Raw genomic sequence first — 121896 nt, 5'->3', positions numbered from 1 at the left:
CAATGATGTGATGTATTGAAAGGAATTAAAAATTTCAATGTTGGTAATATCTTTTCTCATGAAACTTTTATCATATATACTATTTAAAAATTAATCATTTTCTAAAACAAATATTATCTAGGACACTATTCTAGTACATCATCAGTATGGGTATTACTCTTAGGTGTCATCTAAGAGAAGAGAGGAAAGGAGGGTGTCATGAAAAAAAAAAAAAAAAATATTCATTGCAATTAAAAGAGACATCATTTTATACTTATTTAAATTTTTGACTCAAAAACTGAAACAGCAAAAATAATGTAATGTATCATTTATAAAGAGTCCCTGATCTATCATAATATATTTCATAGTAATATGTACAGGAAATATGATACAATTTTTACTTGCATGACGGTTGATGCAATAAAGCTCAAACTGTTTCAATTTTTCATGAAATTTACTTTTAGAAAAACAGTAGCTTTAGTAATATGACAAAGCCATTAGTAGTGGCAAATAAGCTAGTTGCTAAAAGTGGCTAATTTTAAATAAAACAAAATCGCTTTGTAAATAGTAATTTATTAGAGAGTTAAAAACTAAATATTGTTAGAAAATTTATAAAATATGTAATAAACAACAATATACATTGAACAAAGACAGTGCTTTATGAAGATAAAAAAAACAATCAACAGTGAAGGGATGGTTTTGTTATTTTGAAAAGTCGTGAAACCTAACATGGCAGAGACACACTACTGATTTCCTAACTTTCGCATTTAAAATAAAGAAATAATACAATTTTATGAATGATTTATTACAGAGATATTGTTTTAAATTCTCACATTTTGGATTCAGAAACATGTAAAACAGTTTTACAAAGTAAGTTGTATAGAGATCTGCAATTAATTAAGTTCTTGAGTTTCAAAGAATCTAATCTCAAGCACCTACAGTAATATAAAAGTTTTAGAGAATCAATCTTGTTCACACAGTCTTCTTAATCAAATTTTGATCTTGCTGGGTTAGGAAATGTCCAAGTAAAATTTTATGAAATACATTACAAAACGTTTAGAAAATTTTAGCATTCAACACATTCGAACAATATCATTTCCATAATCTAACATGATTTTACAACTGGAAGAAATATCGTTGTATGTCGAGAGTAAAAATGATTAATATTTAACATACACATAAAATACTAAAAATGATTCATACATTTACTTCTTTGGAGACATCGACAAGATCGAGATTACACAAACTTATAAAGAAAAAACAAAAATACCAAACAAGATAGGGCAGTTTTAAATTGCATTCTGATATACAAGTGGAAACATTACATATAATATAAAAGACTTTTGGCACTTGGATAAAAGAGCAAATATCCATACCATGTCTAGCAACAACTAAACATAGTAATAGGAAGACTGGATTTATGTGCCAAAATAGACACAGAAAAAATATTTGTTTACTTAAAAAAATCATGTTTATTTTTACGGCCCTGGGTTTATTTACCGACAGATTATGCAACAATACGAGGTTTGCTTGGCGATTTTCAGAGTATTCCAGGATCGCCAGTGCCCAGACGCCAAACAGGCGACGATTTGCAGTTTTTGCTATTTATTGCGAACGTCGTAAAAATAAACAAGTACCAGAATCTATTTCAGAAATACTTATTTACGTTTTTTTTTTCAACAAAGAAAATTTATTTCACAACAGAAAAATTACGTGAAATGTTTAAGGTGCCTTTAAAAAAAATCACTTGGTTAAAAAGTGAGTTATAATCCATTAATAAATGTAAAATTCAGGAATAAAATATAGAAAAATTTAACTTTTAGATTATGGGTGGAAATGACGGCTAAGATATCTCTTATTAATCCTCAATGGAAGAACTAGAAACTGTTTTACTCCTGTTCAAGTCATTAATAAATAAGATCCATAGTCCCTATTGACCATCTGTGGGAAGCATCATACAATTCAATGCAATGGGATCAGTAGTAAAACAGTATATAGGTCACTTAGGGTATCTTACAGATTAAAATCTCAAGGAAGGAAGGACAAAATAAATATACATTACTGATACGAGAGTTATACCACCTCATTTACAAACAGAGAAAAAAATCTGCATTTCCCCTAGTAAAAGGGTTGAAACATTAAATTTTATAATAAAAAATTATACTTAAACAATCATAAAAAGATAAATGTGTGAGGTATAGAAATGCATTAAAAAAGAATGGAAGACTTAATTGTTAATAATTTTTAAAATGTATTGCTCCAAGAGGTAGATAAAATATATTCTAGAGGGAAGAATCATAAAACAAGTGAAAAGATACATTAATTAAAAAATGTACATCAAACTAAGTTTAAATAGTTGATTCATTTCATTTTTTAAATATTATAATATTAAAATTAAATGGAGAAAAATAAATTTAAATAATATCGGGGGCAAAAAATTTGTTTAGTCTTACAAGAATCACTCAAATATTCATTTCTTGATATGAAATGCCATGCTTATGTTTTTTTTAAGAACACTTATTCATATATATTTTGATAATTTCAATTTCAAATGCAAGAGAAGGATTGAAGAAATTCTTAATAAAAACTCTGTAATCTCAAAAACAAACAATAATTTACTAAACAAAAATCTTCTTTAGTTCTTTACATAATAAAATTTCTGATTTAAAAAAATTAAAACCTTATTAAAATAAATAAATAATTTTTAAAATCTAACTAAAAATAATGAAAACATATAACTATAGCTCTGAAAAAATTCCAACTTGCCACCATTTCAAATGGAGAACACACACCATATGAAAAATTATATTAATATTTTTTCTAATGGAAACATGCAGTTAACTAAGAGAATAAAACATTTGAAGTTCATTAATTAAATAAATTGATTTTGAAATAAAAATTCAAATAGATATTCAAATTTCTAGAGATCACCTTTACTTCATTCACAATTAATCAAAAATAATTTTCAACAATGACAATACAAGCATATAAAAAAAATTGAATAACTTGCCGTTTTACATTATAAAAGATTTAAATATTTCTGTATATCACTGGGAGTACACTATCTTTAAATAATGAAAGACATTTAATTCAAATACAAATTGAAAAAATTGTAAACTTTCATAAACAAGAATTAAAAAATAATTCAGAAATTTGATTATGGTCATTAATTCTAGAAATGTGCAGTAGAAGTTGTTTCATTCAAATACCTAATTCACATAATTTCACAATTCGATTATATATGAAAAATATTTTTTCTTTGAATATTCATTATACATAAACATTTCGTTTACAGAAACTTCGATGACTTATTGGACCCAAAATTTTTAACATGTTTAAGGTTGTAATCAAAAGTAGAAGAAAATATATTTTCATAAATCCTTCAACCATAAATATCTTTAATCTCAACGCAAAAAATAAAAATTGAAACTTAAACTTTTTTTTAAAAATGTAACAAGCAATAAAGAAATTCAAATAATTTCTTAAATTCTTGGTTGCTTGAAAAAAATATAAAAATTCTAGCATCACCTGATAAACATATATATGCTTTAATTACAAAACAAACAAAAATACAAAGATGAGATAAAAATGCAGACGCATTATTTATATTAAATGCACCACAGAAGACATTCATCAAAATAACAGAAAAAAAAAACTAAATTTTTTTAAATATCGTTTTTCTGAAAGTGAATAACAGTGCATTTATATAAGCAATGTATAACATGCACTTTGCAAAAAGATATAAAATGGGATATTTTGACTAGCTAAGGTATTTTATACAAAACTATCAAAGATAAGAAAAAAAAATTGCAACATTAAAGTCAATTTTAAAATTAATCAAATATAAGCTAAAGACTGTTAATATCTATAATTTCTCAAGTTTGGTCTGCCGGCAGACTAATATATCATGGTCTTTTTTCCTTTTTATGGAACATACTATGTAAAAATCTTAAAATATTTTTGGATACAAATGTACAATATTTAAAATTCAATAAGTTTTAGTCTTCCTCATCAAAAATGGTAACAGTAAGTCCTTATTAGATGAGAATGTCCCAATGCATGTTATGACAGTTCACCAACACGAAATTTGAGCACATTCTAGAAAGAGGAATTATGATTAAAACATGGTTTTTAATATAATGCAGAAAAATAGAAAAAAGTACTATGAAGTGATTAAATGGTGTAAATTTTTAAAACTAGAATTTTTGGAATAAAAATGAAAAATAGTAACTTTTTTTTATTTAAATTATTTTATATATCCAGAATTTAACTCATGCAATTACTAAAAAAAAAAAGTACTAAACTCACTAAAATTCCCATGCTCAAATATTTGAAAGAAAAAATTTGGGGAATTTATAATAGAACAAAAGCTACAACAGTCACAAACAGAATTGCTGCTGATAACTATATGATTAGGAACATCTTATGCACAAAATTAAAAGTAATTATCTTAGCACTGAATGAAATGTTAATACATGTATAAATAATTCATTTTAAAAAATTTAAATATTATAGTTTTAATGTGAAAAGTATGTTTGTAGAAAATATTTTAATACATAAAATCCTGTAATGATCTATATTTTTGCTTAAGTATAACTTACTACTAAGTTTGTTATCTCTTAGAAGACATGGGTAGTAGCATTATCTGGTGGAATGTTTAATAAATACATCCACCATAGTCTTTAATTAATAAAAATAAAACTATTTACTTAATTTTCATAAAATCTGCATTATAATTTTTAATGCTTCATTATATTTGTAAGCAAAATTAGAAAAAAAATATATTTACTTTGGATTTTTACAGTATAAAGCCACATATATGTTTCACTTTTATTTATGTATATAAAAATATGAAACAATTAGGTAAAAAACAATGATAGTATAAGTTTAAAGTTATGATATTAAAAGAAATGAAAATAAGCTGGAATCATCCTTAATAAGCGTCCCATACAGAATATTATATAGATAAATGAATAGTCTAAAAACTATTGAATTTTGCAACAAATTATGTAGCAAAGTGTCAAAAATGAACAATGAAGATAAACAGGCAAATGCTATTTACTTTAAACATAGTTTAATCAAAGTCGTATAATAATTCAATCACAGCAATGACTGCATATTATTTGTGCATAGCAAGGAACAGAAAAAGATACTAAAGGTCATTAAAATTCTCTTTTTTTATCACATTACCAATCATTTCACATTTTGAAAAGCATGTTACAAAGATTAGCTTTTCTTACATATAATGTTTGCTCATATTCCTCTATTTAATTTTTTTTTGAATGGAGATATTTTAATAACATCTAATCTTGCTGCATATATCTAATGGTTTTAGAAAATAAATAAAATTTTAATTCCTTTTATTTAAAGACAAACTTACACTATGTATTTAAAGAAAAAAGGTAATTAAATCCAATACAAAAATAAAAACAAGGTTTAAGTGATAAAGGACAGTGATTGAGAAACATAAAATGCAATTAAACTATAGTATATACACATGTAATTGAAATTGCATCAGTAACATAATTAAAAATATACTTCATGATGTTAAAAAAATTTAAATGCAAAATTAAAAGAAGAATATATAAGCATGGAGACTTACTTCAACTTTTTTTAAACAGCAACAGAACTAGATGTTGATGTTTGATGATAACTTCCAGGAACTGGAGGCGTTCCAAGAAGCCCCAATCTTTGTTTCTGTTTGCGTTGCTCAGTCATCTGTAAAAAATATATTGTTATGGGAAGAAATTATTCCCAGAGAGTAGTGTAAAAGCAGATATTACAATTGAACTACTACTATTCTTTCTGCAGATAGTATAAAGTGTTTTAAATAATTGTTTTATTCATAAAGTATTTAAATTACTATTACTAAAAGAAAAGCATTTTTTAATAAACTAAAAGAAGTATGTTAAGCTGATATTTGGGGAATAATGAAACATCAAAAATTTCATTCAACTCATAGTAAGAAGCTTTAAAAACTTTCTGTACAAATAGCAAATAAGAAGCATTTTACTTATAACAACAATAATAAAAATAAATAAAATAAAATAAATAAATAATGTTTTCCTACTTTTATTTGAAGACATAATAATAAAACATATTTAAATATTCAAAATAAAAGTTCTATTTTAAGTATTTCTCAAATTTTCAGAAAATAAGAAAGTTTACATTAATTTTTTAAAAATATATAGAACCTTTCTTGGAAGAGATTTCAATTACAGAAAAAGAATGAAATTTTTGAAAATAGTACTTACCACACACATTTATTCACCCAGCATATAATTTCCAGTAAAAACATTAAATTATCATTTTTAAAAATACCATCTATAACATTCAGTGATAAAGCTTAGAGAATATATTTATAATTAATTTTTCTCTTGTTATGGCATTAGGCCTTCAAAATGGCATTAGAATAATTAGAATGAGATGTATCATTCATTTAATTGCATGACAATTTTTCATCCAAAATCATGACAAAAAATTTAACGTATTTCACAAAGATTTAATTGTCTTATCATAAAAATAATTATAATGTCAATGGTGGTAGACAATGAATTCTTAGAAGGAGGAAGACAAAAACCATAAAAAATTAAATCTCAAATAATAATAAAAGGGAATGGATGTATGTTTGCTGGCACTCTACAGGGTAAGATTTACTGTACAGGCTTAAGAGTTATCAAATTTGGTACAGATATACTTTGAATGGCAAAAATATGCAAATCAGTGCAATTTTGTTTTTTGAAATTTCAATTAATTAAAAATATATAGAATTTTGGTGTCTTTCATTAATAAGTCCCAGATATATTATCACACAAAGAAAATCATTTTTATATCTTCTTATTAGAAAAGAAAATCATTTTTATATCCTCTTATAATTCAGAAAAAAGTTCTTTAATGATACGTTTCAGTTTTTTTCAAGCAATTTTTACCGAATATTAGTAATTTTTAAAAAATATATTTTTAAGCAATATTTACAATAATATTCTTCATTGCGGTAATGAAATTCAAACCATTCTCATTGCTTCTATAAATACTTTGACACACTTTGGTAATACTACAATAAATCTTTACTTTCTTATTTCTTCAACAAATTTTTTGAGGAATCCATCAACAAAATCCTTTAAGATATTAAGATACATTCAACATCCTGACAAATAATATTAGACATTCTTTACTTTATTACCCATTTCCTACTTTAACAATTTTGTACTCTTTTTATTAGTTATACTATTCTCTATACAGCTATTTTTTTCTTTTGGAGCCTGCTTCAATCCCCCTAAGCAGTTTCTACAGTGTCTACACATTTTACAAGTAAAATATAAAACCCACTTTTAATATTGAAATTATTTTACATGAGAAATTAGACAAGTGCATTAGACAAATGCAGTAGGATTGGCACAGTGCTTTGTCTAATCGATAATGTATAATCAGATGCTATCAGTTATGTTAGCAAATATAACTTGATTACATGATGGAGATTCACGTACATAATAAACTTAAATAAGCAACTTAAAAGCCTATAACAATTTGCTATTTAAAAATGCTTTGCTAAGGAAATCATGATATACATAAAATATTCAATTGAAATTTAACATATATTATTCCAAGCAAACCAGCCAGTCAATAAAGGGAGTTTTTTGTTAAAGTGAAAAGCTATTTATGTGCATAAACAATCTTAGAAAACATATTGCATAAAGGAAAAAAATGAACTGTAAATTCCTATTTAGTTTGGTGAGAAAGTTCACCGAACAACTCACCAATACAACTACACAATTTATTTATAGTTAATATTTCTATTTATATTTAAGAAATAAAATGAAACTGTTACAATACCTGATAACACTGAAAGAAAACAACACAAATTCTTTTGTAGAGAACAAATATCAAAATGTAAAGCAAAAAGCACAGTATTCTATATGGAACTTACCTGATCTCGTAATTCAGCTAATTGATGAGATAATGTTGAAACTAATTTTTGAGTATTTTCTAGTTGAACCTGTAAAGTACGAATTTCATTTTGTTCCCCTTCTGCTTCATCAGCAGCAAGTGACATGGCTCGCATGCGAGGGAACCAATCAAGATTATGATCCTTCAAAACAGAGAAATTAAATTTTAGTAATATAAAAAATTGCATAAACAGTATATAGTAAAAATATTAAATAAAAAAAAATAGTAAGTTATACAAGTACATATGACAACCATCATAACACACTCACGCATACACATATACTATTAAGGTCGAAATAAAAAACAATTACATATTTCAACAAAAAGTCAAAATTTTCTAATAATAATTATAATGCAGAAAAAAATAATAATTGTTCACAAATATAAAGAAAACTTTTTACCTTCAGATAAGTTAAGAAAAAACAAAAATACAGAACATTTATAATTATGTTTTTCATATCAAGACATTAGACAATAATAAAAACAGTTAATCTTTATAAATGACACACTGAAATATATAATACAAATAAATGAATGGCATTAAAAATGGAACCTCTATATTATGTTAACAAACAAATAAACAAGTTAAATGGTTAATTGAAATAAGAAGGAAACTTTTTAAATGTTACATTTAAATATACATTTCCATTACATTCAAAAGTTACACCATATACAGATTATAAAGGTAAGTATTTGAAAACATACATCTAAAGAATGCAAATAATTCTGAGGAAAAATTATTCTGATCAGAATTAAACACTTATTCTAATGCATGCAAATATTATTTAAAAAAGGTAATTCAAGAAAGACAGATCACTAAAAAAAGTATGCAATCTACTGAAAAATAGAGCCTGTAGTATCATTGTATTTGTGTCAGCTATGGAACTCTAAGGTCAAGAGATTAAGATACAAATTCATCAAAAACATACTATATATGTGAACGTGGTCTACATTAATCTATTAAAATGAAATATTCTTTCTGTCATACAATGAGGAAGTCCCCCCCCCCCAGGGTGGTGGTGAGTATTGCTTTCATAATTTGTCCATGGTTCAAAATTACAATGCAATCTAATTCTAGTAGAGCTTCAAAACAAGAAATTCAAAGCAAACAGAATTAGAAACCAAAAATAAACCAAATTAAAAAGAAATTTTTTTTTTCTGTTCATAAATGATAAAACAGAAACTCAGTCCATAACAAGATGAAAACTACAGAAATTTTAAGAAAACTTGAAAAAAAAACATACCTTGATCATGGAAGCAACATAACTTTCAGGTCCCGTGAATTCGGTTGGGTCTTTTACTATAACCAAAACAATAAAATACAAATAATGCCACATATTATGTTCACATCGTATGTGTTCTTCAAATGATACAGTTTTGTTATCAAATGATGCTCTATCAAGACCTGGATTAGAAGAAAAGAATACATAATATTAAATAATGCATTTAAAGAAATATTCTATGAAAAACTCTTCCATTCCATTTTAAATATACTAAACAATAGCTAATATGTTAAAAACTTGCTTTTCAATATAAAACTTTGAACAAATTAATTTTTTGTAAGATCTAAATATGTCAAAATGTGTTGTGGAAATGCATTTTTATTTCATTTAACTTTTAACATTTGAGATGAAAATCTTCAACGGAATATTTCAGATATTTATTGATTACATGTAAATTTGTGTTTTAAATCATAATTTCTCTTACTTCATAAATTTTAATTCATCAGTTTAAATATGTAATAATTTAATTTAATAATGTTTAAACCAATTAAGTAATTTACTTCTACCAAAACAATCCATTAACCAAAATATATACAGTAAAAATTTGTACACAATCCACATATTTCATTAGAAAGAAAAATTTACATCAATGCATAATCTTCCATTTTTATTTGGGGGAAATATTAAAAAAAAAGGGGGGGGGTATTTTTGTTTTACTATTTGTGATTTTTTATCCAAACAAATAAAATTGAATTAATAATTAAAACTTTCATAACATTTAAGACATCAATAAAAACATTGATTCAATTTTTAAAGTCATTTAAGAAAAGAAAATAATCAGAAAAAATCTTATGTGCATCTGCAAGGGTTTTAAAATTGCAAGCCTATAATCTTTGTTTTTCAACTTCAATGTAGAACAAAACTGAGAATTGCTATAAAATATTTGGATTAAAAATAAACTAAATGTCTTTTTATAATTATTACAAAAATGATATATCAATTTAAAACAACAATACTTATTCATAAGTTAATGCTAAACATACCACAAATGAAACATGTATTTTTCAGTATTTCTTCTTTTTGCTGTTTTTCACTTCTCAGGTCAGCAAAGGTATCAATGATGACACCAAAAATCAGATTCAGGACAATAATAATGACAACAAAAAAGAACAGTAGATCATATATAACTCTAGCAACAAACAACGGTTCCTAGAAAAAAAAATAACATATTACAATGAATTTTAGATAATTTTAATTACTTTTGTACAAAATCATACATCCACCAAAAAGAATAAAACAAAAAGATATAAATATTAAATTAAAAACCAACCTTTGCACTTGGAGGCCTAAGAACATCTCCAATCCCACCACCATTTCTTAGACCTTGATTTAAAGTAGTAACAATGCACATCAACAATGAATCACAAGCTCTTTCTGTAGTAGTATCATCTTCATCGTCATCATCATCATTCTGGGAAGGAGTCACTTTTTGCACTTCAAATGCTAAAAAACAGGGAAATATTTGTTTGAGTGTATAATAAAATACTACTATATATCATATTCACTATAGATATTAAAATCTATAGTGAATATGACAATAATATTAAAATAAAAGCACATACATTTAAAGACAAGGTAGCTACAAAAAGGTTCATGTTGATTTGATCTAATGCAGAATATTTAAAAAAGGATATAGAAAATCTTATTAACTTCTTCAAGAGGACAATTTACATTTTATTTATACAGATGAAAATCATAAGTTAATCTGAATTCAATTTAAAACTTAAAATATTTTATGAACAATTAAAATCTGAATGAATATTTTATGAATAATGAAAATCTGAATGAATATTTTATGAATAATGAAAATCTGAAGTGTATAGCAATAAGCATATCTTTTTTTGTGAAATTCTCATTAATGATAACTTTAAATTTAGGATGTTCATCAATTTCAGTTTCAAATAAGTCCTCCTTTTCGAAGTATAAATTAAATAAAAAATTAGCATTTATCCTTTTAGTTGGCTAAGTGCTAATTTTTTTAATGCTAGCTCTGGGCTTAACACTGCAGTCCAGAATATCTTATCTACCATGATCTACTTGTGGTTCAATCTATTCATTTCTGATTCATTCTAGGCCATCTTGGAAGTAAATGATGATCCAGAAAGTGTTTATAAGCTTTCAGAAAATAAGTCAAGATAAATCAGTGTTATAATTATTAGGGATAAATTAATTCACTACTGCAAGGGTTAAAAAGAAGAGGTGACTAATGATTTATGATTAACATGTTTAAAATAGTAATATAAAAGCTTATTTGATTTGAATTCTTGGCATCTTAAGGGATTTTTTGGGGGAGGGGGGTGAAAATTGTTAACTTTGTACTTGACAAAATAAAATACTTATCATTCCCGATCAGAATCATGTTAATAGTTTCTTTAAATTTCAAAATATTAATAATGTTCATCTAAATATTAAAATGAAAAGAACTTATAACTCTTTTAACACAAATAAAATTTTTAAAAGAGATATCTTTATAATTCTTATTCAGCTTTGCTAATAATCACAGAATAATAATAAGATGAAGCACATTTTAAATGCAGTATCAGCCTTCTTAAATATCCATGGAAATTATTATTATAAAAGCATACATTAAGTAATATATGGATCCTCACCAATAAAATTTTCATTTTATTTTAATTCTGCTATGTACCTGTTTCATTCTCATCATGAGATTTATATATATTTTCTATTCCTTTCAGACAAGTGGTATCATTAACAGGACAATATCCATCAGCTGAGAGAAATGGTTCTGAAGACACATTATTTGCATTTTCTTCAACTCCTATAGCACCTAAAAAGTGTAAAAGCAAGGCATTACTTGAAAGAATAAATATAATACAAGGTACTGTTATGTAAAATAGATTTTTGCTACGATTTAATTTTAATTTTTTATTTGTTTCCCAACTAAAAAATTACAATAAATAATGTTAAAATGATTAGAAATCCCAGTCTCTAACTTATCAGTATCTGTCATCAAATTTCAAGCTTAATAAACTAACAAAAGTATTTCTATTTGTTTGTATAAGTATTTAATAGAAATACTAATACAAAAAAAAATAATCATGCCTTCATAGCAGATAAAAATTAACCAATAAAAACATGTACACACAATAATACTAGCCCAATTCAAAGCATTCATTTCTTGTTTGAATAATTTATTTAAAAAGCATGACTATCATAAGAAGTTATTCTTATTAATACCATTAAATTTATGTTTTTTTTATTGAGATTAACTTATTAAAACCATAGTATGATAATCAACAACATAGAATATCTGTTAAGTTTGTAATAAATATCAACATAATTAAATATAAAAGAAAAACTTTTTAATAATTTTGAAAAACTAAAAAAATTTCATCTTGCCAATGTTTAAAACTAAATTAGTTCCTACAGTAATTTCTATTAATAATGAAGGAGAATGTATGTGTGTGTCTATTGGTGCTCTACAGATCAAATTATTTAACACAAGTTACCAATGTTTGCACATATATATTTTGGAGGGTAATAATGTGCACCTCAGATAACTTTTTAAAAATTTAGAATTTTAAATAATGAAAATTAAGTTAATTTGTATTGTTTTCATACAAATTTCAAAAATAATACAGCATAAAAATGATTTTTATATATTAAAATTTGAAAATAAAGCTAACTTTCAAATAATATTAATTTTCTTCCTGTGTAATTTTTTCTATATTTAATGAATTAAAAAAATTAAGAACATTTTTCACTAATACATTTTATTGTTAATGAGAAACTGAAATAATTTTTATTGTGGCTACTAATATTTCATTCTGAATTTTATTCCTGTTACTGATGATCCAAATAAAATAAAAATTTAGCTTATTTTATTACATTTCGTAGATTTCGGTATATGGATATGCATTTTAATAAATTTTAAGAAATTTTGCTGTATTTAAAGTTTTAACATACTACAATACTACAGTATACTACAATACTTTCAGAATACTACAATAATATTCAAATACAGTTGCTTTTTCTTATGATATAACTGGAAGCATAAAGATATAGTCAGAAAATTAAGGAAATCAGATTTTGATTTGTTTGGGGTTTTTTGGCACAAGAGCCATGATGTTGACCATGCTGTGCCAAACAATGGGTAAAATTATATCATTTAAAAAAAGTCACCGAAGGGAAATGAGGAGAGGCTAAAATGTAATCAAGATTCAAATAAATGGATAAAACTTTATGGGATTTAAAATGCAAGGAGTTGGACATGAAGTATCTTATCAAGCAGGAAAGATAATGGAGTGCAAGACTTTTGAAAAAATTATAAACACTGGGAGTTGAAATGTGGGCATTCTGACAATATATGTTGTACAGACATTTGACAATGAAATCGTGAACACAGTGGTGGTTGTTCACCTAGCAACAAACGAATACGGGTGAATCTAGTGTGTCCAATGCGTAAACGAGTTAAAACCATATCTGCTTTGCTGTTCGTTAATGAGGGCCAAAGTTGCATATGGGATTTGATTATATGAAGTTTGTTGTTTGTCTCCAGGTCCCACTGTCACAACCATTTTAGAATAAGGAAGCATTTTAACATGTTTCTGTATGTAGTTCAGAGGAATATTAGTAGCGAATGAAGTAGTCACCAATTTGGCAGCCTTGTCTGTCTCTTTGTTGCCTAAAATTCTAATAAGGGATGGTACTCAACAGAATAAAATAGTATAACTATGAGAAGTTGATTTATTAAAAGTATCTAAGCCTTTTAAAATCAAAGGATGAGGATTAAATGATTTTAGAGAATGTAAAATGCTCAGAGTCCGTATAAATGATAAAATTTTTATACAGGCTATTAGGAATTTCTTCTAAAACATATAAAAGATCACTTATTTCTGCAGTAAAAACTGAACAGGAAGGGTGAAGTTTAAAAGAAGAAACTGTATGAGGGAAAACAACAGCAGAAGAGACATGAGTAAATGATTTTGATCTGTCTGTAAAAACTGGAATAAAATTTTGATATTAATGTCTGTGTAAGAAAATTTCTTGAAAAATGAGATCTGCTGTTTCAGACTTGATAAAAGTATCAAAAGGATTTAAATATTGCATTTCAGGCATTTTCGAAGGTGGAAAAGTATTTTCCGGATTAAAAGCTGCATAAGGAATGTTATTAATTCTTGTTAAAAAAGACAGGGATGAATGATTTCCTGGCATCTTGAGAGCAAACTAAAAAGGGATGAAGTTTAAAATCATACAATGGATGATTAATGTTCGATTGGATTCAAAAATAATAATTAAGAGACAAAAATTGTCTTCTTAATTCAAGGGCTGGTTCACAGGTTTCAACACACAAAGCTTTTAACAGGGGATGTCCTGAAAGCTCCTGAACAATGACGGAGAGTTACGTGGTGAATAGGGTCCAATTTTTGTAAAATGCATTTTCTAGCAGAACTGTATATTGAGGAAACATAGTAAAGCTTAAAGAAATCAGACATAACAAAGGCTCAGAAAAAAAAGTTGGACTTCATACCCTTAGAAAAAAATAAGTGTAATTAAATAAACAATAAAATGAACAAATTTATATAGAAAATGCTTGAAATATTAAAAATATTGTAGAATTATTGCATAATAGAAAATTATTTGATCTCAAAAATAATACAATTTTATTCTAAAAACAATGAAATTCTCATTTTTATGAAAATATGTCATGTCTGAAGGAATGCAGAGCACAATGAACAGAATGGTGTAGGGTTTCTAAAATTATACTAATTATGTGCATAAAAGTAGAATTTTGAAGATATTTTGCTAAAGAAGCTATTAAAACTAAATTGCACAAAATATCTATATATATAAAACGATTATGTGGTCGCAAAATGAGGCTGAATTTGTTAATTGCCATTTGACAACATTTGACACCGCCAAATGAGTAAGGCTTCAGTTTTTTCCACGCTAACGAGATTAGGCTTAACATGTTTTCAACCGATTATTTCAAATGATTCTGTTAATTTTTTTAGTGTTTGATGTATTTAAAATTAAACACTGTTAATTAATTGGTCTTTCAGATTCGTTCTGAAGTACTTTTAAATTAAAATAAAATAGAATACAGGAAATTAAAAACTTCCAATCTGCATTGCACTATCCCAACTGGTGTAGAAAATTTGAACGTTTGTGTTATCTCAACTGGTCTAGAAAATTCATGCACGCCCAGTGAGTTCTGATTGTATACAACTGTATTTTCATAAAACGCTCACCTAGCCGAAATTTGTTAATTGCCGTTTGGCAACACTTCAACCTTTCCCGGGAACAATCAACACGCAGTTTCATAAGATTTCAAGCAAATCCTATAGCTGATAGCTGCAAAGATGTTTCTCATTTAAATCAATGTCGTGATTCTATGTTGCTGTTCCCAAGAAGAGAATTAGGTTCAATTTTCGAGTACATTTTTGCCTTATATTTTTCATTTCTTATATTGTTTAATCTTATTTTGGGATGGACTGAATTTGAATATAATTGCTTTCAGGCATTTCTTTTTTTTTTTTAAATATCAAACTCTTATTTTGTCTCTGTAGCGTAGCTTCCAAATTTAAACAATTGTGAGAAATAGTACATTTTTTTTTGTAAATATTAATTCTTTATTCTGTTTCTATGGTATAGTTCCCAAATTTGGAAAACTGTCAGAAAAGTGCAATTTTTAAAAAATTTAGTTCATTGGTAGATGTGCATAGTTATTTTAATGACAGGATATTTGTGTTTACAAAGAACTTTGATGCAGGTGATTTTTGCGAGTGTACTTTTTGCTTTACATTCTTAATTTCTTTTATTGTTTTATCATGTTTTGGAATAAATTGAATCTGAATATATCTGTTGCTACACTAAAGTGGTTTAGTATATGGCAAGCAAGCGAAGCGATCCGAGAGGAACTGCATCAGCAGTTCCTGGGAGTTGGCGAGCAGGAGGCAGAGCCCCCTAGTTTAATTGAAATTTTTAGTAAATACTATTGCTGACAAACCATCTGGTAGCCAAAGGCGGCTGGTCCCGAACATGATAGGCAAATGAATTTTATGATATTTTCTATTTATTTATAATTACAAACATTTTATAAATGCTCACTATCTTGTTTTTTAAACAAATAATATAATTACAAAATTAGCATAGACCACAAATCGATACATATTTATCCTGAAATTAAGAGTAATATTTTTAGCTGTGCACAGCAGATAAATCAATGAAAATTAAAAATTGTCTCAAGTTAGTATGCAATTTTTAAATGTCTCATGTTACATTTTAAAAAATATTCCACTATATTTTCAACCCTGTTGTATTATTTTAATAACATTCAATAATTTAAAAAATGCATAATGTAAAACATTAGTTTATACATAAAATGTTAAACTGAACTTACCAGCAAGATCACGATGATGTTTAACATCGACTTCCATAAGAAAGTCATCTCGAAAGAACAAATATCCAATAATAGAAAAGAGATAGACTAAAATTAATGCTAACACTGCTGTTAAAATAATAGATCGGCCATTTCTTGTAACTGATTTGATGACATTTTTCAATGTTTCTTCTTGGTAAACAACATCTAAAAGCTAAAAAAAAAAAAAAAAAAAAAAAATTCAACAGTTTATTAGAACAAGAAAAAAAATCATTAAAATATTAAATGCTACCAATATCAATAATAATCATAAAAATATATTAAATTAAAAACATGTTCATGCAATAGATAAAAATAATCTATTATCTATACTTATAATAATAAAGCTCAATGTGTGTGTGTTGGCAGTCTACAGGATAGACCGTTTGACCTACAGCTACCAAATTTGGCACGTGTATACCTTGGAGGTCGAGAATGTGCACCTAGGGTCCCTTGCTTTAATTTTTAATTAGAATTTTACTTATTAAATAAAACTAACTTTCCCTCCAAAAAAATCTTTATTTCTTCACCGCCGAATGAGTAAGGCTTCAGTTTTTTTCCCACGCTAATGAGAGCTTAGACTTAATATTTTTCGACCGATTATTTCAAACGATTCTATTTATCTTCATAATGTTTGATGCATTTAAAATTAAACATTGTTAATTAATCGATCTTTCAGATTCATTCTGAAGTACTTTTGAATTAAAATAAAACAGAATAAAGGAAATTAAAAATTTCTAATCTGCATAGCGTTACCATAACTGGTGTTGAAAATTCAAGCATGCGCATTGTGTTCTGATTGTTGACAACTATTTTCAATGGATGCGGACTTGATTAAAATTATTTTTAGGTTAGTTGTGTGCTTTTGTAATTAAATTGTATTCATGTTAGTTATATATGTTTTGCATATGCTTATAAAGTACATCATTTTTTAAGTAGTTTTTTTAACCTGTTTTTGACCGATTATTTTAAACGATTCTGTTTATTTTCTTAGTGTTCAAACACTAAGTGCATTTAAAATTAAACATTGTTAATTAATCAATCTGCTCATGATGAATTTGAGAAAATTTTGTTGACAAATTCTTGAGATATTACATAAATTAAGACGGACGATACCACATTTACGTCGCTTACATTATTAGGAGCCGAGAAACGGAAACAGGTTCGGAAAAAGAACATGATGTTGTTTTGGTTAGGGGTTTTGAAGCACGAAATCATGTAGGCAATGAATAAATCATAAATGGGGCGTCTTAAGCTTTATCCCGATGAAGCCCGGCAAAGAAAAAGAAGCGTAAACGTATGCATTGCGTTGCAGATTCTTAATCGCAACACTCAACTTCAAATACAGAACATGTCCATTTGGATTCTGAATCCCAACCATCAACGTTCAACGCAGAACGTCTCCGTTTCAATTCTGCGTTTCAAATATCGCTTTCTAGCTCTAAGCAATTCATCAAAAAAAATGTTCTCACATAATAACTTAAAATTTGCAATAGCAGATTTTTTTTTTTTTAAATTTTAAAAACACTTATTATTATTATTTTTTCTTTTTTGTTAATTCTTTTAGACACAGTATGTGGCAACACTAATGAATAGCTTTTCTGGTTTGCTTATTTTTCTTGAGTAACAGAAATTTTTCATCCCTCAGCTAGCAATTATCTGAATACCTAAGCAACACACATGCAAAATCTGCATTTTTTTTTTTTTAAATAGTAATGAGGTGTCCAACTATATCAGATGACGAAAAGATATTAAGAAAGACCAAGTGACAATTTAATAATTTGAAAGGAAAAGTTGATCATGAAATTGCTAAATTGGTAGTAAAGAGTGAAAAATTTAATCAATATTTAAATATGAGCAAAGAATGTTCTCATTCTTGGACTTAAAAGAGTTCTGAATTGGAAGTAGGCCGATTGGTAAATTTATGTTGTTATCATAGAAAGATTAGCTTCCAATATTGGACAAATGGCCAGTAGAGTTTAAAAACTTGTTAAGTGGAACTGACATACAATTTGTACAATATTAGGTTTGATGAGAGAAAGTGAGCAGTGGGCAAAGCTCCCCTCCCCAGTACTTTAAAATAAATGTTAATAGTAAGAAAACTGAAAATATCTTCAAGCCAACCAACTAATGAAATGTGAATTGAAAAAATTCATATATAGAATATGTGAGCTTAAAATAGCAAATTCTTCTTTTGAAAATTGCTATTCATATAATAAGCTTATATTTCCATGGTGACCTTCCTATTTTTACCTTTCCTACTGTGAACTCTGAAATTTTTGTATGCTAGCTTTCATTTACATAGTAATGAGAATCTCTAATAATGTAGTGCCTTTTAGTGTTAAGATGCAACACCTCACATTCCACTGATTAACCAGATTTTTATTAATTTGTATTATCATCCATTTATATATTTGAATCTGATGTACAATATTAACCGTTAAAAACATTTAGATGGTGATCTCTGTTAATATATAAATACCAAAACTAATTAGTTCCTACAAGAAATGCTTTTTAATGTAATTTAAGCTTGAATACTATAGAATATTGAAACAAAAATTAAAACAACTGTAAATCTATTAAATTTAATTTGATAATTGGTTTACTAATTCATTAAAAATCAATTTTAAATATTTTTAGATATATATAAAAAGACAAATAAATAAGTATAGAGAGAGAGATGATGACTTACCAAAACACTATAAAAAAAGGGATGAGCACAAAGCCCTAAAATGCAAAATAACAGATACACCATATGGTATAACAGCTCAAAATCTGTAAGTATTTGGCGAAAGCTTTTTGTAAATGTCCCATGATTACCCATAATACTGACTAAATGAACAGCTGTTACAACCACCTACAAAAAGTATAAAAATAATGATATCAGAAATAAATATACTCTGTAATTATATAATGCCAAGAATCTAAATAAGCCATGATTTTATTTCTGATAATCACCAAGCTTTTCATTTTAATAAAACATAGTTTAGCATTTAATTCTGATGATAATAACAAAAAATCAGTTAAAAATAAATTATTTAAAATTTTTATTATTATCATCAGAATTGAATATTTTTCTTTAATTTTTATATTTTATTTCTTTATTCATATATTTTTCTTTAAATACAATACTTACATTAACAGTTCCTAGTATCCATAGAGTTGGTTGAAGGCCAACCGAATATATCATTCTTAATATTGACGAAAATACATAAATACGAATAACTGTTGTTCCAGGTACAGTTATTACAGCAGCTAATGATGCAAACATAACAGTCCACATTAAACCTGATATGCGTGGATCGATTTTACCTGAAAAAATTATGAAATAAAGAAATATAGATGACAAACATTATAATTAGAAAGAAGTATTAATTAGTTTATATATCTTAAATTAAAATAACAGTACACAAAACCTAACAAAAAATAGATTTTTTTAAATTCATTCATTTTTAAAACAAAAGGAAACAATTTTAAAATATATACAAATGGTTAATTTACTGCCAATTTAGCAAAAACGATTAGAAATAAATGGAAAGTTGAATATAAGTTGATAATAAGTTGAATATAAATCTCTAAAATTGCCGATATCATAGCTCTTAAGAATATTCTTTTAAATTACAACACAAATTATTTTTAATAAGCAAATATCAATGGGAAAGTTAAAATAAGTCATTAAAACTCAGTTAAATTTTAATTCTATCTTTCTTGAAATTATGAAATAGAGTAAATATGTTTTAATAATAGCAGACTGAAGATTTCACTATTTTTAGATATCACTTTAAACATTTCATGTAAGAAGATCAAGTTATATTTTTAATCTTAAATATCAAACAAAATAAAAGAATAAATATTCTAAATATAGGGCATAGAAAACAAATAATGCAGATCAAAGCTAAATAATGATTTAAAAAAAATGACAAAGACTCCCTTACCAGAAAAGTCAGGAAATGGATAAAAAATTGCAACAATGATATTGACTAGCACAGCTAAATTAAAGGCAATAGTACTCCACATAGACATGTGTCGACTAACCCAGTACAGCAAGGGTTGACCTAAAAGAAATTTAAAAAATTAAAAAAAATAGTTTGGAAATTGATTTTTTTTGTCAATAAAAAAAATATAATTGTAATATAAATTAGTTTATTACCCTGAAAAAAAAAATGCAAATCAAGAATTCACAAATCTTTGAAGGTTTCATAATTTAGAAATGTTATATTCTAAAATATTTATAAATATATTCATGACAACATTTATTTTAATAGCAAAATAACATATCAATATCTTGTTTCGGCAAATTTTGCAATTATATAAAAACAATACTTACAACACAAATTATATTAAGAGAAAAATGATACAAATGTCAATCACTCAGTAATACAATAGAGTACGCTGCAGCAACTAATATAAATGATCATATATAAAGTTTGTTATATATGTTTATTTATATATAACATATATATATAAAATATGTTATATATATTTACTTATATATAACATATATAGTTAGCATAGAAATATAAAGCAATTTATTTACACCCATATTTTGAAAAGGATTAATTTCAGCAAATTCTTATTCAGAAGTGAAAATTTTTGGCTAGAAAAAAAACCCTATCTGCTATTAAAAAAAAAACTTTAATATTTTAAAATTTAAAACATATAAAAAATTTTATCCCAAATGTCATAAGCTATTGTTTAAAAACTATAACAAACAGACTTTTGAAAATTTTTTAAAACAAGCCTTATTTTATATATAGAGAAAATTTTAAAAACCAGTAATATAAATGAGCCTATGGGTTTAAAAGTTATATTAACTGTATTTTTTACCAATCTTATTAAAACTGAGAATAATATAAAAAATTGATAATATTTAAAAGAAAAGCTTAATTGATTGTATCAGAATATTACAGAATAATAAATACATAATGCACAGTTTTCATAATACCTCGCAACTTCTTTTGCCACTTCATTTCATTAAATAGATCATCTGTTCTTTCAAAGAAATCGGACACCTAAATAAATGGATAATATAAATATTAAATTTATTTTGCTAGTTAGCATTTATGAAAAAAGTATTATCTCTCTCTTTTTCCCAAGAAGAACCATTGCGACAGAAGTAAAAGATTTAAAATTTCACATTTAATTCTAATATATGGAGAGTAAAACAAACATTATAGTAACTTTTATTTTAGAATCACAGAATGCAAAGAAAAATCAACCTGCTCCTTCAAATTAGAATTATCATAAAATGACATAAAGTATATTACTTTGTACAATACTATGATTTTTTTTCTCTGAAAATTATTATTTTACTAGATTATTCTAAGTAAATTAAATCTTTGGATCTTTTATTTTAAAGCGATATTAATTCAATTTGAAGTCACAATATGAAAATTTTAATACAAGTAATTCAAGAAATAAAATCATCTGTTTCTAAGGTCAAAGAAAGAAAATTAAACAATCAGAAATACAACTTTAAGTAAAATCTCAGAAATATCTTCAATTGAGAATCTAAATTAAGTTTGATCAGATAATACTGGATAAACATACTGACATGTAAGATGAACTGATAAAATGAATGATGATAGGAAACAAGAATGAAATAAGACATTTAAAAATATTAAACAAATGAGGTATGTATAAACGAGCATCCCGGTCTTAATGCAAATAACCAAGTAAAAGAAATAAATTATAAAAAAATAGAAAAAAAGATAAATGAAGAAAAAGTCATATTATGTTTCCTATATATGAGCTATAAAGTATCATTTGATCCTTTTCCCAAAAAGAAAAGGGGGGAAACACACACACAGGAACAAGTTAATATACTAGAGAAAGACAGAGCAGAAAAGTTTTAAGCTTTATATATTAGGAAGTAAAAGAATTACAATATTGATTATTCATGAACTAAATATAATAGTTCTTTATAGTAAACAGATGTTTACAATTTTAGAGGGGAAAATACATGCTTATGTTTTAATAAGCAATTAAAATTTACAGCTAAATAGGAAATTAATCAAATTTCTATACCTTGCTTCCTTGCTCATCACGCTCTGCTTTCAAATAAACTTGCATTTTTGATTCTCTGGTTAAAAATTCACAAATTTGAGGTACAGGAAAAACAATCTGTTCCATCGTACGATCATTCCGTACAATCTACAAAAACAGAAATATTGTAATAAAAATAATGCCATGAAATGGCACTCTAGTAGTAATGGCAATTAGTAATAAATAACAACACAAAATGTAAACTATGGAATTAAAGAATATTAATAATGGTAATAAATTGCATGAATTACTTTGATCAGATAGATAACTACTTTTAAATTAAATTTCATTAAACAAATAAACCGAATAGCATTATAATTAATTAAAAATTTACTTTTTGTTTTAGAAAAGAAATGAGAAACTATTTACTTCAATTTGAGCAGTGTGACTTGCATAATACTGTAAGGCTTGATTCATTTTTGAATCAGGATCTGCTAAATTAGGTTTCAACATTGAAGCTAATTCTTTGTTATGCTGGGCAAGTTGATGACACAATATATAAATATTATGCCCAACTTCCTTTGGTGAAACACCATCATCTATTTCAGCAACTTCCTCACTATCTTCATCCTCCTCATCTTCACCTTCCTGGTGATATGCATTACAGGCTACATCCACCTATAATCCATAATGAGACCAGTGATTTAAAAAGAACATTCTACACAAATACTACAAATTTCAATCTAATCATGTTATATACTTGAAATATTACATAATTACCTAAAGAACAGCTATTCAAAACACACATTTCATTTGAAATGGTACATTCTCATATAATATTAAACATTCTTTACAGATAGAGAAAGTGCAAAAAATAAATTAATAAAACTTTCCCCCCCATATTAGCAGTGTCAATTAGTATTAAATTTTTAAGTAAACTTTTTAGTATTAAATTTTTAAAGTTTTAGAAGAAATTTCATATGTCCATAAACTGTTCTAATATATGTCATACAATGAGGAATTCTAGTACAATTAAATAACAAAATATATACTGAAATATTTTTCTTTTTAGGTAAATTTCTAACATAGAATTTCTGTATGATAAAAATTTTCACAATAAGCACCAGTTAATTTTATAAACGGTTTTTGCAATTCCTTCTGGTGAAAGATTTGCATCTGAAAAATTGATTAATTAGAACTAAATATTAATTTCCTTTTGCAGCAAGTTTTAAAGCACAGAAATAAAATTTAATGAGCAAATTTCAATAAAATGGCCTTAACATCCATTTCATTTTCTTAATTTGCTTATTTTAATTTCTTTTAGAATGGCTCATTTCTATTACAAACTAGCAACCTATGGTGAGCAACTGGCTTGTAGGGATTAATATTCGCTAAAATTTCTAATTAAATACTTTATGCAACTTAGTCTCTTAATAGCATCTTCAGCACAATACTTTTTAAGTTCCAAGTTTTTATAATCATATAATTCATACTATTATAGAAGCCTTACTTCGTTCTTTTCATAGTACCATAATATATCTCTAATTTTCTGACACTGTAAAATTTGAATCCATGAATTATAATAAAGTGGAAATGATAAAATTTCAATTAATAAAAAGCTATTTGCTGAAATCAAATATAATTTTAAAAAATATGAGTACAGAAAACAGAATCATCCAGGACTGCAATCTTATGTGCATACAGAATATTTTTTACAGTTTATATACAAGCTCTTTTAAAGCATTGTTTAATAAAAGTTTCTGATTCATCATAAAATTCAATTTTAATTTCATGAGAATTTATATCAAGCAAATAATAATATCTTATTTTGTTTCAGATAATAAATGTACATTTGAAAAAATATGAAGTTTAAATTTTAGTTCAATCCTATGAATGATATTTGTAAAATATTCTTGGTACTCCGATTTTTAAATAAAAACATTTTTTTCAAACTTCTGGAGACAAATCTGATAGTGTCATGAAGTTTATTGCAATGAAATGTACATTACTTCTTTTAATTAAAAACTGTATGTTTAAGATTTTTCTTTAAACATGCATATCATTCTGATCAAGAATAAAATTTTAATGATGATGTCAAGATTAGAATAATTTAAATGAAGGTGCAAGGCCTTTTCTTGTAGACCTTTTTCATTCACAAGCTTGCATACAATACTAAATCATACTTAAAATTATTTCTCTTTCAGAATATGGAAGAATAAAAGAATTTATCTGGGCATCTATATTTTTCTGAGCTAAGATAAACATGCCCATCAACTAATATTACACTTTTTTTTTTAAATTTTAAGAACTTTTACCAGTTGTTTCGGACTCATGTTGTATAAAATTCTTTCTGCATTTTCACTATCTCCTCGGCTTTCCATAATAGCAAGAAGAAGTTTGGATGCATTGTTCTGCAAGAAAACAGCAATTAAAAATTTAAATAATGCCAAAATTAATCTATTATATTTATTGTGGCTGAATATGATAAATATATACCTTCAATTCTAATACAAGATCCATTCTCTTTTTTCCAAGAGGATTAATATCGTTCAGTATAAGAGCAATAATGATATCGATTCCATTACTTTCATGGACAGCGATACAGTTCTGGAAAAATAATAAAAGCATAAGTAATTTTTCCTCTTCAAAAATGATAAATAGAAATTTTTTTATTAAAATAAAGAATACCATAGTATAGCAAACATCTGCAATATATTATTAGCAAACTAATCATATACACACACAAAAAAAAAATACTTAACCATATCAAATTTTTATTTAAATTAATTTTATTTAAGTTCTTTCTTGTATTAGATTTTATTTGAATTAACTCATTTTTTCTAGCAAATGATATAAAAATTGATATAACTGTTTTCCTCCCTTGTAACTATTGATTGCAATATCGGACAAAAAGTTCAATACCGGTATTCGGTATTTTTTAAATCTTAATACCGGGATACCAGTTTTAATACCGGTATTAGAAATTTTAGAAAAAGAAAGAAAGCACAGGCGTTTCTTTTATTTGCCAGTTTTGTTAGAGAGTGTAAATATCACAAAAAATAATTTGTAACTTATAAATTATAACAGTATATAATCACAAAAAAGTAAAGAAACATCTTATTTATTTAAATCACAAAAAAGTGTAAATATCACTATTCAGTCTGGGGTACTATTACAACTTTTTGAAATGTGATCTTAAAAAACATAATGCAACAATTGTACTGTCATTAAGCCTGAAAAGTAATTTTGTGTAAAAATTACCAGCTGTCGAAAACACTCTTTTGGCATCTACGCTAGCTGGTGGTACTGTTAGCAATGCGCGATATACTTTTTCCAAGTATTTACCTCTAAATCCTTCATCTTCAAATAAATCAATTTCTTGTCGGATGGTTTTGGATACAGCTGATTTCTGTATTATTTTATTTTGGTTCATTGAAATTTTTTATTTATCGCTAATTCTAATTTTTGTTCAAGAGACAATTCCTTTTCACTATCAACAGTAGTGACATCATAATCTTCGATAATTGAACCAAATTCTTCTGAATGTGGATAGGGTTGTCGGTAAAAAATTTTAAGAAAATTTACTCTAAACATAATCAGATTTGAATTGGTTCTTTTCTTTTCTTCTTTTTCATTTTTAAAATCATTATAATTATATAAATACCGTAAGACATTTTCTATTTCAGTATGCCTTTCTTCTGTGCGATTTTTCAATGTAATATATAATTCTTCAGATAGTGATGTGTGCTGTTCTTTCAGTGACTGCAACATGAAATTTATTGTTGCATTAGCTGTTAATAAATTAGAATCTCTCCGACACAATGCCTCAATAGTCAGTTTTATTGGAAGTAGAGCTGATATAGTTCTGGATATTAAATCGAATTCACTATCTGAAAAAATAATTTACAGGTTTAAGTCAGATTGGATTTCTCAGTTTCAAAAATCGTTCCATCATTAGGAGTAAACTGTTCCAACGTGTTTTAGAATATAATCTTAACATATATTCTGTTTTATTTTCAGTTAGTATATATTTTAGTAATATATCCTTTTTTATAAGGGAACGTTTAAATATCTTAACAATTTTTCGGACTTTATAAATTATAGAAGCAATTCTTGATAGATTAATATTTCATCGTCATTAGCAATATCTTCTTCAACAATTACATTGTCATTATCTTCATTGTCAATATCACTCACACTCTTACTCTCTTCAAAGTTGGAATCCGAAGTTTCTATATCTACAGTATTTGGATTCTTCTGTTCTTTATTTTTTTGGTATAATACATCTATTACTCCTAATTGAATTCCATGTGCATAGCACAACTACTGATTTGCACCAATCAACTTTCCAACTTTTTTCACAATTGTTGCTCCATCAATCGTTATGGATACAATATTTTCTTTCAGGGACAATCCATGTTTCGCTAATTTATATTTAAGCAATTAATTAAGCCATTAATTAGCTAATTAATTTTGCCCGTTATGGAGACATAAAAACAAAAACGCATACTATTTTGCTATGTTCGTGATACCTGAACGTATAGTGGAGAAATTTTAAAAATTTCTAGTAAATACTGAAAAACCGGTATTTAAACTTGTGAATACCGGTATTACAAAATTGTACAAATGGCTCAAAATACTGGTAGTCAGTATCCCAGTATACCGGTATTGCAATCCCTACTCGTAACTGAAGAAAAAAAAAAAAAAAAACTGGGTCAATTTATTACAAATTTGACATTATTAGGTTGAGCTGCATAGAACACCAATAAAATTTCATAATTTTTGGCAAAATTTAATCAAAATTTCGGATGTTTGACTTAATCAATCATATTTAAAAATTAGTCAATTTTTTAGTTGGGAAAGGTGGGTGGGGGGGGGTACAAAATACAGAAGCTGAAGAAAAATCCATTAAATTTCAGTTTAATTGCAAACAAATATATTCCTTTTATTTGTTTGATAACAAGATAAAACAATGTAAAATAACTAAAATCCATTTTCTTTCCATGCTTTGCATTTTTGTAAAACATTTCTTTATAGATACAATATTTTAATGGGGGGGATTTATGTTATTATCAAAACTATGTGCGAATAAAAAGTAAAAAGTGCATAAGTAATTTAGCACTACTAAATTAAAAAATAAATGTCCCCCCATAATAATTAAATAAATATTAGCTTTCTACTGACATTATCTATTTACTTCTACCACCAATTTATTTTAATTATTGTATTTTATCATGAACCTATAATGAATAGACCAAAATCTTCGGTTATTTCAGCAACCTCCGATTCATAAAATATGGTTATATCAAGTAAATATACCAAGCTGACTAGAAAACACACATATACACTACTTTCATCAGTACCTTTTCCCTTTTTGTCAGCCTTTATTACTATCAAGATTTTTTTTTAAAAAAAAAATGTCTATTACAAAAGTTTTACGTTAAAATGATGAAAAAAATTCATTAATTATGGACAGAAAAAAATAAATTTAAAAAAATAAATATAAGAATACTATACTCTTATTATAATAAATATTTTAATTAAAAAATCTAGAATTCATTTTTAATTTTAATGTCACAGAAATTTTTATCATCCCTAAAATAATATTTTTAAATTTATGGCATGCTACATCTATCTGTTCCAATTGTAACAAAATATACTCAACCTGATTTTCATGGCATGGACCTTGACAATATTCTGTAAGAGTTTCCAAAGTTTGATCAACAAGAGAGACATTATGCTCATTAATATAAAGACCTAATAGACCTAGTCCTCCAGTAGTACTGCCACAAATACAATCCAAAAACATCAGAGTTTCTGAAACTAGATTATAATTTGTTTTGTTGTTTTGGTTCCTTAAGAAATTCTGAAAAAAAAAAAATGCATCAAATCAAATTCTAGAAATTAAACAAAATATGAATCTTTAGAAATATTAAAAATTCATGTCACAGAGTTTTTTGGTGAGATTATTTAGAATATGATAATGGGCAGATGTAATTATGAAATATTATTAATATAATAAAGAAAAATTGTGTACATTTTTAGATAATTCCTAAAATGTAATTCATATTAAGTAAATATACAAACCTGCAAATCATAATTATGATTTTCACAAAGAAGTTGCAAAAATCGAAGAATAGGTTGCATTACAACAACTTCTTGAGGTAATTTATTTTCTTCAGCATCTTTTGCTTTTTCAGCCTTTTCAGCTAAGATCTCTTCTAAAGCAACATGAGTATGAGTACCTAGAAAAAAAGTCAACAACAAATAAATAAAAATAAAATTGATTGATTGATAGAGTAGATTAGTTATTCTTTACTTTAAAACCAAGTATCGATTATTTTACCCCTGAACATAATTTTGCCAATTTTCTAAATTTCATCTACACAATCAAGACATTGACTAATTTTTATGAACATAAATAATGTACATCATGCACAGCAACTATTACAAGATTTGAAGTTACAATCTTCCATCCTCAAACCTGATATTCTCCTATCACAGCCTTTAGCTTGTATCAGTAAGTGAGGGGTGAAATTCTGCAGTTGAGGAATATGGCCATATGATACATGCTAAAATAATATAATTTAACCTTAAGAGAACAAAAGTAAAGAATTCCCTACACAATTTTTATCAAATATTCATGAAAATGAATTAATTAATAGGGTTCAAAATAAAACTTAACATAATCAAAAAAATTTAGATGAACAACTAAGAAATTAGGATATGCAAAAGAGTGAACAATTGTTCAGATGTAAGAATTGAAATTAAAATAATATGTCATTTACAAGAGAAGTAATCTCATTTTAATCACATATCTATGTACAATACAGTAATTACTTATTCCCAGAGCATCATTGTATAGTGTATGCTTTAAAAAACACTATTGTAAAATGATACTGTCTTAAAAAAAATCTGTAATCAGCAAAACTAAATTCAATGACTTTTAAAAGTGATATTTTACATAAATAGAGTTTCAATAGAGTGCAATTTGTTATTAAAATTAAAATACTGAATATACAGGATCAACCATATTAAAATCTCTTTCATCTAATAAAATAATATAAAGATTGTCATCAAAAACTTTAAAAAATTTAATTTTTTTAATGAATGCAAATATATAAGTCAATGTTACTTAATTTAAATTTTAATCTTTACAAAAGAAATTCATTTTTTCAATTACAATAGCTATATCTGAAAAAAAAAGAAAAAAAGATAAATGCAAATTAAACAGAATTTAGTGGTTTTTTTTTTTTTTTTTTTTTTTTTTTTTGCAAAAAAAGCGACTAATTAAAATAATTTTTTTTAAATTTTCTTTATTATAAATATTACTATTCTATTTACCTTGACCAAGATTCAGAAGATCAGATTCCGTTGCAGCTGCTGCAGCTCCAGTAGTGCCAAGATTTCGCACATGAGCATATGCTTTACTTGTAGCAGCAGCTGCATCTTCTAATTGCTCTTTCAATTCATCAGTCATAACAAGCCCATTTTGTTTTAGACCTGCTAAATTATTTTGTAAAAATCATCATTAAGTTAGTATAATAAAAGACAGTAAATGAAAAAAAGTATGTTAGAAATTAATAAAAGTAAATGGCTTTTAGGGAATCAAATCCATTAAAAAATTATTATTAGTCTTTACATTAAAAGTCTTATAGTTACAGAAATTTTATCCTTAAGAATATACATAAAATTAATCCACATCAAACAAGCTTCGTTATTTAAAAATTAAGCTAATCCTTCTATTAACACCTATTGTAAAGGGAAACAACAGAGTGATCTTCTCAAAGTTTTCTTGCAAGCTCTCTAATAAAAATGAATTTGTATTTTAGATGCAATATTTCCAACCAACTGAAACCAAAATTTGACACAGAACTACAATTGCAGTCACGAAATCACACATCAAATTTGATATATTTAAATCACTGTATTTTTGAGTTAGTGTATTTACCTGTAACTGAAAATACAAATATAAATATGTTTAATGATCTTGTTGGACTTGGCTCAAAATTGATGATTGTTTGAATTGAATTTCATCCATATAGCTTTTAACATTCTGTAAATATCAAGTTAACTTATATTTGAAAAGCTGGACAGACTTCTATCAAAAAAATTTTGCTCAAATTTGATAACCTACAAACTTGGTGTAAAGACCATATACTAAATTTCACCCATCTAATCACTGAAGCAGAGTTAAAGCGTTTTTGAGTTATCTTTGTCACAGATAAACATATATTTTCCAAAAATGATTTTTCAAACCTAAAGAGGTCCAAAATGTGGAGATTCATCAAAATTTAAAGTTCCAATTTTTCTGATGATCACAATACTTTCTCTATACTTCATATATACATAGTGACTGTATTAATTTAAATTAAATATGCAATGTAAATATATGAATACTAAATTATTTTATTTTTATTAACTGCTTTCAGCAAAAGCTATCTATTATAAAACGAGAGAAATATTTAATTAAGAAATGAAAGAATTACTTATTCATAAATTTAAAAAAAAAAAAAATGAGCATTACACATGTCATTAATTAAAGCATATTATTGAAATGCCATTTATGTTTTCAAATGTCTTTTAACTATAAAATTAAAAATTTTGTGCATAAAATAATACAGAAGTAATCAAACTTCAAAAGTTCAGCCACTTTCAAAAAAATCAGAGTTAAATTATTTATTAATATTAGCAATAATATCAAAATAAATAGATAATAACTAAGTACTTTTAATACGACGTCCATCTTTTCCTAGGTCTTTTCCAATAGTATCTTTTTCATCACCAGTTCTATTAGTAAGCTCTGCAGTATTGACAGTTACAGAAGATTTTATTTCTTGTTGAGCATCTTTCATTTTGTCATAAAAAACTTTGAAAAACTTTTCAGAAATGTTTCCAGATGTCAATTTCAGAAGCATAGATTTCTAGGATGGAAGAATAATTGAAAAATAAAATATTATTATTTTGTATTTAAAAAGTGTGACAAAAATATACAATACTGAATATGAAATATACAATGTAATATTAAGGAACTTAAAATGAAAATATATTGATCTGATTGATCATTCAGAAGAACATGTCAACTACATAATTTTTATTAAATTGATAACATTAAATAATTAATTTGATAAAAAAGGTCATTAAATGCATTCAATTTAGATTATAAATATCAAGTAGATTAGCAAATCTGAACCAGGCAAAAAATAAAAAGTTTTAAAAATTCTAAATTTATAATAAAATTATGAATTTTCTGTCTAAAGTATTAATTTTTGTTCAAGAATGCACATAATCTGTGCTTAAAATAATAATATAACAATAAAAATCTTAAAAATTACAAATAAAACAAATTTATTACATTTTGAAAAATCAATTTAGATACAGAAAAATGTATTGATCCAAAAGTATTATTTTCTTCAATAACTCGGAAATAAAGTGTGAAATGAATACAATAGCATTAAAAAATCACGAAAAAACACATTGAAAATTTGTATGTGCTCTATTCAAATAAAATGTTAATTTAAAAAAAAGCATTTTTTTTAAACTTTTAAACTTTATAAGCCTATGTCTTCTTTAGCTTTTACCTGTAAGCTTTATTTCCTTAAAATATATTTATTTGTACATATATAAAGATCTCTTTTCTTTTCTGAATGGTATTATAATGCTTTCAGAATCTAATGATATTTGGTACTTTCTATTATTTTAAATATTACCTAAAAACAATTACAATTCAATTTATTTCATAAAATAGAGAATAATTACAGCAAAATTATGCATTTAAGAAAAACTAAGGAAAAAATAAAAATAAATTACTATTCATTAAGAAGTTGTTGATATGAAGATTCTGAATATTTATTACTTAAATATAGTTAAAAATAATAATCTAAAATATATTTATAAGCATATAATAATTTAAAACAGACTATAATAATAATTACTAATTGATAATACTAATTTACTGACTAGTTTAGGATACAAATTGATTAAAAAAGCAAATGATTTTTAGATTTCCACAGTTCATGAATTACATTTCATCATTACATGAATTTCCATCATTACATGAATTGTATTCAAAAGAAACATGAAGTATTGTAGGTTACTTGATGGTGATTTCGAAACAAACTAGAATTGTTTTTTAACCCTTTATATTTTGAATTAATTTAACAGATCTGTCAAACTATAATTTTACACTGCTAGATAAGTTTTGAACTAGAATAATCAAATGAAATAGGAAAATACTTTTTAATTATTTAATTGAATTCATAATTTGAATAATTTAATTTTTGCCTAAAGTTGTTTCTGTTGCCAGCTGCTGAAACTACACTCTATGTTTCACAGTATTAGGGAAAGTGATTATATTAATGAATTATAAGCATTTGATTAAAGCTGTAATTTCAAATACTGTTACGATATAAAGAGTAAGCTTTCAACAAATATTGAATCATAATACAACAGATAAATATTGATTTTATTATTAATACTATTTTAAATTACCTGTATAACAGGATTTCCTCCTTCTAATAATGCTATTCCTAGTTCTACACTTTCTAAAAATATGGCATTACTAGGATTTTTCATGATGAGTTCAACAACTAAATTTGAAGCCCCTTCTTCATCCAAATGACATTGTACTTCAGCTAATGTCATTTCTGCACGAGTTAGAATAACACCTCCTGGTCCATGGGTAATGGGAGTAGCAGCTTTAGGTGGATGCAATGCCTGCTTGCCATTCACTATGCTGTCTCTTTTACAATGAACCTTTCCAAAATACCGTTGCAGTAATGTTTGACGCAATGCCTCACCCTACAGAAACAAATTATATCAATATTTTGCTTTAAAAAATTTACCAATATTTTGATAACAAATAAAAAGTATTGACGATAAAACTGAATGAATAAAAAATTCTGTCAACAAAATTCTAGATATTTTAGAAAACTGAAATTATGCATCCAGTAGCTATAGGAACTTATGTTCCAGTAATTTCAGAAATAAAATGAGAATTGACTATTTTGTAAGTATGGTGAATGAATAAAATATAACAAAGTATATGAATAACAAGAAATCAAATGAAAAATTTACAGTTTATTTATTGTTTTTTTATGCTTTTAAAATGCAGAATACTTATAAAATAAGCATGATATATAATTTACTTGTATTGATTTTTTAAGCAAAATTTCTCATTTTTTTATATTATGGTTATTTTTTAAAAAAAATTTATCATCAATGCATTTTAAAATAATTTGAATAACATTGATATAGAAAGCACACATATATTTTGGAAAAAATATTTGTCACATTTATATATAATACTTCAATGGATCAGAAAACTAAAATGATTTTACATAACATTTACATGAATATGCACAACTTGTAAATGAAGAAAATGGAACAGAACATAAAGAATTACTTCAACTACATACTGACCAAATTAGCGTAGAGTTTAAGGAAAATAAAATCCAAAGTAAGCAAAGTGAAATACAATTTATTACTATAATTCAGAAAAATTCTAGACTCAGTGACAATAGTAAGAGGATTATAAATGGTCATATCACAACATCATAAATGAATGAATGGTGATATGTCTTAGAGCATCCTTACAGAATTGTATGAAATTAAACATATTTCTTTTCAAATACTAAGCTCTACTTTGTAAAATATGTTATAGAGGTGGTTAAAATTAATTTTTGTTTGAACATACAATTTATGGTGAATAATATTAAGATTATAGAGAGAATATTTAAGTGGATCTAATAATAAAAATTACAGCTTTATCTACACCATTATATTAGATTGCTACTTACAGCAAAGATTAATTAAAATAATTTTATCTTTGTTTATAGTGCAAAGATAAAAATAAGAGTCAAAAGAAACTTTCCTTACCCTCATCTGATCTTCTACCTCTTTTTTTGTAAGAGTCTTTACCTCAGGCTAATGAATGAAGCATGAAGATAAAGGAAAAAAAAGAGCTCAAAATTCTGAGGAACAGATACATTTAGAGAAAGTTACAGCACAGGAACAAGATTGCATGATTTAATAGCAAGAATGCAATGATAGCAGATTCAGATACACATAAATAGAAGAGTTAAAGCATACAGATAAAATTGGGTAAGAATTCAGAATCAGAATGTACGAGACTTCTTAAATTTAATTCACATTTCTGTGACATTTTCATTCTTATGATGTAGATGTTGAAGCATTTTACTAAGCAGATTTTAAATACATATTATTTCAAGTGATACTAATATAGATTTTTTTTTTGTAGCCAGCTAAATAAAACATTAATAAGCACATGTTTATGTGCATATTAATGAATACATAGAAGCATGTTTCATATAACTATTTTTTTATGAAAAATAAAACACAAAGGAAAGCGGATATCGTAAATTTTATTTAAAATGTTCAGAGAGAAAGCAAGAGAATTTTAAGAAAAGTAGATGGATTTAAGCATAAGCAATCGTCTTCTAAATATTTGATTCTTTTTAAATATTTTTTTTTTCTTTTTTCATTTTCATTTAAATTTATGTGATTTGGAGATAAATTTATAATATTAATATATGATTTGTTTGCCAACAAAAGAAAGTAAATGATTGATATAAAATTTTTCTTGGAATTAATACAAGAAAGGCAAGGTCACAATTATAATTTTTAATACTGAAAAAATTTACTTTTTCTCCATAATCTGGATCTAATGACATCATTTCCTTCAATGTTTGCAAAACTTTAATACAGAGCTTTTCTTCTTTTTCTTCCAATAACCTTTCAGTGTGACTGATCAGTCTGAAAAATAAATAAATAAAATAAGAAAAGAGAGTGGAGATTTGTAATTCTAAAACAGTTTAAATTATCCAGATACTTGTAAATTAATTCCGAAAAAAATTATATTCTAATAACAAAAGTTTTCTTAAACATTCAAAATTTTATACAATTATTAAAAAAAAGATTAAATCAAAGAATTTTTTTATTTGATTGAAAATTTATTTAGTATAAATAGATATATCAGGTAATCAAGTATGACAACACAAAATAAATCAAAACTGCACTTAGAAAACTAACTTTGAAATGAAACCTCCATTTTCACATTTTTTACGAGCTTCGGTTCCAGGAGGAAATAATAATTCTGGCCGATGCAATACATCCACTAAAACAGACAATTCTGACTGAACTAATGGATGTAGTTGATCTTCCAGTAGAGACACAATATCCTAAAATTAAATTTAAAACTTATAAGTAATTAAGCAACATTCTATATTAGATTATTACAAAAATTAGAAAAGAATTAACACAAAAATAATAAATGCAAATTTACAGAATATTAATAAAGACTGAATTTTAAATTGGTTTTATATTTTATTACAGTTCTTGCATATCTAATTTTCACACGAGTTCACGCGAATGAAGCGATGGAATGGCCTACTTCATATTCTCTTCCCCCCCCTTTCATTATCATACGCACTTTATTCCTTATTAGATACTATTTTAATTCTATTACATTTGAAAAAATTTGTACCTTAATTGATAGGTATTATGAACAAGGATATACTGCATTTGCCATTGCCTTTTTTGGCAAGATAAATGTTTGATATAACAGTTTATCACATATTTCCAAATATATTTCAAAAGTTTTTGAAACTTCTTCTAATGTTTAACTATGGGTTTTGGCCTATTTACAAATCCACTAATCTCGAAAAAAAATGTATTCATATTTTTATTACCTGGATGGAAATCATATAATGCTAAATATTGTAAATCACAGAACTTTTATTTCTGTAATCGGTATTTCAAAAATTTAAAAGGGAGAAAAAACTTTTATAAGGAAATGAATTTTTTTCCCTACTGAAATAAATTGTTTTATTTCTGAAACTTTTTAATTGCTACAGCTAATTTGTTGCAGAGAAAGAAAGATTAAAAAAGAAATTTAGAGCAGCCATGCTATTAGAATTTCCCACAAATATGCTCATTTGTAACTTGGAATTTGCAGCAAAAATTTGTTTCTAATTATTTATTTTTTATACAAAACATAAAATAGTACAGAAAATACGACTAACACAGATTAATAGATTGTACATAGAAAACAAATGAATGGAAAAGAATTTGCTAGTTTCATGTAGAGATAACAGAGTTAAAACTATCATCATTGACATTTGGTGTTTTACTTATAATACCTTGAATGAAAAATATGAATGGCAAATTTTCACCCACCTAGCAACATGTTTGAAAATCACAAGATTTTTTAAAAAATGTTTATTATAACTTATATGGGTTTTGAATTTTTGGAAAATTTCTGAAGAAAAATGCTTTCTTGCATTATGTATGGAATGGCTTATGCTCTGCATTATCCAGAAAAAAAATTCAAAAAGCAAATATTCAGTTTTTTTTCTTTATTTATATTTTAATATAAAATTTTTATATGCGAAAATTCAGTCTGAGCATATTATTGTTACGGTGATCATGCAAAAAGCTAAAACCTTTTTATTCATTTAAGATGAGATAAAAATTATAAACAGCCAATACAGCTAACAATATTCACAATATTGGCAAATAGACATTTACTTAACAATCACAATATTGGCAAACGGACATTTATTTAACAGACATCTGAAACAAATACCATGGAAATGCAGCTTTTGTTTCACAAAATACATTATTCATAAATCATTACATGGTTTCATTATTTTAATAAAATTTCTTCTCAGGGCATGGTGCTCCTTACATTTTCAACAAAATATACTTAGCTTCCATGCTACATTCAACGGGGCATTTGCAATCAATTCAGATGGTGATTTATGAACAAATATAATATGAATGGCATAAATAATAATGTTGTACTTGTAATTGTTTCTTAAACACTACAATTTTAGAGAAAATTTCATATTCACATTTTCTTTGTCATTTTTTTTTCTCTCAATAATCTGATAGTAATAATTCTTTTATTCAATAATTCAAATTAAAGTAATATGTATAAACTTTTTAAACATAATACAAGATAAAAAAAATCCCCTATTATCAAAAAAAAGTTAAAAATTGCCATATAATTAAAAGATTTTTATTACCTGCAAACCTTCAATTATGCTACGGTCATTTTTGAAAACATTCGTAGAAGACGGAACTCTTCGAGGGGTACGAGCAGCTGAAAGCCATGCTCTCGTATGCTTACTGATCATAGCATTTTTATTAAACATTGCTGCAACTTGAGTATCTAAGTCTACAGGAATAGCAATCCCTCTATTTTTCCCTGAAATGAAAGATTCATGTATTATACTAAAAATATTAAGTAATATGTATTTTTAATCTATATAAAAATAGAAAGTATTTTTATTGATAATTAAAATGATTTAATAAAATAATGTATATAATGTAGATTAACAAGACAGATATAGACAGATCACAGTTACGATCATTCATGACCTTTATTATTACTAGAGTTCACAATTATGACCATTCATTTTCATGTTCTAAGGGGGGTTTAGAAAGTGCATGAGCACCGAGAACAGGTTTACAACAGGTTCTTCTGAGGCACAATAATTCATTTTAAATATTGGTAGGAACTTTAGATATTAAGTCTTGTCACAGCATGTCCAAATGAAGAAAAGTCTCATTATAACCAACAAATGCTTTATTTAAAACATTTTTTAAAATGTATATTCAAACCATCATAGTATAACAATTTTAAATTATTTGAATTTTTAATAAAAAGATAAAGCTAAATTACCAATATCAGATAATGTCTTGATGCAACTTTCAACATTCATTCTTTGGTGAACATTAAGCCATGGGCAGTTTGATAATCTGAAAGCTCCTTGAAGAAGACGCACAAATACAGGCTGATGGGTCTTGAAAACATAAGAAATTGCTTAAACAAAACTTTAATGATACATTTTGAGAATAAAACTCAAAGAAAACTGCAACCATGTTTTTTTTAAATCCTTAACATGCATAAAATTAAATATAACAAATATTAAATTGCTGATGTAACTAAAAATGATCCCTACAATTACATTAAATATTATGCATTTTAATCATGGAAAGAAAAACAAAAACTTATTAAAAAGGATTATGACAATTAGTGGTTATGAAATTATGATTATTAGAAGGTTTTTGAATGTTAAATTAAAACTATAAAATTCAACAGATTCTAAATATGAATTTTCCAAAATCATTTATATAACAGCAAAACTCAATTTACAAGGGGAAGAAATGCAGCTTTTTCATTGTTGGAATTTTTTCAATGTTTTTATTTTATTAAAGGACTTTAATATTTAAATCTTATTAGATAAATTAAAATACACTTAATCGAATAAATTATATTTTTTTAACATAATGGAATTATTCTACTACCTAATTTTGGGAAGTTTCTAAAGTCTAATAATTTATGAAAGTTACAGTAGCTTTCCTTAAAAGAAAATGACAGCATTAAATAATGAATTATTTTTAAAGGCTGCTACTTTTTAAAATGATTTCTATATAAAAATTTTAAAAAATTAAAAATTTTTGAAAACTTACAAAATATAACGATATGAAAAGCAATTGCCATATGGAAGTAATTTTAATATTTTATAAAAAATAAAGATACATCCAAACACAATCATACTCACATCACTAAGATCGATTGCAGTTAATTGCCCTTGAGCCCAGAACACCCTAGCATGCAAAAGTTGCTTCTGATAAACAAGCAGAAAGTAAAAGAAAAGCAGCACAGGCAAAACATGCAAAAAAGGGAAGACTATGGAGGTAAAAACCAACTCCATATCATAAAATAAATGGACCATTGAAAAAAAAAATATAAAAAAAGACCAATCTGACATGTATGAGAAAAACAAATTAATTGAATTAGTAACATTTGATATTGTTTTTTAAAAAGTTGATTATCATTAGTATCGTTATGTTAAAACAGAAATAAATTTTTAAAAAGTTTAAATTACAAATATATAAGACAATAGCAAACAGATCATAAAAGCATCAGTTATGAATTACTTATACATACAGTTATCAGTACATAATGAAAATTAATAAATAAATCTCAATTTATCATTCTGAAAGTTATAACTGAAAAGAAAATCATCCATTGTCAAATTGATCCTCCTTATTAAATATGATATAAAAATAATATGTAGTTGCATGCATGATATGTAAAATAAAAAATATAATTTTTCACTAAGCATTTTTTTTGAAGATATAAGCTATTTTTTAAAGAGATCCAGCCAAAAAATATAAATTACAAATGCAAACAATTTAAACATACATTTAAAAAAAAAAAGAAAAGAAACCTTTTCACATCACCAAATTTTTCAATTCTTTCAAAAGGGAAAAAAAATTCAGTATATTTGTTTTGAAAAGAAATTTAAATATCACAAATAACTCTCAAATCCCTTCAAAACTGTTCTATCCGTATCGAGTTTTTAATATAACAAAGTATTAATATGTTTTCAAATAAATTTGCAGGCTTTAAACAATGTGCTATAAGAATATTACATAAAAATAATACAATTATGTATATTTCTCCTCTTAGAGCTCCAGAAAATTTGCCAATTTATTAATAGTAAAAGAAAATAATAGTAAAAAAAGAAAAAAAAGAAATGGAGATTTGGGAAATTTATTGTAAGATCCTATAATAATAAAATACAGAAAAGTTATGTGAAACAGTTTCCAACCGTTATTTTAAGATTTAATTTAATTTAATTTTTAAAAAATTATTAGCAGTTCCTGCAAATGAGACAAAGAAACATTTATAGTTTTTTCCCAAATATTAAGATGCAAACGTGGTTACCTTAGATATTCTACACAGAATCCTACGATTCTTGCAAAACTTGATTTGAATAACTAAATCAACAATTCATAAGTGCAATTACAGCAATAAATACATCCTCACAAGAAAGGCAACCAAAAATCACTGTTCCAAAATTTGGAACAGTCCAAGCAAGTGAATGCATGCAAAGAAAAATTGTGCTTCAGGCTAAAGCAGTGTCCAACACCATTGTGCATAGAAAACTTATTATTTATTTAAATAACTCACCCAATTTGTTTTTGAAGTTTTAGCAGGTCAGAAAAAGTTAAAAAGGAAAATTAATGTTATTAAAATTGAAAAACAAAATCCAATATACATGTTAAATTCAAACAAACACCAGAAACAAAGAAATGTTAGTATAACATTACATTAAAATATCAAAAATTCTCCAATAAAGTTATTAAAATCACAAGTAATTATTAAATCTAAAACTTCAAAACTGAACATTAATCATACTCCTTATTCTATATTTATTTTTTAAGAAATCATTGTCACATATACATACACATTATATTATTCACACTTCAAACAATTTAAAACCATGCATTATTATCTTAACTGAAAAATATACCTCACGTCTACATAACACTTAGCCAATGAGCCTATAGAAATAAAGCAAATAAATTTTGCATGAAATTAAGAAACAATGAAACACTAGATATTATAATTTTTTTAATCAGATTAAATAACTTTTTTTTTCAATAATTTGAGCTACTGGCTTATAAAAAAGTTTTATTGGTAGTTTACAAAATGTACAAGATAAAATATTTTTTTTTAAAAAATGCAAATCAGATGAGAAAAGACTTAAAAAATGTTGAAGTTAAGTTAAATGTTAAGTCAAATAAGTTAAAAACTCAAAAATAGTTATAAAAATATAAAATACAATAATAATAAGAGAAAAATTAAAATATTTTGTAACTGTACTAAAGATAAATATAAATTCATACATTAGAATTTTCTTTATAAACAAAATTTAAAAATTCAGAAGTAAACTTTTTCTCAAAATATAATGAATGAGTATTACACACAAAATAATAATATATTAAATAATAATACTAAACACTATTCTAAAAATTCATTTTTTAGATACAAAAGGAAAAAAGTATAATTTATTTCAGAACATTTAAATAAAAATTGTCAATATTAAACTAACCTGGACTGTGGTGCTTTGATCAGAAAAAGGAGAATTAAAAAATGTAGTAATAATATTCATCACTGAGTTAGTGATGTAATTTTCTAATGCAACATCTGCATGCCTGCGATCATGGGTAGCATTGCATACCTGCATAAAAGAAATAATTATAAAATTAAACTAAATATACAAATATTAATATTTTTAATAAAGCTATAAGCAATTTATTTTACTATAGAATTACATATATTCCAGAAAATATTAAAAATATTACAGTATTTCCTCAACAGATATTATAAATTAAAGTTTAATTAATTTTCTTGAAACATTCTTTAACAATTAGTGCCTAATAATTAATGATTTCTATAAAAGAATTTTTTCTGCCTAATTCTAACATGTAATGAACATAAATTTTCAACATTCATTTAAATATAAATCCAAGTAACAATAGTTTAAAATATCCAACATTTCACTATTTATTCCATGTATGTGCAATTTTTTTTTAAATTAAAATTAATTTCTTTAGAAATCAAGAGACTGTTGAGAACATGAAAAGAATATTTTTTAAACTTTAAAAGGATAAAATAATGAATTGCTAAGGATATATTTTATTAAAAACATCTATATTCAAAGTATAAGAATTTTCATGCAAATTTTTATTTTGAAGTATATTGTTCATACTAAATTAGCAGAATTATTATCAATATGATTCTGAAGATGCTAAAAAAATCCTACACAAGGGAAAAGAAATTCCTTTAATTATCATAGATAAAAAAAACTTTTGTCTATGTTGGAGAAGTAATACTCCTTTATGTCTTCTAAAATGACGAAACAATATTTGCAATCAGCAAAAAATTATAACTAATGAGAAAGAAATCAAATTTTATTAACAAACTAAAGTTAGAAAATTTCAAAATAATGAAAAATTCTCAAATCACACTCAATAACCATATAACCAATTGTGGTTATGTGCTTCCATTAATACAAAATATATTAAGATACTAGTATAATATATGGAAAGAAAAAAATATTTAAAAAAAATTATTTGTTGCAATATATATATATATATATATATATATATATATATATATATATATATATATATATATATATATATATATATATATATATATATATATAAGTTCAGTTCTTATCACTTCACAACTTGAAAATTTTTTGAACAAATATAAAAGATAATTATGGTTAGATAACTTTTTTTCTTATTCAAATTTTTTGGAAATAAGAAAAAATGATAGCAGTAGGTATTAGATATAAAAAGTTGCAGCATATTAATATTAATTAAAATTTACTACTTAAAAGAAAATATAGTTTATATATATATATAAGTTTCAGAAAGTATATATTACCATAGCCATGTCTACAAGAAAATTTTCAAAAAGTGTCCAAATATGATTACTGGTGTAAATTTCCTTCATTTCAACTTCTGTATCTATAAAGCAATGGCTCAAAAAATTGATGTATGCTTCTTTAACCTAAAAAAAAAGAAAAAGAAAAGGTAAACATTAATTAGAGCCTAAATAGTTATCTAAATCTAAAGTTTCATTCTGTATTAATTTTTTTTTAATTCTAGAAACATATCACAACAAATGCTGAATTAAATAACTGATTTCCAATAAAGAATTAGCATATTATTTCATTAAAGCATTTTAACCCTCTGGCTTCATAATTCTTTAAAATCACTATTTAGATGCAATGTTTACAAATAAGTTCAAATATTTTTCAAAGAAAGTGAATCTATGTGTTACACAATGATTCACTTCTATATAGAAAGTGATACTATATGGTACAGAATAATAATATAATAAAATTTTGTAATCGTAAAAATAATAAGCACTCTAAACTGTGAAAAACAACAGGGATGCAACAGAAAATGGACTGATTGTCAACCTGTGAAAATTGCCGGATATGCAGCTGGAGAGTTAATATATCTTTAATGATATAATATCATGAAATAAGTGTTTTTAAGTCATTTTTTAACCAAGAGTTTATTTTTTTAATTTTGAAAAAAAATTATGAAAATTACAAATTTTACATTTTTAATTATTTTAATTTATAAAAATCTATGAACAGTATAATTCAAATTCCTTTATTTCAAATTTTTTTTATGAATAATGGTGTGGAATTTTAAAACTAGCCAAAATATATGCATATTCTTAAACATTTGTATTATTCTATTTCAATAACAGAATGTTTTTATAAGAATTAAAATAATTGAAAAACTGTCTTACAGGATACATAATAATATTTCTTTTATATTTAATGATTTAATTTTATATCATATTAACTTTTAAAAATATAAGACAACAGATACCTCATTTATTCAACTATAAAAAATAAATTCATCTAATCAATTATCAAAATGAAATTAAAATACCTCAGGCAGACAATCTGGATGGGTTACCACTTGAACAATATCATCCAATGATAGCAAGGAATGGCATTTTATTTCAGTGAATACATTTTTTCCCTCAGTACAACATGCAAGAAGCTTAACAAGGTTAATATGATACTGCAATGGCCCAGCTTCATCCATTCTCTGGCGCTCTGAACGCATCATTTCAACCAAATGATTAAAGGAAGTTTTGTCATTGTAAAATACAAGTACGTCTTCACTAGCATTGACCATCTGAAAGAAAGGTGTTTAAAAAATATCTAAGAGTATGGAAAGTTGCCTACAAGATGTTTAAAAATATTTAAATATTTATTAATTTTAATAATAATTATTTTTATAACCTATCATTGATATAAAGATAATGTTTTGAGAAAACAATTTAATGCTCAAATGATAATAATCTTTATTGCTTGTTAAAATACAAAATTAAATATAAAACATTCAAAATACAACAAAACCTCGAACTATAACAAGAAAAATATAGATACCTCTTGCATAACCATATCTTGACATTTCCTTATATATTGCCCTTCAGCCTTTACAATGGTCTGCAGAAATTTTAAATACTGGACATGCCTTCCATGAGTCTCAATGCAATGGACAAAATGCTGCACAACTCGATCATTTAGCTCATTGCAAAGTGATACGTTATCCATGAAGATGCTTCTCATTGTTTGAGCTTCTAAAAGCTAAAAAAGTTTGTAAGAAAACATTTTTAAAAAATTCCCTTAACAGTGAAACATTTAAGAATCAAGTTCAGTATCATGCTGGAATTTTAGGAATAATATAAACAAATGTTCAGTTTAGTAAATGTTAAGACCTTAAAGACCAACACTCTCCAAGCCCAAGAATATTTAATAATGGGTGGAAAAATATCCACTGAAAGTCAACAGGAGCCAGCATGGCACTTATATTAATCACTAAAAGTCTAAATACATATATGTGCTAAAATTATAATATGCAGTATTAATAGCAAGAATTGGAAGAAATTCAAAATAAAGATTAACAGGGGTGTTTGTGGGACCCCAAAAAATCCCCTGAAACTTTTACGGACTTACTACCGGCATTTTGGAGTTTCGAGAAGGGGGGGGGGAGAAATGAAAAATTACAATTATGAAATATTGAATGACCCAATTATGAAAGTTCAATGAATTACTTTTTTTTCAAAATTAATAACCATAAATTTTCAAACATATAAACTACTACATTTTATGCAAATATTTTAAATTACCTGAATTAATTCTTTAAAAAAATTATCTAATTTCTGCTGTTATTTTTTTATTTTCTGATGTTTGTGGGCGTGTCTTTCTTTTGTGGTGAACTTCATAATTGCAGGAAGATTGACTTTTATTTTCCTCATTTACAGTTGAAGAAATTTCCTCGAGAACTGCACATGCAGAGGTAGAAGCAGTTTGCTTTTCTGCTAATGTAGAAGGTTTTTCAGAGACTTTTATAGGTGACTCATCTGAAATACATGTTTTTAAGTCCTCTTGATATGTTTTCCAACTTCTGTTCATATTCAGTAAGAGATCTTTGTGAATTGGATCAGTCATTGGATTTTTTGAGCCATATTTTTCACATGAGGTTTCTTTAGAAGCCATTAAATCATATTTAATAGTCTGCACTGCATCTAGGGAATCAATCTTAAGAGAAGTTCTATAGTCAGTGACAAGTGTATCCATTAAGTTGAGTGCACTTTCCACTAATGGGCCATGGAAGCAGCTAAGGCAGGCTTTGACCAATTTAGCCAATGTAGGATACTTATAATCATTTGTGAAATAATCTTTTAAATTAAAAACTTTAGACCAATATTTATCAATTGTACACTTAACTTGATTTCCACTTTCATCAGATGTGTAGAGCATTTCTTTGGTGATATCAATATCACTCTGGTATAACCTTATTTCAGCTTCTACTTTTGACTTTTCATTATCACTAAAAATATGGGACATGATAATTTTTCAAAAGCTAATATTGTACTGGTTTTACCTCTTAGCTCTGGATCTAATGCTGTAAAACTAATTAGATATGAATTTTTAAGGGGTAATTTCTGTTTCATATGCTGAAATTTCAAAGTGAAATTCTCTTGCGTACATAAATAAAAAAATATTTCAATAAGCGAAACGAAAAATTTACATGTGCATCAATAAATGAAACGAAAATTTTACACAGAGGAGAAAAAAAAGTTGCGAAGCGATGAATGACAAATAGCTAATACGGCGAAAAATCCCCCTTCTCTACTTATTGGCGCCACGCCAGGAGAGATAAGACCTTTGAACCCAGAGTCACGTGATCGCACATCTGGTCGAACGAAGTCTCTCCCTTTTTTTTCTGCCGCGCCTACTTGCCGAAAAGAATCCAGAAGAGAATGTCCGAGAAACGGGGGAATGAGTCATAACTCGCAATAAGGAAAGAACAAAAAAGAAGTTTTTTCCCCCTTTTCACGCATTATCACTGCCTTTGGAGAAAGAAAGGAAAAGTTTTCACCACACACGCTGACCTTGCGTTTTCTGCTTTCAAAGCAAACAAAATCGCCCAGATCAAAATAAATAATTCATTATTATTCCTACTTCCTTTTGAACGATGATCCCCGGAATTTCCGGGTATCGAAGTTCAAAATCCCCGGAATTCCGGGGTTTCCCCGGAGCACAAACACCCCTGGATTAAGTCCATAGAATTTCTATTTGAAACATATGTAAATAAAAAAAAATCTTCTAAGAAAAATCTAAAAAATAATATATCAAAATTTTAAAAAAAATCAATATTAATCTAGAATGCTATAAAATGCAAGCTTCATAAACAAGTAGATAATTAATGCGATGTTATGAAAACTCAACTTTAAAAAAAATATGCTATTAAACTAAAGTAATAGTTCACATTCTAAATGCCCAAATTGTGCACTCTTACTACTTGTGCAAGCCTGAAAATCTAAACTAATGTCAAAGACAGTGTTTCCTAATTCTGCTTTAACATAAAATATCTTAATCTTATGTTTATGGCAAAATAAATAAAAGACCTTTTATATTAGATACTCTAAAAATTTTTTATTTTTGATAAAATTCTCTGATGCCTGAAACTTAACTAATCCTAACTGAGAAAAATTGCAATAAAAACACAGTAATATAGAGCTAATTAATGAAGTGAAATTTCAAAATCAGTTAATTTGACCAATACTGGATTTTGAAATACAACAGTTCAAAAATCTTTATATAATATTACATATATCTTATTAAGAAACACTGGCTTTAAAGTTTTTTCGTGAGAAACTAGATTTGCTACAGCTAGGTGCACTTGAATTGCTGATACATTCAATACCTTCAGGTAAATACTTGCTTACCCTCATATGAGACTGGACAAAGCATAGCACATATAAAGAAATAAAAATTATTTTATAATGGAAAGAAATAGACATTTTTGTAACTCAGAAATTGAAATATTTCAAGTATATAAATAAATATCTAGTAGTGAAAAAAAGTATTCTTAATGGCCTATAGATGTAAAATTATATATGAAAAAATAATGGGTAAATATGTAAAAGAAACAATTGTCAGCTATAAGTTAACAAAATTGTGTTAGAGCAAAATATTCAAATTAATATGCGGCAAAAGAAAAATTTTACTTACACCAGGATTCATGAACAAATCAATGTATTTATGAAGCAGAGCTTGATTTGCATGATTATCAAGGCAAAAATGTTGGAGAAATTCATGAGCAAGTCTCATCAATTCATTCATTCTTATATCTTCTTTCTATATTCAAGAAGGGGGGGAGGGATGTATAACCGAAGTCAATTTCTATACATTTTATATGAGATTTAAAATTAAGATTCATTATGAAAATATCAAAATTGAAAGAGTATTTTACATTCATTAAGACATTTCTGATTAAAAAAAAGTAAACAGTCATCAAATAAAATATTGCATTCTCTAGTATAAGGAAATTGTAATCATAATGATTATAACATAGCATTTTTAGATTAAAATTACTTGCAAATCTATTCATTTTGAATTTAATAAATAAATACAGATATTTTTATATTTTCTTCTGCATTTGTTAAATATCTGTTTCTATTCCAAAATGTATGAATTAAGATTGTCAATAATTTCAAATATAAGCAAAATAGTAATTAGAGTATAATGTTGTCAGAAATTTATTAGATTGTAAGATCATATAGCAATTTTAAGATAAAATTATCATGCTAAAATTGATAATTGAATACCTTGTCATAAGGAATTTGCAATAACTCCAATATCACTGCATGAGCACCCATGTTGCGCAAAAGTCTTTGCTCGTGTTTACGAGGTTTCCTTCCATTTGGCATTTCTTGAACACATAATCTTGTTAAACGAAGCAGAATCTACAAACAGAAATTAACATTAACCATTTTAATAATGAAACTCAGCAAACTTATTATTTAAGAGGTAATGAAATATAGCTTGTTTCTGAAAGTTTTACAAACAAGACGTAAAAATCACACATCAGAGGAATCTATTTTAATAAGTTACAAGTTGGATGTACATCAAAATTTGCCAGAATTGAAATTTTGCTCTTTTATAATAAGTAAATAAAAATATGTATCAATAATGTAAGTAGTAAAAAAGGTGTTGAGTTAAAAGTAATCATATTCACAGCAATTCTTTTATTCTCAGCAATACACTCTGTTTCATAGCTTTCACCCTCTCAATAATATTTTAATATTCCCCTCCCCCATTAATAACTTCAGTTTTATGGTAACGTATACAATATACTACTAAATATACATTAATATATTTAATATGCATTTATATAACATTAATAGAAATGAATGAGACAAGCAAAATAATCAAACTTTAACTATGCAAACAAAAACAAATACCATATAGATGAAAACAACATTAAAATACTATCCATAAGAAATTTTTTTTTGAAATTTTACAAAACACCCAAGTCCTCCCCCTAATTAATAGCAAGCAAAATAATCAAACTTTAACTATGCAAACAAAAACAAATACCATATAGATGAAAACAACATTAAAATACTATCCATAAGAAATTTTTTTTTGAAATTTTACAAAACACCCAAGTCCTCCCCCTACAATGGTAAGATGATCCCACTTTTTTATTAAGTAAAAAAAACAAAAACAAGAAAGCCACAGGCCCTTTAAATCACACATGCACTTTTAAAAAGCTGTCTATTTATACCAATAAATCTATTAAATTTAAAAGCTCAAAAAAGAGAAACTAATGCCCATACGTGAAAGTCAAATGATTCAACAATGGAAAAAACCATGGCAATTTCTGCCATCTAGTAGCATTTAAAAATTAAAACAAATTGCTCCATTTTGAAATTACATATACAAGACAGTGGTCAGACAATTTTATACAAATAAAAAATTAACAATATAGTAAAAACAACATTTAAAACCAAGTAGCAATATTTAAAAAATTAAATGGAGATTAATAATCCATACTGTAAAGAATAAAAGTTTTAATATATATATATTTAAATCTTGAGCTTATCGAAGGAGAACTAAAGTTTATATGTAATAAAACGTATTTTAAAAATGAATGGCATAGTTCTGTTCATATTTAAGGCAATATTTTGCATACAAAAGCTGCAAGCTTGTGTGTGTATGAAAGAAAATGCTAATGACTTAATATGATGGAATACGCATCAGAAAGTACAGAAAGCTACATTAGTACCAATTTGTAGTATGAATAGCCTACTAAAGGAAGTATAAAATTTTTATCCTGAAATTTTTATAACTGCAAGAAAATAGCAAGAATACATAAAATACATCAGCATAAAAAAAAAAAAAATCAAAATCTTATTCATTGAAATGATAATTAAAGAAACATTTAAAAGACAGAAAACTGAACTGCATGCATTGAGACATGGCTTTAATAACATGCAGTTTTACTGCATAAAAGTTAAAAGCAGACTACAAGAGATGCATGAATCAATATATATCAAGTCTTAAATGGGAGCTTTATTTACTGTCGATTTGAGAAAATATATTTAGTTCTTTCGGACATTACTGTAAATGCAAAAATATATTTGGCCATTTTTAAATCTACAAATACCGAATGATAAATCAGCAAACAAGTATATTAAAGAATATTTATATTTAAATAAAATAGTCTACAAAAGAAAACTTCTAGAGTTTGAGATCATAATTTTTAGCATTTATTGCATAAGATTAAAACAACGATAAAAATAAGAAGAAAAGTCACAAGTGACCAGGGATATTAAACTCTATTTTAAAATGGTTAATATTAACTCATGGTTTGTACAAATGGTATGATTTTTGTTGTTGGTGGTGGTGGTCTATAGAGTGAGTAACAATTAATCGTTGGATTAACTTAAGATAATCATTATACTAAATTGTAAAATTTAATTTTCTTAACAATATATGAAAGCTGAAAAGGATTTTAAGTAATTTTGTGTATTTGGATAATCATTTATATTCCAAATGTTAAAAAAATTATATCTCAAATAAAATTTGTTTTAAAAATTATCATGGAAATTAAGGAATTACTTGAAATATTTCTTGATATTTTTATTTAATTTTCAATAGTGAAAAAGTATCATGCCAAAAATACCTGCTGAATGGTTTTGTAATTTTTATTCTGAACTGGATCAACTGGTGGTCCAATATCCAAATCTATAGCAGAGCCTTCATTACCAGCAGGGCCTAAGTCCTATGATAAAAATAGCTTTATAGAAACAGAATAGAAAAACTCCCATTTTTAAAACTTTCACTACAACAGGAAAGATAAAAGTAGAAAAGGCCAGCAAAAATAGAGAACAATAAAGGCAAAAAAGTAAAGGCATACACACAGATATAAGAATATATATTACTGCAGAGGAAAGGCAGAATATTGAATTCTGATGAATATTGCTGATACTTTTAAATGTAGTATTAAGAAAAAGATGGGGGGGGGGGGCAAATAAAACTTTTCCAAGTGAAAATTTCAAGAATTATTATTTTCCTACACTTTATTATTTTTTTAACAAATAATAACTCCATAAATTTAATAAACAGTATTGGATATAAAAAAGAGATATTCATACCAACTTTCATTTTGTACACATTATTAATTAATACCTATAATTTTAAAAATGCACAACATAATGCAAAGCAGTGAAATAAGTTTTGTTTAGTTAATTTCTTAAAAATTAAGCAGGTGACAAAAAAAAATCTTTCTAAAAAGATAATCTAATGGAAAATAAGCTATCCATTTGTACCCCAAAACAAATGAACTTTGATCAGGTACAGGATTAAAAAACATTATAAATTTATTATTTCAAATTAAAATAAAGAAAGAAGGGAAAAAAAGTTGGCAGAACTACAGCAGAAAAAAATTTAGTTTAAGAGAAAATAATACAACTTTTCCCCTACGAGAATTTACCCCAAAAAATAACTTATAGCTTAATACAATAATTTAAGCATTATTTAAAAAAAAATTTCCTTCCTCTTTTTTTGAAAAATAAGAATTATGACAAATTCACTTTACAACATAAATTATTTATAAAAATTTAATTCCGAATATTTTTCTCATTCAATCTATTCCATTATAAACTACACTCTGTAATAAATAAAACAAAAGATGCTCATTAAAATTTTAATGATATGAGAATGAATTGCTCATAAAGTTACAGTTTAATATTAGAGCTAAAAATTAATTTGGAACATTAAAATTATGAACAAAAATTTCATGTTGATATTTGGCACAACATACCAAGTTTGCTTTCTTTTTAGCTTTTGAAACTTTTTTCCTTTCTGGTTCTCCATCTCCATCATCATCAGTGCTTTTCTTCTTTTTGCTTGTTTCTTCTTGCTTTGATTTGAAGACCCATAATTCAGATTTTTCAACTAGGAGTCGAAGTTCATCTAAATCACTTTTTATCTGTTTGTAATTTTCAACATCACTTGCAGATACCAGAAGTTGAACCTAGCAATAAAATTATTTGCAATAAATCTTTTTTTATTTACTTTTAATAACTTAAATAACAAATATGAGATAAAAATAAGAAAGAAAGGCTATGAATTCAGTTCCGTGAAAAGTTAAAAAAAACAGAATATTTATTTTAATAAGAGATCAAAGCAATATATAGTTTTAATTTTAAACAAAAATCAGTAGTCCCCCATAGCAAATTGGCTAATTATTAGAAATAATAGCCACCCCATTATTCTTAGTTAAATACATATTCTAAATTTAACAATATATAAATATACTTATTTGTGCAATTCTCATAAATTAAAAAGATTTATAAAAAGATTTCAGAAAATAGTTTTACTGTAAATTAATTATATTAATTTTTATGAATATTATTTAGAAAAAAAAATCGATGAATGTTTGCAATTAAATCAATTCATGAAATGATGTAATAAAAAAAACCCCTCCATAATATACTTTTAAAGCTAATATAACAAGTCACAATACAGCATTCTAATATTTAAGACTTAAAATTAATACAAATTTATTGCGTGTTTTAACCTGAGTATAATATAGAAAATAAGTGAAAACTATGAATATGACATAAAGCATATTTCATTTTTAAAAGATGGCTCATATTTTTTTTAATTGTCTGATAACATATGATGTTTAATGTTAATATGCATATTGAAAAAAATAATCCCTTTTTTAGTAAAAATCAATAATGAGAAAATTTAAAGCTTATAAAAACTTCATTTTCATTCAGAATCATCCCCCCCCCCCATCAGTTACTTATTAATATAAAAATTTGCAATTAAATTAAACACATTCTCTTTTCATATTAGCATTATTTTAAATGCATCTGAATATTTACTAAAATAAATTGGAAATTGTCTCGTTTGTTATTAAAACAAAATGTATGATTTTCAAAATAATATTAATAAATATCATTTGGACATTTAAATAAAGCTATGTACATCGGCAGATTACAAATATAATAATCTATACCTGTTTGAAAGCCTGTAAAACTTCCTGCCTTTGACTGAAATGTCTGAAGAGAAGTTGCAGAGCTCCTGAAACTAGAGGTGGATAGTCATGCATAGTAAGATGCAATAATACTCTAAGGAATGTTCTTCCACCTTGTCCATCCAGATCAATTTCTGTGCAGTCATCCCTATTTTAAGATTAAAAGAAATAATTAGATAAGATTACACAATATAGAAAAATTACTGTGACTTTATGGCAATAAAAGCACTAATAATAATTTAGAATTTTTACATAACATATATCTATAAACTAAATTAATATTATTAAGACTTTCTAAGTAATACTAACTATTCCAAGAAATATAAAAAAAAAAGATTTTTTTACATTAATCAAATAATTTTATAACAAAATGTGCATGCACACACACATACACAAACAGAACAATTTAGCATTTAATTGCACAACCTATTTATATTTTTTAAGGTATAAAGAATAATATTGATAAAACCTCTTAATACTTTAATAAAATTTTATAATAAAGTAAAAATAATTAGTTTTTAAATAACTCGGAACTTAAAAATATACCATAATCAAAATCACAATAAATGCAAATGACAGAAAAGTTGAGAATTTTGTTTTATGGTTTAGAATAGAGTAATCTTACACATAATTACTTACTTTCCACCAAATATAGATTCTGCATGGTAGCTTATCCTTTCCAAATCAATACCTAAAGAAATAAACATTGGACGTGAAATCAAGTAAAGATAATTAAGACAAGTAAATAAAATATCAATCAAATATCTGAAAACCCCTCAGTAATCCCAGCATACGTATAGGGAAAATCCAATTTTATGAATTACAATTGAGCCTCAATTATCCAGTTAATTGGGATGATAATTTCATCAGATAATTAAAGACTCAGATAATGACAGCTAAGTTTTAACTAATGATTTTTTTTTCAACAAGTGTTTCCAAAATTGTTTATTTGAAACTATTAAAATTAAACTGAAAGTACCATCACATACTATGTGAAAAATTCCTTCTTAAAACCATGAGGGAAAAAAAGAAACATATTGTGGACTGTTAGAAGATCCAATCATTGATAAGATGATAGAACAGAACGCCGTCTTATACCCCCTGTATCCGTGACCATTCTGGTCACTGAACGGTTTGGTGGGCATGTTACAAGAATTTTATTTAATTATCAAAATATTTACAGTAGGAAAACGAAACAAAAAAACTATATACAGAATTTACAATTATATAAGAGATTATATTAGGATGAGACTGTTTACATAATTTTTCAACTTAGAAATATAATTTAATAAGATGATAGAAAAAGGTTATTGACCCCTCCCTTTTAATTACATTTTATCAATGATTCTCAATAGAATATTTCTACTGCAGAAAAATGCAAACTATTCTAATACTTTTGCAGGATTATTCTTTCATGAAACTCTATGAAATTTTCCCATATTACCAATAAAAAGTTATGTTAACAGTAATAAGCTTAGGAATAGAAATATTTTCTTTTCCTTTTAAATAACTTTTAAAATTATGAAAGATTAACTCCAGATAACAGCCTTATGCAAACTTTAGCAACAAAATAATCAACTCCAATGCTACCTCTAATTTTTTTAATACATCAAATTTATTTTTAAAAAATGAAAAAAAAAAGTTTTAATTTTTAAATTTCTAAGTAAATATGTTGGTAAACAGAATTCTCAGATGACAGAGTCCTGGATAATCAAGGTTCAATTGCAATGTAAAATTGCATATCAGCAAGGATTAACAATTGTAACAATCAATTCATTCTTATATTCACAATTAACATCAAAAATGCTTATAAAGGATTATAACATTTATTATAAAAAATGCAAATTCTAACAAAGAAATTGTTAGTAAAAGAAAAACATTTATATATTAAAAATTCATATTAAAGAATTCAAATGAATGTCTAGAATTTAATTAAAGCATTAAAAAGTTTGCTTGCTACTTATCATATAATGATAACAAAAAAATAATCACACACATTTAATTACACTGATGAAATGCTACAACAAAATTTTTTTAATTAAATAGTTTTTGATACAGTTTCTTTTTTAATATACCAAAGAATTAAACCCACAAAAATTTATTTATAAGACCCAAAGAAAAAAAATGATTGAATAATCACTTAAATTGGAAACTAACCTGAAGTACCTTTGTCTTCTATATTTACTGAATTGTCATCTGAAGAGCTTTTGTCTTGGCTTTCATCAAATTCCCTTTTAAATATTGAAAGCAAGCCTGTTATCCTGTAGTCCAAGCGAACATTCAATATGAACTGAAAAATTAAAGAATTATCAAATTCAGCATGTAATAAAAAATGTTTAGAGGAAACATAATTGATTTGTGTAATTTTCTTACTTTTAAATTTAAAAATATAAAAAAAAGCCTTTTAACATAAAAAAAATTAAGCAATACATTCTTCTTTTTACAATAAAAGAAAGCATAAATTCAGTTCTATGCAAGACTATGCACAAAAATATATCAAAACTTCTTAAAATGCAGGTTGCCGACCCAAATGTTATTTAAAACAATATTGACTCAATGAAGTTTTATACCTCATTTGTGCATATTCTTCCATATTTATAATTTTAAGAAAATTACTTTTATTTAAAGCCATTCAGTAAAATTGCTTTCACATAATTTTTTTATTTACATTTATTTGGTATTAAATTTTCAAATTCTGGAATAAAATAAAAATTTTCAGGTGAAAATGTAATAATTAGTTTTTAAGGATAAAAAAGTCCCAAAATGCAAAGAGTTAAAAAAAATCTTGAACTTCAAATCAGAAAATTTCAAAAATGAGAATGATTACAAACCTGAAGAATTTCAATAATTTTTAATTTAGTATCCATTACTAATGTGTCTTCAGCACCTGTGATGGAAGCTTTTTTCTGCATAGTTGCACTAACTTGCTTTGTCATGCCTGATGTACCAAGAACCATATTGGTCATAACAGCACCCATATCACCAATAGACTTCAAGACACCACCTCGTGCTATTATGAAAAATAGAATATGCATAGCATAAATATCCATTTATAAGCCAATCATTTATAACAAATGAACAAATTTTTAACTTTGTTGTCAATCATTAATATACAATGCAAGTTATATATATATATAATTACATCACACACAAGTTTTTCAGATAAATCATTGTATTGTATTTTCTAAAAAATAGTGCAGATAGTTTCTGCCAAACCAAACTGTACTGTTTATAATCATGAGAAGAAGAAATAAATTAATTACACATAGCAGCAAAATAAACCAATTTTAAACATTCACTACATGTAAGAAATAGTTTACCAATAATCCCAATATGGGCATAAAAAGTACTATTTTCTAAAAAAGCATTAATATCATAATCACTTCAGATGAAAATTTCAAAACATTAAAGATAAAATCTCAATTTGGTTGAATGAATCTCAGAAAAAAATAAGGAGTGGAAACAGTTCTGTAAGTTCAAATAAATAAATATACTGAACACAGATTGAATTTTCTTTTATAAGAGTTCCAAATTAATGAACAGAAATGATACATAAAAATAATATAGTATATTGGACAGATTTATTATCACCTGGTTTTGTTTCTTTCTTCACCTCTTCTTCTTCTTTCTCCTCCTTTGCTGCTTGCAATGCAATTAAGTACATTAAAACAAAATGCACTGATATAAAAGTGCCATTTTGTTCTCATTTAGCTCTTAATTGTTTGTTTCATCACATAATGTTCAAAAATAAGTTGTAATTCATACATATGCTTACAAAATGTGAAATGATTTAATAAATTTCTTTTTTTTAAAAAATCCTGATTTTATTATCTTAGAAAGAAGCACTTCCTTAATTTGCTGATAAAGGATTAAAAAAATTAATTAAAAAGTTCCAGTTTATGACTGACATTATGAGCTTACATTTACAAATCATAAGGGGAAAAAAAACCCCTCAAATTATTTAATTTAAAAATATTTTTTTAATTATTTTTGTACAATATTAATTATTTTACACACATGATTATGAATTATTAAAATTGATAATATTTTAGTACAATAAATTAATAAAATGATGAATTTATTTTTTAAAATAAAATTATAAACAAGTATAATTTTACCCACATACTGTAATTTTTTTAAATTTTCCAAGTCTTATATTTAAATTTTGTATATGCACACAAATAAATGTGAAAAATGACTTTGAACTTATATTTTAAATTTAAAAGCTATTTTATTTCAAGTCAAAATTATAATAAGCACACTTATAATTAATGAATTAATAAATTATTTGAAATTCTAAAAGAGTAAAAATATAAATGCTGCAAGTATTTCATCTCTGGATTAATAACTCAAAGCAACAATAAATCAATACTAAGATTCACACACCATCTAGATCTGCTGCAGTTAGTTTACCATTCAAAAAACTAGATTCTGGAACACAATCCAAAATGCTTAAGAGTGTTTTCGTAAGGCGTAGCAAGTCAGAAAAACTGTAGAATCCAAAATATATCAATTCCCTCGCTAGTTTCACTACCTAAGTAAAGAATATAAAAAAAGATATTTAATTACCTAAAATAAATCTTTGATGTTCATCATTAAAAAACAAAAATAATTAAAAATTATCTAAAGTCTAGAATATTACCTCAAAAGTCAACTTATTTTGCTCTCGATCAGCAAAAGACCACATATGTCCCACAACATTGCAAAGATAGTCCTCAACAAAACCTATAGTAGGAGCAAACTTTGCTCTAACAGCTTCCTTATTTGGATCTGGATGTTTATTGGCATCATAACTAAAATAATATCACATTTCTTTAACAATAAAAATGATGTTGTACATTTATTCAGATTCAATATTAATATTAAAAAGGTTTTAACAAAAAAAAAAAAAAAAAACTGTGAGAGAAAGTGAAGAGCATTTATAAAATTATGAATGCAATGGAGGGGGGGGGGCATAAAAATTCTAAACATTTTCATTTTTTATTAAATGAATATTTTTAGCATTTTGAAATAATTATATGAAAGACTTACTCTTGAATAGAAAGTTTCTGAGTAATATCTGACCATAGGCGAGCATATTTCACAGGTGTTATCTGCTCTTGAGGATCCCTGTCAACATGCATGTGAAGCATAAGACGACAAAATGCAGCTCTTAAATCAAATGGTAAATTTTCGTCAGCCATGCATCTGCAAGAATTAAAATTATTTAAAAATAAATAAACTGCTAAATATTTTCAAAAAGTCACTTATTAAAAAACTTTTTTTTAAAAATATTTAAAAAGAAAATCTGCTTTACTTCTGAATCAGATCTATATCCAAATGAGGTGATAAATTATTTATAGCCAGATATTGACGGTCAAGGCACATTCCAGAGAAAAGGTCCAGCTGATGCCTATACAAAATGGAAAATTACAGTTATTAAAACAGTAATTAGATATGGTTTATAACTATGCAAAACAGCACTTCCACTTTTAGGAGAATTAAATCATTATAAATAATTTTAAACATTAATCATGGAAATAAATGACTATTACTACTATCTATTCAGAATTTGAGAATAATAAACTAAAGGATTTCATAATTATAAATTTTCATTTTTCTTTCAAAAATAAAGCATAAAGATAATAAATAATTGTAAAGCTGAAATATACGAAAATTGATGTTTTAATAAAATAATGAAGATAAGAATATTTTGATTTAATAAGTTTAAGAAATTCACTATTATCCAATCATCAAAGATAAGTAAAACAGAAGAGATTACATTAAAATAACCTTAGAAAGAAAATTTTGCTTTAGTTTTTTCTTGTCAAAAATTAAGATTCTTATGAAAAGAACCTGAAAGAGACTTTTGAAATATGCTAAGTGATTCTATAGAATATTATGTATACTTCTTTAAATCCAATAATCCATTAAAATATTTCATGAATATTATATTAGTTTTGCATCTTTTAAAGAAAGAAAAATGGTTCTTACCTGTAATAAGATAGGATAGACTGATCTTCCTTATTTCCATTAATTGCACCAGCGGCAAGTTCTCGAATACTTTTGCTTTTACGACCATTATCCCAAAATAAGACAACATCCTCCTCTTCTTCAATAGTCACCATAGGCTCAACTTCCCCATTTTGACTCTCAACTTCAACTTCAACCTCTAACTGCGTTCTTACCATTCTAAATAAAAATAAATTTCCTTTTTCAAAAAAAGATTTTAAAAAAGACTGAAAAAATCTATACTACAGTTAAAAAAAACTTCAAGAAATTTTAAAAGGTCCACAAACCTTGTTTCTATTAGGATGTCTGAGTTTTTTGGGCTCAATACAGCTTTACAGATCAACTCCTGGGTAATTGGAATGGCTACTTTGTTTGATATACAAAGATCAGATAAATAATCTAAGAACCTGAAAAAATATTAAACAATAAAATAATATGCCAGCTGATAAGAGAGCTTATTCTTTTAAGAGTTTTAAATAAGAAAAATTCAACTTCTGAATGATAATATGTCATTTTAAAATTATGTTTAGACAAGTATACTTAAATATTACACAAAAGAACTACAAATGAAAAGAGTAACAAAAATTAATAACCTATATGTTAATAAGAATAAAAACAAATAAAAAATAAATTTTACCTGCTCTCATGATTTTTTCGAACTAAACTGACAAATGTTTCAATTTCAGCAGCAGTGATATGTTTCTCCAATAGTTTCCTGTTACTGTGTAATAAAGCTGTGATAGTATCTTCAGCTAACACATCATAGCCAATTTGTTTTTGCATGAATCCAAACCATTTTGCAATATATTCCTTTAAAAAATTTTTGTTTTAAATTATTAAGTTCAAAATCACTTTATGTATGTCAAGTTGCAGTAAAAATATTAGAAATACATAAAACAATAATAGAAGTTAAAAATAATATAATTATTAAATTTTTCATCCAAAATTCTCTATTATTTAAAAAATGTATCATTCACATAACTTCAAGCTAATATTAATCTATAAAACTATTTTAAAACTCTAAATTAAGACATTTTCAATTGTTAATAACAAAAATGATTCAAGAATACAATTTTAACAGCTATTTAATGGTTAATTTACTAGTAAATAATATAAAAATGCATTTTTTTTTTTTTTTTTTTTTTTAGCAACCAGAGGAAGCAAAAAAAGTTTATTACAAAGATCAAGAAATATGAACTTTAGATGCAGTAGAGGCATTTATTTAAATAATTGTTCCAGTGAAAATAAGAATTGTACAAGTAATAATTCACCACTTTTCAACTTAGTATTTTTTTTAAAGTTGTTTTTCCAAGAAAAACACAATTTTCTACCATCTCACATATTAAAAGAAATTTTTCTGATTTAAAATGTTTTATCACCTTAATATAGAATTTATTTTTTCCATAGGACTGGTATTGAAATAAATTCTATGACCAGAAAGCCATAGAAATAAGCATGAAGTAATTAAAAAAAATTACAAAATACATGATTTTAGATTATGAAATGAAAGCATTCATAAAAAATGCTTTAAATACAACTTTTTAAATAAATGAAAAATAATAATTTTAAAAATAGGAAGACTTTTTGAAAATGTTTGAGTTAATCAAATTAAATTGAGTATTGTATAAAAATTAAATTGAGCATACCTGATTTTTACGATAATCTTGTTGAGACAATCTCAAAATTCTGTAACAAAGTCTGCAAATATGTTTGAATGGAGCATGTCGAGGATCACTAAGTTCATCCATTCTAAGTATCGGGCCATCTCCACAATCATTAAATGGTGCTTGAAGAATTTTGAATAACTAAAATTTGGGTGAAAAATTTATTTTGAAAAAAATTGAAATTATTTCAGAAACAGGTTTTGAAAAGATTACTCTGAGTAAAAATTAATATCAAACCTGCTTTAAAATGTTTTGTTCTCTTAATAGTTTTTGACGCTCTCTGTTAGGATGAGAAACCACTAAGTCTAACGGATCAGGCTTCTTTGGATCATTTTCCTTCATTGCAACAAAATAAATAACTTCACAAAGGAGCTGAGTGACAAATCTAAAAGAAAAAGTTTTATCACAATTTTTGGAATATAATGTTATACAATAACAGAATGACCAAAAATATAGCAAAAATATTATTGAAGATATTTATCAAAGAAAAGTTTTAAAAAATAAGATAAAAAACATATTTTTCAGTAATCTTATCTTTATATTAACATACCTCCTCTCATTCTGAATGATTTGGCCTTTCTCTAAACTTCCTGAGATAGAATCAAGTACTTTGCAGGCATCATTTGCAAAATCTAAATCCCGAACTTCTGTAGCAGAAACAGGAACAATGGCAAAAGCTTCCTTATCTTCTTTGATAGGAGCACACCCAACCTAAATCATGATACAGACAATTAATGATCCCAAAGTGAAAATAAATAATTTCAAAAAGATTTTTATTACATCACTATTCATTATCCGAATCACTTACAAAAACCACTCCATTGATATTTTAATAAAATAAACCAGAATTAATTACTATAATAGTAAAAAATATTTATATATATATATGACAAATAAATTTTTAAAATAATATGCATTTTTAAAATAAAGTGAATATGTTTAACAGGATTATATCAAAAATCATTATTAATAAAATTTTCAAATTATATAAAAAAATTTAAATGAAGTGGTCTGTAATAATAAAACAAGTTGTAATTATATTTATATTAATAACTATGATTTGTTCCAATGCCAAATTACAACAAAATCTAATCCTTGATATAATTGTGATTAACACAAAATCTTATTATGACATAATTGTTATTATCACCATATTAGAGTTATTGATTATTTAATAATTCAGAGATCTCCTTTTTTAGTAAATACAGTAGATTATCTCCAAAGAATTTTCTAAATAATGATGTTTGCATTAAGCCAATATACACATTTCATAAATAAAATAAATTTTATGTGTATATTTACTACAAAGTAGTAACCGTTGGCCAACAGTTGGTTTGACAAGATTAATGGCAGCTAAAAATTTCAAAGATTTTGCATAACTATTTTAAAGGCTTCTTCAACAAAACATTTTTAAATTTCAAATTTTTGATAGACATGTTATTTTAAATCTAACATCAGACTTTTCCTAGAATTACACATTAGTGTAATTTTCAGTCTATATATAAGCCTAATTCTGTCTTTATACAGAATTATATTATAGGAACAGACAATAGAACTTAAAGTGACATATTTTAAATAATTTGTACCATCATTTGATTCTGAAGTTAAACCTTAATTATAAGTATAGCAAAATTTCAAAAATTTTATTAAAAGCATGCTTTATACTAAGATTTATGTAAAATAAGTCAAATTTTCCTAATATGATCATCAACAATGGGGAAAAAGCCAGAATGAAATATTACTGATAACAATGTAAAAAATTTGAATTGCATTTCAATAATGAATCATCCTGTATTATTCAATGTACACGGAAAAATGCACATACTATTATTATTAATAACACAGTTTGATTTTAAATGTAATATCATTAATAATAAATTAAAAAATCGATTCAAATTATTATAACTTTTAAAACAGAATACCTTTGACATCACAGGCCTTTCTTCTTCTTTATCAATAGGTATAGTTGTGCTATGTACCCACGTATTTGTACACAAATGGCGCAATCGTACATATGAAGATCTGAAAATAACAGAATATTAAGTAAAACAATGCTTTATATATTAATTATTTTAAAAACATTTGTATTTTGTCACATGAAATACTTTCATATGCAAACTAGCACAGAAAAATGCAACATTAACATACTAAATATATTGTACCAAAAAATGAAAAAGTCATTACAATCTTTTTCTAGAATTTTGCTACTTGAATGCAGAATATTGTAAATGCATTCCTTCATATTATAAACAATCAATAGTTTAATAATAATTGAATAATGAAGTAAATATAATTTTATTTTCTGCTATAGATTCTCTGGATATATAAGTTTTTTTTAATTGTTGATACAAAGATAAAAATATTTGAGCAATAATTACATAACTGAATATTTCCTTAATAGTTACTATCAAGTAACCATTGGTCAAATTAACTATTTTTCAACCTAGCTTTTACATATCACGAGACCCCTCTATTAATTAAATGGCTAATTCAATTTCACTTTTCAGCATGTTTTAAATTTATTATTCAAGCAGATGCTCAGTTCTATAAATATTTTAATAGTTAAGCAAACATAATGAACCATAGAGGAATTGGGCCAATTATATTTGATAAAATTAATGTTAATATAACATTTTATAATTCACAGAAATCTATGTTTTAAAAACTTATTCATATGACAACAAGGAAAATAAAATTCTTAATTCAATCTGCTTGTAGCCCTTTCTTAGTCTGATGTCCCTAAGTAATTGACTAGTCTGCTTAATAGGAAATCTACCACTGCAAATAATGTTCATAATTGACACCAATAAATATTTTTTAAATAGTAAATATATGATGCTTAACACTTACTGTGGAACTAAGTCATCACCTCTGGTCAATGTTGTTGCATCCAATTCAAATATTGAAGCTATGTCGGTAGAATGTGGAACAGCTACTAAACAGTAAACATTATTGCTAGCATTTCCTCTAAGTTTATTCCGCATGACATCTGGTGTATCATCATTATCTACTTCGGCTGCTAAGTAGTGACCTGTAGCCAAATGTTTGAACCGAAACAAGCTGTTCCAATGACCAGCACCACCTCTGCATGGATCATGTTGCACCACCTAAAAAAATTAAAAAAATTTCTTAATAATTTTTTTTATTATTTTAGTACTACTTGAAAATCATTTTAAATTTGAGTAATTACATAATATAATGTCAGACGTGATAATAAATGGACTTTGGTAAATTAAGTGCAGAGATATCTTGCTATCAATATCATTTTATCAAGAAAAAACAAATTCCTTTAGAATTTAACAATTGAGATCGAATTTAATGGAAAAGAGTCATTGAAATTCTCAATTTGTGTTTAAAGGTTAATCTATCATTATTTCAAATTCAAGAATCAATTAATATATCACAGAGCAATAACCCTTCAAAGCCTATCTCTATAGAGTTGTTTTCATTCGCCTAATATGTATCTGCATGATGTTTCAAGCTATATTTGACTGACTTCTTTTTGATAAGAGATTTCCATATGGTTATGTCTGAATATTTTCAGCAAACTGAACTGGTATGAAAATATTATTAAAGATAAAAACTTAATATCTTGAAAATTAATGAAATAAATCTTCTGAAAAAAAATTATACCGTCACAGCCATTATTCATGTCTGTTAACATCACAGTATCTATTGCAAACAATTTCTGCAATCTATAATATATATATATTCATGTATTTTTATTATAAATAGTCTATTAAAAGAAAGCAGAAATAATACAGTTTAAGGTTGAATCAATCATCACACTAGTTTCCTTTTGATGGGTTAATAATAATAATATAAATATAAGAATAAATAATATGAATATGCTATTATGACTAAGAATAGAAATAAGTGACAAAATAAAATAAAAGATGAATTAATAAATTCATAAATTTCAATACATATGACTTTAATCAGCATTTTGAAATCTTCCACATGTTTTTTTAACACTAAGTAAAACCTAATCATCATTTATCACAAGAAAATCACAATTGAAGATCGAAAACATATCAAATACTATTTAAAGAAAATCTATTTATACCCTAGTTTAATAAACAAAAAACACACACACATTATAAGACAAAAAGATTATACAGTAACAAAACAAAATATTTTGACATTTCAATTGTTTTAACACGAAATAAATTCTAATTTGTATATAATTACTATTTCATAAACATCATAAATATTTAATCAATATTATGTTATAAACATTTTAATATTACATAATATGAAATGTTAAGAACCTTAAAATGAAAGAAAAATAAAGCTTAATTTAACTATCTCAATTTATTTAAAACATGTTTTTAAAAACAATTTAAATCTAGATGGAAACATAAGATTTAATATGACTGCAATCTCCATTTCATCTGAGATAACATTGCTGAAGTGAAAGAGGAAATCCTCTTCTCTTAGCAACACCATTATTAAATATCAAGCAAAATTATTGTTAATATTGTGATGTCAAATGATAGTGCGCCAATTGTGGCAACCATTCTTCTGTATAGATTCTGATTTTTTTTCTTTATGATTCTTGTCCGTGTCTTGTTTTCGTGGTTGGCGTTATATGTTGAGCATTCAGTCATGAATAGTATGGAACTGTTAATTAAATATTGTTGATTACAAATTAGTTTCATCATTTGAGAAATGAACCAGCACTCATTGAAACTTTATAGAAAAAGTAATGCATACAGTCCATTTAGTATTCTACAACCATCTATAATCAAATGAGAAATGAGGACCAGTCATTAATTTCAGTTTTTTTCTTCTAAATCCAATGAGTCAAATTTACTTTAGGAATGAATTGAATTTTTATTTATTTATTTTTTTTACGCAAACTGATTACAATAATAAAGTCAAATAGAAATATCACATTTTCTTACTAGTAATATGAGCATTTCCATCATCTGCAATGTATTAATGATGGAGCATTTAGTAATATATTTTGCAAAAGACTCTTTTAAAATGCATGAAAAAGCATTGACAAATAAAAAAAGCCTTCTTTCTGTATGCTTTCCAAAAAAACAAAAAAAATCCACATATTTTTTACCTTGTTTCCTTATCTATTATTTAAAAAAAAAAAAGTGCTAAAAAATTTTTCATCCTTGCTTAAAGTGAAAGCAGGTCAAAGCTTTGGCATTCCTATTCAGGCTGAAGTAAATAAGCATGAAATGAAGTATATTTAAACAAATCAGTAATAAAAAAATTTAACTCGAAACCAGAAACAACCATTTAAACCTTTTTCCACAACCAGAAAAAAAATGAAAAAAAAAAAAAAAAAAAAAAAAAAAATGCAACCAATATATACATATTAGGTATATACCAGAACCAACCTCTACTTCCCACAATGCTTTAGAGCTTGTCGCAGCTGTAGCAGTGGTACGACCAGTAGATCTTAGAAAAACATACTGATTTTTCTTGTAATCATCCATTGTGAGAAATTTTTCTTGCTCAGCATGAAATAATCGAACAACATCTCCCTTTAAAAAAAAAAAAAAAAAAGTGAATATTACAAATTATCATACACAAATCTGTGGAAGCAAAAGAAGAGAAGGGGAGGGGAAGAAATAATGTTTTCTTTAATAATTTCTTAGTATTGCATAATGCAACACAGTACTACAAGCTTTTATAAATGCTTAATATCAAATCTGAATTTAAATGCATCACAGTTCAGAAAAAATATTGATGTAGAGATATATGCCAAGAAATACACAAATATTAAACATGAGGTTTACAATCCATTCATTTATTTGTTTTACTGATTCTAAATCAACATAATAGAATAAGATTCAAAGGATATTAATATAAATAAACACAACTAACAGAAAAGGAATATAGAAAGAGCTAATCTTTATACTACGTTAGGGAAAAAATATTTTAAATATAGTTATAAAAATTCAAGCATATAGATAAAGAGTAACATCTTATTTTATTGTTCAAAGAATTCAAATTGCCATTCAGCATTATAAATTTGAAAGTATACAATAACAATAGCGTGAAATAAGGTATTTCCAAAATAAATAAGACAAAACCCAATTTTATTTTTCCCAATTTAACTCATGAATACAAGCAAAATTAAATTCAGTTAAATAACAATTTTATTGATAAAAATATCAACCAAAAAAAAAAAGCATAACTTACTCCTTTCAATACATCATCAATATTTTCTTTATATTCCATGAATAAAGATATTTTCCAAGAAGTATTGGAGTTGACTGCATTGACCTAACATACAAGAATGGATGAGAAATGAACAAACAAGCAAATATTAATTTATGGAAAACAAATTAATATAAAAAACATCAGAAGTAAAAGTTCAATGAATGTTCAATTTATCTTTAAAGGGAAAGATTACCTTTGTAAAAAAGGGGATTTTCATAATTGAAATTTATGAATACATATTATTAATAGCAACTAATTAGGTCTTAATACAAGAATAATTGCCTCTGATTTTCATTTTTTGGAATATAAAGTTTTCCAAAAAAGAAAATACTGCAAGAAATTCTGGTCTGAAGAAGAGAAATCCTTTTTAATGAATTACACTTCTTAATGAAAAATACAATTTTTAAAATAGAAATAAATTAAGCTAAAATGCATATATATTATTTTTCAAACTATGATAATATCTTTATTTAAATTTTTTTTTTAAATTCATTATCAGTATGATTTCAAATAAAATAAAATAATTTCAGAAAGCATTCTCAACTTAAGGAACTCAACCTAACATGAAGCTAGTTACATAATATAGATAAGTTTTGGAATAATGAAAAATTTGATGGAGAGAGATTTAGTTAGATTCAAATACTAATTCAAAATAATTAACATAGTAATCTTGATTTAAGATAATTTATTAATCAATGGAAAATAAGTATGCTTTCAAAATTTGTTATTAATAGAATTAAGGCTTCATTTGTTAACTGGTACTACTACTTGGGATTAAACGACTTTTCCTCCTCAATGTACATGTTCATAGTTTTTAAATTTAAAACCCCTGAGTCATTTTCATAAAACCTATTTATTTATAGAATAGTTAATTTTTAAATTTGTGAAATAAAATTAATTCCTTACTACCCATTATTATTTGAAATACAAATTATGTGACTTTCATATACACCTGAAGAGTCTACAGATTCTCCTTTGAATTTCAATTATAACAATTCTTAAAATAGAATGCATCATTTCATTGGGTAGGAAAGAAAATTAAAGTATTAAAAGATTCAAAAAGAAAAGAAAAAAAAGCTAAAGCACAACTACTCACTTCTTTGCATCCTGGGTTATCTTGAAGCTCATAGTTACTAGCATGCAAAGGTTGACCAGCATTAACAGGAGTTAAAACTACCTTATCACCAACAACAACCTAAAATACAAAATAAAAATATAAATAAACATATACAAAATAAATAAAAAAATTAGAGAACATGAGTCTTTTTAAAATTTTTTTTCTGTCTACTAGTAATGAAACTTGAAAAACCATAAAAATCATCCAAAATAAACTAATATGGACATTCTTTAAAATAAAATCTATTCTGCTTTATACTTTTTAAAATGAAACTAGATCTTATATAAATGTCTTTTTATATTAGATATATACAAATATCATTTTAAATTAAATGCCGGCTTCCTGGCATAGGGATAGCGCATTTTCCAGGGCGTCCTGGGTTTGAGTCCTGGTTTGGGCATGGTTGTTCTGTGTTCTATCTATGAGGTGTGTGAATGTGCCCCCCCCCTGTAAAACAGGGTTGTGCAAGCGAATGTGTGCGAGTTTCATCTTCATATGAGCTGGAAGTCAGACTTCTGCCCTTGGGTGTTCAGGGGTCTTTACCCTTAGAAGCTACTGCTACCTCTTTCCGTGATAACGCGGACACGACATCATCACCATCATTTTAAATTAATTATATTTTTTTCTTTTTAAAAGTTTAAATTTTTTTAAGAAATATTAATTAGCATATATATATATATATACTGCACTTTTTTCATAACATTTGAAGCTATTAACGGTCAATATTATATAATCAAATTTACAACTGTCTAATAATAAACCTGATGTTTCGCCACCACAAATGGTTTACACACTACAAATGTGGTTTAAAACAAAAAAATAACATTAACAACACAAATAACATATTTACTTGCTATTAAACTGCATTGATTGCTATAAATAAAGTTTTATTCATTACCACTTTATTTATAGAAAAGAACAAACAGTGGCTAAGTCTTTTCTATGAAATTTTTTAATGATTATCAAAAGCAAATATGATGGAGCAAATGAAAATACTGTAATATGAGTGAAACAAATAAAACTTAAATAACAGGAATTTTCAATTACAATTATTCTTTCTTACCAACTATATTGGACAATTAGGTCTGTTTTAATAGTGTACTAGCAATACATACAAATAATATGTGTAATGATAAAAACCCAATTTTTTTATCATTAATAATTGCACTTTATTTAATCATTTAAACAATTTTATGATTGTTTTATAATTAAACTCCCATCATTTAATTTGGGAAATCAATCCAATATCAGAAATTTTAACACAAATAAAAAAAGGTATTTTAAATATCCAATAACAGTAAATAATAAGATAAAAACTTACATTATCACCTGAAGATCTTAGTTTGTAAAAAGGCACAATATAAAACCAAGATCCTTCATTGCCAGCTGAATCCAGACACACTCTCATGGCGTTTTTTTCTAGAAGAGCTGGCAACCTTTTATTTACAGTTAAATATTTATTACTTTTAAGATGGAGCAGCTGGAAAAGTAAATGAAGAATGATAAATTTTAAGCATTAATTGATTTCTATATAAATAAAATTAATTATGTTAGAAAATAGTTAATAAAAACTGAATTAACAAAAATGAAATCAATTCTAATTAATTAATACAGAAAATGCACAATTTACCTGCATCACACCTCCATACTGCATGACTGTACCAATTAATTTTTTATTTTCAGATTCATTTTGTTTCTTTTCTAATTCGGCTGCATGCTAAAAATAAATTTTAAATGCTATTAGATTTTATTTTTTAATTTAGTGATAAACAATGAAATACTTCTATAAGAATAAATCACATATTGATTAGATTAAGAGAATATATTAAAAATGCATAATTTCATGACAGCTGACTGATTTTAGTTTTAATTATTTAAACATTGTTTCTAGAGATGCATTTTAAAATTTTCCTACCATAAAAAATTTTAACAGAATTTTAAGAAAGTTATATGAAAAATAGCACAGAAATATCTCAATGAAATGGATAGAATATTTTAAGAAATATAAATTCTATATTAATAAAGAGTACATAAAAATTTTTTGCCAGTAAAATATTGAGTAGATATCAATTAGATCATAAGCAAAATATCAGCATCCTTTCTCCACAATCTCAGAATGATGTATAATTCAAAGTTCTTATGGATATATCATAAATTAAAAAGTAACAATTTAAACATTAATATTAACATAGGAATACATATAAATGCAGATAACATCTGGCCTACACCTGATTTTCAAATTTATATCAGAGTTCTTAGAAATATACTTTCAGAAAAGTCAATATAATTGTATTAATTTGGATATAAAATAAAACTTAAGCAGCAAATAAAAGTGTGTACATAAGTAATTTGTTCTTGCAAAACATATAACAGGTTTGAAAATTAATGACAAACAATTGTAAATATATTTACAATTATCAAAAATGAACTTGATCAAGAGCACATCAGTTTTATTAAATGCATCTCTGCATTCACATGGATAGAAAACATTTTGGCCCAATTTCATAAATTCTTATTTTCCAATTAATGGCTTAATTTTTTTTTTTTTTTACCTGACTATTATTTCTTATAACTGTCCATGATTTGATAAATATAAAGATTATTTATTGGATATAATTATATGCATAACAAAAACTCTATAGAATTTCAGCCTTAGCCATATATCAATAAGTTGTTTCAAGATCAGTATTCCCCCCCCCCATATATGTGGGATTTATTTGGCTCTGAGAATAAATTCTGTGCATCAGTTTATTAACATTTTAATAACTAGAACATTAAAATTTTTAAATTACATCATTAATAATGCAACAAATAACATATTTTACAAGTTCTCTAATGTGTATCTTTATTTCTGATCCTTATTAAAAATTCAGCAAATAAAGCAAACCTATTGTTTTGTTTCAAATTTACTAAAGTGCATGATTTAACTTTGCTTTGAATCCAAGGTATTAAATCCTTTAGATAATCTTAATTTCCAAGAATCGTGTTGGCATATAAACATGTAAAAAGATGGGGTTTGAATTATTATTTGGAAGTAATACAAACAAAAAGTTATAGTAGACTTTTATATTTTTATGTAATAACATAAAAAACTCTATAATGCATAGTAAAATAAATAAAAATTTCTACAGTTTTCCTATTTTTTTTATCTTAAAATCCATATATATATCTGAAAAATGGCAAGAATGACAGTCAAAGAAAATTATTCAATATACTGCATTTAAATTTTCAGATATATGAAATACTGCTGCATTCCCTTTTTGATATTATAATTGCAGATAATTTGAGAATATAAATATTACATTCAGCATAAGACTAGTAATTATATTATATATTAAAAAATTACTCTCCATAATACATATTCAGTAATCATAAAAAATGATGTGTAAAAAATTAATACAATTAAAATCATCATACATGCAATTTCTTTAGAAGAACAGCATCTGTGGCACTTGTTGCACTCTGCTTTGCTGCTTTTAAAAACTGTTTCTGAGCAGAATACCTGCTCATAGGGCACATTCGAAATAGACAATCTGAAGAAGGGAGCAAAAAACACATTGTAATATATGACATTATCCAAATGATCTAACTAGGAATTAATAGTAGTATGAACCATGAACAAAAATGAACAAAAAATTTAAAACATTTTTTAAAAATGTTTATATGAACTACATGAATTTTCAAATTAGTTAATTCTTCAAATCTTATTCTGAATTATTGAGAGATTCATCAGGAATTTTTTCAAATTTACTGCATTATAAAAATTGGTCATTTGGCCTTTTAATAAGAAGAGTTTAAGTTTGAAATTTTATATTAATTAGTAAAAAATAATTAATTTGTTGTAATTATATTTACCACTTATAATTTTCAATTGCTTAAATAAAATATTTATGATAATGTACACAAAATCAAATAAAATTAATAGAATATATATTATAATTCTCCCTTTAAAAAAATTAGTAAAAAAAAAGCTTAAACAAAATATTTTAATGTCTTATTATTCTAAAATCAAAGGAGAATTAATGTATAATTTTGCTTAAACTTTGCTAACTAATATCTTTGTAAAATATTGTAATTTATGAGAGAATTATTATTATTATTTTAATTTTACCTTTGTAACTCATGCATGATTTATTTTTAATAAGCATCAAAATTTTATTCATAAAATAGAAATGTTCAAATTATTCTAAACTGAAAAATAATAATAGTATCAGAATTTTAGGGTACTAAACAACTCCATAAGAGTAGTGTATACACAAAATTTTATAATGATAGACATCTAAAAAATTATGCAGAATATTATTAAAATATGTTTCATGAATACACTCTTTATCAATTAATCAATAATAAATGCTTTATATCTCCATATTTATAAATAAAATGTGATGCAAATATATTATAAACATTATACTAAATTTGCAACATTCAGCAACCAACTGAATATCAACAACTATCAAAATTTCTAATACTATTATATGTCTAATGAAATGGCTTCTTATTATCAACAAGTTCAACCATGGGAAAAGAACAGGATAAGACTTTAATCATAACACTCCCTTCCAAATAGGAACTATAACCACATAAAAAAAATTGAAATTCAAATTTAAAACTGCAATTACATTTAACTACTAATTTAATTTTTGTGAAACAAAAAAAATTAGTGTTTATATATATATATATATATATATATATATATATATTAAAATAGATTTGCTTGTAATAAGTAATTTTATACTATAGTAGTTGTTTATCTAAATCTTTTAGCATTATCAATTAATGCTTTCACCTGCCATTCACACCACAAACAATAAAATTTTTAAATAAAATGGTTATTTAAAAACTTCATAAACTAAGAAAAAAATTTAAAATCCCTACACTTTTATTTAGAATATGTACGAAATATTTTATACAAATTTAATAAATATAGGAAGAAGATAGATTATAATATTATGGGACTGAAATCTAACAATACATGAAAACAATATAGGAATACAGAATGGTCTACAAACCTCGAAATTTTTTTGGTGGAGAAGCAAGGTCTCCTGCATCAGGTTGAACGACACATCTATCATCAACAAGCCTGTAAAGGGGTATTAAAACTCTTTTTAAGATTATTTCAATTTAAAATTTTTTAAAATACTTTAGGCACATACAAATAGAATGCAAAAGTAAACTGTAAAAATGTAATCTAAATCTTTACTTTTGAAAACATGAAATTTTTAATAACTTTATTAATAAAATATATAAATAAAAAATTATAAATCAAGAAACTTCAAAGTGTTAAAAATTCAATGAATAATTTAATACCCAACTGTGACTCTTTCTTAAGAGATATATTATCTCTTAAGAAAAATTATTATTATTATGCAGAAAAGAAGTTAAGTACATTAAGATTGAAAAATATAATGGCTAGATGCCTTTTATTTATTTATACATTATTACAAAAATCAATAAATATTATTTATACAAAAAAAAATGTGTTCATTCAGATAGATTGCTATCTTGTTAACAATACTTCAGATCTGACACTGTTTAACTAACTAAAAAATAAATATATAATAATATTAAAGGCCATTTTTTTAACAATGGGTTTTTTTTTTTCTCTACTCATAACATTCAAATCAAAACTAATTGAATTGAAATAAATAATGATACATTAACAGAAAAAGAATAGATGTTGAATACAAAATTTATGTATTGTCAATAATTATGATAACATTTTAATTTTTTTCCTGACATTGTTGCATGAGCTTTAAAATTTTCTTACTTTAGTATCAATCAAAAATGTATTAAATTCTGACAAAGGCTTGAAGCCAATTGTTTATTTAATAGAAGAAAGTTATCACATACAATTATAAAGCAACACATTCTATATACATATAACTTACCCTAAAGTACTTAAAAATCCACAAACATTTCCTTCAGCATAAAGGGATACAATGTCCCCTATGTGTAAAAAACTTGCAGACCCCATATCGCCCATTGCATTTCAGCTGTAATTAACAGCTTACTTTGCAAAACTGATGACCTAGGAAATAATAGCATAATTATTACAATATATGTAACTAAATAATGATAAATTCATTAATTTCATCAAAACTTTGACAGGTATATGATATTTAAACTTATAACAGGAAGACACAGAATAATCATTTGGGTTGCTTGTTTAATCTATTTAAGAAACTTACAGTTTAAAATATATAAGAATCAACTTACTATATTTATAACTATAATTTGTCATAAAAAATTAATAGACAAAATAGTATTGCACATCAGCAATGAAATAATAGTTTAGAAAATATAATCATAATTGTCATCAAAAGGAAGAATATGATAACTGCAGAATTTGAAACTTATCATGTCTTGGTCATTTTCCTATTAATTTATGTATCTTAATTCCAATCAAAGTAAAAAAAAAAAAAAAAATGCAAATTTAATATGAAAAAAAAATCTGGAGTTACATGAGATTATTTTTTTATTTGAAAAAAAAAAGCTAATAAATAATTAAAATTAATAAGTTAATTATATGAATACATGAAATTTTTTTTAAAAAAAATCTTTACTCATTTATCTTAGAAAATAAGAAAATTTTTGAATATTACATGATTTATCAATATGCAGTTAAATTTGATAAAAATAAATAGAAAAAAATAATTTTTAAATTAAAATATCAAATTTATCAATAGAGGAGGAATATTAGAAATCATGGTATAAATTTCAGAAAATATATTCAATTTGTATCTTTTTAAATATGTTCATGTTCTCCTTAAACAGTAATATTAAAAATATTGAGACATTTCTGCATTAAATGCATGTCAGTGGTAAATTGCCAAGATCATGCAACTGGCTCTAATATAACTAATGTTTTACCAATGGCATCTATTTAATAATAAAGTTAGTCAATGATATTTGGTAATATTCAAGCGCCAATACCAAAATATAACAAATTTCAAATAGGATGGGAAGCCTCAAATACATATAAACAAAACATTTAATGAAACAAATCATAAAGCTCCTTTGCACTTCAAGCAAAAGAAAAAATTAATATGATTTTAGTTATATTTATTTCTTACAAATACATCAATCAAGTACATTAACTTTAAGCAAGTGCATCGCATTAATATAAATATTCATATAAAATTATATTAAGTATTAATCTATTTTTCCTATTAGCAGTTAGCCACCACTAAATTGCTTTTATTGCAATTGTTTGTATCAAATTAATCTTGATTGAAATTTCATATTTTAAAAAGTTACCATAGAATGCACCATATTATTTAAGAAATTTAATATCTAATGTCAATGTATGAATTTCTAATTTAAATATCATTTAAATTATGAACCTTTCTTCTATTATACAAGATGACCAATTCAAGATTCACATTTAATTTGAAAAGAATTATTTTTCATGAGTTAAAATGTAATAAAATAATGAGATTCAGCTACAACAAAAACATATTGGTATAAATCAATTATAAAGCATAGAAAAAAATTAAAATTTTAAGAAATCTTGAAGAAGTAAAATTCTTTTAGGCAATGTAAAATATGCACTTAAGTTGCATGTAAAATAACATTTTATCTCTGCTTCTATTCCTTTCATATATAAGTTAATGCTATGTCAAATTTTACTGAACATTCATATAAAATCCATGCAATAATTTAATGAAGCAAAATAATATTATATATCATATAACCCATATGTTCATACAATGCACTTTATTCAGCTTCTTATAACATTGTAAATTCTTGAATATTAAATATTGATTTTTCATTAGATACGAGCAAAATTTCCAATGAATCGAAAGGAAAAAGAGCATGCTAAAGTAAAGCAGGAAAAATTTAAGAGTTTAATACGATACATGTTCTTAAAAACATTTAACAATTTCTTTATTTATTTAGCAAAAAATAAATTAAAATATGCAATATTTTCAAATGCAAACTTATCCTTTGAGAAAATAATCTATTAATGACAAAATCTGATTAATTTTGGACTATATAGACTAAAATCAAAACTAAATACTTGGAAAATTAAACTGTTTTTCCTTACGCAATTTAATATTAGGGACAAATCTGAATCAATTTATACAAATGCAGAATAAAAACATTTTGCAAGCAGAAAAAAATAGTTCGGTATACATTTGAATGCTAAATTATGCAAAAATCAAAGAAAATTATCTTACTTCGCATCATGATAAATGAACTTCCAAAAAGTAAATAAACTAACAGGTGATCCTAAAAATTCCCCTACTGTCAGATATAAAATGCTTCTATATGCAAATTATCGCAAAACAAAAGACTATTCATAATGCAAAGCATAAAGGGATCAAACTTGGCCACATTTTAATTTTTACTTTATTAATTAAACATTCAATACAATTAAATTAATCTATTAATATTACAATAAGGGACATTTAAATCTGAAATTGTTGCCAGATTCTGAGTATCGTCTAATAAAATTTTCGAACAGCAAATATAAACGTTCAAGTTAAGATAATAATGATAAGAAAAAGAGAGAAAAAAAATGCCCATTTTGCATTAGGTTAAAATAAAAAGTTTTACATTTGAATTTTTAAACTTTATTTATATACACACTCAAGATTATTAACTAAATATAAGTACCTGAGTACTATATATGCTTTAATGACGTTGGAGTCACGTGTTAAAGGCTTGTTGATATGACTTTTGGCGCCCAAACGCTGTAAGATTCATTCATCTAAAAAATATGAAGCTTAAAATAAAGAAAAAATGCATATTATGTCTTACTGATGCTCATATTTATACTTTAAGGCTGATTTTGATAAAATAAATGCATTTTTTTTCTGTAAAACGCTGTAAGATTCATTTTGTTCAAACGCTGTAAGATTCATTCATCTAAAAAATATGAAGCTTAAAATAAAGAAAAAATGCTTATTATGTCTTACTGATGCTCATATTTATACTTTAAGGCTGATTTTGATAAAATAAATTCATTTTTTTTTTCATTCTAGCATAAGATATTTTTAATTTAGTTTAGTTATATTAACGTTCCGTTTTAAAGCAACAATAGGGCTATTATTCCAGCATGAGAAAGCAACTTCCCAATAAAAATTTAGCTGTAAAGATTATAGACACACAAACATGATAAGGTCATATTCCGTATTTAAAAGTAGTACACTAGCATTATTTTAATATTAAATTGTGTGAGAATCGAATTCATCTTTCGCAAATTAAATGTTTAAAGTACAAGTCCAAAACTATTATTTAATAGAAAACAATGTAAAATCTATAGTAAAAAATACCTTTTTTCTCCAGTAGTACTCAAAATATCATGTAATAGCTTGAGAAATATTTAATAATATTGTGAATTGATAGGAATACTGAATGCCATTTCAAAAATATCGTACAATATTTAAAAATAGTCAAAATCTGCTGAAAATTTTTAAAGCATTGAAAGAGTAAAATTATTAGTTTAAGTTTAATAATCCAATTTATTTGAAATTTTAATCAACAGCCTTTCACTTAATAACAGATATTGCATAGTTTCGAGTAATATTTTGTACAATGTTATAAAACTCCACAATTAATAATATTGCGAAAATAATATAGTAAATTCTGCATTCGTCAACGCTTTGATGACACTATTGTAAATAATGTATCTAACTATGGGATAAAAGAGTTTTTTTTTTATTTTAATGCCCCTATTAATGCAAAATGCTCAACAATGTTATAACAATATATGTACGCTGCAACGCGGAGTTCTTAAGGTTGGTCAACATCATGGAGATATCGTTCTAATAGAAACGTTTTATCTCTAGCGAACTATCAACCTAAACACATTTGTAGATATCTAGGTTTTTTTTTTCTCTCTTAATCCTGATTTTTAAAATACTATAGATATTTACATTAGCATCAGAATATAGCATAATTTTTGAGGAATATTTAACAATTTTATGAATAACAGCGAATACCGAATATGTATATACAACGAAAACCGCATAATATGTAACAAACATATCGAAAGGGTCCAAAATTTTTTTAAAGCATCAAAATTCTGCATTGCATAATAATTGTACATAACATAAAATATTGGTTATTGATTAAAAGTTCATTTAATATGAAATTTTATTTCAACATATTAATTAATATAATTTTTCATTAAATGACTAATATTGAAAAATATTGTTAAAACAAAGTTGAAAATTCTGTATTGAACTGCGCTGAACAATGTTGTGAAAACTATATTGTAAATTTTACATTTATTTAGGTTGACTAAAGTTGTGATGATAACAAACTATGCATCAAACAATACAACATAACAGCTCATTATTCATCTTTAAGTGCCTTATATGAAGTGATTAAACAACGCGGGAACGTTATTTATATGCAGTTTTTCATTAATTTATTTATTTGAAGTAAAATAAATTATTTTTAGAAAATGAAAAACAAAAATTAATGAAAAACAGAATTTCTTTATTTATTTTTTTAAACAAAATAAATTATTATTAGAAAATAAAACTAAATAATGGAAATTAAAAGGAACAAAATAAATGAAAATTTACACAAAAGGAAATCTATATGTAATAAATATAAAAAAAATTTGCTTATGAGAAATTTTTTTATTCCAACTTTTTCTGTATACATATATGTCAAAAGGATTATAATTAAGCAACTCTTGTTTTACAAAGAACTTTATTTTTACCTTTTTTCATAATTAAAATTTTAATTTTCATAAACTTAATTAGAACCATAAAACGACAAACCATTTCAGTAAAGTAAACATTTTTAAATGTCCTATACTAAATATTTTATAATTTGTTCCTACAGGAACTTTTAATTACAAGCTAAACTCACTCCATTTTTTAAATTCAAATTACATTCTTATCCAAAATAATACACGGAAGTGTAAGACACTTCCTATTCTAATGAACATGCTATTGCCGCCTTTCGCTGTGCCATTAGACCAATGGATAAAATACCGAAAGCTATGAAAATGGTTCCAGATAAAATTCTGAAGGTAAGTGGAAAATTGAAATATAATAAGTGTGAAATAAATAATATTGCAGAGAAGCGACGAAAACTTTTTTTCCTCATTTATTGACACACAGATTTAATATTAGTAACCAATTTGTAGTATACCAAGTAATAATGTTGAACAATACTTTGAATTGCTTTATAAAAATACTGAAATTCAATAATGATCAATATAAAAAAAAAAATTTGTATTTGACATTGTTAAAAATAGGGAGACAATATTGTACAATATTACCCAAATTCGGCAATATTATACTATAAGAAATAAATTTTTCATTAAAAATAAATGATTGAAGACATTTTTATATAAAAAAAAAGTGTTTCGCTAAACTCTCCTTTTTACTTATAGAAACAAAAATGTATTATTCTTGTAAATAAGAAAAGATAAATCATATGATTGTTTTAAATATCTGCTTATTTTGTAGAGTTAACATGTATTAAATTACATAACAAATGAGATTAAACCTCAGATGACGTGTAAAGGGATAACAGTTGCATAAAAACTTTCGATCTTAGGGCGAAAAAAAAAATCGAACATAGCAAAATTTAAATTTAATTATTAAATTTTAGTTAGAGATTTATATATATATATATATATATATATATATATATATATATATATATATATATATATATATATATGTAATGATATTTTAAACTCTTAATTTAGTCCAAATTAATTTCCAAAACTTTACCTTAATTTAGCCCTTCCTAACTTCATTCTAAAATATTCTCTTATTTCGTGATCCAATTCCACTTTCAGTTTAATTAATCCCCTTGTAAAAATAATGCGCCATCAAGAACTACGTTTCAAATGGAAGTAATACTTCGATACCCTTGAACAGGTGTCAAAGGTCATTCCCTCGGCGCGTGGCCGGAAATCCTATGTTATATAAGGCAAGTCATCATCAGTTCGTCCCTTTTTTCACTTTTCTTACTTCTGTGTGTTCCTCGCTGCGTTTTCTTGTATATAAGCATGCCTGCCATTCGGAATAGAATAAAACGAAATTAAAAATACCAAGTCTCTTCACTGTTTCGAACCTGCAGATTATTAAATTATAATTCGAAAATAATCCAAATAATAAAATTGTACGGATTAAAGGAACATAAATGATGAATGTTTGTATTGATTTATGATGCGCTTTTTTCAAGAAAGACGTAATGATATTCGTATTGTTGCAAACAAGAAGTCTCAATTACAGGTCCATAAAGTAAAGATGTATTTTAGCATTATTTTAAAGAAAAATTCACTTAGATTTGTTCATCTTAATATAAATAAATATGGATGTGCATGCATATATGAATATTCTACATCTATTAAATGACTGGGCCGAAACTTTGGATTATTATTTTTTTGAGACAAGATAAAGAATACAATCAATTTTTCAAAGTTTAAAGTTAATTAAGAAATTGAATAATTAGAAATTACCAGAATGTTGCAGTTTTTCTACAAAAAATTCGGAGCAAATTGTCTTAGAAGAAATATTTTAATACCAACTTAAAATTCAAAAATTTTCAATATTACTAAATTTCTTTATGTGCAATTTTTTCCCTATCAATTCTAAATTTTAAAGCAGTCGATTTTGACATATGCTTATCAGAAAAATTCTGATATATACTTACTCTATTTTTTAAAAAAAATTTCCGTTTCATATCTTTTAGAAGTTTTTTTTTTTATTGATTTAATTTAATGGCGTTTGAAAGAACTGAAAGAAAAAAAAAGGATATACCCTCCGTCTTCAATGATTAAAAACCATCAAGGCTTAAGGATAGTCAATCAATTGGTGTGATGAAAAAGAATTGCCTGTATTATAATATTTTGTAAAATATTAGGTTTTATATTAAAAATGTTATACATGAAAGTATTTTAATTTTGTGGATGCTGTGTATACCAATTAGTTATTCATAAAAAAGCTATATCTTGACATAATTTTTTATGTGTTTATTATCATTAATGAGTTTTAAAAAGTTTTACATTTTCAATTTTTCTGGGCATTTTCCAAGTTTTTTGAATTTCCACTCTATAATTTTTTTTTTTTTTTGCGTATATACTACAACAATTGACTTTGCGCCCAAAGTAATTTTTCAGTTTTGAACTGAAATGAAATGAATCGATGATCGTACTATATATCCTATTATAAGCAAATTTGTAAATTAGTCACAGTGAAAATATTTGTTTTTTCATGATTATAAAGATTTTAATTATATTTATTATCGTTATGAAGAGGACTAATTATATTTGTTATTGTAGAATCGGCATATTTTGCTGTCTCAATCTCTCCACTTCCCTTTTCCCCCAAATTTCTTAACAAAGACATCAACTGTTTCAAAGAATTTCTTATATTTTTTAGATTTAAATTATATTTTAAGTATCTAACTGTTTTGAAAAGTTTATCATCCCACATTAATTATTCGATAAAAATTGGAAGCTTCTTCCTCTTGATTTATTAATATTATGATTTTTCAGAGATTATTTGGTAGAAATTCTACAAATTAGTTCATATAATACATTTCATCTGTCTAGCTTAAAATATTTTTGATTTATACCATGGTCTCACAGATATATATAATTCTAAAAGCAGAACCCAGGGAAGTCTGAAATGTAGAGAATCGTCAAAATCTACATTTAGAATTTTTCAACAATTACAATACTTTCTCTTTATATACTTCTAATGCGAGAAAGTAAAAAGACAACTTTTAATTAAAACAGTGGAACGTTTCCAAAAACAAAACCCTGTTTGTTTTGTAAATATACAAACCCAAAAGAGACACTGAAATTTCTCATAATTATTTATCTCTTTACTCAGAACGAAGAACTCATTTTAGATCTTACTTGTTTTTTTGTTTTTTTTTTTCACCAATGCGCCAAACAAAAAGAATAAGAGACATAAAACTTTTAAGTCTTCGCTGCTTATTTTTATCGAGATAGACATTGATCAAATGCAGAACATCCATCCGACATGGTTAATTGAACCCTGAAAGAATTTGGATTTTTTTTTTCTTAAACCGCCGTCTAGACGCAATAAAATGTTTCAGGCAATAAAATGCTGGAATAAAAAAATGGCATTGCAAAGGTTTCGAAATGTATATAAATAAATATACCTTTAGAGAAATTCGTTTGTTATGTAATCTTTATATAAGGAAAAGGAAATAAGAATTCGTTATATAACAAAAATGAAATTACTATCACTTTATAACTATAGCTCTTTATAGATGTTTATATTATAGCTCTCTTTCTAAGATTTCCCTTTACATTTCATAAGCAAAATTTATATGTTTTACGTCTGTTGGTTTACTTGTGTACCACCAACCAGCTAATGCCTATATTTTTATACCACCATTACCATAGAAATGAATAGTACTTGGTGCCTCTATAGTTTATTTTGAACTAAATGTTCGATTGCGCTTGAAAAAAGATTTAAAATAAGGATTTAAAAGGTTTTTATCTTCATACAATTATGACTAATCTTTTAAAGATTAAAAAGTCTTATGATATGAATTTAAAAAGTTTTTCTTTTCAGTATATTATTTTAAAACGACAGAGCTATTTTTTTCGAATTATATTAAAGAAAAATTCTATTTGTTAATAATGTTTCAAGAAAATCAAATAAAAGAACAAACGAATTATTATTAATGTTCAAGGCCAGTGCTTTATTTAGAAAGGAGAATTAGACATTTCGCAAATATTCCCTGGTAACATCGTTTTTTATTGCTTTATTGCATTTCTGTTATATGAACATTTTATTTTAAATCTACAAAAGAAATATTTTTGAATGCATTTACCACATTTCTTGCAATCAGATTATGGCAGCGAACCCGTTATTGCTCTTTAGATATAAACGCAAGTCTTTTGGTTTCTATGATAGATACAGAATATAATAAGGCTATTAGCTTAGATAATATTCAGTCACTGGATCTCTAACCGATAACCCTTCGAATAACCGTGCTTCCGTTATTGGATTATGGCAGCCTCCCATTTTTGTTGTGGTTTTTCATTTGCCATTTTATCTTTTTCATATTGCAGGTACAGAGGCTTGCCATTTAATGTTGCAAACACTGAGTGTAAGAAATTTTTTTGAAGTAATTCAGTGTACAATCTAAAAATCACTCTTCAAGTCGGAAGATTTGGTGATTAGCAAATCATTCATTAAAAAAAAAAAAAATCAAATGCAGCTACAGATTTCTTTCCTCATATTAGACATATTAAAATAAACTTTTCAAAGTGGAAAATTAGTAGAATTAGTCAAAAAGAGCTTCATTCTTTTTGTGGGCCATCAACAGATAAATAACATAAAAAGATAATTTGAAATTCAATTTTCTTTTCCAAATTTTGAAATCAATTTCAACCTATAAAGAGGAATGCTACTAAAGATTTTTCAGGACATACAAAAAGATTGACATATGACATTGAATATATGCCGGCTCAGAAAGATAACGCTAGTGATCTCTCTCCTAACTTCGTTGTTGCTTTTTGAGCAATTGACTCAAACTATAAATCCCAGCGATTGGCGGTCATGATCGAACGACAAAAAATTTGATAAATCTGCAGTGATTATGAAGAAATTGATTTCATATCATTGACTTCTAAAAGTTCCGCTTGGTTAAATAAATATTGACGTAATTTCTCAAGGCAGAGAGGGTAAAATCATTTAAACGTATGTAATAAATGGGTCAACTGGCATGGGATTTCATTCTGTTAAGGGATGTCGTGACGAACTTGGCACATATTTTTCTTATTAGTTACCAAATATATAGACTGAATCAATCAAATTCCTAGAGTAGGTGGGGAACGGAAGGAAATTGTGTAAATATATGAATCAAATATATAAAATATTAATAATTGTGTAAACACATGTAAACTAAAAATACTTGTGTACAACCGACCATCTCGTCACCACTAAAGGAAGCAGAATCGACACAATTTTTAAGACTGAGATAGAGTGAGATTAAATCGTTGTGACAAATAGCCAATTGGTAAGGAATTTAATTTGGCTGGGATTTTCCTTAAACTCGGTGGATTTGATGTTAATTTATAAACTAAAAACATTGAGGGATATGAAAATATCATTACACACGCACACGCACGCACACACACACACACACACACACACACACACACACACACACACACACACACACACACACACACACACACACACACACATACACATAGTAATTCTGATTACTCCACTTATAATGCATCAGGTTGTCAATATTTTAAAAAAAATTTCAGTTGAATAATGATTACCATTTTGCTTAACTAATAAATTAAAAGCATTGCAGTCAGAAATGAGGCCTAATTTATCCCTTTCAGGACTTGCTAAAGGCAAGCCCTAAAAGAAAACAGTTACATATTAAAACAGATATTAAGGGATTCTTTCTCCAGAGTTCCTAAAATATCTGAGTTAAAAATCCTGAATGATATCACGTAAACCTGAAAAGAATTTTAAAAAAAAGCCTGGTATAATAAGCTTTATAAAACAGAATGAGCTTTTGACTGTCTTTTCATATATAGAGAGAGTAGATTAATCAGAAGCAAATTAATGATCAAGTGAATTCGATTTCTTTAAAAAAAATTTAAAACGTTTTATTTTCAATAATAAGAAAAAAAATTATCACGAAGAAAATTATTATTTATCATTTTTCTGGGGATGAAAATAAGAGCTGCAAAAACTTTGGAAAAAAGTCTAATAATTCTAGATCACGTAGAGGACAACCCACAGATTAAGAAATTGGCTGTTTTTCAGTCTTAAGAATCCTTACACGTACATCCATCAGTGAAAAGTTGTTTACGAAGTTTCTGTTGCGAAAACGTTGCTAAGAAGTAAGAAATAGGACAGCGACCCTTTTCTCCCTTATTTAGCTCTTTTTCTCTATGGCGGTTCATCCATTTAGATGCGACTTCCTTTAGTTTCTCGTATTCGAAGCATGCAGAGAGAAACATCCCAATCCTCAAAATACTCGGACTCGAGATTTTGACGAATTTTTATGTTCAAATTTCTCTAATTCCAAAATGTTATACACACACACACACACACACACACACACACACACACACACACACACACACACACACACACACACACACACACACACACACACACACACACATAATTATGTTTGTGTGCATAAATGTATGCGAACAGAATAAGTCAAAAATGCTTTGAGCTAGATAAATGAAATTTGCTATGTTGTCTACATTAAATTATAATATTTTTTAAATCAAATTTTGAAAGAAATTCCTTAACAGGAAGTTTATCTATTCTGCTGTCTGAGCACAAATAATAAGTGGGAAGAATTAAGAGCTAGATGAATAAAATTTGGTACACAGTTTTAGCATCTAAAGTATAAGTGCTTATTAAATTTTGAACTAAATATGTCAAACGGTTGACCATCTGTCGGTCTGTGCTTTCGCATGCATGTAAACTCAATAATTCAGAAAGGCAACGACTTGAATAGGCGTATTTTGATACATTGTTTTAAGAATTCAGACGGAAATCCCCGTCAAATTTTGAATCAAATCCATCAAAGGGTCTGTTCTTCCCCATGCATATAAATGTGATAGTTCAAATATGCACTAATCTAAATAAATGAAATTTGATATGGAACAAAAATTATAGCTCCTTGTCAAATTTAGTTTCAATCGAACAAAAAATCCTCCCAAAATAAATATTATGCTTTCTAATTATGCAATGAAACAATATACTTTCACGTGCGGGACTCTAAAGATAAATCCCCGATCACTTATGACGTTCAAGGTTATGAGGCAAAATGGAGAGAATATTACACTTTTATTAGAAAGAACGCTGAAAGATTAGGGAAGATCTTTGCTCCTTTCTTCACACTTTTTTATCTCTTTCTTTTTCCAGATATTTGCATACTGTAAAATTTCAAAAATCTTTAATTCTAATATATATATATATATATATATATATATATATATTAGCAGTTGCTTGGCCGAATAGAAGAAACTTTTGAATTTTTTTCTCTTCGAATTATTTCATTCCTGATTCATAATTTATACAGATAAAAAGCTGTAAGAGATACGTCAGTTTACATCGTGATCACAAGAGCTGAAGAGACAGAAATTCTTTCCCTCTATCATTTTAATATGAGATTTTAATAGGGATTTCTTTGACCCGTTTAGACTTAGGAAGGGAAATTTAGGTATCTTTAAAAGAATGTTGCAAATATTAAGGATTTTTTTTTTGCTTTCACTCGGAGTGTGAGAACCGACTGAATTCAGCAATTTTGCAGAGCGCGTGTTGAATTAATTAAATGAAAAAGGGAGAACTGGATCAATAAATAAGAGAACATTTTAGAATGACGTTAATATGAGATATGAAGTTAATAATTAAGATAAAATTAGGAAATAAACTCTAATATTTAAATGAGATTAAGAGATATCATTACACCACACACACACACACACACACACACACAATGAAAGTTATTTTTGTCGATTTGGAGCAGATTAAAGTGTCATTAAATTTGCCCCTTTAATGATTAAAACATGTTCTGCGCTATTAAAATGCACAAAACTTTTAAATTTAACATTTTAAGTAAAATCCAAGATATTTGGAAGATAAATTTATTAATACTTTTAGCAGAATACAGAACATCTTTTGTTACATAAAATTTTGTGGCATTTCATAAAATTTTCAGGAATTTCCATTTAGTAAAATTCTTTTCACCTGAGTTTTTATATAGTTTTTTCTCCTTAAAATCTGTAATGAAACATTAGATAAAATTATGGAAAATTTCAATTCGTAAAACTTATTTTGCTTTCTTTCAAGCATCATAATGCGTTTTAAAATTATTTTTATAACTATGCAAAATGGATGTAAATGGAATTTGCTAAAGAAAGAGAAAAGTCGTTGCGAACATATTTTTATATGTGTCTTTACTTCTCATTTATAAGTTTTACTACATATTCTATTTGACAGTTTTCACTTTGATATTAAATTATATATATATATATATAACAATACCTGAACCGCTGAATATTAAATATCCCCCTGAATATTAAAATATTTTTTTGCAAATGAAGTAAATCGATATTGCTGGCCATTATTTTTAAATAAAGGCTAATTTTTAGTAAACGTTTAGTATATAAGAAATTTCACATAAAAATCAAACAAAACAAAAAAATCTATAAAAGTTTTTAATTCTACAAAGAAAAATGAATTTTTGCAATTTAATTTCAGAGAATTCTATTTGAAATATAGGCTGAATGAAAGAAGGATAAGTATTATATTCTACAAAAAAAAAAAAAATCTTCTTAAAGTTTTTCTTTTTAACAAAAGTATAGCAAAATTAAAAATTAAAAACATTAAAAATTTTTCTTTATGAGCTATACAGATGTATCATTAGCACTTTTACTTTTGTTTGTGAACTGGTTATCAAGAGTATATGAAAACAATAAATGTTTTATTTTTGCTGTTAAAAAGATCTCTGCTTTTTTTAAATCACTTTATTATCGCTTTATTATATTGTTTTTTGCATTTCAATATTTGTGATTAATAGATAAACACTTGATGAAGTGAGAATTTCAATTTCTCTGGCGGCAAGGAAGATAGAAAATATCTTCTAATTGGGGAAAATGCTTGTTACTTCTTTAAAATGCTGATTTAAAAGGATATTTTAGTTTCCTGTAAGCCCATATCCTAAAGATTAAAATTATTAACGAATTTTTTGAGATCGATTGCATAGATAATTTGAATACTTCTTGAATATGTTGAGTTATAAGTTTTAGAAATGTTAACTTAAGTAATCTATGAATTTTAGATTGTAATTATTACTATAATTGGTTTATATTACTGAGATCTTTTTTATATTGAAGTAACGTAGTTAAAATCCGTTCTTCTTTATTTCAGTAATTACATTTACTAGTGAATCGAAAACTTTTAGCAAATCATTGAACTTAATTTCAACCATAAATTATGGACCAAGTTGAATAAGTCATTTTAGATTTTCAGTTTAAAATTTGTTGAAAAAATTGTTTTATTATTATTTTTAGATGTCCTTGAAAATTTTTATGCGAATGTTAATTCCTAGTCGCCATGCAGTTTTCCGGTAAATTAAAGTTAAAAAAACTTTAAAAAAATGATTATTTAAAATAATTATTAATTATTTATACACAAATTAAGCCGATGTACGTTATATTCCTATTATAATGTGGTATTTACAGGTATTTGATGTATTTTCTTAATGTTTTGTATTATAGAAAATTTAAATCTTCTAGGTATTAAATCTTTTATTAAGAATTAATTTTATAAACAAAAACAGCCATCCTAAAAACTTCCCTAAATCTACTAAAAAAATACAAGAACAAGAATTTTACTATTGATTTTTTTAGCTACAGGCCAGCAAGATTTATTGGCAATTAGTACGTCGGGGATCCAGGTCTCCATTTTCCTGTGACGGTAATGACATCTTCCATCGTGTTTGCGATTTATATTAATGAAGTCTCCCCTTCGATCTTGATTAGCTGGAACGGAGATTGAGCAGTTCCCACCACGTGATACCTCTCAAGAATGAAGCGAGCTCAATGATCCGGATTCACTGGCTTGCTCATTCGGCAGATTCTTAGCCAGTCTATAACTGAACATTGTAGAATGCTTAAAACATACACCATACATTTTAAATGGATCAATTGGAGTAAAATAATTTGCACTGAAATAATAAAACATGAAGTGTAAACAATATTGATATTTTATGGTGTAAAAGAATGTTTTACGTTCAAATTTCGAGATGCAAACTGAGATTTAATCAAAACGACTCAAGAGCCAGCTATGTTTACCTAGGCAGTATAAACCAAGATATGCCACCATTTGTTAAGTAGGGTTAAATGGTATTAAATACTACGTAATAAGTCTAAAATCAATTATATAATGATCAAAATATAATAGCGTTTTTTGGCATTGTTTAATACTATTTTTTTTTTGTTACATTTTGAAATTTGTTCTGAATACTTGATTACGTGCTTATCTGCAACTGGTTTTGTATGATTCTTTTTATACATTCAGGTACTCAATGGCGGATTGAAATATTTTGTGGTCTTTAATAGTGCATATTCCGAGGCCCTTATTTTACTAAACTGTTTAATATAATTTAACATTTCAGCCTATTTTAATTTTTCGACGGTTTAAAAATTTATTTTAGGATACATTTTTATTTTAGTAACTTTGCGAAAATGCGTATACTTATGTTTTATAATTACTTATGAATCATGAAAATGCAGCATTCATATTCATACACATTATTATTTAACAAGATACTCAGAGACTGAAAATACTGTAAAAAAAAAGGTGAACATACTGAAACAGATAGGCCATAGTACTGATAATTTACACTTAACAAAGTGTTAATAATATCCAAATATTTTATGATTAATATAATTTATATTTAAAAAATAAATTGATGCTGAAACATATTGCATTTTTGAATTATAATTTACATAATATATATTTTTATAATTTACCTGCTTGCAGTCCCTTCCCAACCAAGCGGAGCTAGACAACTTCTAATCTATCTAGTTGATAATCTACCACAACATGTGCAATTTACTAGAATCCTGCTTTATTATTATTGATGACTTTTTTATGGGTGTTTAGTTATTAATAACCAAGAACTTGTTTTAGGAGAATAAATATCGACTGCTTGTTAAAGAATTTTCATAACAAGGATTGATTGAAAAGTGTACTTTGCATGGCATTGTTTCAGTTCGATTATGAATTATGCTGCCATTCTTTGGAAAGGCTAGTGGCCAAAATTTAAATTTCTATAAATATGTATCAATTTAGCTGTTATTAAAAAACAATCTTAAATAATTCTTTTCCTTAAAGGAATTCTATACTTGAAATTACAGTTTTACATATTCATTAAAAAATTATTTGTGCCTATTTTGATGATGATGATCCTTCTTTTTCTACAGTTCCAGGGAGAATGGTGTTACCACTTTTTGTAATAAATACTTTTAGAGAAAAATATGCTTGACTTTTACTAAATCGTGGTGATACAGTTTATTAAAGTTTAATTAAAAATATGATAGCATTTAAAAATATGAATGGAATATTCAAATGTTATAAAATGAGATTTTTTCTTCTGTATGTGAGCTATTTTCTTCACATATATAGTAGGATTTTTTGATATAATTATGTTGAATTTTTCATAGCCCTCATTTTCTTCAATAAGTTACCATTTCAGAAGCGATTTTTTTTAAATAAAGAGACATATATCTATTAATAAATATTATCCTTTGACAGAAGATCTTTGTCTAATATGTTTTGCTGATTTCATTGATATCTAATAATGTATGCAATTTATAGTGCCAAATATCACCTTAAATGTATTTAAAGAAATTAATATATTTCCATTTCAGAAGAAATACTATATGTTATAATTTTTCAATTTCTACAAGTGAGAGAGACAAATTACATTTTCACAATTAATAATGAACATTTCCGATTATTTTTCTTCATCATGTATGAATACGAGGTTTAATTACAAATAAGATGTGAAAATTTGGTTGAGAAGATTTCTTTTTTTTTTTTGGTTGAGAAAAAACCAGTTTTTCTTCTGTTTGTAAAATTTAAAACCTGGGATGGGTGCTGTTGCTTATTAATCGACTTTTTTTCACGCAGAAATCAATTTGAAATAATATTAAATTATATTATTTGGAATTGAATTCCGTATTTGAAATGATAATTTTTCACCAAAAATTTTTATGAGAATTTGTTTAATTTGTCCCATATTAAAAAATGTATAAATAATTTCTTACTCAAATTATTGTAATTGTATGTAATTATAATAATACATATTTATTGCTTAGTTTTTATAACAGTTATTTATAAATTCGTTCATTTTTAAGCCTATATTGTCATTTTTTAAAAATGAAAAACAGGGGCGCCCTTTCAAAAAAATTCAGAGTGGACATGGTTTGTGTAACGTAGAAAAATGCTATGCATACAACTGTGAGATTGCCATTGCATAAAATTTACATTGATGTGCAGAAATTAATATATTTCATTTAAGATATTATGTTTCAAGTTTCGATTTCTATTATTTTTGGAAACTCAGTTTCATTTGTTCATGTCTTCTGCTGCAATTTCTGCAGATAGCGATGATATAATAATTTTATAAATTTTTTTCAGTCGGCTTTTTTTTTCAGTTATTACAACGTCGCTTTTTGTGTTTTTTCTGCCAGCAAGATTTTTTTCTTCTATTCATCTTGGTCTACTAAATTCTCTAATGATGAAAGAGCAAATATTGACTATAATAAATACTTTATTCATTCTTAGTCCATCCTTACAAATGCAAAACGCTAAATACCTCAGACATTCCACAATATTGTAAAATATTTTGGAAAATACTGTACAATAGCCTGAATAACGAGTATCATATGAACAATATTGCACAATGTGCAACAATATTAAAAAATCACAGGCATTTTTCAAAGCACTGATACGGTAAAATTCCGATACAAAAATATGAACTTCAAGTTAATAATTTATTTAATTTGTGATTTTAATCCAAGAAATTAAATCTTTTATTAAATGTCGAATATTATACAATATTGTTAAAACAACAGTGGGAATTCTACATTACATAACACTGAAAAATAATTTCAAAATTATTTAATAACTTCTGTGTTTATCGATGTTATTATGACGGAATAGCTAACCATATATTTAGAAAAATTCTCAATCACAGCTTTAGACTTCTCCTTTTTGTTTTTAATCCAATAATTTTTTGTCACTTTTACCATTCACATGTCTTATTATTTTTTTAATGTTCTATTTTCTTGTAACAAGTCTATTAATAACCAGCTCAACAAATTCCAATTACATCCGTTATATAGGTGATTACCCATAAAGTAAAATTATCCTTATGTGAAAGGAAATTCAGTTGTCCGCAACTAATTACGTACCACATCTTCCTTATCATTTCTTCATAATTACATAATATTTATTAAGAAATAACTTTAATGGCCTGTAACATACTTATTACGCTACCGAATCTATTGGTGCCAAGACTATCCGAATTGCAGTCATTATCTATTTCCAGGTTTTATTCAGATATCTGGGGAAGTTGATTGGCTTTTTCTTCTTGTCATTAACAGGTCTTTCATATTACTCCTTGAGTGTTTATTAGTAAGTTCTAGCAGATCAATTTATAGTAACTATTATCAGTTGATAACCAGATCATCTTCTCTTCAATCTGAGTATCAATTCGCGAATTTGTGATTTTGAGAATTTTTCTGTGATTTATATATTTGTGAATGTTGTGAAAAATTCATGAGGTTATTTATGATCCCAGCTTTTGCTGCGCTTATTGTGATCAATCGTAATAAAGAATTGTATTGTATTTATTATGATTATAAATTTTTAAAAGTATTATATTTTTTACGTATATTATGTTGACACTTGTGGAACTATCTACCATGATTTATTATGCAATTGTAAAAAAAAAAAAAAAAATTATATCTTCAGTTGTTTGTGAATCAGCAAAACGTAAATGTCGCAGGGAATTTACATAATGGTAGTGCTCTTAGTTTCATGAATAAATATATGGTTATGGAATGCCTTATAAATTTCTGAAACAACGACAAATGGTACTTTTCGAAAATATTGACAAATATCTAACTAAATTCACCTATGAATAACCATGTATTATTTTTTTAAAACAGCTTTTTCAAAACTGTTTGGCACCAAGTTCTGCAAATGAAACCTCATTTTGCATGCACCACCTTAGCTGGAAACGATGACAATATCACGAATACATGCACGTGCAGATTGGATTTAACAACCTTCGGACGAGCGATTTCTGTTTGTTGTTTTTATAGGAAGCCTTTCTGAAAGCCGCGACGTTCAAAATTGCACATTTATGTAAAATATAAACAGTAGAAAGACCAAAGAGTTTTTTTTCTACAACTGGGTTTATTCGAGCTATAAATTTCCATAAGCTTCTATTACCATATAAAGTCAGAATAAAGTTATATATAAACTGGGAAATATAGTTTAGGCAAATTTAAAGAAACTGAACTTTTACTCATGACAAAGTGAGAAGTTCATTCGCATAAATAAAACAAATAAGTGATAAAAATTGAATAATAAATTAAAAATTGCAGATTGGATTTAACAACCTTCGGACGAGCGATTTCTGTTTGTTGTTTTTATAGGAAGCCTTTCTGAAAGCCGCGACGTTCAAAATTGCACATTTATGTAAAATATAAACAGTAGAAAGACCAAAGAGTTTTTTTTCTACAACTGGGTTTATTCGAGCTATAAATTTCCATAAGCTTCTATTACCATATAAAGTCAGAATAAAGTTATATATAAACTGGGAAATATAGTTTAGGCAAATTTAAAGAAACTGAACTTTTACTCATGACAAAGTGAGAAGTTCATTCGCATAAATAAAACAAATAAGTGATAAAAATTGAATAATAAATTAAAAATTGCAGATTGGATTTAACAACCTTCGGACGAGCGATTTCTGTTTGTTGTTTTTATAGGAAGCCTTTCTGAAAGCCGCGACGTTCAAAATTGCACATTTATGTAAAATATAAACAGTAGAAAGACCAAAGAGTTTTTTTTCTACAACTGGGTTTATTCGAGCTATAAATTTCCATAAGCTTCTATTACCATATAAAGTCAGAATAAAGTTATATATAAACTGGGAAATATAGTTTAGGCAAATTTAAAGAAACTGAACTTTTACTCATGACAAAGTGAGAAGTTCATTCGCATAAATAAAACAAATAAGTGATAAAAATTGAATAATAAATTAAAAATTTCAAATATCTTTCAAAACTATCATTGAAATAAAAGCGGATTATATCATATTGTAAACCTGTATTAAGACTTGTGTATATTAAATAAAGTTCCAGTTGAAAGCAGTTTTTAAAAACTTCATCTTTGTATTTGAATCAAGTTGACCAAGAACACAGCTATGAAAAATTATTCTTTTTTATGTTACTTTTCAAAATTATGTCAAATAAAGTGTAAAATTACAATCAAATTATTAGAATTAATTAAAGGAAGTTTCAAGTTATGTGTGTATATCATTTTGTAACAAAAAAGTTCATTTGCTTTTGTCTTGATACCATTTGATAATTTTAAAGCCTTTTTCAAATAGAAATTTGATTCAGAATTATTTAACTAAATCATCTCTATATACGAGCCTTATATTTAATTGCTTCAATTATATTTGGAATTAAATGTAATAAGGTCACTTTATATTTTTCTTTATAGCGATTCTTTCATTTTAGCTTTTTATTTGAAAACTTAATTGAAAATACAAAAACAATTTTTAAAAAAATCCGCAGAGTTATAAGCGTATTCTAAAGTGAAAACGTCAGCATTCCAGCTCAACTTTCGCTTATACTCCCACATAAAAGTCTCTTAAAATCTGCGTTTAAGATTGATTGCAATTTTTTCTCTTGATGAATTTCTTCCAAAATTCGATACATCTCAAATTGCGATTTAAAGTACACAAGTAGCATTTAATTTCCTTAAATTATTGAGTTTATATGCTATCAATTTCAGATACATAAAAATAGAAAAAGAAAAATTCTTTTAACCCTTAATGCATTTTGTTTAAAATTTTATACAGATCTTCATTGTTGAGGTTAAGTACAAACAATTTTTTTTTTAAATTATTGCACCTTGTTACGTTACACCCATACATGCGCATATTTAGACGAACAATCAACTTATTTTCGAATTCGATCCAATGTTTGGTGCAAAGTGGAAATCGTAAACAGAGATCGTATCTAAGGGCAGAGAGACAGACAACAATTGAAGGTGAAATTTGGATCAGAATTTAACACGCATTTATGAATTTGGTGCAGCGACAACGTACCAAATTTTGTTCTTTTAAGACTTTACTCCCTTACTCACAAATTACAGTCTCCCCAAAACTTACTTGCATATTTTTTATAAAGAAGTTATTCTATTCATCCCACATAAAATTTTGGACTTTGTGTAAAGCCGCCGCCAATGTCTTTCATAGCATTGGCGAACAATAGTCATGAAATATTGATCTTTTTCGTAAATTTAGCATTTTTGCTAAATATATTGTATGATCATTGATGATATTTTGGCAATCAATCTCTGGCATGAGGTTAATTGTACTCTATAATCGAATTTGTTTTCATTTATTTTCACTAACCAACTAAACCCCAGGGGGGCACCTCGAAATGAGGATGAGATGCTTCCGGCATGGTGGTTGGATCTCGCCACCATCGATGACGGGACGTACTTCTTCGAGGAGGGTTGTACCGTGGCCGGTGATGGCTCTTAGGACTCAACCACAGTTCCCGCCAGTGTTGCTGTTGCGGCGGTCCGGTCATTCAGCCTTATGGTGTAAATACGTGTGCCTTCGTGGCGGGTCGGAGAGTCAGTTGGTTGACTTACCAACCAACTAAAATCAAAATTTGGCATGAACTACAAAATCCCATAACAAATTTGATACATTTAAGTCATTGCGTTTTTGAATTATCATGTTCCCATGTTTCTGAGAGTGCAGCCAGACAGACAGTCAATACCTCGATAAATTTTGCTCAAGATCTGATAGATATTTACACTTCAGATTTAAAATCTATATACCAGATTTTAAACACCTCTCCGTTTTGTTGTTTTCGCATTTATTTATATTCAGACAACTGGACAGGCATACTTCTTCAGAATGTATTTGATTCAAAGATTGATAGAAATCTACAAATCTGGTGTAAAGGCCCGTACCAAATTTAATTGTTTAACTCAAAGCGTTTTTGTGTTATCTTTGTCATAAACAGATAGACAGGTATAAAACTAAATATGTGGTTTTCTAATTCAGGAGGGACTGAAGTGGGGAGATTCATCGATATGAATTTTTTGACGATTACATTACTCCCTCTATATTTCGTATAAGAAAAAGTAAAAAATAAATGTTTGTTTCTTTTCTTATGGCACTTGCCACTGACAAGCCCGCTGTTACGAGGACAGCGATTTAAGCCTGAGGGGAACGTCTCTTATTTTTTATAGCAGCGCCAACTAGGGCCAAGAGTACGACTTTGCCACTCACGCATCACTCATTCGCTTGCACAACCCCTTTTTACAGGAGGGCACATTCACACATCTCACAGATAGAACAACAGAAGAACAACCATGCCCAAACCGGGACTCGAACCCGGGACGCCCAGATCACGGGGAAGACGCGCTACCCCTATGCCAGGACGCCGGCAAAAAATAAATGTATTAGATTCTATGAATTTATTTGAGTTGAAAAAATGTTTTGAGGCTAAGAGAAATTTTCATGGAGAAACACAAAATTTAAGACCAAGCAAGAAAACGTAAGATAATACACATTTACGTAAAAAAAAAAGAAAGAAAAGAAAAACGAAAAAGATTGTCGACAATGTTCACGTCGTTTGCACGAGAAAGTAAACCCAACAAGATTTATTGACTGATTTCTGGTTATTTTAACTGGATTCTAGTTAATTTCAGAACAGATATATTACAAGCGGAAAAATTCAGTTGGACATAAGTCAAGAATGAATCACCTGCCCACAGTGAAAGATTTTATTGTATTCCTTAACTATAGGTATACTCAATGGTAAACATAGTTAAATTAAAACGTACAATTAAACACAAATTATTATAGTATTATCGCTGATATTTTAAAAATTGATGTATATAATTTAAAGAATACTCAGAGGAACAAAATCACATATATTTTGTAACTTGTTCATTAAATACTTAAGAAGTAAAATTTTTGAATGAAATGTGAATATGAACTATTTTTTTATTTAGAAAAATTCATCTATAGAGTTGCGGTTCTTAACAAAATAAATCGTGTGTGATTCATTACAGCAAAAACGAGCTTTCAGAATTCCTTCGATAATGAACCAAGTTAATAAATCGGCAATATTGAAGTTTCGTTGTCTTAAACACACACATTATTCGATTCTAAAGTGTATTTCGAGTGATTCCAGGTCATGAGAACAAATCCAGAGTATAAGTGCCATTACTAAGAAAACTAACCAATATTGCATGGGAATTAATACACCTGCGAATGATCATTTTGTGGTTTCAAACGCATTTCTGCATATTAATGACTGGAGAACTCCATTGGAATCTCGATGCTGCTTCTAGAACAATAATGTTTAGGCAATCTGTTTGCAGATCTTTGCACATGGTGATCTGGATTATAAGTTTTGTCCAATACATCATAGAAAGCCAGTTTCTTTTATGGTTATAAGAATAACATTTTTCAAAGCAGGAAGATTGGATATATTCTCTTTACTTTGTAACAGTTAATTCAATTCATGGAGCAACCAAGAAATCTTTATATGGAGAAAGCAGGCTGCGTTTTGTCCACTCAAGGTAAGTTAATCCTTTTCACATAGTTGAAATCATTGTTTGGAAAGGAATCATATTAGCAACTGTACTCCTCTGTATGCTTTCGATACATATTTGGAAAACGCGTAGTGGTAAGGAGGTTAATTTTTTGTGAAGCATAGCATAGGAACTTTTGGCGAAGGATTTAATTTAATGGACCCTATGAACTCAGTTTGTGGGTGATTTTTCTGAAGGAAAAAGGCTTGAAGAATAGTGTAATGACAAAGTTCGTCATATATCAGACTCTAGTAATATATTTAGAATGTTTTAAGAAGGCCCATTGCACAATTCATTTTCCTCTAAGAAATAAAACTCCATGAAAATAGAAGAATGGAATACAATTTCCCGATATTTGACCAACGATATTATTTCCATAAATAAAAGCATAAAAATTTTATGCAAACTTTACAAAGCTGCATAAAGTGATTGAACCCTTTATCAGAAGGAGGCATCGAAAAATGTAAGGATACTATCTTTTTTCCTTTTTGCCATTTGGATATTTGAAAAAAATTATTTTCAGATATTCAAATAATTATTAAAGTATTTTTTGTTACATATCCCAAGAATTGATTTCAAGTGAATAAACTAGTTTTCCCGCAAAATAATCTATACTTCGTGTTTTCAAACTAATTTTTAGATTCCTTTGCAGATTATAGTAGTCTTAGAGAAAGCTCATATAAAAAATAAATATCCTTAGATAAAAAAAAAGCTTTTCAAGCAGATAATTTTGTTAAATATTTTTTAGAAAGTTTACTATTGACAGAGAATTAATAAATTTTCAAATATTATTTATGATTTTCCCTTTTGAAGGGCACTTATTTATTTATTTATTTCTATATAGTAGTAGAGCCTTTAATTTTGTTACACCTGAATATAAACTTGCTGCTATAATATTTATAAAACTAATAAAAATGAATTATTTACTAAAAATAAAATTTAAATCTAACAGAAACTTAAATTATTATTTATAAATTTAACATTTCAAATTTCTTTTCATATTTCATTTGTTTTCCTATTAATGTAATTTTCTTTGAAAAAGATAAATAAAAGAGTTTTGGAATAAAACAAGTTAAAGAAAAAAAAATGTGTACCGAAAAGCTTTATACTTTAAAAGCAAAATTTAAGTGAAAGCATCTTATATGCTCTTTCATATATTCGTCCAGCTTTTCTCACAGAGATTTAAAAATGCCTTGAATAGATTCAATTGCATTATTTCTTACTTTTTTTTTCATAAAAGCTGCACAAAAAAATTTAAAGGCGAAAACCTCGGCTGCCTTCTTTTCATCTCCCGAGAGAGCTTAAGGTGTTTGTCTTTGAAAAGTTTCCGCGTCTCTCTGGAGCTAACAGATTGAGGCTTTCCAGAAAAGTTTTCCCATCGACCGAAATTTTCTTATCTCAATCCTTTACTTAAAGTATTTTGGCTGAATATAAAAAAAGCAATCATTTTAGAAATTGAATCTTGAAGATTTTGCTACATTTACAGTTAAATAACCAATTTTTTTTAAAAATATAACCTAAAATAAAATTTCAATAATCAATTCTTAGGAAAATCAGGAAAATTTGGAATTTCAGGAGTTAATTAATATATACTCTTAGCCCTTCTTTGGACCGTGGTGGCCTAGTGATACGGTTTCGGCTTTGGAACCGGAGGGTCTCAGATTGGAGACGTGATCCCACCGAAGAACCCTCGTAAGTGGGTCTGGTGCACTCCAACTCGGTCGGGGCCAAGTGCCTTCCTGTTGGTGTGGTGTGGAAGTTTGGAAAATGGTGTGTCACCTCAGGTGTCGTTTTTTTCGTCTGATCACGGTTCAAAATTACGAGTTCCGTCCCAAAATAGCCTTAGTTTTGTTTTGAAACGGGACGTTGATAAAAGTAAATTAAATGTAATATTTTATTTCAAGCTTTTGTTTAATTTCCATATTTGTGGAAATTAATTCTTATAATCGATTTTTTATTCACTTCTTGATGAGCATTAGTTCTAAAATTCTGTATAGTTTTGTGTGTTGTGGATGACTATTCAATATGTTAAGGCTTTTAGAAATTAGTTTACAGTCACTCGTTTTATTTCAATTTACTGTTGATACCATATGAGGCATTCTTCAGAAGTGAATTTGATTAAACTGGTTATCAAATTAAGGAATAATTCCTACTATGCTGGAAAATACCAGAATTTTAAAATGTTTTTAAAAATGTTTTCCAATTGTAAAAGGTTCATATGATTTCTCGGAGAAGAAGTGGATGGATAATCATATTCGGTTTTATTTCATATATATATATATATATATATATATATATATATATATATATTATTGGTACATATATCTGTTTACAGCACATACGTACAGACCGTGATTACAAGATTTCAAAACTTATACTATTTGTTTCATAGTTTCATGTTCATCATTTTTGGACGATTTTATACGCAAAAGGGTGAGTTAGAAGCAATAAGATTAGAACATTCCTTGTAGGGTGTTTCTAACCTTTTAGCTGCCACTTTCCGATATTGATTTTTACTATCAAATGATTCAAGTTTAAGAAATTAGTACTTAAATGAAACAATCATTATACTGCACATTCGCAAAGAAATCATTGTAAAAGAGGTGTATTTATGAATTTAGCTATCTTAGAATGCCAAAATTAGCTATTTAAGACTTCATAATTTTATCTACTGATATAAAAGGGGCTGCGATGGTCTGATGGTTGATAGTTTATCAGACAGACACCGCAACATGTTCTTCAAAATGAGTTGGAAATATTAACAAAGCTGGATTGGAACAAAAGAAGAGTTCTTTCGGATATTTGTTATGGATTTTCAAAAAATGATCAAAATTTGAATTTGAAAAAAAAAATGCTGCATAAAAACTTAATCAAAAGATTTTATATGTTTAATGCGTTAAAGTACTTTGGTTTTATAATTGAGAATTGTTCAGTACATTCAAGTTATTTTCAATGAACGTTTGTATGAACTTTGTTGGTGAAACGTTGTGCATGTAAACATGATGCATAAAAAGCGATAAAAATGAAATTTCATATGTTTTTTGAACATGGAACTTGACGACCAAATTAGTCAAAAGAAAATGGCAAAATGCATACTCAGTTATCTTGATCATATTACGAAGTTAAGCATAAAACATGCCATTTTGTGAAAGTAAGGGAATAGAATGCTCTTATATATATATTGTTTTTTGGGCAACAATCGAATTCTTAAAAAATCGCTCAGATTATTAAATTATTTAAAGTAATATTTCATTTTAATCGTTTTTAGCAACAGTTTTATCTAGCTGTCTTATTTATATAATAATTACATTAAGCGAATTGTTTAGGTTATCATTTTTAACTAACGCAATCCTTAGAATTCCGCTTCTTTGTTTTTCTCTATGAAACCAACACTGAAATACCCATTTATTCACTTGACATAAACACGGATAAGAATTTAAACAATTCTAACTCAAAATCCGATTCATAAATCAAATATTGTTTTGCCTATTCTTCTAGTTTTACTTTGCTGCGGAGGAGGAAGTTTTTTTTTCGAAGAAATATACAATTTCAAAGATATATTCCTCATGGAATTGGAAATTCGGAAAGAAAGCCACATGAATATTCCTTACCTCATTCGATTCCATTTCATTACGTCTTCTCGAACGCAATATTTCTTCTTGGAAAATGAATGTCGCTACAGCGCTGGAAATGTCAATACAGAATCCTCGGTTTCCTACGCCCATTCTTTGAGGTAACTTTTCTTTTGTTATGCAGAGAGATGAATGCGTTTTATGTTGTCGTTTTCATATATGAATGTTAAAGAATGAATCTGGAATGATATATTTACGCTTCAATAATATTTACGAGTAATTTAAGTAAACGAAAGCACAACATTAATTTTAATGTTATTCAGTTGTTCGTTGATGTACCAAATATCCCGAACACTAGATGTGTCGTTACACCTTAAAAAATGGATATGAGAGAGAGAAAAAAAAGAATGTTTACGCAATTTGCATTTTCCTAAAATGGTAAATCTGACAACATTTAGATTTCTTCCTATTTAACGCTAAAGAAGATATAATACTAGATAATGCACCTTTTAAATTGGTTGAAGAACTACTGCTAGATAACACACTATCTACATTGGTTGAAGTTCTGTTAAAATGAAAATAAGTAGAGCTGTCAAGATTCTGTTTATAAAGTTATTTAATATGCAGTTACTAAAGACGAATTTAAGGCACCTGCCTACATTGAGAACACATTTTCTGTTGGCAAATTTCTGATCGCAGTTTTCTTATTTTTAAAAATTTTCTCGGTAAGCTATTGTTATATTTTATTTCAAAGATAATCAAAGATGATATTATAGGCATTTATTAGAACACAGCAGCTAAGAATAATCTCCAGATAAAAAGCATTTTCACGTCATTTATTTAAAAAAATTCAAAATTTAATGCCTGTTTTAGTTTTTCATCGCTCGTCATATATCAGATTTTTTTTATGGAATAGAATGAATTCCTTCTTTTTTATGATTTTTTCGCAAATTAAGAGACTACTCAATCATCAATTTTTTTAAATCCATTGATATTTTATTCCTTGGCAACAAACATATAGAAAGTTTATTTCTGATAAAATGAATATTAATCATTGAGAATGTAACCACGCCAAGTAACATGCATTTTGAAGTTAGATGGTTAAAAAAATATATGTATTTGTAACACAATTCAATTGCGAACTGTAATAAAAATGCATTAGTCTGCTGGAAAGATTGAATAGAATTGAATATTTCTCGAATAGATTAGCTACCATGCTCCTTTGGAACATATATGAGATACTTTTAAAATTATATTATTTGCATGTTCATATCTTCTTATGATAATTTTTTTCAAAGAATTGACATATTCATCCAAAATATTTTTCTATGAATTTATATTGAGCATGTGGACCGGGGGTCTAACAACTGTTGGACGTAAATAATGACTATCTTTTACTTAGAAATATTTCCTTTTTTTTTTTTTTATCAAATGTCGTATTATAAAAGTATCTTTCTCAATATCTCAGTATTTTTGTTTTTTGATTGCGTCCTATATTGTTCATATTTTTCATATATATAATAAAACCGTTTTGTTTTATCTCAATTCATAAAAAAACGAAGTTATAGCGTAAATTTTATGTTGACGAATAAAAAGAAAATACTTCATCCTAAAATTCTGCACATAATAAACTTCTAACAGAGGAAAAAAAATGAGGGCGGAAAGGCAGATACAAAAATGAAAACGTGGTTTCAAAGTAATTTCGAAACTTACTGAAAGGGCTTCTGAGTTGAAACGTGTGAAAGAAGCCTTAAGAATAAAGTGTGCAGTAATCAGACAGAGGAAACAGAAAATAATAAGGGTCTACGAAGTGAAAGAATCCAGGAGATCAAAATAAGATATCTTTTCAATCTTGAGAAAATTGTTGACGCTTTATTACAAGTATACCTTTCTTCTAAACTATCATAAAAAATAACTTTAATTCTTAAATTCAACGATAGAAAGCACAATTAAATGGAAAATTCTATCTTTTTTTTTAAAAAAAATCACAGAATTTTTATTCTAATCCATCTTCTAACTTAATTGATTCCTTTCCTTTCAAAATAAATTTGAGCGAAAAGATCTCTACGAGCTGAACTGAAAACTATTATTAAGTTTTCTTCGATTAAAGCACTGCAATCACTTTTCTTTTTGAGTAGTAGCTATTTGAAGTTTGGAAATGTTTGCTTAGATTATAATCGATTTTCCTTTTTTTGGCACTTTTGATATGTTTTATGCTGAACTTTTTGTGCAGTGCAAAAATAATATTTTGTATGCATCTATAATGATTAAAATGCGTAAGTAATAGGTATTACTCATAAATTACTCTTTAATTTAATTAACCCCGTAATTTAAGTAACCTTATTTTTAGATCTCGAAAGCATGAATTATAAACAATTTAGAATATTTCATTTTGGGGGATACCTTCCATTATAAGGTTTCACGCAACAATAAATTTATATAATTTTACCTTCACAATGTATTAAGAATTTGTAATATTTCTTCCCTGTGCAGTTAGTTTCATGGCAAGAAAGAGATTTTTGCAGATAGTTCTGATTTCCGGTCGTGGCATACATTGACATACATTTTTAATAATATGTATTTTGTTGACATACGTAGTGGCGATGGGGATTATTCGAACGAAGCTTTAAATGACTAGCCTGAAATCCAACAACAGTGCCTCCTATCTCATCTGGCTGGCGTTTCCGATTACAATTTCATATATAAGCTTGATTTGTCTGGGTGCTTTCTATCTCAATTCAATTTGTATATTCAATAAAATCTGATCATATGTTAAATAATTTTGGCTGAAATTATGCGAAGTATAGAGGTGAGAACGTCTTAATTTTCTTATTTCATTTAAGGAGATTGCTCTTTCATCTTATTAGCAGATGATTATAAGTAGTTTTATCTCTACTAAACATTTAATCATTTGAAGTAACTATCATGATAATGAGAAAGAGAATAAGCATTTTATATCGGTTCTCTGAAAAGGTAAATGTCAAAAGAGCACATGATTCTTTGAAAAGACAGAGATAAAGATATCAGCAGGAGAAACTGAGCCGTAAATAAAAACTAATGAATAATGATGTTGATGCTTCCAAGTAACTTGTCAGCCTAAAAGCCCAGACAGCAGTTATTGGAGAGCGAATGAAAATATCAAAGGTCTAAATGATCACACCCACGAAAACTACAGAAAGGCTATCTGTAACCGGATCACGTAGGCGCCTATACTTGTACAGAATTCTATGTCTGAAGTGCCACAGAGCTCTTTGCTATTTTATTATTATTATTATTTCTTTCAAAGTTTTCTCAATAAGTCTATCTTAGAGCAACAGAAATTTTATTTTCTAGGTTTATGATTCCAATGCGAGAAGATGCTTTCTAGGTAATCCTGTTAGTTAAGCTCACCTCCTATTTTTTTCTCTCGCCGAATGCTGGATTTTTCTCTGGCAAAGCGTTTGAGTGGATTTAAGAGGAAGAGAAGTTTATATCCACCATCTGTTCCAAAGTGCAAACCAACTTGAAAAGAGTTATGCTCCAGTAAGAAGATTAAGAATATGCTTTGAATCGTAAATCCAGTAAACGGAAAAAGGGTCGACATTTAAAACAAAGGAGGAAAGCCCTCTTCGTGAATAAAATTGATGGAACCGGAAGATAATCTTGTTTGGATTTGAAAAGGCGAATTTCAGCATATGCATTTTTTATAATGAGAAATTTATAAACGACTGATTTTGAATAATCATTTATAAGTCGTCAGTCGTTTTGAAATCTTTTAGGTAAAATTGTCTAGTAAGTTATTTTTATGAAGATTAATGCTGAAATTTTGAAAGCGGTTGAAAAGTTATATTTTTATAAGGTTTTATCCAGCTCTTTTGGAATGAAATGTATTGAACTGAAATGGAAATTCTTCAGGGTCAAATTATATCTGTTTTAAGGCAGGGTCGTTCCAAGAAATCATCCTTTGTGTGAATGTGTGTTAATACTAGGAGTAATATGTCAGCTTTGGGATGGAAAGGTCCCAATTTTGGAATCCGCTTTCATCAAAGATTCATTGAGCTTGGGGGCCAAGGGCATAGTTCACTTCATTGTAAATCAAATATACGCATTTGTCATGGTGTATAAATCTGGAGAGTAGGATGCCTGTTCAATTATCTTAAATATATATTCTTGAAAATGGTTCAAAATTAAAAGATTCGCATTGAATCAATCTTTGATTAATTTTATTGTAAGATGTTGATGAAACTAATATAAACTTTAAATGAAACAAACCAGGGCGATTCTTCTTAAAATATTTTTTACGAAATAAATGTTCATGAGTTTTGCGAAATTTTTGGGTAGTATTTCTTTTTCATCAAATTTCCCAGAATAATTTTCAATTTTATTTAACGAATAGGATAGATATTCAAATGAGAAAAAATCTGGCAAATAATGGAATTTTTCTTTAAACAGATTATAATAACTATATAAAAATAAAATTGGATTGAAATTCTTTTTTTTTAAATAAAACAATGAACATTCCTGTATTCAGTAAAGCAATTTTTTAAATGAATTTTTGTCAGAATAATTACCCTTTTTTTATACATCCGTAGTACTTCTGTATTTTAAGAATATAGTAAAAAAAAAAAAAAAAAAAGGGAAAAAAGTTACTGCCATGTTTTATTTCAAACATGTTATAAACTTAAAATGTATAGAATATTCCAATATAAATTTTACAGGAATTCACTTAAATCAAAATGCAGTAAACGATAATTTAACTTAAGTGGAAGAGCTGCTTATTGTATATGTAAAAAAAAAAAAAAAATCAAGGTGAGAGCGCTAAAATCAAAAATCAAATTAAAAATGTGAATTTTGGATTTTATCTCCCCCCTTTAATTTTCAAGACATAAATGCCAATCTTTTTTTGTTATTCATGCAAGAGTTTTCGCCATTTATCTATTCAAAGTTTTAAACTCATCCTTTTTTAAATAGTTCTTTGCCGTACTTAAGAATCAAGATATGCTCACAAATGTTTACGGCTGTTAAAAAATATAGGAACAACAGAGAACGATCTCTAGTCTTAGGTGTCCGATATAGTGATAATTCCTCTATTACTTTTATCATCTATATTTTTAATGTGTGTTTGTGATTGCTACCGTACTGAAACACTCAATTTCATAAGAATCTCAATTTCTCAAAGTTAGGAATAACATTTTCTTACATGCCAGTTTGGAAGCCTATTTTATTCATCGTAGATTCGATAAATGCAAAATTTCCTATTCTTTCTAACATCACAATCCAAAACACTCAGAGTGGAAGTTTTTGGAAATTATCGCGTAAATACGCCAAAATATTAATTCATTTATAGTAAATCGAAATTCTAAATAAAATTTCAAAAGAGTAGTTCCTATGTGTTGTCTACACTATTCAAAACACACACACACACACACACACACACACACACACACACACACACACACACACACACACACACACACACACACACACACACACACACACACACACACACACACACACACACACACACACACACACACACACACACACACACACACACACACACAATCAATGACAATTCCTGTCCAATTCACTTGCTGTCTATATTTTAAAATGAAACAATAAATGAAATTCAAAGAATAAATATAACAATAAATTCAAAAACAATAAATGATCACATATATATCACGACATTAAAAAATATATTCTAAATCTTCAAAATATTGAATAATGCTAGCTCAAAACTAACGTTCACGCAGGTGTTCTATTATTAAAAACTATATATATCTTTAACTTTCGTGTTTCACTGCAATATTGTTTTCGGAAAATATCAAGAAACTTTGATAAAAAAATGCTAATACAATCCTTCTATAGTTTATTAACATTGAGAGGAAGAAATCTCATGACGAACCATGATGTGGGAGGAACAAGGGGAAGTGACATGTCACAATCAAATAGAAAAAAAGGACAATAAAGAAAACACGATGTCCTTTAGTTTTTATCCTCCTTTTCACAAGGAAAGCCAATGAGTTCGCGGTCTGTTGATTTTCTTGTTTGGATTACCGTATCACTTCATTTTTATTTTGGGACATGAAGTGTAAATGAGCCTTTTGGGCTTTCTGTTGGTAAGGATAAAAACAAATGAAAAGAAACTGGAGAGGAATAAAAAAAAAGAATGGTATATTTCTGTGATATCGATTGTTTTTAATTCACTTTGACAATAAGGATAGGATATCATATCGAAAAATATGCTTTATAAGAAATAACTAATTTTGGAATTTTTCACAGGCGTATATTTATGTATATTGGTATTTGTACTAATAATAAATAAGATTGTGCGTTTTTTGCCGCTTTACAAGCCAGATTGTTTCTCTTAGAGACACCAATTTTGATACGAATGTGCTTTAAAGGCTTGTAATGTATACTTCAGATGAATTTTAAACAATCAAAAATTGTAAAAGATTTTGGAAAAGAAAGAAAGGCCTTTAGAAAAGTTCATGTACGCAACAATTAGAATAGGTGTAAGGCTATTAAAATAACGCTGATTTATGTCTATAACAAGGATGCTTAAAATTATTCTGTAGACGAAATCATAAACAAATAAGGCATAAGAGATTTAATTGAATTTTTGCTTTGCCAGTATTCTTTAAAAACAGCTGGTTGCCAAAAGCCGCTGATGTAATGATGAAAGAAAACGATTTATATTCGATGACAGAAACCTATTAATTCTTATGCAATAAAATGCCAATAGACGAATAGTGATCTTCAGTGGCCTTTTTTTCAAGACACGTCGTTGTCATTTAGGTATGAATTATTATTATCTGGAATTTTAAGGAAATTGGATATATGAAAGGGTTAAAATGCGATGATGCAATTTGAGTTATTTTCCAGAAATAAACATATGGCAAATGACACTTTATTATTTGGGAATAAAAATCTTATATTATTATCACATTAGAGTGTTTAATATTTTATAATTAATTTTTTTTTTTGAAAAAGGACTTACTTCACAGTAATTTTAACCTGTCCTTTACATTTTAAGATATTCATAAAAATTACTTTCTCCGAGCTTTAAAATTTCACTTAATGCTTATCCAAAATTAATATCCTGACAATTTCCTTTTTCTCAAGAACAGCATTTTTTTTCTTATTTGTGTTCCCAGTAATATTCTTTCTAGAAAACATCAAGGAATTCAGATAAAAAAAAAAGTCTGATAAGTCTTTAGTCTCTAGATGCGTGATACAGCCGGCTCTTCTGAGATGGCACGGGGTGAATTAGGGGGAAAATGTCACTATCCAATGAAAATAAGGAGCTGTAAGGTGACAGAAATACGATATCTGTTATTTTTATACGCTAGAACACAAAGACCACCTTTTTGAATTGTGAAGTTTGAGAATGGAAAAGGAAAAATAAGGCCAATAGATTCTCAAAAGGTTAATTTTCTAATTTCGATTCTCATTTTATTCTGTTTTAAGTTTGAGGAATTTAATCATAATTACTGTTTAGAAAAATGTATTAGATGTCCCAGATCACATGCGAATTTTATCTTTTTGTTGCCTTAAGTATAAATTAAATATGCCTCGAAATTGCCTTGAATTAATTTATATAACTCATATTAAATTATTTTATATTGATTAAATTAATCAAAAACTTTTAAATAATGTTAAGAAAAAATCAGAATTTAAAAAATTCAAATTCACTACTCATTTCAAAAGTTCTCCATTTTTGCAACAAGTTTAAAGTAAACATATGTTTCGAATTCCCAATAAATGTGAAGGACTGATCCAGAATTAAAATTAAGTATTTTTGATCATCCAATTTTTTTTTACTTAATAGTAAATATTTAATGTTGAAACAAAACATCAACAAGAATTAAATCTAAAAAATAATTATCTGCTGAAAAATGGGAAATCTGCTTCTTCATGGAATAGAAGCACCTATATTGGCGCACAAAAATTAAGTATGAAATTGAAAACTAACAAATCAGTGGAATTAGCAGACAGGAAGTACCATAAGACCATTCATAAGATCGGTGAAGGTCAGATGTTGTAGGGCATGAGTACAGTTCGTTTCAGGATCCCGATACTAAGGAATTATATGATTTAACTCAGATAAGGGGTAATGTGCAACAGGATGGAATTCTTCCTGGATTTCCGTTTCCGGAATTCTTAATTAAGCCTTAATTTTAACTTCCTTAATGTAACTAATTAAGGTCAGATATACTTTCTTTTGTTGCACCCCCATTTTGGCAAAATAAACGTTTCATCACGCATGCGCAAAATCTCGGGGGGGGGGGTTCACATCTGAGAATTGATAGTATATGCACAGAATGAAATAGAGTAGGGATAAAATATGATATATCTGAAATAGTTGAAATGATTTCTACAAGCCATTATAATGACCTTTCGATGAACCATGACTTTTCATTGAAATATAATCAAGATCATAAGGAGGATTTTTTGTTTGTTTTGTTGGCGTAATATACTTACATTCTTAGCTATATTGTGTTCAGAAAGAATTGCGAATTTCTACTTTTCTGTGTATGATTCTTAATTTTCAAACAATGAATCGAGCAGTAGTCATCAAAAACAAAAGAATCAATTTTCAATTTTTATTAAAATTTTCATTTTAATAATAAATGGTCATGAAAAATCTAGAAATGTCAATTTATGCCCATCTAAAATCAATACTCAGACAATTTCCTTCTTTTAAGAACAACATCACGTTCGTGTTCCACAGCAATTATTCTTCTCAGAAATCATCAACGAAGTCAGATAAAAATGATAGATAAAAATGAAGCATAATGATAGATAAAAATGAAGCATAATAAATCTCTAGTTAACGGACACGCGATGAACAGAACTCGTCAACCAAGATATAGGGAAAAAAATTAGGGGTAACAAATGTTACAATCGAACAAAAAGACAAAGTCGACTGTAAGGTGATAGAAACACGATGTCTTCCCCCCCCCCCCCAGTCACAGTACACTGCAGAGAAGTCAGTTTTCTGGGTGGGAAGGATGAGGAAAGGGAAGATTGGCGCCGATGAGTTTTCGGTCGGTTAATTTTCTCGTTTCCATCATTATTCCGTTTCATTTTCTGCTCCAGCCATCATTTGGAATTGCATTTTCGAAGTCTGTCTTTTTAAAAGGATATCTGGAATTGATAGGGAATGATTGGAGATCTCATATTTCAGGAATATCGAAGTTATTCGTTGCATCTTACTTATATACGATGGATAGACATGAAGAACTTACTTATAAAGAAGTACAGGTTCTGACAACCAGATTGGCAGTTAAATGTTGCTATCTGCCCCATTTTTTAAATCTCACTTTTAATTTTTAATTGCAAGTAAATTTAGTAATAGTTAATGGTTTATGATTTAGGAGCAGGTGATGGTAATAGGTTTATAATTTTAATTATAAAGGCAATAAAATCTAACATATTGGAATAAAAATCAGGTATTGTCTTAATTAATTAAGAAGCATTATTCTAGTGACATGCCTTATAACCATTTGTAAGTTTTCTGATTATCACAAAATGCCTAACAGCATTTTTACGATATCTTCACGACATTAGCCGGATTTCAGTATAACGAACAACAACGTGGAGATATCGTACAATATTTTGTTCAAATAGGGTTTACATTATGTTATAATTCTAAAAAAAAATGAATGTTTAATTTAGTACTTTATGAAATATTTGTTTCAATTAGCAAATGCTATTTAAATTTTATTAAGAAGAATTTTACCATTAAAAAAACCATTTTTAAATTTCAACTGAGCGTTTTTTACACGCGATGTACTAAAACCAATATTTTAGAGGATGACATGCAATTAAGTGTTTTTCTGTTTCAGTTTGTCAAAATGTATTACTTAAACTACTTGTGTAAAAATAAAATGAATATCAGAGAAAAAATAATTTGAGCGGAGAAGGGGCCCGGAGATTTGAATGACCTAAGAACGCCTAAAAGGTTCACTCTGACCCTGGTTTTATGCCTCTTGGGGTAAAAAAGCATTGTATAAATATTATGGCTCTTACTTCCCTATAAAAGAAGTCAATCAGCTTTATCAATATTCTCATTAAAATGTTTGTTTATTATTACCAATCCTTTCGTTAAGATCTTCGTCGGTTGTTTTAGATGTTCTGTAGTTTTCGCTGTTTGTTTAGTGGTGTTGTTATTATTTTATTAAAAGCCTTTTAACTATTCTCAACTATTCATTTACTGTTTAGGAAGTCAAATTATGAAGTGAAGCTGGAATTTAATTTTCACGATGCAATTTATTTCAACTTTGAATAAATTTGAGATATTTTAAGTCATTGCATAATTTTAATTAAAAATTCTATTATTTATACACTGGAACTTGCTGAGCTCGAAGCTGACAGGATCAAAATATAAATTCGATTTATTCAAAATTTCATAATAAGAAAAACTGTTCTAGCATAGCGAAAACATAGCGAAAAAAAATGCCGATAAGGAAACATAAAATAGTAATAAAGATTTGTTTTTAATATTTAAGAGTTCTGATAAGTAACACAAAATTAATAAATAAACTGTAAGTAATTCAAAAAAAAGTGTTGATAATTATAGTAAAGTGATAACATTTGTAATTACTATTTTTTGAAAAATTTAAATTTTTTTAAAAAAAGTTTGAAAGTAAAAATTTAAAGAAAAATAGAAACAAAACGGAATGTTTTAAAAGACAAACAGTATACGATATTTTGAACCACAATCATTGTGAAATAAAATAAAAAATAAGTAGCACGATTCATAATTAAAAAATTTAAAATATTAGAAAAAAATGCTTATTTTCGTTGCTTTTTACATTAAAAAAGTTACATAACATTTCATGCTTCTACGAAATCAACCATTACATAATATTCATTTATGATAAAATATGCGAAATAACAAATGTATTTCAGATATAAATTATTTTTTCTAGGTATCCCTTGAAGTAGAGTGGAGTGTTAGTAAGAGAATTTTTAAGGACATAAAATTGGCCTATCTCTAATAAATCTACGAATCTGGTAATTACGTGCACACCTTTTAGTGGCAAAATATATCATAGATTGTGGGAAGTTTACTAAATAGCTTTGTTATATCAGCTACAGAATCGCCTTTGAACTGTTTTCATAAATTTCGTTTCACCTGACCATACATTTTTTTTCATTGCATGGTAATTTTTTAAATTTTAAATGAAAAAAGAAATTTGTTTCTTACAATTCTTAAGAATGGAATAAAAGAAAATTGCATTGAACAAAAATAATTTTCTCACGCTTTGCAGAAATATCTTTTATTTCACTTTTGTTATCAGGTGCATAGCTAATGGATATGCCATAAAATTACTGATTACTCAGATCAGGTGTTAGCTAAATTTGTGAAATTATTTAATTTTACCTAAATAATAATTATAAACAACATAATTTGTTCGGTTTTTAAACAACTTAAGTTTTTTAAAAATATATATATTTTAAATTTGATTTCAAAGAGAAGCATGCAGGACAATCCTCAAACTGCAAGACATTATCAACCGAGACGCCCGTGTGATAGTTTTGAATAAAATCCTTTATTATCTGAAAAATTAAAGGTTTCTATTATGTAAGAAATCGAATATATTATCGCAGGTAAAATATTGCATTTTTAAAACGAGATATGGAAAAAATAGGATATTTGATATGATGTGGTAATGTATTTTTCAGAAAAGGGCAATTCGATTAAGGCCATTAAATTTTTTTATTTTTATTTTATGGATTTTACGGTGGTAAAGATAGATTTGGGGATGCCATGTTAAACGCACGATAGTAAACGATCGTTAGATGAAAGATTTTTTTACCTGACATTTCAAAAATATGCAAAATTTGTTGAAATGATGAAATGTGAGCGATTATATCTAGAAACACTTAATGATCATATATTGAGATATCTCTAAATTATTTGGCAAAATATAAATATACAGATAAAATGAGGTGTCGAATAAAGTATATTTGTATTGGAAAATGTAGGCGGAAACTGTTTGATAAAGTAGTATAGAACGCTGTTTAACTTACAGCTGGAAGCAATCCGCTGGCGTTAGTCATTATTTCCTTCGCAATTTCCCAGCCGTATGTACCCTAACTGGAATTCGGAACTTGCGAACATATATTTTATGTATTCAAACAAAAATAAGACAACTGATGAAAGGATGGTGAAACGAGCAGTTCTAGGCAAAATAGTTCAGGAATTTTCAAATAGTTGAGTGGATTCACTAATAGTTGGAAGAGAATAAAATGCTCTTTCATTCCAGATGCGATTTATGTAGGTGAAGATACCGAAGAATTCTGACGGTAGGAAAAGCTACATTAGACATGTTGGACGATAATTTGCAAGTATGAAATTTGTTGGATGCGAGTTTGGGAAGTGAAATATTCGCTTGGTGTACTTTTAACAACAGAGAAATCACTACACCATTTGCAGAGAATGCAAGCATTGGAATCTAATGATTACGTGTTAACTTCGTCAACTTATACCAACAGCAAAGTCAAAGAAATCCTTTCGCTCCTAAAGATGCCATATTCTTACAAGATGCAAACTGATCATACAAACTGTTTGTTCCTGAAAATCGCTTTCAAAAATTTTGCCTAAGTTTTATTATTGAAGTAAAGAAATGTTTCAGGGGGTATTTATGAATTTCAGTTTTATTGATTGCAAGCAGCAATCGCTTCTATGTGGTTAGATAACTTGCAATGCATCGTTTTCACCATATATGACAACCCATGGCTAAATCTAGTATTTAAGATGAATGCTATAATATCTGAAATAACCTAAATAAACACTACTGAATAGTTAAAATGATTAATATGAATATTAATTTATCGATTTATGTTATTTTAATCAACAAGAATACTGATTGTTGTGTCAGATATCAACAGAAACTGAATCGATATTTTCGCTTGAAAGAGAAGAATCGATATTTATTATTCACTTGAAAGAGAAACAAAAAGTGAATAAATAAATAATCACCATTCACGTGCTTTAAACTTGATTTTTAGTTTAAGTAGTGCAATATTTGAACCTGAAGTCTTCGGTTTCAGAATTAATTTCTTCCGAGGTCTATTTTACATAACGGCCTGGATCTTATGGACTCGTGTTGCCGCCCAGAGAGCTGGATTCATACTCAGATAACATTATTTTTTTTATCTAATTATATTTTAATATAAAATGGCCATCCCACGACAGCCATTGCATAGTGTTAAAATGAGATTTTGGTGAAAAAATACATTAAACAAGGAAATATTAATTATAAAATAAATTTATATAATTTCTTACAAAGTAGCTATCTCTGTAAGAATTGTATTTACTTCATTATGGCAGTGTTCTCCAAAAAAAAATCACAAGACTGAATCTTTGAAGTTTGTATCTCGTGTCTCGAATAGTTCTTCCAACTAATCCTCTCATTGAGGACAAGCTCTAAGATTGTGAAGACTGTACCTTGGCGTAGGTACCAATCATGTGGGGGCACCAAATATATTCTATATGTTTTTTTTGCTCAAAAATATTGATATGTGGCATTTAATTCAAAATATCCCCAAACCCTTTGTAAGCTTTTCTATTTTTTATTCTTATTTATGCGAAAATTTCATGCCATAAGATATGAAACGAAAAAAAGGGCCATCAATTATTTTTTAATCCCAAACATTTTTTTAAAATCCTCTACAGTAATTTAAATATACATTCCATCTAAAAAATACTTGTGTACTTTGATCCTGTCAAAGATTCAGCTTATGTATCAATATTTGATATATACAAGCGAGAGGACATTCTAATAATTTTGAACAGGGTAGTGAATACTCTGGATTCGGGTCTGAACTCATCAGTAAAAGTAGTAATATATGAAATCGTTTAGTACTTTTATTGACTTCTATTTCTTGGCAATTTTCAGATTAGGCTAAATTCGCAAGTTCCTTTATACATACAAGGCCAAAATTTTGCCAAGACCGCTAAGATAGAAGATCACGTGGAGATTTTCAGTTTATGCAAGATCGCCAAACTCCAATATATATAAGATTATAAGATTGTCAATATTTCTCAATATATATATATATATATATATATTTCTTCAAAATAGTTGACGGGATTTTGTATTTTCTGGTCTCAAAATTAAACATGTACCATTCACTCTTATGTTGTTAATTTATTTAGCACACATTTACAAATATCGGTCCTGTAGAGATGAAATTAAGCAGTTCTTGGACTTAATCTTATCTAATGTCTATTATGCACGTTGATTTCAAAGTACAGCCATGGTTGATTGGCTTCCAAGTTTGAGATTCGGTTCCACTAATATATCGCCATGATGTGGGCCGTCAAGGATTGAAACCTCCCCTTGTTTGATTTTTAGTTTGAGTAAAGAAACTATCGGCTAAAATGGTTTCGTCAACCGACTATGGCTTGGATTTACTAAATATATCTCTGAATAGCCCTGCCTGTCTCTATTTTTAGAATAATAAGACTAAAAATAAAAAAAAAGCATTTTATATAAAACCAAAAATGAGCTTTCAGAAGAGTTAGGAGCAATAAATAATAATACTTAATAAATTTCTAAACAATAAAGAGTCAAAAATATCTAGAAGGGTTCTTAAGAATTTAAAGTGGTGAAATCCTTTGCTCCAGCTAACTATTGACGTCAACAGACCAATGTCATCACAACTACACTATTTATATGCGAGGAAATGTACAATGCGACCACGCCTAACTATGAAAGATTCAGACATAAAAATGAATGTTAGATTTCAGGGTATTGAATAATTCATTTTCTAATGTGTACATTTAGGAATTTGAACTATCTTTCTTTGATTGGTTATCATGTCAAAAACTTTGGAAAATCAATAAATGTCTTTTAAATGTTTCTTACAGGCGTTTTCCATTCTCTAACAATTTAATTTTAATTCTCAATTTTTTTTCTGCTTTGTAGATATTAAAAGTAAATTTTTGCCAAATTTTTAACGCTGAAAATCAGGTTGATGGTAAATATCATCTTAGTCTGTTATTTAAATATGAAAATTCCTCAAATATCCAGAAACAAGTAAATTAAAAAAAAATTTTAATCATTAAAATTTTAAGTAGTTTTAATGGGATTAATAGTTAAACAAAATCTAGAAGAGAAAAAGAGATGATTTTATGCTTTATATATGCTTTAGCTGGAATCGGAAGTTGTACCCATAGCTTGGGAAGTTCTTCTAACTCAAATAGTTTTTCGAATATTGTACGATATAGGATAGGAATAAACATATTTGATAATACAAAGCATAAAGGTAAACGACTTAATAACGTTGTAAGAATAGGTGATCAGGTGGTAACTGATTAGATTTTCATACATGGGTATGTTTAAGATCCTGATTTCGCACTTAATGGAGAAAAAAAATCTGATTAAAATCTGAATCACAACCCGAGATTCATTTTTTTTTTTTTTGCAACGGATGTTTACGCAAATAACTTTGCTTGTTATTCTCTACCAGGCACGTAAAAATGTACATATTTTCTAAGGAATTTTGGCAGCAAGCAATGAATACATATTAAAAATGAAAATTTTACCAGGAATTATTTATATTATTATATATAATACTGAAAATTACTTTCTTATTAAGAATTTTTTTCATTTAAAAGTTTATGTATTTTTATTAATTTGTGAATGAAAGCAAAAAATCAGATGAAAAGGATTTCTACTTTGAATATTTACATAACATTCAATTTTTCTATTGCACATTATTTAATATTTATTTTACAACAAATTTGAGAACCAACGTAGAGTTTAAGAAAACAGAGACGATTTCGGCAGTAAAATTTTTCAAAATGAATGCTAAAGATAAATTTTTTCTAAGTAAAAATAATATCTGATTTAAAATATAATATATTCCCAGAAAAAATTATTTTAAATAATTTAATTTTATCAAGAAATGGTAAAATATATATTAGTTTCTTAAAGTTTTTGTTTTTTAATAACACATTGATTTTTTTTTTGCGATGTGATTATCTGCATATTCATAAAATACAAACCATTACGTTTAGACAAATTAATTCTGAAAGAAAAGAACACTCAAATTTAAAAATATGTGGGTGTAAAGATTTAGTTATTATAATGAAAATATCTTCATTTTATTATACTTAAGACAAATGTTCTTAAAGATACTGAATATTATATAATTTGAAAATCTTAAAAGAGAATAATAATTTTTAGTATAAAAATCTATTACTACCTAGAAATGAAACAAAATAGTTTTAACAGACATGAAATAGAGTATAAAATTATATAGTGCACTATAATATAAATTTCCTATCTGTGGAATGAAATGTTGTTTTTAAATGTATATCTAAAATTGTAAAATCAACTTTTGAGGAAAATCCAAAATAATTGTCGATTTTCATCATGAAGCTTCTAATTGTTTACATTTTCAAAAGTTAGTTTTCCAAATCTATACTTATTACGCGTCTCCTACATTGGCGAAATGCCTTTTATTTAATGAGACTAAAACTGAAAATCCATTTCCTGACAGCATATAAATTCCCAGTTCCCTCAAGGAATCTCATAAGTTCCCCGAGGGAATTGCGAGAAGTATCATCTTATGGATGGCAACATTATTTATGCAACATATTGCAGGTATCCATTTGATCTCGCCGTTCAAGCAAGCACCTTAAATAAGAACGTGATTCATTCTTTATTCGTAAACAACTTTGCAGCTTTGAATAAATTTTTAATCACACCGGAAAGACTAATCCCATGGTTTACAAAGTGTGCACAAACGCGCTTCCAGCAGGTGTTTTTCCTAATTGGAATTTTCGTCAAATTATGAAAAACTTATCGGTAAATTATGAAAAAAATATGTTGTCAATTTAACACATTTATTAATTTTGGTGAAACATGATTGCATGTTTATTAAATAACAAAAAGTTATTAATGGAATTTATTTTTGGTAAAATATTTCATTTATCGACTGTTAAACAACTTGCTGATAAATTAATCTTTAATTAATTTTGCATATTGCTAACATCTTATTTCCGCTTAAAATTCGCTGTTACTGTCAGTTACTCTTCGTTCAACAAGAATCTCTTATAATGAGTGATTCGCACAACAAAGCAAAACAAACCCTGGAAAGAATGACTCGTTAAACGAGCGATGTTTTGCAGAATCAGGATACCGTGACGTCACGCGGTGGATTGATCTATATCAATCTGTGTTCAATGTTGTTTGAAGAGGGCCCTTATATCTAAATGGAAGACGTTTTGACAGGCAAATGTTACACATAAAATGTAATGGTTGATGCATTCAATCTAGACGAAGACAAAACAGACGTTAAACGCCTAAAACTTTAATCTACCACAATATTTAGGCCTTTTTCTTCAGTCCTTAACTTTTTTAAAAAATTCCTTTCATATTCTACTTAACGGCACGTTACTTCAACATAAGACCAACCTGTTTTTTATCAGAGCACAAGCATGAATCTTTTTCCTTTCCGAGGGAAATGATTTTTGCCTTTTATTTCATTATTTCAGTCTTTTAAGCATTAGAATGCCGGGATAGCCTGGTGGGTAAAGCTTTTGATTTGCATTCCTTGGGTTGTGAGTTCGAACCCCGCCGGCCGAAGGCTCCCCGTGTAAATGGTGGCTGGTGCACGTATAATTCTGTCATGGCCACAAAGTCCTCCATGTCAAGACAAAACTACTGGGGGTACTGGTTCAGAGGTGATCTTTCTCTTATTCAGGTCTAAATTACAATATGTGAATGAAATGCATAAATGAAGTCGACCCCTTAACAAAGGTTGTGACGCATGAGTAGTTAAGACGTACTCTTGACCCTAGATGACGTTGCTGAGAGAACAAGAGACGCTCTCTCGGCTTAAAATCGAAGCCTTCGTCAGCGGGCTTGTCTGTGACAAGTGCCATAAGAAATAACAACAAGTATTAGAATTTTAAGTTTGAATTCTGTAAAGCACTAACTAATGTTTTCATTATATTCACCGAAAACAATTTTAGTCCAGACAGCGTTTATCAATGAAAGGCCAACCACTATGTTAACAAAACCACTATTTAAAAAAATAGATGAGGGTGAAGTTGAGGAATCGAGCCAAAATGTTTACCAAGCTATGACTTTGGTCAAAAGGTTATCTTTATCCAATCAAATCTAGGCTCATTTATGTAATGTCTTTGATCATTTAAGTAATCAATTTATGAAAAGCACCATTCACTAAATTACTTCATTTATCGTTATTTCAAAGCAAATAAAAATTTATTTATCGCTAACTACTACTTCTTAATTGCAGTTTCTTTGATTTGTGTCCTATTATATATTCAAAGTGGGAAAATTTCGGAATTAATTTTCAAATTCAAATTCAATTAATTTCAAACTAGTTTAATTAAAAATCGCCATTTCTCAAACTCCTAGTTATATGGTGAATAAAAGTAAAAGGAACTACTTTGTTTTAAAAAATGAGTATACCAGCTAACCATCTAACTCTCCGACCCGCCCGAAGGCACACGGAATTAAACCATAAAACTGAATGACCGGACCGCCGCAACAGCAACATTGGCGGGAACTGTGGTTGAGTCCTAAGGGCCGTCACCGGGCACGGTACAACCCTCCCCGAAGGAAGTACGTCCCGTCATCGATGGGAGGAGCCAGTATTTTCCTATTTTTCTAAAATAAAATTCGATGAAATTTGATCGGTATAAGGGATAAAAAGTTAATTTGAATTTTTCTTCGCAATTTAATTTTAACAAAATAATTAGAAGCTGAATCATTTCCCCCGATAGTGAAATCATGTTACAGTTTTCTGATACTTGAAGATTATAACCATTTGGTATTTGAATTTATAGTAGGAAAGGAAAATTGGAATATTTAAATAATTCTTGTAAAACCACTGGAATCAGAAATGGATCATTATATTTGAAATTTGAAGCATGTTAAAAGTGTTTCAAAGCCCGAAGAATTTATAAGAAACAATTCTTAAAATAATGCTACATCAAAAATATAAATCGAGTGGAAAAGCAGATAAAATAGTTTATCCGGTCTAATATGTAAAGAGCGAGTGTATTTGCCTTATGTCAAATCAGCTGAATATTAATGGTATAAATGATTAGATAATATGTACAAGTATAAAATGGGAAGTGAAATGTGAATAAAATATCGAAAGGAAAATATCTGTTATTGCATCTGTTTCTGATATATAAAACAGATGCAAGATATATAACTATAAACTTTTATATATCTTGAGCAGATAAATATATATTATCTTTTATTGCATTTTCTTTTTATATCTAGATGATTTTTTTCAAAACTATTTGTTGTAGTATTTGCTACTATTCTTACACGTGAATTCGTATGTAGAAAAGTAATTAGACAAACTAAACACGTTTTCTTAATTGAAAATCTTCTACTTTTTAGATTGCGGTTTGGTTTGATTTAGTTATATTAACGTTCCGTTTGAAGTAACACTAGGGCTATTTTGGGATGGACCTCATCAATTTGAACCACGGTCAGATGACGAGGACGACACCTGAGCTGGCACCCTCCTCTCCACACCACGCCACACCAGCAGGAGGACGTTTGGTCATGAAGGATTTAATGTGCAACAGATCCCCTTACACGACGGTTCTTCGGTGGAATCGGATCTCGAACCTGAAACCCTCCGGTTCCGAGACCTTACCACCAGGCCACCGCGGCCCTTTTTTAGATTGCGGATTTTCCTCCCATTTAATCATAAACTATTAAAAATATCTATCACAACTATCTTCAGCATATCTGTTTTTGAATTACAAGCTACTACGGAATCTAATTACGGAATTTTGTTTCTCTTTCTATGCATTCTATTTTCAATAGTTTAAAAAATTGTGCAAAATTGTGTATTGTGAATCTTCAGTGCATATAGGCCAATAAATGTTGAATCTGCACCAGATCATTCGTCGTCGGGTTGATGGAGAAATATGAATATTTATTCATGTATCACACTTTTAATTTCAGCAATTTTGAGTGATTCTAAAGTATATCACAAGACTTTTTCACATTTAAAACGAAAAAAAAAAAAAAAAAAATGCTTCATCCGAAATTAAGAAACAATTAATAAGTCTTCTCTCTTAGTGAAGTTTTTGTTGTGACATTTCATTACCACAATATAATTAGAGTAAAAGTAGACCAGCATAAGCATGAAAATTTCAAATGTTTTTAAAAGATTTCATTATCTATAAAGCATCTCAAAATTATGGAAATTCAAAACCAAGTTGAAAAATTAAAACTGAAAATAGATGTTTACTTTTATGTTAAAATTGAAAATAAGTAATAAAACTGAAATTAAATTTCATAGTATATTTTTTATAAGACATACATGATTAACCTTTTATAAAACAATTAAATTTGAGCTGTTTATTTCCTGCTGAAAAATGTATGTTAAATAAAAGAATTAGTGTGACACTTTGTATAAAATGAAAATAAATTGTCTCTGTCTGGAATGCTTATTTTCTAAACGGTAATTTCACATGTTATCGCTACAAATAATAAAGAAAGATGTATGCATTATTGGAACTTTACGAACCACATACTGTTTGTCCTAGTATACTAGTATATCAGATTTGGTACAAATATACATTGCAAGGAAAAAATGCCTTCCTCTGTATTTATTTTTTTGAAATTTTAATTAGTTAATGTTAAACGGAGACCTCGTCATTTCCCAATGATATCTTTTGAAAAAATTATTGTACAAAACTGATATAACCTTTTTGAAATTAATAATTTTTTTGTTATTATTATATCAATTAATTGACCTATAATTATTTTCCAGATTTTAACAATTTAAAAAAAAATATTTTTATGCATCATTTTGAGAGATTTCATTGTTATATTGACATTCAATTTGCTTTTATTGTTTCTTCAAATGTATCTTCATGTAATTTTTTTCCATTGTTGAAAGTCAGATAAATAGATTCCGCTATTTATCTGAGAAATTTACTGTGAAATTATATTAGTTCGAAAGATAACGAACAGTTTGTAGGTAGTTTGCTTTGACAGCTACGGGTTTAATTGCACTATAGGCATTACGTACAAATGCATAATTGAAAGTATAGGTGTAAGATTATTAAAATAGATGACTTACAAGTATTGATCTCTTTCTATTTTATACTTGCATAT

At 26.7% G+C, this 121896-nt stretch overlaps 1 protein-coding gene across 12 annotated transcripts; it reads right to left on the bottom strand.

The window, feature by feature from the left end:
* Positions 1-535: 535 nt before the first annotated feature.
* Positions 536-76219, bottom strand: LOC129963293 (inositol 1,4,5-trisphosphate receptor-like). 12 transcript variants are annotated; one of them, XM_056077564.1, is made up of 61 exons: positions 75984-76219; positions 73692-73831; positions 72813-72883; positions 71221-71336; positions 69434-69520; positions 69125-69283; positions 67783-67881; positions 66666-66749; positions 65858-66004; positions 63351-63607; positions 62423-62522; positions 61051-61211; positions 60738-60885; positions 60483-60641; positions 59474-59646; positions 59124-59243; positions 58819-59016; positions 58142-58237; positions 57877-58032; positions 57488-57638; positions 57232-57379; positions 56437-56484; positions 55677-55855; positions 55003-55135; positions 53485-53536; positions 52828-52993; positions 51622-51834; positions 50482-50580; positions 48119-48256; positions 47523-47648; positions 44388-44588; positions 43882-44133; positions 42854-42979; positions 41508-41636; positions 39165-39230; positions 38282-38402; positions 37623-37804; positions 35626-35774; positions 35238-35349; positions 34453-34500; positions 33067-33375; positions 31304-31499; positions 29920-30081; positions 28663-28820; positions 28241-28441; positions 25072-25182; positions 24891-24986; positions 23005-23253; positions 22618-22743; positions 21536-21602; positions 20526-20645; positions 19727-19902; positions 19283-19447; positions 16573-16765; positions 11857-11997; positions 10480-10652; positions 10193-10358; positions 9171-9331; positions 7907-8068; positions 5582-5697; positions 536-4077 (listed from the first exon to the last, which is right to left on the bottom strand). In XM_056077564.1, exons 2-60 carry the CDS (start codon positions 73784-73786, stop codon positions 5593-5595), a joined length of 8502 nt encoding a protein of 2833 aa, XP_055933539.1. In that variant the 5' UTR covers positions 73787-73831; positions 75984-76219; the 3' UTR covers positions 536-4077; positions 5582-5592. The 12 variants fall into 12 exon arrangements, with proteins under 12 accessions (XP_055933539.1, XP_055933541.1, XP_055933543.1 ...); XM_056077566.1 differs by having other exon boundaries at positions 29920-30078; XM_056077568.1 differs by lacking the exon at positions 34453-34500.
* Positions 76220-121896: the final 45677 nt, after the last annotated feature.

This window comes from Argiope bruennichi, chromosome 3 (genome assembly GCF_947563725.1).
Source record: "Argiope bruennichi chromosome 3, qqArgBrue1.1, whole genome shotgun sequence".
NCBI classification, from domain to species: Eukaryota; Metazoa; Arthropoda; class Arachnida; order Araneae; family Araneidae; genus Argiope; species Argiope bruennichi.
This window is presented reverse-complemented; position numbering and strand designations above follow the sequence as displayed.

Coding starts and splice junctions, on each gene's coding strand:
- LOC129963293 (XM_056077564.1), bottom strand. CDS start 73,786: ATGGGCGATATGGGGTCTGCAAGTTTTTTACACATAGGGGACATTGTA. Junction 58,238..58,818: donor TCTATCCTATCTTATTACAG/GTAAGAACCATT, acceptor CATTTTGTATAG/GCATCAGCTGGACCTTTTCT. Junction 21,603..22,617: donor GTGATGAGCAAGGAAGCAAG/GTATAGAAATTT, acceptor CCATTTATTTAG/GTGTCCGATTTCTTTGAAAG.